We start from the raw sequence: 144,179 nt of genomic DNA, 5'->3' as shown, positions 1-144,179 counted from the left end.
AAAACATCATTTGGAAGAATTTTAATACAGGCATAAAGGAGTCAGAGGGGGGATGAGTAGAAGGAATATGCCCAGAATCATCCAGGGTGGAGTTCTTACAGAAAGTTTGAGCGAAGAGTTCAGCCTTAGAGACAGATGAGTCGGCAGTGCTGCCGTCAGGGTTAAGGAGAGGAGGGAAAGAGGAAGAAGTGAAATTGGAGGAGATATTTTTGGCTAGATGCCAGAAGTCACAGGAAGAATTAGAAGAAGCAAGATGTTGACATTTTCTCTTGATAAAAAGTTTTGGTAAGTCGGAGAATAGATTTGCATGATTCCAGGCTGAAATGTAAAGGTCAAAGAAGTTAGCGGGTCTGGAACCTTTTGTGAGCTCTCTCTCTCTCTCTCTCTCTATATATATATATATATATATATATATATATATATATATATATATATATATATATATATATATATATATATATATATATATATATATATATATATATATATATATATATATATATATATATATATATATATATATATATATATATATATATATATATATATATATATATATATATATATATATATATATATATATATATATATATATATATATATATATATATATATATATATATATATATATATATATATATATATATATATATATATATATATATATATATATATATATATATATATATATATATATATATATATATATATATATGTACCCTCTCGAGTTTCGCGCTATCTGAGTTTCGCGATCGACGAGTTTCGCGGTTAGTCCTAAATTCTTGTCATCTCGACTTTCGCGCATTATCACCCCGAATTTCGCGCTGCTTTGACACGTACGGGTCACGTCTACTTACCATCGGCGTCACACATGCTACCTTTAAAGGTAGTATCACACTGGACGTTTTCTTTCAAACATTGTGGCTATGGCAAGAGAGAGAGAGAGAGAGAGAGAGAGAGAGAGAGAGAGAGAGAACAGGTCGTTTTGAAGGCGCAGATGAAGGAGGCTGATTTCAACAGTTCTGAAAACATGCTTGTGATTCTTTAGGAGTCTGATGACATCGTCGCCGATGCTCACCTTATCAGCGGCTTCACTGTCTTAAAGCGGTGTCACAATGGCCGTTTTCGTCCAACCATTGGGGCTACGGGCAACGCCTGTACGCCCAACCGGGAGCGAGTTCATGGTTAGCTGTAAGCTGGTTTCACACAGGGCTTTTTTCTCATACAGCAACCGGCACTCCAGCTTGTTAATACGGTTGTGCGTCACAGCCATCCACAACGTAAACAAAGCACTTGTATCATGGTCGTCTGCTAAAGTAAGGGCTGTCGCGGAAAGTTGCCATTACCCTGTTGGATTTGTTGCTGAAGTTAAATGGAAGGAAGAAACAGTTGTGGGTGTGGCATAACTGTGTTTCCTCCATGCCAGTTCTCATTGTCACTACTGCGCGTGCGCGGCCAACCCACCCATCTTGACTCAATCACATAAACACATGGATCGAATAACAACACACACACACACACGGCCCGGTAGCTCTGGGGTAGAGCGTCTGGCTCACAACCAAAAGGACCGGGGTTCAATTCCCCGGCCGGGTGAAGATAAGTTGGGTTTATCTTCTTTCACGTGTAGCCCATGTTCACCTAGTAGTGAGTAGGTACGCGACGTCAGGCAAGGAGTTGTGATCTCGTTGTCGCGGTGTGTTGTGTGTGAATGGTCTCAGTCCTTCCCAAAGATCGGTACTACGAGCTCTGTGCTCTTCCGTAGGGGAACGGCTGGCTGTCTCGAGAGAGACCCGCGGTAGACCAAGAGGTGAATTACACGGGCGCGCACGCACAAACCAGACTCATTATGAACCATTGCAGATGTTTCTGACAAACAGAAACGACTTCCCCATTTCTTGAGTGTGTTAGAACGTATTGGGTGAGTGGCTCACATGAACCAAACTTGCTTTATAAGAAGAGAGCAGTCGTCTTTAACACTGCTCTCTTCTTGCCATTGGGTATGTTTGATTTGTTTGAACCACTCACCAAATAAGTTCTAACACACTCTAGAAAATGGCGAAGCCATTTTTGTTTGTGAGAAACATCTGCCATGGTTCATGATGAGTCTGGTGTGTGCGTGCATGTGTGTGTGTGTGTGTGTGTGTGTGTGTGTGTTATTCGATCCACGTGTTTGTGTGGTCGGAGTCTAGATGGGTGGGTTGGCCGCTAACGTGCAGTGGTGACAATGAGTATCGACATGGAGGAACCACAGACACGCCACACCCACAACAGCTTCTTCCATTTAACATTTAGCAGCAAAGTCCATAACTTGGGGGCACCTTGTTTACATTGTGGATGTGGATACGGGCAACCGACCTTGGCCGTGTGTGACGCACACCAGGAAAATTTGGATTTGCCGGTTGCCCAAGCTGCCGCCAACGCGGTGGGAAGAAAAGGGCTCAGTGTGACACCAGGCTACGAACAATCGACAACTAGCTCCCGGATGGACACACGGGCGTTGCCAGTAGCCATAACGTACGGTTAGAAGAAAACGGCCAGTGTGACACTGCCCTGGCAAAGCAGCAGGTTGCTGACCGGGTGAGAGCCGGTGATGACGTCATCGGACTCCCAGCGAATCACAAGCGTGTTTTCAGAGCTCAGCCAATCGTAAGGCTTTATCTGTGGCCTTAAAACGACCCGTTCTCTCTTCCTGTTTTCTTCCTTTTTCCAAGGTACATTTTTGAGATAACAAGGGAGTAAAGGAGGAAAAAAATTGAGCTCCGGGGCGGGCAGCATGAGCCAATTAAAATGGCGCCACTATAAACAGTTGCCTGCGCCATGGCGGGCTCGAGGCCAACCATCAGGCCCAGATGGATAGAACAAGGCAAGTATAGAGAGGTATCGTCACTCTCATAGAACGTAAAGAACCAAATTTTGAAATAAGCTCTTTTATTAGGACCTCTCGGAAGTTTTTTATGTTATAAACTACTACAATAAAATAAAATAAGATGTGGATTTTTTGTTATATACCGTATGAAGCAATTGTCGGTGAATAAAAGAATATAAATAGAAATGTTCACGGCATCTCATTCGATCTGGACGATGATTGGCTGGCGTTTCGATAAGCTCCGCGCCCCTTCCTCGAGTTTATGTTACATCCTCGTTGTCTGCCCAAACGGACGACATCACCTCACTCACCTTGACCACACTTTTTGAAACTGAGACCATTATCTTCTAGAAAATTAATAATAAATTACACATACGAAAATGAGAGTTAAGTGAATTATGGAGTATACAGTTTCTTGCACTTATTTCCCTTCAACTCCTTAGTACTCAGCTGGTTTTCGTTGCATCACTTTTTTAAGCACAGATCCTAAATCTGCATGCTTTAAATTTCTGCTTCTGATGGTGTAGGCATGTTCTGAGGTAAAATATATATATATATATATATATATATATATATATATATATATATATATATATATATATATATATAGATAGATAGATAGATAGATAGATAGATAGATATGCATATTTTTACCTCGGAACATACCCTACACCATCAGAAGCAGAAAAGCATGCAGCTTTAGGATTTGTGCTTAAAAAAGTGATGAGACAAAAACCAGCTGATTACTTAGGAGTTGAAGGGAAATAAGTGCAAGAAAATATTTAATCCCTACTTCATCTAACTCTGATTTTCGTATGTGTAATTTTACATTATTGTTACAATTTTATGCTAGTGTGATGCAGAATTTTCTCAGGAAGATGATGGTGGTCTCAGGTTTTCGTAAAAATGAATGTTGGGGTCAGGAAACAGGGTGGGAGTGAGGTGTGTGAAGTCGTCGGTTTGGGCAGACAACGAGGATGGGGCGGGGCCGAGCGTGAAGGCTATAGGAGTTGCCAACGAGTGATTTCCTCCTGCCTGTATGACGATACCTTCTCTATACCTGCTTTGGGATAGAATACCGGCGCCATAGCCCACATTTAAAAAAAAAAAAAAAAAAAAAAAAAAAAAAAAATCCACGGGTCGGAACAGATAAGCGCTTTTTCACTGTTTTTAATACCTCGAGTTTCGCGATCGTCGAGTTTAGCACTATACCTTTGGAACGAAGCGAGCGCGAAACTCGAGAGGGTAATATATATAGATATATATATATATATATATATATATATATATATATATATATATATATATATATATATATATATATATATATATATATATATCATGGGATTTTTTAAACAAATTGGTTTCTGAACAGCTTTTAGGAATGAATTAAATATTTGAGAACCTGAAGGTTCCACTGTTATTTATACTGCAACAAATTGTTTTCACTGGTGTTGTGGCGCGAGAATGGAATAAACTCTCACCTTCAATGGTTCATTACTACATCACAATTGATTAATTGAAAACAAATCTTAATTATTGTCCTCCACTTCCACCACCATAATGTTTGCTAGGGATAAAGTGCGAAGTCGTAGTGGCCATTCAATGTAGTTTCAGTTGGTCCACCTTGTTTGTGGCATAAGGCATAAGGTCTGGTGTGAACGGCACTTCAAACCTCGCCGCCGCTCCTCCGAGCACTGAGCCTCCGCGTGCGTGCCTGCCGTGTTCGGACCATGGAGCGGCTAAACTATCGTGTCCGCCCCGTCAACAATCTGTCATGCCTCGGTGATGGAACTTCTGCACCCACCCACCCACACACGATAAAGTTATGAAAGCTGACCCTGGAGACACGAACACACTTGTAATAGACATATGAAACAGATATAAAGCAAACCAACAAACCAACCCAACAAGCTAGCGAACACAACCGTACGTGGCGCGAGACGGGCGGCGCCTCCACGTCAACACCACAACACTCGGGGCAGCACGGAGGGAGGGAAGCAATTACAGGCCGCACAGGAGGGAAGGCCCAGGCGTGGAGACCCAGGGAGCGATACAAGACGTCAGAGGCCCACACCGCACCAGTGATGGCGTCGCTCAGGGGGAAACAGACAGGTAATATGGTGTGTGTGTGTGTGTGTGTGTGTGTGTGTGTGTGTGTGTGTGTAACTTTGTTTACTTTGGTTTATTCTGCTTAATATTAGCATAGCTGAGGTGGGCCTCCACTGGCTCCAGGACCCTCAAAAGTTTCTACCCTTCTGATGACTTGAGGGAGGGTGTTGTGGTGAGAGCTTGGGTGTCCTGTTATTGGCGGTTCATCCGGGAGTTCACTGAGCCATCTGTCCAGCCTGTGCTTCATACTGTATATTTACCTGTTGTAGTGTCAGGGCCTGAGCTACACTCATGTGGAATTGTCCAGTCTTACTTTGACACTCTTTGCCATCACGACATCTTCCCTTCATCCATTCCATGCATTTATCACTCTACAGAAAGCAGGATTTCTTGACATTATTTAAGCACCTTGCCCTCATCAATTTCATACTGTGACCTCTTAGCTGTCTTTGTCTCGTGTGTGTGTGTGTGTGTGTGTGTGTGTGTAAATTTTTTTTTCACCATGGCCTGATCACGAGTCAGACATGCTTTTGCCAGCAGGTACCCTCCCGACATGAGCAAATGCATGCTCATTATCATCGATCTCTGGGTACTGCCAGGACCTCACACACCCCATCCCCCTTGCTCAAGGGGGGACATTAACCACTCTTACTCATTGGAAAGAATCTGACCTGAGTGGGGCTCGAACCGCCGCCTGTTTGGCCATGAAGCCTTGCAGCGCGGCGCTCTAGCTGATTGTGTGTGTGTGTGTGTGTGTGTGTGTCTGTGTGTGTGTGTGTGTGTGTATTTCACCACAGCTTGATCACAAGTTGTACTCACAATCGCCAGCAAGTACCCTTCCGATTACAGCAAGGCTCATTAGTTGATCTCTGGGTACTACCAGGACCTCACACACCACACATGCCATCCCTCTTGCTCAAGAGGGGACAGTAACTACTCCTAGTCAGTGGAAAAAAACCCGGCCTGAGCAGGGCTTGAACTGCTGCCTGCCACGCCGTGAAGCCTGGCAGCACAGTGCTTTAACAGACTGAACTATCAGAGTGTGTGTGGCATACGAGGACAACTTTCTAACTGGATTACTACGTTTTTGACTACCCACAAGTAAAGGGTTGTTCTTGATGGTAGTCAATCCTCATCTATTCCTGTAACTTCTGGGGTACCTCAAGGCACTGTCTTGGCCCCCTTCTTTTCCTTTCTTACATTAATGATCTCCCACTATCACTTCCCTCTACTTCTAGACTTTTTGCAGATGACAGCTTAGTTTATTGACCCATTTTAGATAGGAATGACTGTCTTTGACTGCAGGACGATTTAGCTGCACTTGAAGACTGGGAAGTCAAGTGGCAAATGACGTTTAGACCAGACAAATGCCATCACATCTGTTTCACCCGTACTAACAAACCTATTCCCTTCATTTACAAACTCCATGACACAAACCTGAACACTGTCTCTTCACACAAATACCAGGGCGTACCCATCTCAGCAGACATGCGATGGAACACACACGTGAGCAGTATCAGGGCCAAAGCTCACAGAGCCCTGGGGTTCCTGCGTAGTAACCTTAGCAGGTGTAACACAAGCATCAAAATTCTTGCATATAAAACACTCGTTCGGCCACACATAGAATATTGTGACACCATCTGGGACCCACACACTAACAATAACATAAATAAATTAGAGGCCATACAAAATAAAGCTGAAAGATGGGCCAGACGTGATTACAGACACACCACATCAGTCACTTTGCTTAAACAAAACATAAAACTAGACCCATTAACAACACGAAGACAAATACACAGACAACAAATGCTATATAAAATCACAAACAATTTAGTAGACATAAACAAAGACACTTATCATCACCCGACAACTACACGATCCACTAGAGGCAGCCACAACCTTAAATACCACACTTACCAGACTAACACTAGTATATTCAAATATTCATTCTTTCCCCGCAGCATCCAAGAGTGCAATCATCTCCCATCTCATGTAGTTAATAGTCCCACTCTTGACACATTTAGGAATAGGATCATCGATCATTATCTCCCTAATCCTGGCCATTTACCATATCCCAATACCTTTCCTCATCCTAACCCGTATCCTAATCCTGTCTTGGCTCCTTGAATCTCCTGCACAATCCCTGCATATCATGCCATCTGAGAGTGGCCCTCTGTGGGTCCCCTAGAAATGAAATGAATGAAATGAAATGTGTGTGTGTGTGTGTGTGTGTGTGTGTGTAGGTATTAACCTTGTGACACTCTGAGCCAAATACAGTGTGGCTGCCAAGCTCACTGTCCAAGAGTTAAGGGTTATGCTGCCAAAACACCCCTGTTTCCTGTGTCTGATGAGGCCATGCTACCCACCGACCTGGACAGCTGAGGCCTGGGGCCCTGCACGCCACCCTTTGTGGGAGGCTGAAAAACTCAAGGCGATGAAATGTGGAGACACAGGGGCCCGTTTGGAGGTTCGTTCCCTCCCCACTGCCATTGACAGCAATGGTGCAGCTCGAAGTAGGTCATATTTATCAAAAACAATCAAATTTAACAAACCCACCCCAAATATATCTATCCTAATCCAAGCTAACCTAACCTAACCTGATTTCCCCCCCCCCACCCCACCCCCCACCCCCCACCACCACCACCAACACACACACACACACACACACACCCACACACACACACACACACACATGGATGGAAAGCTACTTTAGAGGAAGAGAGATGAGAACCGTGGTTAAGGACACTAGATTGGAATGGAGAACGGTGGAAAGTGGAGTGCCCCCGGGGTCAGTTTTAGCACCAGTACTCTTCCTAGTCTATATTAATGATATGCCAGAGGGAATAAACAGCTACATGAGCCTGTTTGCAGATGATGCTAAACTGCAAAGACATATAAAAAACAGTGAAGACTGCAAGGAGCTGCAAGAAGACCTAAACTAGATTTGGAAATGGAGTCAGAAATGGGAGATGAAATTCAATGTGAAGAAATGTCATGTTATGGAAATGGGAAAAAGTGTAGAAAGACCAAAATGGACATATAAAATGGGAGATGGTGAAATATTAAAGAAAGTAAATGAAGAGAGAGACCTGGGAGTAATAATGCAAGATTATATGCAACCAGAAAGTCACATAAATCGGATCTTTGGTGATACATATAACATGGTGAGAAATATAGGTATAGCATTCCACTACATGGACAAAGAAATGATGAAAAAATTAATTACTGCTATAAGACCTAAACTAGAGTACGCAGAAACAGTGTGGTCTCCACATATGAAGAAACACATAAAAAAACTAGAAAGAATACAGAGGATGGCAACAAAAATAGTTCTAGAACTGGAGGGACTGTCATATGAAGAGAGACTAAAGGAAGTGGACTTACCAACACTAGAACAAAGAAGAGAAAGAGGAGACCTAATACAAATATATAGGCTATTGAGTAAAATGGAAGAAGTAGATAACGAGAAATTGCTACTAAGAGAAGAACCTCCCAGCAGGAATACTAGAGGACATAGTAAAAAGTTGAGGAAGGGAAGATGCTCAAGAGACAAAGAAATATAGCTTCCCACAAAGAAACATAGAGGTTTGGAACAGACTAAGTGAAGAAATAGTATTGGCGAAGAGTGTGCAGAGCTTCAAGGAAAAGTTGGATAATTATAGATACGGAGACGGGACCACACGAGCGTAAGCCCAGGCCCTGTAAAATTACAACTAGGTAAATACAACTAGGTAAATACACACACACACACACCTGCTGTTAAAGTGCAATGTGCTAGACTGTGCTAATAAACTTCATACATTATTATTATTTTTTTTTTACATCCAAGCCTATAGCACCGGTAGGCTTTCTTTGGGCACCTGGTGGTTAGCTTGAGCCGATCTTGGTGCAGGCAAGTGTTTATAGTGGTGCCAACTATCATCTAATATACTGCAATTTTTTTTATAGTTTTCCACCAGCTATTAGTTACTGCACTGCATTTGGAGAAATGAAATAAAACATTATGTTAATATCCCTAAGGGGCCTAATAAAGTTTTTTTATGTGGTGAGCCGCAGGTTTTGGCTGTGTTGGACATTACAGGGTACACTGCCACCCAAGGCTGTGTATGATAGCCCACCCGTAGCTATGTTTATACTTGTTTTAGATCTCTGCACTTTTGTATGGTTTTCTGGGAAGTTTAAATGATAATAAAACCAATCTTGGCCAGAATTATAGTTTAGGGATTATTAAGCCAACGTGAGTGGTCCTTCAGAGACAAAGACGTCATTTTTGGGTATAGTTTGGTGCTTTTTCATGAGTACATAATTATTTTGGTACAGCTTCAGTCTCACTCCAGTGGTTGTCACTATTTTATAATGATAGATCATAACATTTTATCATTCTTTATAAACATTTACACTCCAAGGTACTTTTTTTGTGATGATGATTATTTCCTACACTTAATCTTACCACTGTCTGATGCTTCACCATGCCATGTTGTGCTCTGAGTTGCCAGTTCTCGCCAGCCACACCACCACCACAGTCGACATGAGACTCCTCTGGTTTACTCACCTGGTTAGCCCAGCCATTCTCACAATAAGACAAAGATTTATAGTGAAAAAGATTGGGTGGGCCAGAACAGGTTACAAGTAGGAATCAAAATTAACCTGGTAGCAGCGGGGATCATGTTTCTTAATGGTCCTTCTAAACGAGAAAAATGAGAAAAAATCATCACTCTCACAAACCGCTTCATAATATATATCAAAGCATTTGTGATCAGTTTATGCATCATTTATTTTGGGGGGTTTATATCATGGCACAAATTTGGCCCGTCGCTGCTACATGGTTAAATAAACCCAACAAAGCTATAATATAACCTAACCTAACCTATGGGGCTTCATACCCTTTAACCCAAATACATTTTAGTGATTGAAAAAAATATTTTTGCAGAAACGAGCAGTTTGCGGCTGAAAGGGTACTAAGAAATGTTGAAGAGTATGCTGAGATTTATAAGAAAAAATAGTGGTGTGAGGCAGGAGTAATACCATTTTTTTATTTTTTTTATTAAGGTAAAGATTAGTTTTATTAGTGCTCTGATATCTCGTTTCCTATTTAACCAACTGCTCTTCTGTTATATGTATCTTCTACTAACCTGCAAATCCCTCAGAAAACCATGGAGAGGAATGGAGCTAGAGATTAAATCAAGTGTGGAAGTTACCATTACATCTGTGTTCAGATCCAGGCATCAGTGGGCAGGCAGTTGAGTAGCCCAGTGCATCTCACGGCAGCCATACCTGTGGTTCACTGCAGATAATATCCAATAAGAGTGTTAACTTTCTTACCCACAAGGGGCATTGCTTCCTTGATGAGTGACAAAATGAGAAATAGTGTTGGTTCATCCAATCATATGAGCAAGAAAGAGTGCTCTGGCGAATCACGGGTGGGAGGTAAAAAACAGACTCAAGAATGGGGCGGGGGTCAAGAAAGCCAGATATCACCAGATGACGCCTCTAGTCTCAGGGTGAGGAATATAAATTTGCCACTGGGTAAAGTAAAAGGCTCTAAAGTTGCATGTAAGTTAATTTTCAGCAGGAAGGAAAGATAAATGTTGAAAGGCAGAGGTGAAAGTTTGATGAGGCAGGGTCAGGGTGTCAGTGCTGAAGCAGAACGGGCTGGGTCGACCATCAGGACCCACCGGGAAGAAGCCTTGGGCCGACCATCAGGACCCACCGGGAAAAAGCCTACCGGCGCTATAGGCTGCGACGTAAAAAAAAAAAAAAAAAAAAAATGAGAACAGGAGAAACTGCATCAGGTCCATAAGCCTGCTGAGGATTGGGAACAAAGAGGGCAAGTGGAGTTGAAGTCCAGACTACCCTGTACAGAGGGTGATGGAGGAGGCAGGGCACAGGGGACAAGTTAGCTGGCAGTATTTACAGCTAACAAGTCCATTGTGTCAAGTGCCCTGAATGATGCACAAATGCAGAAGTTTACTTTAGGGATTTGGTATTGTTCTAAATATTTGTGTCTTTCCAGCCTCTCTGCGGCGCATGATAAACCTGAACTCCGGGTCAGGAGGAACCTCTGCTGCCAGTGAGACAACCTTCTCAGTGCTCATATATGACAAGCATGGCCAAGACATTATCTCTCCACTCCTCTCTGTCAAGGAGCTGCGAGAAATGGGTGTGACGCTGCACATGTAAGATATAATTGGCACTCTTCTATTTACTGATGATATTGCTAATACTTGGGCTAATACACATGTAAACTGGTTGGCAGCTGGTCTAGGACTAAATTCCTAAGATAATGTTTGTGTAGAGAATATACCATGAATTAAGCTCCCCTTATACATTATTTTAATCCCTCAAAATCATACCCTAACCCTCTCCTTTTCACCCCTTGCGACCTCCGAGATTTCAAGAGCCTCCTGCTCTTATACTAATGGCTTTGTTTCTCTTTGACTCATGTCCTTTGCAGTATACAATAAAAAAATTAAAAATAAAAAAACATGCTTGATTTCAATATGACCAAAGGACCTTGTTCAGACCTTCAGCCAAATAGATAAGAAAAAAGTGCAAGGGACTTCAGGTCTCCCAAGCCAAGACTGAGGTGCAGGTGTTTGGAGACTTACTGGATGAAGCAGTAAAATCTCTTCATGCATATGGCAAGGACCTCAAAATCTAGAAAAAGTTCCTGTACTTCAGTATGGTAGTGCAGAACAATGTCTGCTCACATTTAGAAGTCTTTAGGCCCTGGGGCTCAGGGCATATCATAGTTGTGTTTTTTCTTTGCCTTCATTTTCTTGTGTGTGTGCTCTGAAGCTTTCTTCCATCTTCCTGTGTAACCAGCAACTGGTCAAGGGCTCTTGAGTATATGCTGAAATTTTTTAGAAAGTTTGCCTTCTGATATCTGCCCAGTGTGGTTGTGTGAATGAACTGAGTCCATGAAGCCCAGCAAAGTATATTGCAGTGACTGGCTCACGTCATAAGGGGTGGGGGGGAGGGCGGCACACAAAAAGTGAGGGGAATTTTGAGTAAATGCTTCATGATCAGATTGTCAAATGGTTTACACAGCTGCAACCTTTTTTTTCTGATTTTTTTTTTAGCATTTAAGATAACATTTACAGAGGCAAGTCATAGAAGATGAATTAGGTAACTGAACTTGTTACATGTAACAAGATATAAATTGCTTCTGTAATATCACTCCCCCATGACTGTATATACCCCATGTATATGTTTCATTATCGTTGTTTTTCTCTTAATCATTTCACAGGCTTTTGCACAGTGAGCGAGGGGATGTGCCCGATGTACCTGCCATATACTTCTGTCAAATGCCGGAGGAGAATTTGGTCAGGATTGGGCAAGACTTTAACGATGGACTTTATTCCTCCTACTACCTCAACTTTATCTCCCCCATAAGTCGACAGAAGATGGAGGACTTGGCCCTGGCAGCACTGCAGGCTGGGTGCCAGACTAATATCAAAAAGGTAAAATAAGAACGGAAGGACACAGCTACAATACTGAACCATGGAAGTTATATCAACACTGAAATACCATACACACTAATGTAAAAGTTGTTGTTTAAGGGGGAAGAGGGGCAAGCTTAAGGAGTATACTTTTATATAAACACAATTTTTCTGTGAGATTATATGTATTCATCAGTCAATCTTGGGTTAAGTAAGGTTTAAAGTGCTTGAGAAAAGGTGAGCATATGTGCTGCTAGGAAATAAGGCAGAGGAAGTGAAGAAGAGGGCACAGAAAAATGCTTGTAGGGAGTCAGGAGAGGCTATGGAGCAGGATCTGAGAGGCAGTAAGAAGGAAATATTTGGATAAGCAAAAGTAAGTATCAAGATGCCTCTGTAAGTGATTCTGCCTCTGTTTTGGAACGTTTTACTACACATTGTTTGAAGGAGCAGCACCAGCGGGCATTTTTGTTCCCTCCCTTATTTTCCTTGAGCTTGAGAGGCATCATTGCTTCTGGCGCTGAATGGGTTGATCTCCATTCAGTGGTTGCTCATTTGCTTCTTTCCTTCCCTCCTAATTCTTTACACGCAGGTTTTCTTTCTCCTCAGTTTTGTGGTGATAAATCTTTTTCCTCTAAATTCTTTACACACAGGTTTTCTTTCTCCTCAGTTTTTCAGTGATAAATCTTTTTCCTCCAAATTCTTTACACACAGGTTTTCTTTCTCCTCAGTTTTGCGGTGATAAATCTTTTTCCTCCAAATTCTTTACACACAGGTTTTCTTTCTCCTCAGTTTTGCGGTGATAAATCTTTTTCCTCCAAATTCTTTACACACAGGTTTTCTTTCTCCTCAGTTTTGCAGTGATAAATCTTTTTCCTCCAAATTCTTTACACACAGGTTTTCTTTCTCCTCAGTTTTGCGGTGATAAATCTTTTTCCTCCAAATTCTTTACACATAGGTTTTCTTTCTCCTCAGTTTTGCAGTGATAAATCTTTTTCCTCCAAATTCTTTACACACAGGTTTTCTTTCTCCTCAGTTTTGCGGTGATAAATCTTTTTCCTCCTAATTCTTTACACACGCAGGCTGTCTATCTTCTCAGTTTTCCAGTGGCAAATCTTTTTACCTCCAAATTCATTGCATACACAGGCTGTCTATCTCTTCTTTGTACTCCTATTGCTCCCCTTCCTCAGGTTTGCCATTCCATATATACGAGTATATTTGTAGATATGTTTTCTCTTCCGTTCTCCTCACGTTCCTGTACAATCTTGAGTGGTTCCTCTAGAAAATTCTTATACTGGCATGTTTTCTAAGCCTCTCATTTTTAATTGTCTCCTGGTGGCTCACATCATGATTGTTAGTGTGTATTTTCATCACTGCTGCTCTGTGTATTTCCATTAAGTGTTGTTGTTTTGGTCACAGGTGTACAACCAGTATTCTTAACCCGGTAGCAGCAGGGATCATGTTCCTTAATGGTTCCTCCAAGCAAGAAAAATGAGAAAAATCACCCCTCACACAAACCATTTCATAATATATATCAAAGCATTTGTGATCAGATTATGTATCATCTATTTTGGGGGGTTTATATTATGGCACAAATTTGGCCCGTCGCTGCTACACGGTAAAGCCACAATTTTGGCCCGTCGCTGCTACCGGGTTAATATGTATTTTCATTACTTATGCACTGATCTTAGACTCCTTTCTCTTGTGTGTATGTCCAGTAAATGTTGTTTCTTTGGCCACAGGCAGACAACCAGTATTCTTAGTATGTATTTTAATTACTTCTGCACTTATCTTGGACTACTTTCTCCATCGTGTGTATGTCCAGTAAGTGTTGTTATTGCTTTGTTCACAGGTGTATGACCAGTATGTTAACTTCATCAGTCTCGAGGAGGACATGTTCACGTTGAGGCACCAGGGTTCAGAGGCTCTTTCTTACTATGGTAGGTGGATATGGGCTTTGTGCTGGGGTTACACATGCAGGAATTCAGCAACGTCCTTCTTTAAGTTACAGATGGATAAGTGCAGAGAGGAAACACTGTTATTATATTCATAGGGAAGGCCTGTTATATTATGTACAAATGATACATACAACTGTTTTGAGCTCCTTTATCTGTAGGGGCATTAATTAACATGATCTGAAATATGTATGCTTTCAAAAAGTATATATTCACAATGATTTTGCATAAAGTATCAGCAGTAAATCAGTTCCCTTATATGTCTCGGACCTCATTATGTATGTTGAAAATCACACAAGAAGAAATGGCTTCTGTACAACCTGTAAATGAATACTTATTGTGTTGAGAATTGTTCATGAATATGCTACACGTCTTGCTCACTCATTTCTTGTGTATTGCTAATGTGTCACGTGTTGCAGCTGTCAACCGAGGGGATGTCAAGGACTCAGACATTGATGCCATCATGGACTCCATCGTTGACAGCCTGTTTTCAGTCTTTGTAAATTTAGGTAAGTAAGGATTTTAAGATGCACAGTGGAATAGAGATGCATTCTACAGTCGCTGGGCTGAGTACAGTACCAATGCAGTGCTGAAACTACTGAGTAGGTAGTAGGTAGGAAGACACCTACCGAACGGGCGCAAGCCACTCCTGGTGAGGTATATATGGGAGGTGAGAAGGGAGCTGAAGCCCTCCAAAGACCCTTCCCATGTCCTCACTAACCGTTTCCCTATTGTCTCACCAACACCGGAGAGTAGTTCAGCATGCTCTCTAAAGACAGATCCTCTCTTTATCCACACCACACTACATTCACATAACATATACACCTTTTTCCAAAATTCAAAATTCAAAATGGCTCAATTAAGCAATGCCTCGGAGTCCCCGCCTGGGGGGGGGACCACAAATTCCCCCAGGGAGGACTCCCCTTCTGGCTGCCGACCCGAGAGGTGTCTTGATAACTCCCCGAACCTCTTTCTTCTCAATTTCTGCAACATTCGCGGTCTTCGCTCTAATTTTCATTCTGTGGAACATCATCTCTCCTCCTCTAAACCTCACCTTCTCTTCCTTACGAAACACAGGTTTCTGAGGCTACTGACAGCAATCTCTACTCTGTTCCTCCTACTATCTCTATCCTAAATTTCAATCCAAAGCTGGATGTTGCGCCTACGTCAACGACATCACTTGCTCTCGTGCCCACGACCTTGACTCTTCTGAATTTTCCACCATCTGGTTAAGACTTCACTGTCATTCTATTACTAAATACATCTGTGCTGTTTATCTCTCACCTAACTCTACCAACTATGTAAAATTCTTTGACTATTTGAATTCTAAAGTGGAGCACATCTTGACCCACTATACCTTCTCTGATATCTCCATCCTAGGATTTTTCAATTTTCACCACCAGCTTTGGCTTTCATCCTCTTTCACTGACCATCCTGGTGAACAAGCCTACAACTTTGCTATCCTCAACGACCTAGAGCAGTTGGTCCAGCACCCACACGTATTCCTGACCGTCTTGGAGATCGGCCCAACATTCTAGACCTCTTCCTTACCTCAAACCCTTCTGCTTATTCTGTCAAACTGTTCTCTCCGTTGGGCTCCTCCGATCACAATCTTATTTCTTTATCCTGCCCTATCGCTCCTGTACACCCTCTGGACCCACCGTAGAAGCGATGCTTCTGGCATTTTGCTTCAGCTCGGTGGGACGACCTGAGGATGTACTTTTCCGACTTCCCGTGGAATGATTATTGCTTCCAGGAGCGAGAACCCTCTGTGTATGCTCAGCGCATCACAGAGGTGATTGTCTCAGGAATGGAGGCATACATTCCACGTACTTTCTCTACTCCTAACGCTAAAAAGCCTTGGTTTAATTACGCTTGTTCCCGTGCTGTCATAGATAGAGAGGCAGCTCACAAAAGGTACCAGAGCCTTCAAACTAATGCTAATTATGAACTTTACATTTCTGCCCGAAATCGTGCCAAATCTATTCTCCGACTAACCAAAAATTCTTTCATTAATAGAAAATGTCAAAACCTTGCTGTCTCTAACTCTTCCCGTGACTTCTGGCATCTAGCCACAAACATCTCATCCAACTTCACTTCTTCATCGTTCACTCCACTCCACAATCCTGACGGCTTCACTGCCTTCTAATCTAGCTCTAAGGCTGAACTCTTCTCACAAACTTTTCTAAAAACTCCACTCTGGACGATTCTGGGCATATTCCTCCTACTCATCCCCTCTGACTCCTTTATGCCTGTTATAAAGATTCTTCAAAATGATGTTTTCTATGCCCTCTGGCCTCAATCCTCAGAAGGCTTATGGACCTGATGGAGTGCCTCCTATTGTCCTTAAAACTGTGCCTCCGTGCTGTCACCCTGCCTGGTCAAACTCTTTTGCCTCTGCCTGTCAACATCTACCTTTCCTTTCTTGCTGGAAGTATGCCTTCACACAGCCTGTACCTAAGAAGGGTGACTGCTCCAATCCTCAAACTACCGTCCTATTGCTTTACTTTCTTGTCTATCTAAAGCTTTTGAATCAATCCTTAACCGTAAGATTCAAAAGCACCTTTCCACTTCTGACCTTCTATCTGATCGCCAGTATGGGTTCCGCAAGGGGCGTTCTACTGGTGATCTCCTAGCCTTCTTAACTGACTCTTGGTCATCCTCTCTTAGCCGTTTCGGTGAAACTTTTGCTATTGCGCTGGACATATCAAAAGCTTTTGATAGGGTCTGGCACAAATCTTTGCTTTCTAAACTACCCTCCCACGGTTTCTATCCTTCTCTCTGTACCTTTATCTCCAGTTTCCTTTCTGACCGTTCTATTTCTGCCGTGGTAGACGGTCACTGTTCTTAACCTAAATCTATTAACAGTGGTGTCCCACAGGGTTCTGTCCTATCTCCCACTCTTTTTCTGTTGTTCATTGATGATCTTCTTTCCAAAACGAACTGTCCTATCCATTCCTACGGAAGACCCACCCTTCAGGAACTTAACGACTCAAGGCTGGAGGCTGCAGAACGCTTAGCCTCAGACCTTACTATTATTTCCGATTGGGGCAAGAAGAACCTGGTGTCCTTCAACGCCTCAAAAACACAGTTTCTCCACCTATCCACTCGACACAATCTTCCAAACAACTATACCCTATTCTTTGACAACACCCAGCTATCACCTTCCTCAACACTAAACATCCTCGGTATATCATTAACTCAAAATATAAACTGGAAACTTCATTTATCATCTATTAATATAACAGCTTCCTCGAGGGTGGGCGTTCTGTAACGTATCCGCCATTTCTTATCACCTGCACAGTTGCTGTCAATATACAGGGCCCTTGTCCGTCCTAGTATGGAGTATGCATCTCACGTGTGGGGGGGCTCCACTCACACAGCTCTCTTGGACAGAGTTGAGTCTAAAGCTTTTCGTCTCATCAGCTCTACTCCTCGTACTGATAGTCTTCTACCTCTTAAATTCCTCCTCCGTGTTGCCTCTCTTTTTATCTTCTATCGATATTTTCACGCTGACTGCTCTTCTGAACTTGCAAACTGCATGCCTTCCCCCCTCCCTTGAACCCGCCGCACACGCCTTTCTACTCAAGCTCATCCCTATACTGTCCAAACCCCTTATGCAAGAGTTAACCAGCATCTTCACTCTTTCATCCCTCACGCTGGTAAACTCTGGAACAATCTTCCTTCATCTGTATTTCCTCCTGCCTACGACTTGAACTCTTTCAAGAGGAGGGTATCAGGACACCTCTCCTCCCGAAACTGACTTATCTTTCGGCCACCTCTTTGGATTCTTTTTAGGAGCAGCGAGTAGCGGGCTTTTTTTTTTTTATTAATGTTTACTTTTTTGTGCCCTTGAGCTGTCTCCTTTGCTGTAAAAAAAAAAAAAAAAAAAAAAAAAAAAAGTGTCTTAACTGCAGTGTTGAATGACCCTTATAAATGCAGGGTTTTACTTGTGCACTAACAACTACCACACTCACACCATTGTCTTTGATTATACCTTTTAACCCATCTGCTGCAATTGGCACAGATTTGGCTTTCACTTATCCTGGTAACACATACTCGCAGGTCTTTCTCTGCCTATGTGGTGGATAGTGGATTGTTTCTTATGTGGTATTGGTATGCTGGATTTCTCCTCCCAAGGTGCATGACTACATTTTCTTCATTGGATTGTAACAGCCACTTATTTCTCCACTTCTGTAGCTTGGTGATGTCTTTTTGTAGGAAATCTGTGGTCAAGGGGTTAATTTGCTCAAAACTCTCATGACTAACTGTCTCTGCTGTAGGTCAAGTCCCAATCATTCGGTGCCAGCGGGGAAATGCTGCCGAGAGTGTTGGTGAACGTTTGGATAAAAAGCTGAGAGAGAATCTGAGAGACACCCGAAATTCCTTCTTCACTGGACTCGGAACAGACTCCTTTGCTGCAGGACAACTGAGGTAAGGAGTGGGTGCATGCCATCAGGACACACACATGGCCAGAAGTGGAATGCATCAATACTTAGTAGATGTCAAACTTGTATTACCTGCACAGTTACATTCATCAGCCAAACATTATCATAACCTTGAGGGGGTTGACTTTTAAACATGACTGATTTTTCCATGAGAATACATGGTTATGATTAACCCGATAGCAGCGGGGATCATGTTTCTTAATGGTCCCTCTTAGCGAGAAAAATGAGAAAAAATCGCCCCTCACACAAACCATTTCATAATATATATCAAAGCATTTGTGATCAGATTATGTATCATCTATTTTTGGGGGTTTATATCATGGCACAAATTTGGCCTGTCGCTGCTACACGGTAAAGCCACAAATTTGGCCCAGCGCTGCTACCGCGTGAAAGAGTTACGGAACATCCTCAGGCCTTTGCTTTGATGCAGACCTCTGGCATGGCTGTCTTTGTAGTTTTCAGAGGCCTTTGTTGGTTTTGGTTGATCGCAATGTGGACCTCGCAACTCCACTACACCACACATGGACTTACCAGGCCCTGACCCACGATGTGCTCAACCTCAGCCTGAACCGCATCACCCTCACTGAGCAGGACTCAGCGCACCCCACTGCCCGCACCAAGACCAAGGAATATGACCTCAATGACGTGGATACATTTTGGGCTGCTCATAAAGGTATTTGAATGCTTTGTTGATGAAGAGGGTGAGGTATTGTCCTTTGCCTCCTCTTCCTCCTCCTCCTCTTCCTTTTCCTTTGCCTCCTCCTCCTCCTCTTCCTTTGCCTCCTCCTCCTCCTCTTCCTTTGCCTCCTCCTCCTCCTCCTCTTCCTTATTTTATTTGCCATGCTTTTCATAATTTTGGTCCTTCTCTTCTTCATATTCCTCCTCCTCCTCTTCCCCTATTTCCCTCTTTCACTTCTTATTCCTCATGTTCTGTGTCCTCTTCCTCCTGTTTCTTCTCTAATTCTTCATGCTCCTTATCTTTCTTCTCTTTCTTAGTCTCCTTTTTTTTTTTCTTGTTTCATATGCCCCATCCATGTATTAACAGCAGGGGTGTGGAGTTGGAGTCACTGGAGTTGCTTACTTTTGGCTGGAGTCTGAGTCGGTAAAAATATCTCAATCTCCGACTTCTTTACGATATGTGCAATGTTGTGTGGCTGGGTGTGGTGTGGTGTGGTGTGGTGGAGTTTGAATTGCTTACCACTGTATTGCAGAAGAGGGGAGGGAGAGGGGGTAGAGTTGGAGTTGGAGTCGCAACCATAAAAGTTCATGAATTCGGAGTCGGTCAAATTTTTTATACGGGACTCAATAATCATGCCAACTGATTACCTTTCTTTCCCTCCTTACACTTTCCACCCCACACCGTGACTTCTACAGCCTTAGCAGAGTGGAAGTATTTGCCTTTTTGCATGAGTTTGTATCATTAGCAGTAGGAGTAGGTAGGAAGACACCTACCGAACAGGCACAAACCACTCCCGGTGAGGTATATATGGGAGGTGAGAAGGGAGCTGAAGCCCTCCAAAGACCCTTCCCACGTCCTCACTAACCGTTTCCCTATTGTCTCACCAACACCTGAGAGTAGTTCAGCATGCTCTTTAAAGACAGATCCTCTCTATCCACACCACACTACATTCACACAACATACACACCTTTTCCCAAAATTCAAATTTCAAAATGGCGCATCTTCACCATGCCTCGGAGTCCCCGCCTGGGGGGGGGGGGGGACCATAAATTCCCCCAGGGAGGACTCCCCTTCTGGCTGCCGACCCGAGAGGTGTCTTGATAACTCCTCAAACCTCTTTCTTCTCAATTTCGGCAACATTCGTGGTCTTCGTTCTAATTTTTATTCTGTGGAACACCATCTCTTCCTCTAAACCTCACCTTCTCTTCCTCACCGAAACACAGGTTTCCGAGGCTACTGACAGCAATCTCTACTCTGTTCCCTCCTACTATCTCTATCCTAAATTTCAGTCCAAAGCTGGACGTTGCGCCTACGTGCGCAACGACATCACTTGCTCTCGTGCTCACGACCTTGACTCTTTTGAATTTTCCACCATCTGGCTAAGACTTCATTGTCATTCTATTAATAAATACATCTGTGCTGTTTATCTCTCACCTAACTCTACTAACTATGTAAAATTCTTTGACTACTTAAACTCTAAAGTGGAGCACATCTTGACCCACTCTCCCTTCGCTGAAATCTCCATCCTAGGAGATTTCAATGTTCACCACCAGCTTTGGCTTTCATCCTCTTTCACTGACCAGCCTGGTGAACAAGCCTACAACTTTGCTATCCTCAACGATCTAGAGCAGTTGGTCCAGCACCCTACACGTATTCCTGACCGTCTTGGAAACAGGCCCAACATTCTAGACCTCTTCCTTACCTCTAATCCTTCTGCTTACTCTGTCAAACTGTTCTCTCCGTTCGGCTCCTCCAATCACAACCTTATTTCTGTATCCTGTCCTATTGCTCCTGTACACCCTCTGGACCCACCGAAGAGGCGATGCTTCTGGCATTTTGCTTCAGCTTGGTGGTACGACCTGAGGATGTACTTTTCCAATTTCCCGTGGAATGATTATTGCCTCCAGGAGCGAGACCCCTCTGTGTGTGCTCAGCGCATCACAGAGGTGATTGTCTCTGGAATGGAGGCATACATTCCTCGTTCTTTCTCTACTCCTCACGCTAAAAAGCCTTGGTTTAATCACGCTTGTTCTTGTGCTGTCAATGATAGAGAGGCAGCTCACAAAAGGTACCAGAGCCTTCGAACTAATTCTAAACATGAACTTTACATTTCTGCCCGGAATAGGGTTTTTTTTTTTTTTTTTTTTTTTTTTTTTTTTTTTTTTTTTACAATAAAGGAAGCAGCTCAAGGGCACACAAAAAAAGAAAACAATAATAAAAAAGAAGCCTGCTACTCGCTGCTCCTAAAAAAGAAACAAAAGAGGTGGCAGCAAGATCAATACGGAGGAGAGGTGTCCTGATACCCTCCTCTTGAAAGAGTTCAAGTCGTAGGCAGGAGGAAATACAGATGAAGGAAGATTGTTCCAGAGTTTACCAGCGTGAGGGATGAAAGAGTGAAGATGCTGGTTAACTCTTGCATAAGGGGTTTGGACAGTATAGGGATGAGCATGAGTAGAAAGTCGAGTGCAGCGGGCCGGGAGGGGGGAGGCATGCAGTTAGCAAGTTCAGAAGAGCAGTCAGCATGGAAATATCGATAGAAGATAGAAAGAGAGGCAACATTGCGGCGGAATTTAAGAGGTAGAAGACTATCAGTATGAGGAGGAGAGCTGATGAGACGAAGAACCTTAGCCTCCACTCTGTCCAGAAGAGCTGTGTGAGTGGAGCCCCGCCACACATGAGATGCATACTCCATACGGAGTGCCAAATCCATTCTCCGACTGACCAAAAACTTTCATCAATAGAAAATGCCAAAACCTTGCTTTCTCTAACTCTTCTCGTGACTTCTGGCATCTAGCCAAAAACATCTACAACTTCACTTCTTCATCTTTCCCTCCACTCCTCAGTCCTGACGGCAACACTGCCGTCTCATCTATCTCTAAGGCTGAACTCCTCTCTCAAACTTTTTCTAAAAACTCCACTCTGGACGATTCTGGGGATATTCCTCCTACTCATCCCCCCTCTGACTCTTTTATGCCTGTTATAAAGATTCTTCAAATGATGTTTTCTATGCCCTCTGGCCTCAATCCTCAGAAGGCTTATGGACCTGATGGAGTGCCTCTGTGCTGTCACCCTGCCTGGTGTTACGTCACCAATGTCGTAACACTGGTGTGGTCAGGGGTCTCGGGAAAATGTACAAAAAAACAAAGACAAAACAAAAACTGGGTTGGTTAGGCCTCAAAATACCAGGTTCTTTTCCCCTGAACCAAGCAACAAATAAAAAGGAAAATGAATAATTTAAAACAAAGGAAATGGTAACGGAAAATGCCAAAATGAACTAAAGATAATATATATTTACAAGAAGTTAATATTTACATTAATTACAAAAAAAAGAAAGTAAGAACCCAAGATTACCTTAGTTACACTCCTTTAAAAAACACATGAAATAAATAACAAAAAGGCACCAAACACTAATGAAAAAAAACACTTGAACGAGGGAGGCAGCACGTAACACAGGCACAAGCATGATAAACACGGAAACAGTAAAACTGGCACACGAAAACACACACCAAAAACCTTACCTTAAAACAGCAACGGCCCTTCCTCCGTCCATAAAAGAAAAGTGAGTAAAACATGCACGCCGACGGCGTGAAACGACTTGCTGAAGGCACAAAGGACGTGGAGAGGAGGAAGGACTGGGCCTACCTCGCTCGACTCGATGATACTGGGAAAGACACGCTTCTGACCTGGGTCAGCGCTTAAATGGGCATGTCCACTGCCCCGAGAGTGGGCTGCCAGGCGTCTCCGGCGGGGCGGTACAAATCCTCCCCCACGACAACTCAAAATACATATTTTAAGAACCATAAATAAATCCTAACTTAAACATTAAAGAATATATACATAATGTCATGATATTATATGATGGGCAGGAAATACAAAAGGAAGACCACCCCACGGTAACAACAACCTAGTCTGGTCGCCGCGCAGGTGGTTGCTATGGGCCAGAAACAAGGAAGCAGCGGGTGGAATATTCCAGACCCCGGGTGGTCACTATGCCACTCCCCAAAACCGGAAATATCCAGTTCATGCTGGGTCGGCGTGGGTGGAAATACCACAGAACAAAGAGTCACGGCAGGCCAAGTGGGTGATGCCAACATGTCGGTAGAGAGAATAAAAAAAAAAAAAATAAAAAATGAAGGGCGGGAAAAGCCCGGCCGTAACACTGGTTAAACTCTTTCGCCTCTGCCTGTCAACATCTACCTTTCCTTCCTGCTGGAAGTGTGCCTTCATACAGCCTGTGCCTAAGAAGGCTGACCGTTCCAATCCCTCAAACTATCATCCTATAGCTTTACTTTCTTGTCTATCTAAAGCTTTTGAATCAATCCTTAACTGGAAGATTCAAAAGCACCTTTCCACTTCTGACCTTCTCTCTGATCGCCAGTATGGGTTCCGCAAGGAGCGTTCTACTGGTGATCTACTTGCCTTCCTAACTGACTCTTGGTCATCCTCTCTTAGCCGTTTCGGTGAAACCTTTGCTATTGCGCTGGACATATCAAAAGCTTTTGATAGGGTCTGGCACAAATTTTTGTTTTCCAAATTACCCTCCTATGGTTTCTATCCTTCTCTCTGTACTTTTATCTCAAGTTTCCTCTCTGACCGTTCTATTTTTGCTGTGGTAGACGGTCACTGTTCTTCCCCTAATCCTATTAATAGGGGTGTTCTGCTGGGTTCTGTCCTATCTCCCACTCTTTTTTTGTTGTTCAATGATGATCTTTCCAAAACGAACTGTCCTATCAATTCTTACGCCCGTGACTCCACTCTGCATTACTCAACTTCTTTTAATAGAAGACCCACCCTACAGGAATTTAACGATTCAAGGCTGGAGGCAACAGAACGCTTAGCCTCAGACCTTACTATTACAGTAAAACCCCGATTATCCAAAATGGAAGGGGGGAAGCCTCTTTCGGATAAGCCGATTTTTCGGATAATCCGGATTTATGGCCGCCATTTTGATTTTGAAACCAAACAAACACACGCTACGCTAAACAAAGTAGTACGCTTGAAACATGTGATGTAAATGTTTTATTGTATGTTTGTCTGTGTGTCTCCTTGTCTGGACCAGTGTATGTTGATACTTGTGAGCGTTGCAGATCTGAATTGTGAATGTTGCAGAGTGCGATTGTGAATGGTTGTGCAAGCTTGCAAGTGTGACCTTGATGCATCGTGCAGGTGGAGACACAGTATGATGACTCATATTATCGCGCAACTCGTATGTTGGAAGGGGAATGTGGCATGGAGTGGAGAGGGGAGTCGTGTTTGTGTCGTTGTCTTGAGAGTACGGTGTGAGAGAGTAGTGCAGTAGTTTGTTCGTTAGCGCACCTACGTCCTTGCTGGGCGAAGGTGCGGACGTGGTGTTGTTGAGAGTTTGTTTAATGTTTTTTGTCTAATACATTGATCTATTCGTTACAAGCTATTTCGGCAATACGTATTAGAAAGCATATTCATTTTAACTGTTCTTATCAATTTTAAATGTGTTAATATAGTACATATGTAGTTACTTTTATTTATTTTTGATGTTTTATAACGTTTTAGTATAGAAAAAAAAAATTTAATTGCATTATCCAGATCAATTTCGGATAATCCGTTTTTTCGGATAATCCGCTTTCGGATAATCGGGGTTTTACTGTATTTCCGAATGGGGCAAGAGGAACCTGGTGTCCTTCAACGCCTCAAAAACACAGTTTCTCCACCTATCTACTCGACACAATCTTCCAAACAACTATCCCCTATTCTTTGACAACACTCAGCTATCACCTTCTTCAGCACTAAACATCCTCAGTCTATCCTTAACTCAAAGTCTCAACTGGAAACTTCATATCTCATCTCTTACTAAATCAGCTTCCTCGAGGCTGGGTGTTTTGTACCGTCTCCGCCAGTTCTTCTCCCCCGCACAGTTGCTATCCATTTACAGGGGCTTTATCTGCCCTCGTATGGAGTATGCATCTCATGTGTGTGGGGGGCTCCACTCACTCGGCTCTCCTTGACAGAGTGGAGTCAAAGGCTCTTCGTCTCATCAGCTCTCCTCCTCATACTGATAGTCTTCTACCTCTCCAATTCCGCCGCCATGTTGCCTCTCTCTATCTTCTATCGATATTTTCATGCTGACTGCTCTTCTTAACTTGCTACCTGCATGCCTCCCCCCCTCCCGTGGCCCCGCTGCACTCAACTTTCTACTCTAGCTCATCCCTATACTGTCCAAATCCCTTATGCAAGAGTTAACCAGCATCTTCATTCTTTCACCCCTTTCACTGGTAAACTCTGGAATTATCTTCCTTCATCTGTATTTCTTCCTGCCTATGACTTGACCTCTTTCAAGAGAGTATAGAGACACCTCTCCTCCCAAAATTGACCTCTCTTTTGGCCACTCCTTTGACTTCTATTCAGGAGCAGTAAGTAGCGGGCTTTTTTTTTTTTTTACTATTTTTCTTTACGTCCTTGAACTGTCTCCTTAGCTGTAAAAAAAAATATTTTTGGACAAACTTGTTGGCAGTTGTGCAGCTTCTTGTTTTAAATGTCCTTCACTTCCTGGGTGTAAAAACAAGTCAGAAGTGTTGCAGCCTGACTCAGGAGAAGAATGGCCAGGTAGATAGATAGATACATATGAAAAGTTTACGAGGTTCAGTCTGGCTATAAGTAACACGTGTCAGGTCTGCAAAACTGCTGTTCAGACTTTCAATCTGCATCTTGGAGGGTCATAAAAAGTTTCCTCCACATTATCTTGATCCTTTATTTAGTTGCACGGGCCTTGGCTGTTATAATGCAGATCACTGAGGTTTTACTGTATCATGGAAAGTCAGGGAATGTAGTTCTCTTTGGTTTGTGGAAATTTTGGACCTACACCATCACTACTTTTTATTTTTTATTTTTTTTATATATGGCTAAGGAAGCAGCTCAAGGGCAACAAAAAGAAAGTGCAGAAAAAAAGCCTGCTAATCACTGCTTCCACAAGAGAAAAGTGAAAAGTGGCCTAAAGAGAGATCAGTTTCAGGTGGAGAGATGTCTTACTGGAGTTTACATGTCGTCTTTTCTTGTCAACAGGCAGTGCCTTCCCAGACGTGGCAGCGGCAGTGGAAGCAGAGCTGGAGGAATACAAAAAAGCAGAGTCTCACATCAAGGGCCTCAAGTCTGACCTCCCTGGGGATGATGCCATTGACCTGCTCAGCGACAACACTGCCAAGCTGACCTCGGCCATCACATCACTTCCAGAACTGATAAAGAAAAAGGCAGAAATTGACAAACACATGAGTATTGCAATGGGTAAGTGTGAGTGACTAGTAGCTGCTATGCTCACTCTCTGCCACCCCTAAGCTCCCACATCTAACAAACATTTATTACTATTCATTGATAACACTCAGTTGTTTCCTTATTCTACACTAAACATACTTTTTCTGTCTTTATCTCACAATCTCAACTAGAAACCTCATGTCTTATCTCTTGCTCAGTCAGCTTTCTCATATGATGTGAAGGTGATTTGTATCATCTCCAGCAAATTTTGTTACCCCACCCCCTCAAGATGCTACCTATATACAAAGGCCTTGTCCGCCCCAGTAGTGAGTATCCATCTCATGTGTTGGGAGGGTCCACACACAACCCTTTTGGACAAAAGACAGTCAAAGACTTCCTCTCATCTGCTTTCCTTGCTGGCAGTCTTCTATCTCTCGAATTCTGCCACAACTGCTTCCCTGAGCTTGCTAACCACATGCCTCCCCCCTCCCATGGCCTCACTGTACATGACTTTCTATTCTAGCCCAACTTTGTTGCTCAGATCCCTTCTGCAAGAGTTAACCAACATCATTATTCTTTGTTCCTGTTACTGGTAAATTCTGGAACAGCCTTTCTTCGTGTGATTTTTCCTCCTGCCTACAACTAGAATGCTTTCAAGAGGGGAGTATCAAGACTCCACTTCAACTGCTTTAGAATATTCACTTATAATCTTATTATTTTTTTAGGGAACAGTGCTTCTGCAGAGGTCCCATTTGTTTTTACCCTTGTTGTAAAATAATAATAATGATTAGGATAGAATAAACCAGGGCTGTTCTCTGTTAGAACTTCCACAGGTTGTCATTAACCCTTGAGGGACTGAAGGATGGTGTCGGTGATAATGTGATCATGGCAAGTGTCAAATGCAAAGTTTGTGAATGCATGAATAATCCTGCCACTGCAGGGAGGTAGATTTGCTCCCCAGCCACTGTGTACTTCATTGTTTCCAAGGCTCAGCACACACTGACCTCTGTGTTTGCAGTAAACGGGGAGTCAGTAATGGCTGGCTCATTGATCTGTAAGACAGGTGGCCAGTGTGCCTTTCAGTCATGTGGCCAGTGGGCAGGTTTAGGTGGCATCCCTATTAGCTGTGTTTATTTACACTGTACTTGTCTCTTCCCACCACAGCCTTGTTGAACAGCATCAAGTCCCGGAAACTAGACGTTTTCTTTGAGGCAGAAGAGAAAATAATGGGCCGAGCGACCCTAGAGCGGCCACTCCTGGAGGTAAGACCAGTTGTCATGATCCAAACTTTAGTTTTTGCATTCTTAGGCAAGTAGGGTCGTGTGGTCACGACCCGGACAAGGTCTCGACCCGGACAGTCTTGATTAACCAATGAACGATCGAGCCTAGGATGACGTCAGAGCTATGACGTATGAGGGAGGGCGGTCCTAACTAGACGCCATTTGCAAACCTCCCCGCCGACGCTCCGCTTGTAAGCATGGTAAGAATTTCGATTTTAAGAGGTCGCGATCTTAATTTTCGGCATCAGGATATATTGTGCCATGACCACGAATAAGGCGTGATCAACTTGTGATAAGTTTTGTTATGTAATATAGCCATATTGGCATAAAATCAGTGATAATACGGAGTGCCTAAACAACAATGGACTCGTTTGGGGTGCCCGCTAGACAAAATTATGCCGTGTTCTCGACTCGGACAATTTTTGACAATTCATGCAAATTAAGTGTACTGGAAAAAACAATTAAAAAGTGAATGATTGCATAGTTCTTACAACTATAATGTACCATATGTGAGATAAAGCCATGGAAAAGGCTGGAAATGGGTGTTTGCCACGGCTAAATATCGAGTGATTTTTCGAAGTGTTTTATTGATGGAAGTGAATTATTTTTAGCATTAATATGTGCCCCCCATTAGTGTTTACTTCTCCAAATTGAAATATTTAACCTAGGCCAATTGTTTATATTTTTTACGAATTTTTAAAAAAATGATGTGCGTGGTCTCGACTCGGACAGTGTGCACGTGATGTCCGAGTCGAGAACACGGAGGTATAAGAAGGATTTTTTTTTTTTTTTAAATGACTCTGTCAATCACTCTCATTTTAACCTAAAACCAATATTAATACTATATATTAACATACGAAAGAAAAAAGGCGTAGTTTTAAGGAATTCAGTTACCTTTTTTTTATCATATATATTTTTTTATTACATTGATATTTTGCTACCAATTGTTTTATTCCACCTTTCAGTGTCATGTTCTGGATGTTCTTAGTAAGAAAAAATATAAAACATTGGTGTAAGTGTGTTTTTGGTGGACCAAAACATCCGTCCGGGTTGAGACCACAACCCCGTCCGGGTCGTGAACACGCGGTCTCGACCCGGACAGAGAATTCTGGATTTTAAAAACGGCTGTAAAACCAATACTATGATATCTACAGATATGAAACTCATAGCATAAGATGGGGAATTAGTTAAGCTTTCTTTTAAGCACAAAATCTCTCCTGTAGCTCAATAACATTTTTTTTTCATGAATATTATTCACTTTACTGTCCGGGTCGTGAACACATCACCCTAAACTTATCTCTTGAATTTTTTTATTTTTTATATGATAGCATTCAGTCATTTGCATTTTGCATGCAAGTAAAAGCTTAACCTATGATGACTGCTTATTTTTCTTTAGATCATCAAAGACACAGAGTGTGGCAGCCCTGTGGACAAGATGAGAATTTTCCTCATCATGTACCTGTGCTCGGCCAACATGACGGAAGCAGAGTTCAGTGAGTATGCCACAGCCTTGGCTGAGGCAGAGGCAGACACAAGAGCCCTGCTGTACCTCAAGCGCTGGAAGTCTTTAATGAAGGTAGTGTTGCTTGCTTCAAGTTTTCACATTCATTTCCTCATTCATGATTCAAGATTTTCTCAATTTTTTTAAAATGAATCCTTGACTGGCTGTCCTTTTGAATTACTTGAGCTTTTTGTCCAGATGACAGCTGGCGGAGGAATGTCGGAGTACACAGGAGGAGTGGCCAAGACAGTTTCCATGTTCTCCAAGCTGATGAACCAGGGGTCAGCCCTGGTGGTGGAGGGAGTCAATTTTGTTCTCAAGGAAAATGTAAGTACAGTTAGAGAGACTACATTATGTACATTTCTGCTGCTCACACCACTATGTCAAATACTTGGGTTCATTGTGGAAATACAGCCCTAATTGTGGCTTGGGGGACAGGCATGATATTTGAATAGCAGTCTTAGGGGTCAAAGGGGTCCGCAGTAGAGTTTCACATTTGGTGTGTTTGGATTCATTGAATTCAGGTAAGGTGACCCCAATCACTTGCTACCCGAATCCTCATGTGGTAATTATATCCTCCCACTTGGTGATTATTTACTCCCCAAAAAACACTAAATTGTGTTTGGCAATCATATTCTTGCATTTGACAAGTGTTTCTCACCTTGAAAATGCTTTCAAAATGTTCTTGGTGTATTTCCCTGCTAAAAAGTTTATCAATCTGTCATATATAATAATCCCAGCTCTCAGTGTTGACGTCGTGTCAACTGACAAAACATTTCAAACAGTCGTGATTGAGTCTTGCTGAATATGATAACATGTTGCATGCCACCTCTCACTCCTGCTGCTCTGGGCCACTGCAGTCTGCTGAGTGTGCTTTGGCTTCAAAGGCCTTTATGGGTCTTGGGGGGAGTGCTGGGGGATGATGGCAAAGATAATACTTAGCAATAGAAGGAAAAATGAGCCCAAACACAAATATCATATGGGATAAAAAGATTATCAAATACATGATGCAATAAGGAAAGTTTTATGCCACCAAATAAGTAAAAAAGGTTAACTCTTTGAGGTCTCTTGATACTAATGAATAGTTTTCCTATTGTTTTAATTATTTGCACTTGGTGAGCTTACTCTGGAACCAATCCGTCACCAAAATGCAAGACTTTACTGTATGTTTCAACTAATACATATATTTGATAGTTGAAGAAGATGAAGAAGAAAAAGAATTTGATAGTGAAGTGTTGGCTTGAAAAATTTACATTGGTGCAACATGACCACTAATCAGTTTCATCCTTTCAGAAACTTCCTCTGACAAGAATAGTTGACCACTTGATGGAGCTCAAAAATAGTGAGGAGGAGAAGGAATACCGCTACTTTGACCCCAAACTACTGCGGCCTGGAGACCCATCGGGTGCCACGCCGCGCACTCGCACTCCTTTCCAGGTGACAAAGACTTCACTGTTGTGCCTCTTCTGTTGATTATTATTATTAATTTTTCTTTTTGATAAGCACTGGGCCACACCTCCGTCTCCAGTCTCACTAAACATCAGTGCAGGGATTACTCAGGAGTCTTTGTGAATCGTTTAGTGTTTGAGTTTTGAGTCAGCCTCTCAAGTTTTCTCAGTCCCAGGTTTTCAGTGGCTCTTCTCATGAGTTCAGGTTTCTACCCCCCAAAAGCAACTTGATTCAATCAGTTATATTTTCAGAAATAACAGTGATTCTGTATTTTTGGTGTGTCAAACCTGGACTCTGCAATCCATGGTTCATGCTGTTGGGTACTGGTGTGTGTGTATGCGTGTTTGCCATAGTCACCCTCAGAGGAGTTCCCAGAGGGCACTGGGTGAGATAGATAGATAGATAGGTACAGGACATGCTTAGCAGGTGGTGCTTGGGTCTGGTATAAGTAAAAAAAGAGAAGATAAAAAATTAATAAAAGCAGTTGAGTTCTGTATTGAAGCAGCAAAAGACAAAATATGATGATAAACTTAACACAGTTTCTAGAACCAGTCATTTTGCTCACATAAGTACTTACCATTCACAAGTTATAAAAAAATTTATTATTCTTGACATTTATTATCTTAAGATCCTGTAATAGTTGCTTTCTAAACTACCCTTCTATGGATTCTATCCCTCTCTCTGTTTTTTATCTCAAGTTTCCTTTCTGGACAATCTATCTCTGCTGTGGTAAGCAGTCAACTTCTATCAACAGTGTTGTTATGCACGGCTCTACCTCCCATTCTCTCTCTCTTGTTCATTAATGATCATTCTGAAACCAACTGTCCTAGTCACACTTGTGCTGACGACTCTGCATTACTCAATATCTTTTAACATGAGACCCTCCGAAGAGGAATTACAAGACTAAGCTGGATGCTGCAGAACACTTAACCTCAGACTGCTAGCACTTCTGGATGGGGCATGAGGAGCTTGGTGTTCTTCAGTGCCTCAAAAACTTTAATTCTTCACCTGTCAACTCATCACAATCTTCCAAACACCTATCCCCTATCCTATGATAACACTCAGCTGTCCCCATCTACACCATATGTTCTCAGTCAAAATCTTAACTGGAATCTTCATAGCTCATCTGCTAAACCATAATGAGGTTAGGTATTCTTCACCACTTTTCACCCCTCTCAGATGCTGTCCGTATACAAGGGCTTTTGTCTGCCCTTGTATGGAGCTGCATTCATGTTTGGGGGGCTCCACACACCCCTGCTGGACAGAGTGTAGTCAAAGGCTCTTCGTCTCATCAACTCCCCTCCTCTTACTGACAATCTTCTACCTCTTTTAAGTTCTGCCACAGTGTTGCCTCTCTATCTTCTTTAGATATTTTCATGCCAACTTCGCTTCTGAACTTGGTAACTGCATTGCCCTACCCATCCTGTGTCCCTGTTGCACACGACTTTCTACTCTTGCTTATCTCTATTCTATCCAAATTCCTTATGCAAGAGTTAATCAGCATCTTCATTCTTTCAGTCCCTCTGCTGGTAAACTTTGGAACAGCCTTCCTGTGTCTATATTTCCTCCTGCATACAATTTTAACTCTTTCAAGATGAGAGCATCAAGACACCTCTCCTTCCAAAATTGACCTCTCTTCTGGTCTCACTTTTTTTACTTTTGTTGGAACAGCATACAGTGGGCTTTTTTGTTTGTTTTTTCCCCTTGAGCTGCCTCCCTTACTGAAAAAAAAAGTAACAAAGTATAGCACTAAACACCATACTCTTGGAACAGGATGCAGTGGTCATGGTGGTTGGAGGTGGTAACTACATGGAGTATGGAAACTTGGTGAGCTATGCCAGAAAGAAGTCAGGAACCAGCAACAAGAAAATAATCTATGGCTGCACTGACGTCGTCAACCCAGAACAATTCCTTGAACAGGTGGGATTTTCTCCATTAATACAATCTACTTTTGACACTAAACTAAACCCAGATTAACCCGGTAGCAGCGGGGATCATGTCTCTTAATGGTCCCTCCAAGCGAGAAAAAAAAAAAAAAAGGGGGAAAAAATCAACCCCGCACAAGCCATTTCATAATATATATCAAAGCATTTGTGATCAGATTATGTATCATCTATTTTGGGGGTTTATATCATGGCACAAATTTGGCCCGTCGCTGCTACACGGTAAAGCCACAAAGTTGGCCCGATGCTGCTACCGGGTTAAGTACACAAGGACACTCATCGTGGTGAGAGGACATAATCCCTTACAAACAAATAGCTTATATTCACTTTTCTTGCAATATTCATGAGCATATTTTTAGGCCTGAAAGGACCTGGCTCTGCAGGATTACCTAAAGTTTTCATGATGTTTTCCTTATATTACAGCTGACTGTTCTAGAATTTGCTGCAAATCCCTTACAATGTATTTTATTATATTACAGCTCACAAAACTGGGTGGAGAAATTTCCTGAAGAAGTTCGAAAGGAATATGAAGTGAGCGAATGAATATTATCATACTTCCATGATATACACACACACACACACACACACACACACACACACACACACACACACACACACACACTCAAAAGCACACACACACACACACACACACACACACACACACACACCACTCCAATAGCTTAGTGGTTAAAGGTCTGTGCTACCAGGCTTCGCAGCCTGGTGGGTGGAGGTTTGAGTCCCCCTCAGATTGGGATTTTTCCACTAACAAGGAGTGGTTACTGTCCCCCTTGAGTAAGAGGGATGGGGCGTGTGGTGTGTGAAGGTCCCGGCAGTACCCAGAGATCAACTATAATGAGCCTTGCTGTAATCAAGAGGGTACTTGCAGGCAATGACGAGGCCAGCTCATGATCAGGCCATGGTGAATTATATGCACACACATACACACACCTGTATTTCCTCTTACAGGTATGATCACTAAAGCTATTAGCTGTTATTCTTTTGTTTGTGTATAGTATCATAATATAAGCTGTTTAAAAGTTATTTATCTTCTTTTCTTCTGTATCGTATCAAATAAATTTTGAAATTGTTATGTGGAATTGCTTTTTGTTTCCCCTTCTCCTAGGCTTCCCGGGATAAATTAGGGAAAATATAAACCTGGGAATCTTGCTTACAGTTTCTTACCTCTGAAAAACTTATCACAGAATGATGAAGCAGGAGCAATCTTGTGGCTGCAGAGTTTTGTTGTGGTAGAGGTACATGTGTTTTGGTGAACCTGTGGAAAAGTGGATGGAGACTGCACAGACAGTGCTCGAATAATGTGCAAATAAATAAATGACTTTAGCTGGCTCCCTGGCTCCCAGCCGAGCAAGAAAGAACGCTGTTGGTCCGTCTGACATCTTCTTCACCCAAAACACTCGCCGAGGTTCAGAAAATATTCATATTGATTTACTCACCTCATCTGTTACACAATATGCATAAATTTTGTTGGCATCATTGGAGTAAGCAGTAACTTTACAACTATAAAACAATTTTCAAAACAATGGGTAAAAAAAAAAATTATGCCGAGTAGAAATTAGAGAATAATAATGTTTATTCTACTTTTTACTTCATGCACACTCACACATGCACATGGACACCCACCCACACCCACACATGCACATGAACACCCACACACTTTATATATATATATATATATATATATATATATATATATATATATATATATATATATATATATATATTTTTTTTACGTCTACGCCTATGGCATCAGTAGGCTTGCTTGAGGGGCCTGGATGGTAGTCGGCCCCAGCCCGTATTGGCGCAGGCAGGTGTTTATAGTGGTGCCATCTTCTCTTGGTCAATATATATACGTATATATATATATATATATATATATATATATATATATATATATATATATATATATATATATATATATATATATATATATATATATTGGCTGGAGTAGGTATGAAGACACCTACCGAACGGGCAAGCCACTCCTGGTGAGGTATATATGGAGGTGAGAAGGAGCTGAAGCCTCCAAAGACCCTCCCCATGTCCTCACTAACCGTTTCCCTATTGTCTCACCAACACCGGAGAGTAGTTCAGCATGCTCTCCAAAGACATCCTCTCTTTATCCACACCACACTACATTCACACAACATATACACCTTTTCCCAAAATTAAAATTTCAAAATGGCGCACATACACCAAGCCTCGGAGTCCCCGCCTGGGGGGGGGACCACAAATTCCCCCAGGGAGGACTCCCCTTCTGGCTGCCGACCCGAGAGGTGTCTTGATAACTCCTCGAACCTCTTTCTTCTCAATTTCTGCAACATTCGCGGTCTTCGCTCTAATTTTCATTCTGTGGAACATCATCTCCTCCTCTAAACCTCACCTTCTCTTCCTTACCGAAACACAGGTTTCTGAGGCTACTGACAGCAATCTCTACTCTGTTCCCTCCTACTATCTCTATCCTAAATTTCAATCCAAAGCTGGATGTTGCGCCTACGTGCGCAACGACATCACTTGCTCTCGTGCCCACAACCTTGACTCTTCTGAATTTTCCACCATCTGGCTAAGACTTCATTGTCATTCTATTACTAAATACATCTGTGCTGTTTATCTCTCACCTAACTCTACCAGCTATGTAAAATTTTTTGACTATTTGAATTCTAAAGTGGAGCACATCTTGACCCACTCTCCCTTCGCTGAAATCTCCATCCTAGGAGATTTCAATGTTCACCACCAGCTTTGGCTTTCATCCTCTTTCACTGACCATCCTGGTGAACAAGCCTACAACTTTGCTATCCTCAACGACCTAGAGCAGTTGGTCCAGCACCCTGAGGATGTACTTTTCCGATTTCCCGTGGAATGATTATTGCTTCCAGGATAGAGACCCCTCTGTGTGTGCTCAGCGCATCACAGAGGTATTGTCTCTGGAATGGAGGCATACATTCCTCGTTCTTTCTCTACTCCTGACGCTAAAAAGCCTTGGTTTAATCACGCTTGTTCTCGTGCTGTCAATGATAGAGAGGTAGCTCACAAAAGGTACCAGAGCCTTCAAACTAATGCTAATTATGAACTTTACATTTCTGCCCGAAATCGTGCCAAATCTATTCTCCAACTAACCAAAAATTCTTTCATTAATAGAAAATGCCAAAACCTTGCTTTCTCTAACTCTTCCCATGACTTCTGGCATCTAGCCAAAAACATCTCCTCCAACTTCACTTCTTCATCTTTCCCTCCACTCCTCAGTCCTGACGGCAACACTGCCGTCTCATCTATCTCTAAGGCTGAACTCTTCTCTCAAACTTTTTCTAAAAACTCCACTCTGGACGATTCTGGGCATATTCCTCCTACTCATCCCCCCTCTGACTCCTTTATGCCTGTTATAAAGATTCTTCAAAATGATGTTTTCTATGCCTTCTCTGGCCTCAATCCTCAGAAGGCTTATGGACCTGATGGAGTGCCTCCTATTGTCCTTAAAAACTGTGCCTCTGTGCTGTCACCCTGCCTGGTCAAACTCTTTCCTGTCTGCCTGTCAACATCTACCTTTCCTTCTTGCTGGAAGTATCCCTTCATACAGCCTGTGCCTAAGAAGGGTGACCGCTCCAATCCCTCAAACTACCGTCCTATAGCCTTACTTTCTTGTCTATCTAAAGCTTTTGAATCAATCCTTAACCGGAAGATTCAAAAGCACCTTTCCACTTCTGACCTTCTATCTGATCGCCAGTATGGGTTCCGCAAGGGGCGTTCTACTGGTGATCTCCTAGCCTTCTTAACTGACTCTTGGTCATCCTCTCTTAGCCGTTTCGGTGAAACTTTTGCTATTGCGCTGGACATATCAAAAGCTTTTGATAGGGTCTGGCACAAATCTTTGCTTTCCAAACTACCCTCCCACGGTTTTTATCCTTCTCTCTGTACCTTTATCTCCAGTTTCCTTTCTGATCGTTCTATTTCTGCCGTGGTAGACGGTCACTGTTCTTCCCCTAAATCTATTAACAGTGGTGTCCCACAGGGTTCTGTCCTATCTCCCACTCTTTTTCTGTTGTTCATAGATGATCTTCTTTCCAAAACGAACTGTCCTATCCATTCCTACGCCGATGATTCCACTCTGCATTACTCAACTTCTTTTAATAGAAGACCCACCCTACAGGAACTTAACGACTCAAGGCTGGAGGCTGCAGAATGCTTAGCCTCAGACCTTACTATTATTTCCGATTGGGGCAAGAAGAACCTGGTGTCCTTCAACGCCTCAAAAACACAGTTTCTCCACCTATCCACTCGACACACTCTTCCAAACAACTATCCCCTATTCTTTGACAACACCCAGCTATCACCTTCCTCAACACTAAACATCCTCGGTCTATCCTTAACTCAAAATCTCAACTGGAAACTTCATATCTCATCTCTTACTAAATCAGCTTCCTCGAGGCTGGGCGTTCTGTACCGTCTCCGCCAGTTCTTCTCCCCTGCATAGTTGCTGTCCATATACAGGGGCCTTGTCCGCCCTCGTATGGAGTATGCATCTCATGTGTGGGGGGGCTCCACTCACACAGCTCTTCTAGACAGAGTGGAGGCTAAGGCTCTTCGTCTCATCAGCTCTACTCCTCATACTGATAGTCTTCTACCTCTTAAATTCCGCCGCAATGTTGCCTCTCTATCTTCTATCGATATTTCCACGCTGACTGCTCTTCTGAACTTGCTAACTGCATGCCTCCCCCCCTCCCGCGGCCCCGCTGCACTCGACTTTCTACTCATGCTCATCCCTATACTGTCCAAACCCCTTATGGAAGAGTTAACCAGCATCTTCACTCTTTCTTCCCTCACGCTGGTAAACTCTGGAACAATCTTCCTTCATCTGTATTTCCTCCTGCCTACGACTTGAACTCTTTCAAGAGGAGGGTATCAGGACACACCTCCTCCCGTATTTGATCTTCCTTTCGGCCACCTCTTTTGTTTCTTTTTAGGAGCAGCGAGTAGCGGGCTTTTTTTTTATCATTGTTTTCTTTTTTTGTGTGCCCTTGAGCTGCCTCCTTTGTTGTAAAAAAAATATATATATATATATATATATATATATATATATATATATATATATATATATATATATATATATATATATATATATATATATATATATATATCGCGAAACTCGAGGTATTGAAATGCATGAAAATGCGCTTACTGGTTCCAGCCCGTGGGAAAAAAAAAAACTTTTTTTCGACTTGACTCCCTTGTCATCACAATTTTTTTCGACTTTACTCTCTTGTTATCTCAAAATACATACCTTGGTAATAGGCAGAAAATGGGAAGTGAGAACAGGTCGTTCTGAAGCCGCAGTTGAAGGCGGCTGCCTTACAATTGGCTGGCAGTTCTGAGTACACGTTTGTGATCCACGTAGTGTCGTCTGCTAATGTAAGGGTGGTTACTCGCGGTCACCCGTGGTACAGTTGGACAAACCTATAGCTTCTGGTAGTTTTGTGTGTGTTATGGTATAATCTGCTAACTCTTTCTGTTATATATCATCAAATCACTAACATCATGATTGACTTTTCAATGCCTATTGAACGTAAACTGCCGCCGCAATCGCAAAATAGCTCGCAGAGGTTCAACTTTCTTACTGCTTCCATATTTCCATATATACGGCGGTGGCCGAAGTGATAGCGTACTGGACCCACATTCGCCGCGTGATGGACGACGCGGGTTCGAATCCTCACGCTACCACTCGGATTTTTCGGTCACCGCCGAGTGGCTTAAAACTACCCACATGCTGTCCTGAAGACCACCCATCAACCCGGACTCTAGAGGAAGCCGTCCAAGCGAATCAAGTACGAGTTCCGGGGGGCAGCATGAGCCAATGCAAGATGGCGCCACTATAAACACTCGCCTGCGCCAGAACGGGCTGGGCCGACCATCAGGCCCCACCTGGAAGAAGCCTTGGGCCGACCATCAGGCCCCACCTGGAAGAAGCCTTGGGCCGACCATCAGGCCCCACCGGGAAGATGCCTACCGGCGCAACAGGCAACAACGTAAAAAAAAACAAAAAAAAAACAGCCAGAAGCGGACAAAAAAGAACAAATCCAGGCAAATTAAAACTTTTAATGCTGTGTATTCCCACAGCGCGCATGTGTGGTGGACAGCAGAATGACTAATTTCAGTGGGAAGATATTTCTTGCAACACCGGCCAGTGTATAGTGGACCTTCTTCTTCTTTTGACCTGTAATGCTTTGTATAGCTTCTTAGGTCCTCCTTCTCCACACTTTTATACTTCACAACATGCACTTTGGGCCGCTTTCACAGTCATTTTGTTTGTATTGATCGTTACCAATGGCGGTGATCGCTGCTCAAGTATTTCCACGTGAAACTGGCCGATGGGTGGATGGTGTCGGAGGTATTGCCTTTACAACGGCACCTCGTGGCGGCTGCGGGGTTAGCCTCGCCCCGCACCTTACCACACACTCTCAACACCTGTCGCTTTCTCTGCAGCCACCACTACCCCATAGGCCAATTTCACGTGGAAAACTATAGCGTCGATCGCCGCCATTGGTAACGATCAAAACAAAGTGACTGTGAAAGCGGCCCTTATTTACTTCACAGTGTGCACTTATACACTTCACCCTGAACTTAGGTGTTTTTCTGTTCTTTTCTTTCCCTGATTTTGGTTTTCTATGCCCTTTTGCTATTTTCCACTGTTACTTTTCACCGTCGCTGCCATGCATTACAGGTCAAAAGAAGAAGAAGAAGAGGAAAACATCACTGGGAGATCTACAATTTTCATAGACTCGAGAAAAAAGTTTTTGGGACTGTGGTTCCCCAGCACGGGGTGTTCTCTTATCTTGTTAATCAAGTAGTAAGTAAAGCAGCTCTGCCAGTCCATTTTACGAGTCTCTTGGTGGGCCATCTTCCACTGCTCCTCACTCCTCAGCCACTGCCGTCGTTTGTTTGTTTACATACAGCCATGAGGTACCCACGTACCCACGCTCGTACTCACAACCATTTTCCATTCGTACGGGCAACCAACAACTCGCTCCCGGTTGGGCATACGGGCAACCGCGGTTGTCCATAGCCCCAATGGTTGGACACCGCCTTTTAAGGCAGCACGCATGACGGCGACGGTAGGTAGACGTGACCCGAACATGTCAAAGGAGCGCGAAACTCGTCGCGGTAATGCGTGAAAGTCGTGATGGTAAGAATTTAGGACTAAGCACTAAACTTGAGGATCGCGAAACTCGAATAGCGTGAAACTCGAGAGGGTACTGTATATATATATATATATATATATATATATATATATCTATATATATATATATATATATATATATATATATACAGTAGAGCCCCACTTAGCGCGAGATCAATTAGCGCGAACCGCAATTAGCGTAAGCCACCATCTACCAAGAAAAAAAATTAATTAGCGCGAAAGCCTCAGTTAGCGCGAGCAGCCACCACGACTAAATTTTGAAAATTGCGCCAAGCCGCCATGATGCGCGGTGGCCTGGGTGGCCTGCCGCCTGCCTCACACCACAACACAGCCCCCCGGCACCACTTCCCACATGGTCCCAGTCTCTCATGCTCTCTAACGTCGTCCTGCCCCCCCTGGCCCTCCTTGGAGGCTGCCCGCCTCACCTGCCGCCTCCTGCTGGGGGCAGTGCACAGCTCGCCGCCCGTGTGGCGCCGCAGCAGCCACTGTCACACCCCATGTCCCGGCCCCGCCGCCGCCTCCGCTGCCATCCTCGGGGCGTCGCCACGGGCATGAGCTTCGCTGCGTCGGCCCCGCGGGGAGTCATTATTACCTGCCGCGGCGGGGCAGATGAGGCAAGGCTTCACTATTGATTGAGTGGCCACCTTCACCGTAACACGCTCGATAATAACGAGTGTGATGTCGGCCTGGCCGGGCACGACGCCCACACACGCCCACACCCTGCCCGCTGAACCTTTGCTAGGGCCGAACTCTTGTCACACCCACTTGCTGCCGCTGCTAACGCCGCCGACACCTTGGGCCGCAAGAGTCACCATCACGGCTCAATAACTGATGAATGTGTATTTTGAGTAATTATCAAACCCAAAAGTCAGACCCACATGTGCACCAAATCATTTTTTTCTCATATTGGTTACTTTATTCAATTAGCGCGAATTCAGTTAGCGCGACCGCGTTCATCCACCTAATTCTCGCGCTGAATGGGCTCTATATATATATATATATATATATATATATATATATATATATATATATATATATATATATATATATATATATATATATACTATTCATACTTTAGATAGATATATAGGATGAGAAATATCACAAGAGAATATTCTATGAATATCTTGAAAAGCACAACCAAGAGTAGATACAAGAAAATATCTGCTCCTGGCAGAAAGGTAACCATGGGAAACACTTCACCTGGAAATGTTGTAACATGAAAACAAAACAGTAGTCCACTTTGAAAGGAGGCTGGATTGATTTTGGTAAAATCAAGATCATTAATTACAAAGCTAAAATAATGTCTACTTGAGTCATGTATCCGATAAATTTCTAAAGAATGAGTCCGAGTCACGGGTTCAGTAAACTAACAGCCTCCCTGAGGTGCAGGGCCCTGTGGGCTGCCAGAAGAGCTAACATCTTTGCATCCCAAGTCTTGTAACACATTTGGCTTTTAAGACTATGGTCAAACCATTTCAAATTGTCCGTTTGGGCATTCAATTTCGCGGGTCCTTTCCTCCCCTCTGCTCTGCCACACAATCCCAACACCTATCCTTTCCTCTCATATGTTAGCTATAGGTAACATATGAAAGGAAAAAATAAGTGTTGGGACTGTGTGGCAGAGCAGAGGGAAGGAAAGGACCCGAGGAATCAAACGCCCAAATGGACTATTTGAAATGGTTTGACTATACAGGTAACTCTCGATTTACGCGAGTGTTGCGTTCTTGAAGAGGTCGCGTAATTAAAAAAACGATGTAAATCAAACAAGAGGTAGGTTTCTGTCGAAAAATAAATACCGTAATTTTCGGCGTATAGCGCGCATTTTTTCACATAAAAAGTGCCTGAAAGTTTAGCCCTGCGCGTTATACGCTGATGTACAAATTTTGAATGATTTTTTTCTTCTTTGGGATGTTTTTAAGGGTGTTTTTCGTCTTATCCAATAACAACGGCAAACTTACCTTTATTATTGTTTATAATCCTTCATAGTCCGTAGCTGACCTATAATATGTTAACATAGAATACAGGGCGATCTAATAACTACTATACAAAGACTAAATCGGTGGAAGATTGTCCATGCCTTGCTGTTATCCCGATTTTCCGTCGGGCGCCATTTGTATGATCTTGATCTTGATGTCACAGGTGGCTTAAGATTGTATGACTAAGGAGCAGTACAAGCTACATAAAAAATCATATTGGAAAAAAATGTCCATGTGTTCATTATTAATTATTAATATTAGTGAGAATAATGGGGTAAATATGATATCAGAAACTGTACATCATGAGTCTTGTACGAGGAGTAATTTCACGCAATCCCAGCCCGGCCGCCATTTGCATTGTTTACAAACCACAACCACACCCACACATCAAACAGCTGCATGCCGCGTGTCACCAGAACCGAGATATCCACTCGGGCACTCATTCTCAGCCTCTCTCGTGTGAGGAAGATATGAGGGGCTGGCTAGTATTGGTACTGGTACCGAGCAGTCTGGTACCGGTACCGTACCGTATTGCTGGTACCGTTAGTACCGGTACTGGTACCGGTACCTGCCCACCCCTATTGTTGAGTAGCGTGGCAGCGTAGGTACTGTATTGTTGTTCAAGTGGCGCGCGGGAAGAACTGAGCTCAGCTGTGTGGCCGTGTGAGTCCAGTTGCGTGAGACATCTGGTGGCCACTCCATAAAATATCGCGTATAAGTGAAAAAAACGCCTAAATTAAACATTTATTTGGATTTTGGACCCCGCGTTATTTAAAAAACGCGTAAACCAAACTCGCGTAAAACGAGAGTTACCTGTAGTTTAAATGAGGTAGCGAACATCAATTTTGATTGTATCATAACAATGAGAGCCTTGTGGGAGTGATCACACTAAAAATTATTGCCATTGGGCAGTAATATAAAACTTTCTTTAACCTGTTGTTACAGCTGAAGAGGCAGAATGGTAAGGAATTTCTCTGATGAAAAGCTTGACAGTCAAGCACACTTCTAAAATCAGAGATTTATCTGCAAGACACTAAGTTTGGCAACTATGCTCAGTGGAGACAAAGAGGCACCCTGTAGCCTACAACGCAGTGCCACCTGTCTCAGCTGTCTATAAAGAGACTGCCTCACTACACAGTGCTGCCACTGCTCTAGCAATACATGCTGACATGCTCATTGTTGGACACCATTTCTCACAGGATATTTGGGTTTAGTCCTACAGATATTCCAACATAAGGAAAATGATAAGGTAGTATCTACAAAATACAAAATTTATTTTAATCTTAAACATCTCATGTTTAACAACTTTGGTGGATTTCATACTGTAGACTCTGTCTCAAGTGTTGGCTGATGCTTTTTCTTGCTGCTTTGAATTTTTTTTGTGAATTCTCTTGGCAACAAAATATTGATGTGTGAATATGAAAATCTTGGCAAAATCCATATGAATTCAAAGAAACGCATCATTTTTTTAGAAAAAAAAAGAAAAAAAAAATCTTATACTATATATTTTTCTCAAAGGTCTGAAGTAATAGGGTGCAAAAAATGACCAATATTCAAGTACCACTCAGAAATAAAATGATGCAAGTATTTCATATACTTGTAGTTTGATTCCGAGGGTGGCAAGGCTTTTACTGGTACGGCTTAAACCATGTGATCCCTGCCTGAGGCTCATAAGACTCAGACATCTTAAAATACACACTTTACATGTTACTTTGCTTTTTAAAATAAATAAAACCTTCATTAACAATATTAAGCATAAACCAACACATTCAAGAACCATGAAATGTTCTCTGTACTTAACACGTGCATATCAAGGCATCATCAAGGACTCATCAATGTTACTTGTTATAAAGTTATGAAACAATAACAACACTCAAACCTAAAATCATTTTCTGCACAGCTACAACACACTAGGGCAATTCTCATCACGGTCCCTTTATATATATATATATATCTATATATATATATATATATATATATATATATATATATATATATATATATATATATATATATATATATATATATATTTCTCTCTCTTTCTCTTTCATCTGTTTACTGATTCCTTGTGTTTTCAATTTTGTATCATTTTTTTACTAGTGCTGAATACATATTTCTTGAAATGAAGGATTACTTTAACAGGCTCCAAATTGTTGTCAGGAGGCAGATTTTCTTGTCCACCTTTCCCTTTCTTTTTTCCTGATGAGAATTTCTGAAGAGTGAGCTTGGTGGTGTCCTGGAGACCGCTGGTGATCCTGACCTTCACCTTGCCTCCCTGGCCAAAGGTTCCGTCAATCACACCCTCCTCCCCCGTGGAAAGCTTTACCTTCAGTCCCACAAAAAGCTGGCTGTTGGTGTCTTTCTTCAGCAAGCTTTTGACAATGAGTTCATTCTCATTAGCCACTCGCTCTACCAGCCCTTCTTTGCTTTTTTCCTTATAAACCTTGATTCTTTCCAACTGTGTCTCTCCATAATTTTTATCTGTGAAGATTTCCAAAGGTTTGCCTTTGAAAGCTAGGCGGCACATGTTGGTGTGCACGTCCATGTCTAGCTTTGACCCTATCAGTGATGAGTTTGGGGGAATCTGAATAGCTTTTTCAAACTCAAGGAGAGCAAACTGTTGCAAGATATTGGAAGTGACTCCATCTCCAGCCTTCAGGTCAAGGAGCTCGGACTGGTACTTGTAGGTGCGCTCATAATCAAACACCTCCTCTGGGCCCTGCTGGTCCTCTGTGCCAAAAAAGGTTGCCCTTGCCATCACTGTTTCATGACCCAAACTAATGTGAAATTTTGCCTTAGTCTCAATTGGCAGTTTGTAATATGAGATCCTTGAAACTTTGGCAAGAACCCCAAAGGCTGTCTTAATGACACCTGGAGTGCCCACCACTCCCCTCTCCAGCAGTTTGGGGTCAAACTGTGTCACACAAATGCCAGCACGGTCACCCTGTGAAACCTTCTCTACTGGCTGTCTGAACATCTGCATGGACTTTACTTTCTTGGTCACCTTTAAGCTTGGAATCTCCACAACATCATTGATGGCCACGGCCCCCTGAAGCACCGTGCCTGTCATGACTGTTCCCTGCCCTCGGATACTGAAACAGTGATCAACAGCAAACAGAAATGGACCTGAAGTGTCTCTTTTTGGAATGTATGAGAATGCTTGCATCACCTCCATTAGTTCCTTCACTCCATCAGGGTCCTGGTCAGGTGCGTCTGGCCCCCCCGGCTTGGCAGCCACAGCAATGACTTTTGAACCGACAAATTTTGTTTTTTGCAGTGTGAGTAAGATCCTTTTTGTCATCTTTTCAATGGTTGCCTTTTGTTTTTCTTGGGGTATTAGATCCACCTTATTAAGAACTACAAGAAGGTTATCACATAGCACCTCACCAATAACCAGACACTCTGCTGTCTGTGTCTGGATGCCCTTGGTTATGTCCACCACCAGCATCATGGCATCAATGATCTGGGCTCCCCCAATAATGGTTCTGATGAGAGAGGCGTGCCCTGGACAGTCCACCAGGGTGAACTGCAACTTATCATACCCACCTTCCAGCACATGTTTCGGAGCTTCCACCACAAAGGAGCTGAAGCCCAAGTCAATGGTGATGCCCCTCTCTTTGGACTGTGGATTCTTGTCAAAGCAAGCAGTGCTGGCAACTGTGCTCAGGGCCTTGGCAAGGGAGGTCTTGCCACTGTCAACGTGGCCCAGCACTCCAACATTGAAGTTCAGAATTTTTCCAGCCATTGCAGAGCCATGAAGAGAAGATCCTGATGGAAGATAACACACATCGACTTAATTTCAAATATACCACATTTGCCAACATCAAAGACCTACTGGCCTTTCAACATCTACCTTTCCTTCATGCTGGAAGTATGCCTACATGCAGCCTGTGCCTAGGAATGGTGGCCACTCTAATCCCTCAAACTACTGTCCTACTGGTGTAGCTACTTTCTTATCTATTTAAGGCTTTTGAAACAATCCTTAACAGGAAAGTTCTTAAGCATCTATCAACTTCTGACCTATCAAATTGCCAGTATGGGTTCTGCAAGGGGCGTTCTACAGGTAATTTTCTTGAACTGACTCTTGGTCATTCCCTCTTAGCTGTTTGGTGAAATGTTTGCTGTTGTCTTAAGACATCTTGAAAGCTTTTGACAGTCTGGCACAAATCTTTACTTTCTAAGTTACCCTCCTATGGTTTCTATCCCTCTCTCTGTACTTTATATACATTTTATATCTATCACTGCTGTGGTAGATGGTCACTTCTCCAAACCTATCAACAGTGGTGTTCCACTCTCTTTCTATTGTCCATTAATGATCTTTCTAATAAAAACTGTTCTAGGCACTCTTAAACTGATAACTCTACCTTTCTTCAACAGAAGGCCCTCCCCACAGAAATTACAGGACTCAAGGTTGACGCTACAGAACATTTAAACTCTGAACATGCTATCATTTCCAAATGGGTCAGGAGGGACTTGGTTTCCTTCAATGCCCCAGACACAATCTTCCAAACCCCTATCCCCTATTCTTCAACAACACTCAACTGTCCCCTTCTTCTGCACTGAACACAACATGTAAGGAATGCAGGGCAGAAGTAGATCTGCACATTTAATTTTGCACTGTAATTTCTTTCAAGAAATTACAAACAAATGCGAGTTATTCAGCCAACCATACAAATTTTTTTTTTAGTGAACTATTAATTGAAAACATGAGCAGAAGAGAGGAAATTAAACATTTATTCCAGGAATTTTGAAAAAAAAAACCACTTAAAAGGCTGTGGAGAGAAGGGAGCTCAACCAATCCTAAGAAGACCAAGAGGAGGGCCGGCCGTGGCACGGGGGATCCCTCCGAGCTGCAGTGAACTGAAGGGCTTTGCCCCTCGAGACCCCCCTCATCTTTATCTGACCAAACCTAACATTACTTCCTATCTAGAGTGTCCCCTCAACACCACCATTTAAATGTTACCACAGGAAAATTATCAAGATTAATATATAGTAGAATAATATTTGTCAGTATCAAACTGAAGTGCAACAGTGAAGAATAAAGAGACTGGCACAGCCTCCTCCACCACCTCTGACAACAATGGTAGAGCATGAAGCGCATCACACACATTCATCATGGACAATTAAACTTAATAAATCTAACAAACCAAATCTACCTAACCTAACCTAACCAAACCTGACCCCCCACCACCACTACCCACTGCCAAAACATTTTTATTTTTATTTTACAACAAAGGAGGCAGCTCAAGGGCACAAAAAAAAGAAAACAATAATAAAAAAAAAAGCCTGCTAATCGCTGCTCCCATAAAAGAATCAGAGGAGGTGGCCAAAAGCAAGGTCAAATTCGGAAGGAGAGGTGTCCTGATACCCTCCTCTTGAAAGAGTTCAAGTCATAGGCAGGAGGAAATACAGATGAAGGAAGATTGTTCCAGAGTTTACCAGCGTGAGGGATGAAAGGGTGAAGATGCTGGTTAACTCTTGCATAAGGGGTTTGGACAGTATAGGGATGAGCATGAGTAGAAAGTCATGTGCAGCGGGGCCGCGGGAGGCATGCAGTTAGCAAGTTCAGAACAGCAGTCAGCGTGGAAATATCGACAGAAGATAGAAAGAGAGGCAACATTGCGGTGGAATTTAAGAGGTCGAAGACTATCAGTAGGAGGAGGAGAGCTGATGAGACGAAGAGCCTTAGCCTCCACTCTGTCCAGAAGAGCTGTGTGGGTGGAGCCCCCCCACACGTGAGATGCATACTCCATACGAGGGCGGACACGAGTTTATGGGGAGGCGGTGGCTGAGTCAGCAGAGTAACGGCTCCGCGTTCAGGAGGACGCGAGTTCAATCCCCGACCGGTGCCACCAAGCTGGGATTTTTCAGCTGCTGCCGAGTGGCTTAAAACTACCCACATGCTGTCCAGAAGACCACCCATCAACCTGGACTCTAGATTCTAGGATCAAAGATGAGCTCTGGGAGGGCAGCATGAGCCAATGCAAGATGGCGCCACTATAAAACACTCGCCTGCGCCAGAATGGGCTGGGCCGACCATCAGGACCCACCGGAAAGAAGCCTTGGACCGACCATCAGGATCCACTGGGAAGAAGCCTACCGGCGCAAAAAAAAAAGGCCCCTGTATATGGATAGCAACTGCGTGGGGGAGAAGAACTGGCGGAGACGATACAGAACACCCAACCTCGAGGAAGCTGATTTAGCGAGAGAGGAGATATGAAGTTTCCAGTTGAGATTTTGAGTTAAGGATAGACTGAGGATGTTTAGTGTTGAAGAAGGTGACAGCTGAGTGTTGTCGAAGAATAGGGGATAGGTGTTTGGAAGATTGTGTCGAGTTGATAGGTGGAGAAATTGAGTTTTTGAGGCATTGAAGGACACAAGGTTCCTTCTGCCCCAATTGGAAATGATAGCAAGGTCTGAGGTTAAGCGTTCTGCAGCCTCCAGTCTGGAGTTGTGTACTTCCTGTTTTGATGGTCTTCTATTGAAAGAAGTTGAATAATGCAGAGTGGAGTCATCGGCGTACGAGTGGACAGGAGTTTGTTATGGAAAGAAGATCATTGATGAATAACAGGAAGAGAGTGGGTGATAGGACAGAGCCAACATGATGTGTTAGGCTTCACTCATAAAATTTATACATCAATATTTCGAAGTTTCCTTAGTTTTCTGGAAGCTAATAGTTACTGCACTGCATTCAGAGTAATAACGTACAATATGATGTAAATATTAATCTCATAAATGATGGTAACGAGTATTGAAACAGGATCTGCAGAGGTGGAGGTAGAAGGGAGGACACCAGCTGGAAGACCAAGGAAGACCTGGAGATGGTGTGTGGAGGAAGACATGAGAAGGATGAACATTGTCAAGAGTAGAAGAGACTCACAGCCTGGGTAACCTCATGAGGGAAAATAAGTATGTTAAACAAGCAGAAAAGAGTAGTGTTAATAGAGATAAACGGGGATTGTTGAGGAAAGGATAAACCCCGTTCACAATGTGCCGACCCTGGGCCATGACAACCCAGCAACTCGGGGCATGTGAGGTCTTGGGTGTGAAATATTGATGTGAAAGGGTCGCACATGGTCGGAATGAGGTCTAGAAGTGATTGCCGGATGCTGATTTGGCACAGTGTGAAGAGGTCCTAAAAGTCGCTGGGTAGTCGTGGCCCAGAGTCAGCACAGTGTGAACAGGTTGTGGCCTACTAATTTTGAGACACTGTTTATTTCTGGGCAAAAATATGCTGTTTTTTATTATGGAGCTACAGTCATAAATCGGTTAACAAGTGTTTTGATTTATGAGCAAAAACAAATCTTAAAAAATGCCTTGATTTACAAGCGGTGACTTGGTATATGAGCATCCTGTTTGTTGGTCTTTCGATGAGGACTGGCGTATCCCTTTGTACAAGTCGTAGACGTGAGTGTGGGTTCCCTTTGTTCGTTGCAAAACAAGAGGAAAACAATGTGAATAGCGTCTTAGTTAGGGTTGCCACCTTGAGCTAAAATAAATAAGGAATGCAACATCCCATTCTCCAACACAGAACAAATCCATATATTAAGAAACGGGTGGCAACCCTAAGATTTCTCTAGCTTGCCATGACTGACAGCTGCTCCCCGCTGCTGGTGAAGGCAGGAGGAAGGGGCGAGGGATTTTATGATGCATATTTTAAACGCATTTCAGGACGACCCTTGACAAACATAATTTTAAGGACTGGTTTTGTGATTCATCACTCACTACAGTTTTGAAATACTACTAAATTTCATCCGCTTAACCATTCAGACAGTCAAATGCAGAGCAAATGGGATTCCATATTTTAAGGAAAGGGTGGCAAGTTGGCAACCCTAGTCACAGTCTGCGTTGTAATCTCATAGAGATAGCAGCCGTGCACTCGTATCCGATTGCATTTGTGCTTTGGTGTGCAATCTTTGTATTTTCAGCATTACAGTGTGTGTTCTTTGTGCTTTAACAATGTCCCCCAGAAAGATGGTTAACCCCTTCGCGCCGGATGTTCAAAAAGCCCACCTGGCTGATATACGGCGTGCTCGGCCGGCGCGCGGGAAACCTGAGCCGGCATGTATCTGCTTGTCGCCTCCGTATATTATGCTGCTGAAAGCCCTCATTACATGTATCCTGTATTTGCAAAGCAGCATACACGACGAGTCAACATATACCTGCTATGCATAATATAAATTGCGTCAACGCGAAATAAATAAAAAAAGCGAAATAAAGAAAGGGGAGAAAGGGGCAAGGGGGAAAGAAATAGAGAAAGCAGATGATTGTGTAGAGGAGGAAGAATGTCGAGAAATTATCAGAGAGAGAGAGAGAGAGAGAGAGAGAGAGAGAGAGAGAGAGAGAGAGAGAGAGGTGGGCGAGACGTGATGGTGTCGGCACCACCGTTGCCAGATTATCATACTCGTAGCCTCGTATTTACCGGTTTCTGAGCCATAACTATTGCCAAAACACACCAATAATTAACCATTCTAATGATAACTGTATATGAAGGCAATTATTGGGGTCGAGGAGGCAGATTTTTGGGTCGGAAATTGGCAGACAGGAGGCCGAGTACGACAATCTGGCAACGTTGGTCGGCGCCTCGGTGTCTGAGAGAGAGAGAGAGAGAGAGAGAGAGAGAGAGAGAGAGAGCCAATGAGACTTCCTAATTTTAGACACAAGGCGGGAAGAAGGCGGTGCATACTGTAGCTCATTTTTTGTGATTGGTGGGAACAAGGATGGTGGGAGGAGCAATAGGATTTCAAGGACAGCATACGGCGTCTTTACTTAGTAACCAACACAAAGTACGGGACAACTCAATAGAAGAAGAAACAGATTAGAAATATGACGCCTACGTAGGCGTCATCGTATATGCTACTGGGGCTTCATGACGCCTACGTAGGCGTCATCATATTGAAAGGGTTAAAAGGGATGGTGCTGCAAAGAAGAAAACAGGAATGGCGGATACTATGTTTGCAACAGCAAGAATGGTGTGTGACCCTTGGTGGCTTGTATGCCCTCCTGGACGTGACTGACTCCCATTCACTCTCCATCTCGGACGCTACGTTTGGTTAGCTCCACGTAGTGGTGGTCAAATGCAGTCCCGGTGCCTCGAGGATAGGGAAACTGTGTCTGCTATATTCCAGTGTGAAGCCTGCACCTCGAGCGTAGTTAGTGGTTGCAGGAGTCTCCGTAACAACCATAACACATTGATTTGTGTTTTATATTATTTATCATTGCTATTTCTTAGTAAAATTACTTTATTTCTGTATAAAATAACATGTAAAATTATTTTTATAACTATTTTTTTGAGATATGGGACGCATTAATGGGATTCACATTAATTTCAATGCGCAGTGGCAGTATCGTAACCAATGAGGTTCATCCTAGGTGCGTTGTTGCCGATGCGTAGAGCTCCCTTGTTTTGGGGTATAGGGAGAAGAGCAATACGGCTACCCACTGACTGGGAGGGTGGCCTACCCCATCCTCACCTTCTCGTGGTACGCAGCGTTAGTATACCCTGCGGGGTAGAACCAACGGGGAGGGGGGCAGCGACCACAGCTGTTGTTTTAATCCTTTTAGCCTGGACAAGGAGCAAGTCTCCATAATACTACATTGGACTGGCCACCAATGTACTTTTATTGAGTTTTAGAGGCAGGAGCAATGGCCAGGGGGCAGCAGGAGAGTAGGGAATGCTTGAGACTGGTGTTGATTAAGCTGTCAGTACTGACACTCACAAACACTTGGCTATTTTCCATTACATTTACGTCCTGGATTGATGCATGACTTTCTTGTGGTGTAAATACGTTCTTCATTTGAATGGGAACCTCAAGGAGGAAAATATTTCATCAGGTGGGCTGATAAAGACTACAGTAACTGAAGGATGGGACAGCAGATAAAGGGGGGAGGGCGAGGTGGCCAGCAGACGCTATTGTAGTTTATCGGGAGCGGTTGGTTGAAAAACTATTCTTGGTTGGTCCCCGTGGATTTCTGACCCTCCCTTGTGCATTATATCTGAAATCCACTATAAGCGGGCCCATTATATCGAGGGTTTACTGTATCTTGTGTCCATACAATACACTGCTGTATTGTTTTTCCGTCACAAATAAAAGAGGTGTTGAGGGGGGGCAAAGCTCCCTCATTAAGGGGGTTGAAGCTCCCCTGTTAAGTAGGTTACGTCAAGTTAGGTTTGGTTAGAAATTTATTCGGCATGCAGTGTGGGGCAGTGGAAATACGCAGTGAGAGGATGGGACGTGACGCCTGTGGCCCACTACACGGGGCAGTGTTGCAAGAAATACCTCCTTGCAGAAATAAGTCGCTGTGCTGTCCACCATGCATGTGAGCTGGGGGAATACACAGCAGAAAAAACATTAATTTGCCTGATTTTGTTCTACAGTACCCTCTTGAGTTTCGCGCTCACTTCGTTCCAAAGGTATAGCGCTAAACTCGAGGATCGAGAAACTTGAGGTATTGAAAACACTGAAAAAGCGCTTATCTGTTCCGACCCGTTTTTTTTTTCTTTTTTTCTTTTTTTCTTTTTTACATGTGGGCTATGGTGCCGGTAGACTACCCATTTGGGCCTGATGGTCGGCCCCGAGCCCGTCATGGCGCACGCAACTGTTTAAAGTGGCGCCATTTTAATTGGCTCATGCTGCCCCCTGGAGCTCACTTTTTAACCTCCTTTACTCCCTTGTTATCTCAAAATACATACCTTGGAAAAAGGAAGAAAACAGGAAGAGAGAACGGGTCGTTTTAAAGCCACACATGAAGCCTTATGATTGGCTGAGCTCTGAAAACACGCTTGTGATTCGCTGGGAGTCCGATGATGTCATCGCCGGCGCTCACCCGGTCAGCGGCCTTGCTGCCTTGGGGCAGTGTCACACGGCTGTTTTTTTCTAACCGTTGTGGCTACTGGCAACGCCCGTGCGTCCATCCGGGAACGAGTTGTCAGTTGTCCGTAACCTGGTGTCACACTGAGCCCTTTTTTTCCCACTGCGTTAGCGGCAGCTTGGGCAACCGGCAAATCCAAATTTTCCGGGTGTGCGTCACACACGGCCAAGGTCGGTTGCCCATATCCACATCCATAACGTAAACAAAGCACTTGCCCTGTATCTACATAGCGTCGTCTACAAGAGCAAGGGCTGTCACGGCTTGTGCTGCCATTACCCAAGTTATGTACTTGTTGCTGCAGTTAACAGGAAGGAAGCTGTTGTGGGTGTGGCATGCCTGTGGTTCCTTCATGCCAGTTCCCATTGTCACCACTGCGCGTGTGCGGCCAACTCACCCATCTTGACTCAGCCACATAAACACATGGATTGAGTAACAACAAAGACACACACACAAACACACACACACACATGCACGCACACACCAGACTCATCATGAGCCATGGCAGATGTTTCTCACAAACAAAAATGGCTTCACCATTTTCTAGTGTGTTAGAACTTATTTGGTGAGTGGTTCATACAAATCAAACATACCCAATGGCAAGAAGAGAGCAGTGTTAAAGACGACTGCTCTCTTCTTACCAAGAGCAAGGTTAAGTTCATGTGAGCCACTCACCAAATACGTTCTAACACACTCAAGAAATGGTGAAGTCATTTCTGTTTGTCAGAAACATCTGCAATGGTTCATAATCCATGTGTTTATGTGGCTGAGTCAAGATGGGTGGGTTGGCTGCGCACGTGCAGTGGTGACAATGGGAACTGGCACGGAGGACCCACAGACACGCCACACCCACAACAGCTTCTTCCTTCCCTTTAACTGCAGCAACAAGTCCATAACTTGGGTAATGGCAACACAAGCCGCGACAGCCCTTACTTTTGCAGACGACGCCATGTAGATACAGGGTATGTGCTTTGTTTACGTTGCGTATGTGGATATGGGCAACTGACCTTGGCCGTGTGTGACGCACACCTGGAAAAGTTGGAGTTGCCGGTTGCCCTAGCTGGCGCCGACTCGGTGGGAAGAAAAAACCCTGTGTGACACCAGCTTATGGATAACTGTGAACTCTCTCCCGGTTGGGCGTACGGGTGTTGCCCGTAGCCCCAACGGTTGGATGAAAACAGCTATTGTGACACCGCCTTAAGGCAATGAAGCCACTGATAGGGTGAGCATCGGTGTTTATGTCATCAGACTCCCAGTGAATCACAAGCGTGTTTTCAGAACTGTCATCCAATCGTAAGGCAGCCGCCTTCAACTGCGGCTTCAAAACGACCCGTTCTCTCTCTCTCTCTCTCTCTCTCTCTCTCTCTCTCTCTCTTGCCATAGCCACAATGTTTGGAGTAAAACGTCCAGTGTGATACTACATTTAAAGGTAGCGTGCGTGACGCTGATGGTAAGTAAACGTGACCCGTACATGTCAAGGCAGCGCGAAACTCGTGGTGATAATGCGCGAAAGTCGGGATGGTAAGAATTTAGGACTAGCTGCGAAACTCGTGGATTGCGAAACTCGGATAGCGCAAAACTCGAGAGGGTACTGTATAGTCTGTTCCACAAGAGCCGGCGGAGATTTTCCTTCAGGGGTGGACTCGCGGACTTGGCGTCATTGCTTGAGTGATGGTCTCCGTGCCGCTCACTGGCTGTTGTTTACTAGATCTAAGTTGCGGCAATTTCGTTTGCCATGACATAGCCTACTATCTCTCGCTCTCTGCTACCTCTTAAAATCAACACTATTGGTATATAAATTTAGTTATTCTTATAATCGCTCTTCCTTATGGCTATTTATTGGTTTACTACCCACAAATATTAGAAACATATTTCAGGACGATGAGAAAAATGAGGAGGTTCTTGCCTTAGGCCAATGTTTCTGTATGACTCCATAGCATCACTACACTTTATGACTAAGCCAGACCTAAAAATATACCAAGAAATCTTACAATAAATGAGTTAATTAGACTGTAGCCTAGCACTTTGTAGTAGTAAAAAGTAGTAAAAAAAAGTTTATAGCCTCAACAGTCGCTGGACATTGTCCGTTTACGACTTTACGTGCAGTTCTGATTTAATTTTGTTATGAATGTCGTTTCAGATTAATTTATAATAGTTCAAAAGGCACATGCTTATCAATAAAGATATTATTGCATTAGTTTTTATCGGTGTAATCTGTTACCTTACAACTCACAAAGGGTTTTGGTAGGAATACAAAGTCAATTTTATGCGCATCAGAACAAGTTAAGAATTGGCCAATGAGCGCGCAGTACCATCACCCGTGCACTGATACCAAGTCTGCAAGTCCACCCCTGAAGGAAAATCTCCACCAGCTCTCGTGGAACCGACTATAGTTTGTCCACTTGTGATCTTTGTGAGCGGTGAGGGAACTATAGAAACAGTAAGCAAGGTGAACTCTCTGCTAGATATTTTGTGGCTGTGGCAGCAGGTGCACAACAGACACTGAAAAGTCAATCATTATATTAGTGATTTAATGATTTGTGACAGAAACAGTTAGCAGATTATTTTGTAACACAATTAAACTACAATAAAAAAATAGCTTCATTCAACGGTGTCCCATGGCTGACGTGCTGGAAATTTGCCTCCAGTCCCACACCGTGTATTTATACTGGCCCACACCGCATGTCGAAAAAATTCAAACAAACTTAACCTACCTAATGGGAGGCTTTGAGGTAAATATGGAGATTCACTACGCGCCTCCATTATTCCCCCCACGAGAATAATAACCTTTCCAAGGCCTCACATACTCTTGTACTTCTTTAGTTTTACCAGTGCATCATACATGTGAAGGGATCCAGGGGGGTAGGAAGGGGCTGAAGCCCCCCTGTTAGAGGTTAGGTTATGTAAAGTTCGGTTGGAGTAGTTTAAATCTGCTCCCCCACCCAAAAACCCCGATTTCCCATGGGTCTACCAAAATCATTAGGGGAAGGGGATTAGGCCTTTTTCTTTACTTTTAAGTACTTGCACCGGTTAAGATTCGTTTTAGTACCGTGCCAGTACCTCATTACCTACCTTATGAAACATCAGTAGCTCTTCATATATCTTTTCTACAAACCTTCAACAGTCATGGAAACGCTGTCAAAATCCAATTCAAGGACTTTTTTTTTTACTCATGAAACTAGGGGATAATGTTTACGAAAGCACGTCACCTCCTCTGGTGCTGGCCACGGCAACGGTGGTGCCGCCGCCGCCGCAAAATAGCTCGCAGAGGGTTTTGTTACGTTAGGTAAGATTAGCTAAGGTTAGGTTGGGTTATATTCATGCTCCATGATAAAATTCGCAGTATTTGCATAAAAATAATAGGTTTGCCCTGGCGACGGGCGGTGCAGCCGGTGTTGCAAGAAATACCTCCTCGCAGAAATAAGTCACATATACATGTGGGGGGGGTCCAGGGGGATGCACAGCCCCCCCCCCCTAGTTAAAAGTGGGGGTTGAGGGGGGCGCAGCCCTCCCGTTAGCAGGTCGTAAACTTTGGTTGGAGTAGTTTAAATATGCTCCCCCACTCTAAACCCTCTGCGAGCTATTCTGCGGCTGCGGCTGTGGCTGCGGTGGCAGCACTGTCGCCGTGGCCGCCGCTTAAAGAGTAAAAAAAAATCCTTGAATTGGATTTTGAAAGTGTTTCCATGACTGTTGAAGGTTTGTAGAAGAGATATATGAAAAGATAGTGATGTTTCATAAAGTAGGTAATGAGATACTGGCATGGTACTAAAATGAATCTTTACCCTTGCACCTTTATATTATGGTTGAGGGACATGTATTTCGTCCCTTAACTATAATATGGAGGTATAATATCGTATTTTGGAGGCGCGGAGTCAATCTCCACAATTTCTGGCTTTGCACCCCTTAGTGAGGGGGCTTAGCCGCCTTCAACCCCCTTACCTAGACATCTTACCTAGACAGGTTCCACGAGAAGGGAACCCCACAAGTGCCAACACGCTAGCAGAATGAATATTTGTGTAATTACTCTTAGCACTAAAACTATTAAGCCGCTGCTGGAATGTGTGTTGATTGAACTAAGTAAAGACTAGTTATAAAATATAATAACTTATATGTATATAAGTGAAATAAGTATTTATATTTATATTTCTGTAAGTAAAATAAAGTAATTTAGAGTTGATATATTCTTTGACAAGAGTGTTTAGGAACTCTAGTTAAAAATGAGATCATATGAAATTATATATGAGAATACATTGGTATTACATTGGTTAATATTCATATAATCTTTGACCAAGGTACTCTGCTAGTTTTCTCTTAAATACAGTTAAGGATGTTGACAGGATAACTGTGTCTGGCAGACTATTCCACAAAGCAATCACTCAGACTGAGAAGTATCGCCTACGTATTTCTGTGCTGCTGTGGGGCAGAAATATTCTGTGTGAACTACCACGGGTCCTAGAGGATGTCTGGAGGGAAAGTAACTCAGAGGGTTGCACAGGAGAGAGGCCATTGAAAATCTTCCAGACCTTGACTATGTCAGCTCTAAGCAGTCTGCCATGCACAGGGAAGAGACCCAAGGCATCCAGTCGGGAGGCATAGTCAAGATGCTAAAGTTCAACAATCTCCTTGGTCCATTGTTGTTGGACTCTCTCAAGCATGTCAGTATCACCTACATACCCTGTGTGCCACACAACTGAGCAAAATTCCAGCACAGGATGGATATGAGAGGTGAAAAGAGATTTCATCGCCCCTAATGGGGGGCTTTGACCCCTCGGCTTCCTTCTGTTTTCTGGAAGTCATTCATTGCTGCATTCCATTCAGGGACCAAAAAACAATCCATAATGCAAGTGTCAACTTCGCAAGAGGTGTGTGCCCCTCTTCATCACGAGCCAGACAACCAGCCAAACCCTGCAGCGGCAACACTGCACAACACAGTGAACACCTTGTGTCCCGCGGCACGAACCTGTGGCTGGGGACTGTCCTGGCCCCTGGGGCTCCAGTGGACGGCAACGCTTCCCGCTGTGCTGAAGGTGCTGCCCTCAGCGGGCCAGCCTGGCGGGTGCTGGGCCAGCAGGGCACGGCAGGGCAGTCGTGGGTGGCGGGCGGGGTCAGCCGTGGGTGTCAGGTGTCAGCTGGGCCTGGCCACGTGAGGCACGTCAGCTGGCCCTGGCACCTGGCAGGCGAAATTCGTGGTAACCGAAGGTCTTGGTTTGGGAGGTTTCTGACGTGTTAAATACACAGAACAGCGTAGCGGTGCAGCGGCAGCCTTGGTCTTGGCCCAGGAGACTTTACGAATAGTCTCCTTGGTCTTGGCGGCGGGCGGCGGCCCGAGGCGTCAACAAACACACGTGGAGGAGCGCGGCGCCTGCGCGGCGAGACACAGCACTTTATTATTATAGTCTCCTGGCACAGCACAGCCCCTAAAGCATTGCAGAAGATTAGTGCACACCTACTCACGCCTCGCAAGCTGTCAGTCACTCTTTGCACTTTTCCAGGGATCTCTGGCTCGGAGATATGTTGTAGTGACAGCAAGGCACCACCACCACAGGGCCACAGGCACCCTGGCACGGCACCCCCAGGCCTTGGCACCACCCAGGCCCCCACACCCGAGACAGCCATGCCGCCGCGAAGACAGCAACAGGTAGGGGCTTGGACTTGCATAGATTTACATAGATATTCAGACCACACAGACAGACCTAAGTGCAATTGGGTATTATTCCAGCAGTGGCGTACCCAGAAAATTGAAAGGGGTGGGCCAATATGGTAAATCTTAAGAATCACCACTCCACCCCCTCCACCACCCCAGCCCCCCCAATCCCCCAAGACAAGCCTGGGGAACTGTGGGGAACCAGGGTATTGGGGGGGGGGGAGCCCATATCACTGAAAAATGGCCTTCCAAAATTTCCCTAGAAAAATCCCTAAATCAGGAAAAATTCCCTATTCTCGAAAGTAGGGAAAATCCCTACCGTATACTCACATGCGTGGGCTAATCGCTAACCAAGCATACCATCGCTAACCACCCCAAAACAGCCCTGAGCCATGACTCAAGGTCATCCGGGACTCGGGCTGAACAGGCCCGGGCAATACCCGGCCCTCAGCATGGCAGCCCTTGGGCTGCGTGTTCTAAAAAAAAAATAACCACGCGTGGTGGACCTGGTCTCACATGCGTGGGCTAGTCGCTAACCAAGCATACCATCGCTAACCAAGCGTACCATCGCTAACCAAGCGTACCATCGCTAACCAAGCATACCAGCGCTAACCAAGCGTACCGTCGCTAACCAAACGTTTGTAGAAAAAAAATATATCAAGACCAAGTGATGCTTCATACGGTAGGTAATGAATGCGAGCTATTTTGCGGCGGCGGCGTTAGCTCGATTAATCCCTTTAGGGAGCTGTGGTTTTGGTGGTCGTTAGCTCGATTAATCCTTGTAGGGAACAGTGATTTTGGTGGTGGGCGGCCAAATCACTGAAAAATGGGCTTTCAAAATGTCCCTACAAAAATCCCTAAAATTGGGAAAAATCCCTAGTCTTTAAAGAAAGGAAATTCCCTAACGTATACTCTTGTAATCTATTCCTAAATAACGTAGTAGCCGCTGCAGCTGGACTGTTGACGAGTGTATGGCGTGTACTTGGATGGTCAGCGTAGTTGAACCCCCACCCCACCATCCCAATCGTAGTCGAGCAACTCTTGGGAAATGTCATGTTTCATAATTACATATGGTACAATACTGACGGTTAACCCGTCCACTTCTTGTAAGTTGATGCTAGATAATTTTTACTGAGTAGTTTAAGGTACAAAATAAAACAGATTTGTGACAGCTGTCATCCAGATCGAACTGACGCTCCTGCTGTTAACTGCTGCGGGAGTGACCTACCGACTGCTACGTATGACCCTGGCCTCCATTTTACTCAAATTCCACTATAAGTATCGCGCATTGAACAATATCCGTTTGTTTTCTGACACGTGCTTGTCACACCATATGTTACACTTGACACGCCCGTGTCTTTGTTGGACCCGGTACTGGGATAGTAATCGGTCCTTTTGTCAACCTACATGCACACCAGTAAAGAGGTTAAATACTCAGTTAACACTTACCGAAAGGTAAAGTAGACGGATATTTTGAGGGAGTGAGTGTCGGGCCTTCCATCCATTATGACTTCAGGAACCCGCCGTTAGGTGCCGCCGCTGATACCCTCGCGTAGTAACATTTTACGAATGTATTAGAAAATACAAATAGCTGTGGCATTAGTTGCTTTAATATAGAGAAAAAAATAACAAAACTCTTAAAAGACCGTTTTTTTTGTCCGAAATTGTTATAATCCATGCGCATTTTGGATATTACTGACTTAGGAACTAGTTTGTAGGGTGCACTGCAAGGCAGGTATGAGGCTCAGTCTGTGCATAGAGGCGCTTGTGAAACAATAACAATGGACTTGGAAAATCCAAGCCACCTAACTCTATAATTAAAGAGGCTTGCCCCCCTGGCCCGTCCCCAAGGTAAAGCGTATACGAAAATGCATTATATTAATAATTCTTTCGCGTGCTAAATTACTATAAATATTGGTTTGGAGTGGTTATTCTTAAGTTTTGCCATATATATACAGTAAAACCCCGATTATCCGAAATGGAAGGGGGGAAGCCTCTTTCGGATAAGCCGATTTTTCGGATAATCCGGATATATGGCCGCCATTTTGATTTTTGAAAGAAGTGAGGTCGAAGCACAGGTAGAACGCGATGCGACTGCCCAGTGTGAAGTGTGTGACGCGACTGCCGCCGACTGACGATGTAAACAATGAAACCAAACAAACACACGCTACGCTAAACAAAGTAGTACGCTTAAAACATGTGATGTAAATGTTTTATTGTATGTTTGTCTGTGTGTCTCCTTGTCTGGACCAGTGTATGTTGATACTTGTGAGCGTTGCAGATCTGAATTGTGAATGTTGCAGAGTGCGATTGTGAATGGTTGTGCAAGCTTGCAAGTGTGACCTTGATGCATCGTGCAGGTGGAGACACAGTATGATGACTCATATTATCGCGCAACTCGTATGTTGGAAGGGGAATGTGGCATGGAGTGGAGAGGGTAGTCGGGTTTGTGTCGTTGTCTTGAGAGTAGGGTGTGTGTGTAGTAGTGCAGTAGTTTGTTCGGTCTGCGCACCTAAATGCTTGCTGGGGCGAAGGTGTGGACGTGGTGTTGTTGAGAGTTTGTTTAATGTTTTTTGTCTAATACATTGATCTATTCGTTACAAGCTATTTCGGCAATACGTATTAGAAAGCATATTCATTTTAACTGTTCTTATCAATTTTAAATGTGTTAATATAGTACATATGTAGTTACTTTTATTTATTTTTGATGTTTTATAACGTTTTAGTATAGAATTTTTTTTTTTTTAATTGCATTATCCAGATCAATTTCGGATAATCCGGTTTTTCGGATAATCCGCTTTCGGATAATCGGGGTTTTACTGTATATATAAAGAGAGAGAGAGAGTTTTTTCTGCGTCCAGTATTATTGCAAGCGCAGGGATCCCATACAGCTTGAGGATTCGGGTTAGATCGCTAGGGTAAATTTATTATTTTTTATACATACCTGCATTGATACATACATATACATACATTGTACATTTTAGAAGTTTGTTGGTAGCATAAAAGTACAACATAAATCTGGGAGATTTAAATAATCTTAAAAGTACTAATTTTACGTTACTTGAGCGAACATTACTTTCAAAATCTTGTTCTTTTCTGTAATTTGGACTGCAAGAATTTACCCTCGAAACAACACTGCTTACTTTAGAACTACATGTTCTGATAAAAAAAGTAATATACTGTCAAGGAAAAAAAATGTTATATTCATATAACATGTATATTTTTCGTTTATACAGGCTGCTGCTGTGATACATATTTTTACAAGATACATGGAAACTGGGTTAGGTATTTTATGAATATAAGATAAAAATTAACTAGATGAATTAGATTAGTTACTGTTAACAACAATACATTGAAACTTGTTTACCTGAAATTTATGCGTCTGTTCTTACGTGCAAATTCATCAAGGACTTCATGATCAAGATTTGTGTCACAATAGACAAAGTAAGGTCAGTCCATCTAAACGACTTTCACTCATTGGGTTCCCAAGGTATGTTTTAAGCAATTTAAGGGCACTAAAGGATCGCTCATTGGTGGAAGTACTAACAGATAGGGTTGAAAAAATTGCAATAAGGTGGAAAATTTTGAATATGTGCCCAATTTTTTGGCACATGCCAATGTCTCAATAACTTGCTTTGACCTCTCATGAGATTCACGACGCTTCCAATAACTCTGCCCCCGTAGATATTCATCTTCAACGAGATCTGCATCTCCATCAAGAAATTTTCCATAAAATTCAACTGCCTCCTTCAGTTCACTAAAATCAGTATCAACTGAAAGAGAGGGAACAAGATTTCCCAACAAAAAACTCCTAATGTGTTTAGATGCAAACCTTTCACTGAGTTGTGCTATAGCAGTGTCCGAAAATGGGAGAAAAATAGCACTTTGATAGTACTCCTATGGAGTTGCTGTTGGAGGGTTAGCCTTAATTATGTTTCTGATGACCACTGATTGTTCAAGGCTTCTGGATGATATCTCTGTACCTTTCCTCAGCTTGGGCAAAAAGTTGGTTGAACTTATTTCTATCACGATAGGACTGAAATGCATCTATGCAGCTCTGTACACTTCCAAGAGCACCCATCAGTTCTTGTTGTGACTCCTGCAGCTTTTCTGGCAAGGGTTTAGTGACACTTAGAACTGAGGTGAGCACTTCCAAACTCATGAGAAAACCTGGGTCACTTATTGCTTTAAATTAGGCTTGGCTGCTGATTCTTTACCTAACGTGTTTTGCAGTAATTATTCTTAATCATTATTTCATTATTTACCTACCTGATTAACTGAATTATCCGGGGCATCAGCCGAGTCAGTGGTGACTTTCTTACACTAGATAGAGTACGTACGAGAAGCGTTTTCTGGCGTTTTGTGACCAAGGAGGAAATATGTTAAGAATGGAAAGGCACAAATCCCAAGCCTGCGTGAATTCAAGAAATGACACACGCTATAGTAAAAGAGTACTACATAAACAGAAAATGAAGTCTATCAATCATAATTTTCTGAAATTTGGAATTTGAGGTCAGAAAATATTATACGGATAACATGAATAGGCTACGGTCACGTGAACCTACGTCGTCAATGAATGTTTCTCAAAATAGATCACCTACTCTTATTCAACTCGGCAGCTCCATTGTTCAAGTGCTGAACATACAATAGTTACTCAGCCACTCTACACTGTCCACTGTCAAGCACAAAATGGTCATTAAAGGTGGTAATATAGTGGCAAAGGTCGACCTTGCAGGTCCCATACGCATCTCGTGTCGCTTGCCACTCTCCCCGTCATAATACAGAATCAATTATTACATACTCACCACTGTCACCAGACATGTTCATTTGGTGCCTCTACAGTATAATTATATAGTCCTCCAATCACTTTGACTACACCTTACACCTAAAATCAAGTAAATATGAGAGGCAAGAAGGAGAGAAGGCACACTTACGACTTTTGTGCTCTCTCTTTCTCTGCCAGAGCCATCCTAATCTCGTATTTCTCTTCTTCCTGTCTCCTCGCTCCCACTACAAATACCCCTCCGCCGCTTTCAGTTGACAGCTTGACATCACACTCTACACACAATTTTATGAACCCATCATTTAACATCTTAATTAACTCAAAACAAAACCAAAGGGGAAATAACTCGGTGCCACTGAGCTCTCAACTCCACGCACACACACACACACACACACACACACATACACATTCGTAGTCGTAAAACTAATATACATATTCCTATTATTTTCCTGTAACATTTATTTATTCATTATTATTTTTCCTTGCAAAAGGGGGAGGGCCATGGCCTCATGGCTCCCCCCCTCGGTACGCCACTATATTTTAGTGTTTGCCCATACTCACCCCTCACAACCAAAATTGGCTAGGGGGCCATTGAGACTGTGGGGAATGCGATGGTATATATGAAATGCGTCGCAAATGCATATTTTTTGAGTTATGGGGGGTTTAAAAATACCCAAGATGTAGGGAAATTCCTTACAATTACTTAGATGTAGGGAAATTTCGTACATTCCGTGATTTTTTTTACAACGTACGGAAACTACGCAATTTCACTCACGAATGCGTAAGCAGGTTTGGTACCACATACAAACGCGTGAAGCAGGTTAGTGACGAAGCTTCTTCGGAGGAGGATGGGTCTGATGAAGCCGCCGGACCGTCTTGGCATTATCAGTAATGTAATAGCTAATGTTGAAGAAGGGGATGTAAGCACCTCTTTCAGTGTCCCTCAGTTAGCTGTTAGGTCGTAAAGTTCGGTTGGGGTACTTTAAGAGAATGCGAGACGGTTCGCCAGCGTGCCACTTTGCCAACGGTCTCGGGACTGTTCACCGAATTTTCAGCAAACCGTCCCACGGTCAAAGATTATATGGGCCATTCCTACAGTAGGCTCTGAACATTGGGGAGGCGATTCTTGGTACTGTTTTCTTCTTTGTTATTGGGTAAAATGTGAAATATTTGAGTTAGGGAAAACGAAACATGGGAAAATAACACAAAAACATTTATTTGTAGCAGAAAGGTACATACATGCAAATGAAAATGATGACATTAAAATGCATTAAAATGCAATTTAAAATAGGATTTAAAATAATTGTTATGCATTAAAATCGAGTTAAAAACACTAAAATTACTCCTGGTCATTCATAGCTTGATTCTGAGGGCTGGGTAGTATTTCAGAGGAGGGTCCGCGAAGTTTTGAAATTAGTTTTAACAGGGTGCGAGGGCTAATTTTCCTTTCAGCGTAATCATCCCAGATGTTAAAGATTTGTGATTGATACTCCCTGGAAGTTTTTCTTTGGTATCGTTTAAGTTTCTCCTCTTAAACTAACTGACACTGCATGGAAACTAGTTTGCATTCCTTAAAAAGAACATGAATCAAGTCATATAAACTGATGTTGTTACCACCATTTTTGTCACAACCAATTTAAGCCATGGTGATAACCCTCGAGGTCATTATTGGTGCGGACAGCCATATTGTACACAGACCAGTCTGTTGGAGTCCACGTGCCATAATTCCATGTGTCCTGGTGTGTCTTCTATGTGCTGCATCACGTGGTGTATGTAGAGGTTGTGGGTGGCTTGGTTGAAGGAGATCATGGAAATCTCGAAATGTCGATGCAATCTGTTCCGCAGGTAGAAAGGGTAGACTCATCCATTCTTTAAGAAAATTGGCAGTGTTTCTTTACGACCTGTATGTGGGTGCCAAACCAAGGTCTTGTATTTTTCTATAAACTGTTTGTTTCCAGTGAAAGGAGCAGCCTCTTCTATTCACTGCTGGAAACATGTCTTTAAACGCTTTCCAGACAGCAGATTCAAAGTCCATAACAACACTGTCTGGCTTTAAATCTGCAACCTTATCCCTGATGTACTGTAGTACATGCGTGTAATCTTGAGCTCCTCTCCTAGACATCAGGACAAAAACCAGAGGGAGTTGTTTTGTAAAGCTGTCTTGCTTAAGAAAGGCATGGATACTAAACAGTTGGTTGAATGGTTTGTGAATCGCCTTAAATGTGGCATCTACATACCATGTCTTGGGATATTTAAGTATTGACAACAAAAACGGGAGAAACATGATAATATGGCGAGCCTGTCCTAAATATGTCCTTTTTTTTTTTTTTTTACAGCAAAGGAGGCAGCTCAAGGGCATAAAAAAAGAAAACAATAATAAAAAAAAGCCTGCTACTCACTGCTCCCAAAAAAGAATTAAAAGAGGTGGCCGAAAGAAAGATCAATTTTGGGAGGAGAGGTGTCCTGATACCCTCCTCTTGAAAGAGTTCAAGTCGTAGGCAGGAGGAAATACAGATGAAGGAAGATTGTTCCAGAGTTTACCAGCATGAGGGATGAAAGGGTGAAGATGCTGGTTAATTCTTGCATAAGGGGTTTGGACAGTGTAGGGATGAGCATGGGTAGAAAGTCGTGTGCAGTGGGGCCGCGAGAGGGGGGGAGGCATGCAGTTAGCAAGTTCAGAAGGAGTCAGCATCAGCGAGGAGCAGTCAGCATGGAAATATCGATAGAAGATAGAGAGGCAACATTGCGGCGGAATTTAAGAGGTAGAAGGCTATCAGTAGGAGGAGGAGAGGTGATGAGACGAAGAGCCTTAGACTCCACTCTGTCCAGAAGAGCTGTGTGAGTGGAGCCCCCCCACATGTGAGATGCATACTCCATACGAGGGCGGACAAGGCCCCTGTATATGGATAGCAACTGTGCGGGGGAGAAGAACTGGCGGAGATGATACAGAAAGCCCAACCTCGAGGAAGCTGATTTAGCAAGAGAGGAGATATGAAGTTTCCAGTTGAGATTTTGAGTTAAGGATAGACCAAGGATGTTTAGCGTTGAAGAAGGTGACAACTGAGTGATGTCAAAGAATAGGGGATAGGTGTTTGGAAGATTTCGTCGAGTTGATAGGTGGAGAAATTGAGTTTTTGAGGCATTGAAGGACACAAGGTTCCTTCTGCCCCAATCGGAAATGATAGCAAGGTTTGAGGTTCAGCGTTCTGCAACCTCCAGTCTGGAGTCGTGTACTTCCTGTTGAGAGGGTCTTCTATTGAAAGAAGTTGAATAATGCAGAGTGGAGTCGTCGGCGTATGAGTGGACAGGACAGTTTGTTATGGAAAGAAGATCATTGATGAATAACAGGAAGAGAGTGGGTGATAGGACAGAGCCCTGTGGAACACCACTGTTGATAGGTTTAGGGGAAGAACAGTGACCGTCTACCACCGCAGAGATAGAACGGCCGGAAAGGAAACTGGAGATAAAGGAACAGAGAGAGGGATAGAATCCGAAAGAGGGCAGTTTAGAAAGCAAAGACTGGTGCCAGACTATACAAAGCTTTCAATATGTCTAGCGCAACAGAGAAAGTTTCACCGAAACGGCTAAGAAAGGATGACCAAGTCATTTAAGAGAGCAAGAAGATCGCCAGTAGAACGCCCCTTGTGGAATCCATACTGGCGATCAGATAGAAGGTTAGAAGTGGAAAGGTGCTTTTGAATCTTCCGGTTTAGGATTGATTCAAAAGCTTTAGATAAACAGGAAAGTAAAGCTATAGGGTGGTAGCTTGAGGGATTGGAACGGTCACCCTTCTTAGGCACAGGCTGTACAAAGGCATACTTCCAGCAGGAAGGAAAGATAGATGTTGATAGGCAGAGACAAAAGAGTTTGACCAGGCAGGGTGTCAGCACAGATGCACAGTTTTTAAGGACAATAGGAGGCACTCCATCAGGTCCATAAGCCTTCTGAGAGTTGAGGTCAGAGAGGGCATAGAAAACATCATTTGGAAGAATCTTAATAACAGGCATAAAGGAGTCAGAGGGGGGATAATTAGGAGAAATATGCCCAGAATCATCCAGGGTGGAGTTATTACAGAAAGTTTGAGCAAAGAGTTCAGCCTTAGAGACAGATGAGACGGCAGAGCTGCCGTCAGGGTTAAGGAGAGGAGGGGAAGAGGAAAAAGTGAAATTGTAGGAGATATTTTTGGCTAGATGCCAGAAGTCATGGGAAGAATTAGAAGAAGCAAGGTGTTGACATTTTCTATTAATAAAAGAAGTTTTGGTAAGTCGGAGAATAGATTTGGCACGATTCCGGGCTGAAATGTAAAGGTCAAAGTTAGTGGGAGTTCGAAGGCTCTGGATCCTTTTGTGAGCTGCCTCTCTATCTTTAATAGCACGAGAACAAGCGCGATTAAACCAAAACATGAGGAGTAGAGAAAGTACGTGGAATGTATGCCTCCATTCCAGAGACAATCACCTCTGTGATGCGCTGAGCACACACAGAGGGGTCTCGCTCCTGAAAGCAATAATCATTCCACGGGAAATCGGAAAAGTACATCCTCAGGTCGTCCCACCGAGCTGAAGCAAAATTCCAGGAGCATCGTCTCTTCGGTGGGTCCAGAGGGTGTACAGGAGCGATAGGACAGGATACAGAAATAAGGTTATGATCGGAGGAGCCCAACGGAGAGAACAGTTTGACTGAGTAAGCAGAAGGATTAGAGGTAAGGAAGAGGTCTAGAATGTTGGGCCTGTCTCCAAGACAATCGGGAATATGAGTAGGGTGCTGAACCAACTGCTCTAGGTCGTTGAGGAGAGGAAAGTTGTAGGCTTGTTCACCAGGCTGGTCAGTGAAAGAGGATGAAAGCCAAAGCTGGTGGTGAACATTGAAATCTCCCAAGATGGAGATTTCAGCAAAGGGAGAGTGAGTCAAGATGTGCTCCACTTTACAGTTCAAATAGTCAAAGAATTTTACATAGTTAGTACAGTTAGGCGAGAGATAAACAGCACATATGCATTTAGTAATAGAATGACAATGAAGTCTTAGCCAGATGGTGGAAAATTCAGAAGAGTCAAGGTCGTGGGCACGAGAGCAAGTGATGTCGTTGCGCACATAGATGCAACATCCAGCTTTGGATTGAAATTTAGGATAGAGATAGTAGGAGGGAACAGAGTAGAGGTTGCTGTCAGTAGCCTCAGAAACCTGTGTTTCAGTGAGGAAGAGAAGATGAGGTTTAGAGGAGGAGAGATGGTTTTCCACAGAATGAAAATTAGAACGAAGACCGCGAATGTTGCCGAAATTGATAAGGAGGAGGTTCGAGGAGTTATCAGGACACCTCTCAAGTGGGCAGCCAGAAGGGGAGTCCTCCCTGGGGGAATTTATGGTCCCCCCCCCCCCAGGCGGGGACTCCGAGGCGGTGTTTTCGCTAGCCATTTTGAATTTTGAATTTTGGGAAAAGGTGTGTGTGTTGTGTGAATGTAGTGTGGTGTAGAAAGAGAGAGGAACTGTCTTTAGAGAGCATGCTGAACTGCTCTCTGGTGTTGATGAGACAAAAGGGAAACGGTTAGTGAGGACATGGGAAGGGTCTTTGAAGGGGTTCAGCACCCTCCTCGCTTCCCATATATCCTCACCGGGAGTACCTCACGCCCATTCGGTAGTTGTATTCCTACCTACTCCTACAAAACCGTCAGGAAGAGCATCCTCCACCCACTCAAATTTAAGGTCTCTTGGCTGTGCGGGGCGACGCTTCTGTCTGATTTTGTTGGTGGAACGGACAAGAGCAAACATCAATGGCAGATGTGTAGCTAATAGGAACATCAACTGGCAGATGTTGTTGTGGTGCATCTTTCACAAGTGCTGTTCCCGATACAAATGGTTTCTCGAGTCCCTGATGCCTCAGCTGTGCTTTTATCTTCCGTGTTGGTAGTTCACTGTCACTGGGATTATACACCTGTTGGATCGGACTTATGAGAGGAGACTCAATAGCATGGGGCTCACAACCCTGGAGAGAAGAAGAGAAAGAGGAGACCTGATAGCGGTGTACAGGGTGGCGAGCGGGGTGGAGAATCTGGACAGAGAGGACCTGTGTGTGTGGAGCGAGAGAGAAACGAGAGGACATGGAAAGAAGTTGAGGGCGACCACGTGTAGGCGAGATGTGAAAAAGTTTAGCTTCCCAAACAGAAGCATTGAGCTATGGAATAGACTGGAGGAGGAGGTGGTTTGTGCAAGAAACATTCATGATTTTAAGGAAAAGTTGGATAAGAGAGGATATGGAGACGGGACAGCGCGAGCGTAGCTCTTTTCCCATACGTCACAACTAGGTAAATACAACTAGGTAAATACACACGGGACAAACTATGAATTTGCTGAGGAACATAAGGACGGCATTTGTGTATTTGGACGAGGAGATGATGAAGAAAATAATAGTTACAATGATAAGGCCAAGGTTGGAGTATGCAGCAGTGGTCTGGTCTCTTCACGAAAAGAAGAACATAAGAAAGCTGGAAAGAGTGCAGAGAGTGGCAACTAAGATAGTACCGGAACTTAGGGATCGGACTTATGAGGAGACTCAATAGCATGGGGCTCACAACCCTGGAGAAAAGAAGAGAAAGAGGAGACCTGATAGCGGTGTACAGGGTGGCGAGCGGGGTGGAGAATCTGGACAGAGAGGACCTGTGTGTGTGGAACGAGAGAGAAACGAGAGGACATGGAAAGAAGTTGAGGGCGACCACGTGTAGGCGAGATATGAAAAAGTTTAGCTTCCCAAACAGAAGCATTGAGCTATGGAATAGGCTGGAGGAGGAGGTGGTTTGTGCAAGAAACATTCATGATTTTAAGGAAAAGTTGCACAAGAGCGGATATGGAGATGGGACAGCGCGAGCGTAGCTCTTTTCCCGTATGTCACAACTAGGTAAATACACACAGATGGGTGGGATCGAGATACAAGGAGGGGGAGATAAGCACTTTGGTCACATTCACCGACCTGGTTACACTGGTGGCTTCATCTGCAGCCGTTTGTTTGTGTTCGAATTGCGACGCACATTCGAATTTGAGGACAAAATTTGTTTGATAAATGTGTTTGAATTGGGAATTGTTCGAATTGAAAGGCGTTCGAATCACGAGGTACCACTGTACTTAGGTAAAGTTTGGAGCATGTGCTATGAGCTGCTTGTGGTCGTGGTGCTCATCTCTGTACCCTTGAGCCTGTGGTGGAATGCAAGGTCGTTACAACATCCAGGTTACCACAGTCTACCTTCCTCAGGTTTTCCCAGGTACCCATTTACTGACCACCTTGAGAGGAAGGATGAACAGCCGAGTGCCGATTGCCCAGGCCAGAATTTAAACCCAGGATAGAAACCTATCACCACTTAAAATACTTAAAACAGGCCACCATAAATTCATGCCCTGCCATCAAGCATTCTGTAATCAAAAAGAAGCCAATGTAAACCTAACTGCTATTAACCTATCACCACTAAGGTACAGGCAGTTGAGGGCATACCATGAGCTGCACATAACCTTGGTGGTTGCCTCCATCACATTTTCCCTTGAGCCTGTGGCGCAGTATGATAGTAACCTGTATTCACTAAAACAGTAACCTCTGACTGCTGATACAGGACCCTCACAGCAGGAATTACACAACTCAAGGTCTCATGTTACTCTGACCTTGCTGTTATTCCTAAAGGGGGCAGAAGGAACTCAGTGTCCTTCAATGCCTCTGGACATGCTGGGCTGTAACAAGTGGTCTGTTGGACAGGTCTGGAGTGTCAGGCAGATAAGCAAGGACTTGAGCATGAGACAGAGCAGATGACTGGATGATTGTGTGAGACTGTGTGCCGAGATAACACATTCCCATCAGTGGTGGTGAGTTGCTGGATGACCATAATATCAGAGAAGTATGAATGTGAGACTTTGGGCTAAATATATATATATATATATATATATATATATATATATATATATATATATATATATATATATATATATATATATATATATATATATATATATGTATATATATAGATAGATAGATATAGATATAGATATAGATATAGATATATATAGATATACATAGATATACATAGATATATTTTTTTTTTTTTACATCCCTGCCTATAGCACCGGTAGGCTTTCTTCATGGGCCAGATGGTCGGCCCAAGCCCATCGTGGCGCAGGCAATTTTATTTATAGTGGCGCCAGTTATATTTGGCTCATGCTCCCCCCCGGAACTCATTCTTGATTCACTGGACGGTTTCTTCTATAGTCCGGGTTGATGGGTAGTCTTTTTTTTTTTTTTTTTTTTTTATTTATTTATTTATTTATTTTTTTACATCTTGGCCTATTGCGCCGGTAGGCTTTTTCCCAGTGGATCCTGGATTCCTGATGGTCGGTCCAAGGCTTCTTCCCGGTGGGGCCTGATGGTCGGCCCAGCCTGTTCTGGCGCAGGCGAGTGTTTATAGTGGCGCCATCTTGCGTTGGCTCATGCTGCCCTCCCGGAGCTCATCTTTAATCCTAGAATCTAGAGTCCGGGTTGATTGGTGGTCTTCTGGACAGCATGTGGGTAGTTTTAAGCCACTCGGCAGCAGCTGAAAAATCCCAGCTTGGTGGCACCGGTCGAGGATTGAACTCGTGTCCTCCTGAACGCGGGGCCGTCTCACTATTCGTTCAGCCACCGCCTCCCTTATGGACAGCATGTGGGTAGCCTTATGCCACTCAGCGGTGACTGAAAAATCCCAGGTGGTAGCATGGGGATTCGAACCGACGTTGTCCATGGCGTAGTGAATGTGAGCCCAGCACACTAACTACTCAGCCACCGCCTACTGCCAGCCTGCCGCCTGCAAGTTTTGATTGTAGGGAAGGATTCTAAAACTAGATAGCATTAGGAATAGAACTACCAATGAGCTTTAGTCTGAGAATGCACTGGGAACTCTTGATCTGTGGCTGCTTAAGGTTTGGAGACATAAAATACTAGCTCAGTCAGTTGATTTTATGGGAGATGAGGGCGAAGGAAGGAGTGACATGGTGTGCTTGATCGTTGACAACTTCAGGAAGCAATAATGGTCCATATTCTTAAACGTATCAGGCTTCCATACGACCATTTACCAAGGCCACAGAAAAGAATAGCCGGGTTTTCATGGGTGATTTTTCCCGTTCAAGGTGCAGATGTCGTGTAAAACTATCGCTAGAATCACAAAACAGTCCATGAAAATCCTATCAACTTCTACGAGAGGCTTTTCAAACAGGCAAACTGAGGTGCCGATACGTTTGAAAATTTGGACCAATGTCGTGTTATGGAATTTATAGTTTACTGCTACTACAGTACCCTCTCGAGTTTCGCGCTATCCAAGTTTCACGATCCTCAAGTTTAGCGCTTAGTCCTAAATTCTTACCATCACGACTTTTGCGCATTACCGCCACGAGTTTCGCGCTCCTTTGACATGTACAGGTCACGTCTACCTACCGTCGGAGTCATGCATGCTGCCTTAAAAGGCGGTGTCCAACCATTGGGGCTATGGGCAACCGCAGTTGCCTGTATGCCCAACTGGGAGCGAGTTGTTGGTTGTCCTTATGAATGGAAAATGGTTGTGAGTACGAGCGTGTGTGCGTGGGTACGTGGGTACCTCATGGCTGTATGTAAACAAACAGACGATGGCAGTGGCTGAGGAGTGAGGAGCAGTGGAAGATGGCCCACCAAGAGACTTGTAAAATGGACTGGCAGAGCTGCTTTACTTACTACTTGATTAACAAGATAAGAGAACACCCCGTGCTGGGGAACCACAGTCCCAAAAACTTTTTTCTTGAGTGTGAAAATTGTAGATCTCCCAGTGATGTTTTCTTCTTCTTCTTCTTTTGACCTGTAATGCATGGCAGCGACGGTGAAAAGTAACAGTGGAAAATAGCAAAAGGGCATAGAAAACCAAAATCAGGGAAAGAAAAGAACAGAAAAACACCTAAGTTCAGGGTGAAGTGTATAAGTGCGCAGTGTTAAGTAAATAAGGGCCGCTTTCACAGTCACTTTGTTTTGATCGTTACCAATGGCGGCGGTTGACGCTATAGTTTTCCACGTGAAATTGGCCTATGGGGTAGTGGTGGCTGCAGAGAAAGCGACAGGTGTTGAGAGTGTGTGGTAAGGTGCGGGGCGAGGCTAACCCCGCAGCCGCCACGAGGTGCCGTTGTAAAGGCAATACCTCCGACACCATCCACCCATCGGCCAGTTTCACGTGGAAATACTTGAGCAGCGATCACCGCCATTGGTAACGATCAATACAAACAAAATGACTGTGAAAGCGGCCCAAAGTGCATGTTGTGAAGTATAAAAGTGTGGAGAAGGAGGACCTAAGAAGCTATACAAAGCATTACAGGTCAAAAGAAGAAGAAGGTCCACTATACACTGGCCGGTGTTGCAAGAAATATCTTCCCACTGAAATTAGTCATTCTGCTGTCCACCACACATGCGCGCTGTGGGAATACACAGCATTAAAAGTGTTAATTTGCCTGGATTTGTTAATTTTTGTCCGCTTGTGGTATTTGTGAGCGGTGAGGGAAATATGGAAGCAGTAAGAAAGTTGAACCTCTTTGCGAGCTATTTTGCGATTGCGGCGGCAGTTTACGTTCAATAGACATTGAAAAGTCAATCATGATGTTAGTGATTTGATGATATATAACAGAAAGAGTTAGCAGATTATACCATAACACACAGAAAACTACCAGAAGCTATAGGTTTGTCCAACTGTACCACGGGTGACCGCGAGTAACCACCCTTACATTAGCAGACGACACCACTTGGATCACAAGCGTGTATTCAGAACTGCCAGCCAATTGTAAGGCAGCCGCCTTCAACTGCGGCTTCAGAACGACCTCTTCTCACTTCCCATTTTCTGCCTATTCCCAAGGTACGTATTTTGAAATAACAAGAGAGTAAAGTCGAAAAAAATTGTGATAACAAGGGAGTCAAGTCGAAAAAAAAAGTATTTTTTTTCCACAGGCCGGAACCAATAAGCGCTTTTTCATGTATTTCAATACCTCGAGTTTCGCGATCCTCGAGTTTCGCGATCCTCGAGTTTAGCGCTATACCCTCGGAATGAAGCAAGCGCGAAACTCGAGAGGGTACTGTATTCTAAAAAGCAGCACATTCATAGCACCATATAGCCATATCTAATGTACACGGAAAATTCAGTTCACAATTTCAAATAATAAATAGCTGACATATGAGAGATTGATGTATTGGGGCGATGTGGCAGTGCTCCATAGAGGCTCAGGACCCACCCATACGGACCTCACATATGCGTCTAACTATGGAGCACAAATCACCGTTGCCAAATTATCGTACTCAGAGCCTTGTATTTACCGGTTTCTGAGCCATAGCTAATGCCAAAAAACACCAATCCAATCCACCCGAAATTGACCTCTGTTGGCTACTCTTTACTTTTATCTTTTATAGGAGCGGCGAGTAGCGGGCTTTTTTTTGTACTCTTTTTGTTGCCCTTGAGCCATGTCCTAATGTAAAACAAAAAAACAAAAAAATAATTAACCATTTTAATGATAGCTATATATGAAGGCAATTATTGGGGTCGAGGAGGCAGTTTAGGGGTGGGAAATCGGCAAACATGAGAGGCTGAGTACGACAATCTGGCAGCGTTGAGCACAGTGCCAACTCTCGTCACTGTACATTAACCTGGTTGCAGCGACGGGCCAAATTTGTGGCTTTACCGTGTAGCAGCGATGGGCCAAATTTGTGGCTTTACCGTGTAGCAGTGATGGGCCAAATTTGTGATGTGATATAAAGCCCCCAAAATAGATGATACATAAATTGATCACAAATGCTTTGATATACATATATTATGAAATGGTTTGTGTGAGTGATTATTTTTTCTCATTTTTCTCGCTTAGAGGGACCATTAACCCTGTAGCACCAGGGATCATGTTTCTTAATGGTCCCTCCAAGCGAGAAAAATGAGGAAAAATCACCCCTCACATAAACCATTTCATAATATATATCAAAGCATTTGTGATCAGATTCTATATCATCTATTTTGGGGGGCGTTATATCATGGCACAAATTTGGCCCATCGCTGCTACATGGTAAAGCCACAAATTTGGCCCGTCGCTGCTACCGGGTTAAGAAACATGATCCCCGCTGCTGCTGTGTTAAGTTGATCCAGAAGCCCTCACCCTCCCCTCTCAGCCTTCCTCCATAGTGACATTGACTCCTAACTGAAGCTTTTGTCCAGCCAGTTAGCGTTGTCAGATCATCATAGTCAGTCATCGCATCTGTTGCTTTTTTGACATTTTCCCATTGCAAAAAAGACATCAATAATTAACAGTTTTGATGATAACTTTGATTGATTGTCGTGATTTGTGTGGGTGTGATGTCAGTTTAGTGGCTTAAACTGATGAATGCAATGTTTTGAGTTTGACAGTCTGGTAACATTGCAACCAGTCACCTCCCTTAATTACACAATAGGGCAGTGGTTTTCAAACTATTTAGTATGACGGCACACTAAGAAACAACTAATATTTTAGCGGCACACCTGCCCTTTGATATACATATATATATATATATATATATATATATATATATATATATATATATATATATATATATATATATATATATATATATATATATATATATATATATATATATATATATATATATATATATATATATATATATATATATATATATATATATATATATATATATATATTCTTAAACTTAGCAGTACCTTTTAAAATACTACATGTAAATTTCATTATTGATAATGCACACTTACCTTATTAGTGAGAAACGTGAGGTTGGCTCGATTTGTATATCCGCGGTATATTAGGAGGAACACTAGACAGGCACACCCTTATTTCTTCTTCAACGCTTAGCAGTCTTGACCTTTTCTTACTTTTTATGTTAATGAGGATTGAGAACCCTAGTTCACACAAATACGAGGTTGAAAACTGGGGAAGAATTTTTTGAGCTTTTTTTGCTAAGTGTGGGAATTCTTTTTCAATATCAATCCAGAAAGTTTCAAGTGATACTTCCTTGTACTTAAGTTTCAGAGTGCGGTCATTACGGATGTCTGTTAGCTCCTTTTCCTCACTGAGACTAAGTTGTTGTGAGTTTGATGGATCATAAATGAATGGATTTCTCAGCCAGTCGTAACTTTCAACAGATATATTTGGAAAATACTTTTCAATATTCTTTTCTAGGCTTTCAAGATGCTCACATATCAGTGGAACAATGTCTTTATTTTTTGTAGCAGCAGTTTTGGGAAACATATCCAAGTTGCCATCTTTCACTTTAACATTCCAGAGCCTAATTTTTTCTGTCAGAGCCTTCATTTTATCTGAAGAAGATAACAGATTTTCCAGTCTCCCTTGCATGGTAGTACTGACATTGTTCAGATATTCAAAAATATCTGCTAAGTAACATAATTTAACACACCAAGTTTCATCAGCCAGTAATTCACAATATTCAAGTTTTCCTTCAAGAGTAAAGAAGGTGAGCATTTCTTCCTTCAGCTCCTGTACTCGAGAAAGCACCCTGCCTCTTGATAACCATCTAACTTCTGTGTGCAAGATAAGGGCTACATGAGGAGCCCCCATTTCTTCACAAAGCAGGGAAAACAAGCATGACTTAACTGGTCTCCTCTTGATAAAGTTTACCATTTTTACAATGTCATCAAGAACAGATTTGAGTTTGCATCCCAGTGTTTTAGTAACAAGAGCTTCACGGTGCAAAAAACAGTGGGTTGAAATCAATTCTGGATTTTCTTTTTTCACTAATGATACAAAACCTTTCATTGATCCTACCATTGAAGGAGCACCATCCGTGCAAATCCCTACACATGATTTCCATGTCAAATCAACCGTCCGCAAATAGTCACTCACTGTAGAAAATATATCTTGTCCTGTGGTTTGCACTAGTTCTTTGCAGCATAAAAACTGTTCTGCTATTTTATTGCCAGTAATATACCGCATGAACACTAGTAACTGTGCTTTTCCTCCAGCGTCAGTTGACTCATCTACTTGTAAGGCATACATTCCTTTTTCTTTTACAAGTTCACATACACTTTTTTCAATATCAGATGACATCTCCTCGATTCGCCTACTAATAGTATTATCAGAGAGGAATTTTCCTGACTTCTTTTTCAGCTTCAGCCCCAAACATTGTTTTTACTATAGCACAGCATGATGGAAGAATGAGAGATTCAGCAATTGTATGGGGCTTCATAGTTTTGGCAATTAATTCTGCTACTAAATAGCTTGCTTTTTGAGCCTTTTCTGCCACTTTAACCTTTTTCTCAAAACTGCACTTTTGTTGTTTGTTGTCATTTAAGAGTCTCTTGAAATAATCCAGAGGTTTATCAGAAAGGTAACTGTGTTTTGTAGTTAAATGTCTCTTCATTTTACTAGGAACCATGGCTTCATTCGATAGTTCAGTACCACACACAACACATTTTGGCTTAGGACCAAGTTCATCGTCACACCATGTGAACCCCAGTGCTAGGTAGTTGTCCTGATATGAGCGACGTGGCTTACTTTTGCTAGCAACTGCCATTGTCTTCGTTAGGTCTACACTTGGGACAGCAGAATTACGCTCATCATCAACCATCACGTTACTTCCACTAGCCTCCTCATCACATTTACGCTTCTTTATGATGAATTTATCCATTTTTCTCAGGTTTTGAAAAAAATATGAATATGACAACCAAAAGAGCAACTTTCTACAGTCACGGTCAAGGCCACACTGACACACACTGGGGAGTGGGGAGCGGCTGGGAGCAGGGTGCTTACAGACGCGTACTGGACACGTACTTGACCAGTCTGACATTCGCATTACAAGTATTATTCTCGCCGATTTATGTGAGGAATTCTTGAGACCTAGCAAAACTATATTATTTTCGCGGCACACCAAGGAGATAATGGCGGCACACTAGTGTGCCGCGGCACACACTTTGTGAATCACTGCAATAGGGGGTGGGGCTTCTGAACCAGCTTATGGGGTCGTATTACTAATGATATGGTGCCCAAGTTCACATATTTGACAAGGCTTTTGTAGGTGTTTGTGGCATTTCCAGGGATAGTTTTATGACCCTGGTGGTAGTTTAACCTTTCTTCTGTACCATGAACCTAAAAGAACACATATTACGAATAACTCGATTGATCCCCACTTTGACCTTTAGAAATAGCTGATATGAGAATCAAAAGTGTCTTATAATACCGACTATAGTGCACGGTGACTATAGTTGTTGAATACTTGCATACAGTAAAATATCAGGCTGCCTCAAATCTGTCACTGCATTTTCCATCTTGGCAATCATAAGAAAACTGGTATTTCACGGATTTGCACAGTTGAAGTAGCTGCTGATAAGATAACTTGGGAAATATGTAATAGAAATGTCATGTTACAAAATATACACTGACTGTGGTTTAGTTTACAGGTTTATTATATTAACCTGTCCGCTGCGATTGGCACAGATTTCACCTTCACTGGTAGCCTGGTAACATCATATATATAGTCCCAGGTCTTTCTTTGCCTCTGTGGTGGATAGTGGAGTGTTTCCCATGTGGTATTGGTGTGCTGGATTTTCCCTCCCAAGGTGCAGGACTTTACATTTTTCTTCATTGAATTGTAGCAGCCACTTGTTGCTCCACTCCTGTAGCTTGGTGATGTCTTCTTGTAGGAAATCCACAGCCAGGGGGTTAATGGGAACTTTAATCTTGTGTTCTTATTTTCTTTTGTTCTTATGTTATTCCTACATATGGTGAAAGTCCATTAATCTGAATTCCACCAGTCCCCTGAAATTGACCTCTCTTTTGGCCTCTTGTTCTGTCTTCGGTTCTTGGAGCAGCGCTTGGCAGGCTTTTTTGTCGCTGCCTCCCTTGATGTAAAAAAAATAAATGAATAAATAAAATAAAGAAAATCTACCTAATGTCCCAAAGCAATACAGACAAGATATTACAATCCCTTAGAGAAAAAAGAACTCCTGAAGGTAGGAATAAAAGAAGAAGCAGTTATCAGAAATCTGGAGTACAAGGAAATATTAAAAAAGTTGGATTGCTGGACTTGAAGTAGCTCTATGTCTCTGGAAGCATTGCAGGTTTTCTCTAAAGGCGGTTTGTGTTTCAGAGTAAAAAGAAGCCCCCCGGCAAGCCAGGTGTTCCCACAAACACGTCAGCAGTCGAGGATGGCACGGAGGCAGCGGACAGATTCAGGGTTGAGCTGCAGTGGTGTGTGCAGCAGCTTGAAGCGTCCATGAAAAAGGCATCCCTCAAAGAAAGTACGCAAGTTTTGATCTCTTTGCAACTTGTCTTTTTTTTATGTGTACGCCTGTAGCGCCGGTAGGCTCTCTTGAGGGGCCTGGATGGCAGTCGTCCCCAGCCCGTCATGGCGCAGGCAAGTGTTTATAGTGGCGCCATCTTCTTTTGGCTCATGCTGCCCCCTGGAACTCCTTCTTGATTCACTTGGACAGTTTCCTCTTGAGTTCGGGTTGATGGGTGATCTTCAGGACAGCATGTGGGTAGTTTTAAGCCACTCGGTGGTGACTGAAAAATCCGAGGTGGTAGCGTGGAGATTCAAACCCGCGTTGTCCATCACACGGTGAATGTGGACCCAGCACGCTACCACTCAGCCACCGCCTACCTGCTGACGGTTTTATTAAGGGATACAATGTTTGGGTTTAAGGATCCTGAATATTAGCATACGCACTTGATGAAAATGCTTGGAAACTATAAGAACAATACAGTCAAAAGTCAAATCTGGCCCCTGTTTAAGATTATCCATTTAATTAACAGGAGAGAGTGAACTGCTGGGTGTTTGGGTTTAAGGATCCTGAATATTAGCTTATGCACTTGGTAAACAAATGCTTGGAAAGTATAAGAACAATACAGTGGAAAGTCACATCTGGCCCCTGTTTAAGCTTATCCATTTAACAGGAGAGAGTGAACTGCTGAGTGTTTGGGTTTAAGGATCCTGAATATTAGCATACATACCTGGTAAACATATGCTTGGAAACTATAAGAACAATACAGGCGAAAGTCACATCTGGCCCCTGTTTAACCCGGTAGTAGCGACGGGCCAAATTTGTGGCTTTACCGTGTAGCAGCGATGGGCCAAATTTGTGGCTTTACCGTGTAGCAGCGATGGGCCAAATTTGTGGCTATACCGTGTAGCAGCGATGGGCCAAATTTGTGGCTTTACCGTGTAGCAGCGATGGGCCAAATTTGTGCCATGATATAAACCCCCAAAAATACATGATACATAAACTGATCAGAAATGCTTTGATATATATTATGAAATGGTTTGTGTGAGTGATGATTTTTTCTCATTTTTCTCGCTTAGAGGGACCATTAAGAAACCTGATCCCCGCTGCTACCGGGTTAAGATTATCCATTTAGCAGGAGAGAGTAAATTGCTGGGTGTTAGAGAGAAGGGGATGGTCTGATATGATGTTTAGGGTTAACAGGAACAAGATAGGTTTGAGAAGTCAGGGTAACTCGCATTAAAGAACAAAGGCTTAGAGTATTTAAGAAGAGGCAAGAGAGTGGAGACCTGCTGTAGCTAGCCATTTGTAGGGGACAAGTTAGTATTGAATAGGGAGGTGAAGCAGTAAACAGTCAAGCACATATCTCAGCCATGATGGAAGTTCGGTGTTCACTCTGTGATTTAACCCGTCCGCTGCGATTGGCACGGATTTTGCCTTCACTGGTAGCCTGTTAACATATACTTCCAGGTCTTTCTCTGACTCTGTGGTGGATAGTGGAGTGTTTCCCATGTGGTATTGGTATCCTGGATTTCCCCTCCCAAGGTGCAGGACTTTACATTTTTCTTCATTGGATCGTAGCAGCCACTTATTGCTCCACTTCTGTAGCTTGGTGATGTCTTGTAGGAAATCTGCATTCAAGGGGTTAAATGTGAGATAAAAAGAGCAGAGAGTAGCAGTTGAGAGTAGCATCAGGAGTAGACCAAAGGAGGGGAGAAGGTAGCATTAGATGAGGTACACCAAAGGGGAGAGTGTAGAGTGAAGTGAGTAGACCAAAGAAGACTCATGACAAGGTTGTGAAGAATGACCTCTGCACCATGGCCAGATTATTGTACTCAGAGCCTTGTATTTACCATTTTCTGAGCCGTAACTATTGCCAAAAAACACCAATAACTAACCATTTTAACAATAACTATATATGAAGGCAGTTATTGGGGTTGAGGAGGCAGTTTTGGGGTCGGAAATTGGCAAAAATAAGAGGCAGAGTACGACAATCTGGCAGCGTTGGACCTCTGGCTGTTGGACATAAACTGAAGAACTGAACTAAAGACTGACACCCATGCAAGCCAACTTCTCAACCACCACTGTCTTCATGCTTCCAATCCTTTCACTGGTAAACCCAGCGACCTCCTTCCTCCGTCTGTATTTCCTCCTTCCTGTAACTTGCTCTCTTTCAACAGGAGGGTACCAAGACATCTCTAGGAATAAAACTGATCCTTCTCTTTTGATGTTTTCCTGTCTCTTTATATTGTAGGGGTGCTGCATTACTGGCTTTTTTGTTTGTTTGTTTAAAGCCCCTATTACACCGGGCAAATTTTCCATGGATCTTCAGTCAAACCACGATTTCCGTGGCGTGGTTCTTATGTTTCCGTGGTTTTCTGACGTGTCCACAATCTTCCAAAGCTACGGTAGATTTCAATGAAGGATGACGGTATTACTCACCATTGTCATCAGCAGCAATAACAAGAAACAAATGAGAACCACGCTAGCAGAAATCGTGGTTTGACTGAAGAGCCACAGAAAATTTGCCCAGTGTAATAGCCCCTTAACTGTGCCCTAAAAAATAACAGCATGCATGGGTCCTTCCTTTCACCTTTGCAGGAGAAGACATGGCCAAAGCACATCGGACCCTGACGAGCAGCAAGGCACAACACATCAAGAAGAGGCAAGTGATGAGCTCGCTGTTTGGTGATTACCGGAGCAAGATGGCACAAGAGGAGTCAAAAATTAAAATGGGTAAGTTCCATGTAACATTTTTTTTTTTTTTTTACAACAAAGGAGACAGCTCAAGGGCACAAAAAAAGGAAACAATAATAAAAAAAAGCCCGCTACTCGCTGCTCCTACAAAAAAAGAATCAAAAGAGGTGGCCAAAAGAGAGGTCAATTTTGGGAGGAGAGGTGTCCTGATATTTACTAAACTCACACATATATTGGGAAATCCTGCCGAGCAAAATTCTTACTGATATCGAAACCTCTTCTTCTTCGTCTGTATTTCCACCTGCCTGTGACTTGACCTCCTTCAAGAGAGAAGTATCAAGACATCTCTCCACCTGAAATTGACCTCTATTTTGGCCACTCACATATTCCTTCTCATATAGCTTTTTTTTTGTTTTTTTTTTTTCAGCAAAGGAGACAGCACAAGGGCACACAAAAAAAGGAAACAACAATAAAAAAAAGCCCGCTACTCGCTGCTACTGTATAGAATCCGAAGAGGTGGCCGAAAGAGCAGTATGGGGAGATTTTTTGTTCTCATTTATTTTTTCCCTCTCCTCTGCTGTAAAAAAATACTATTCACTTCATTTATCAGGATGTGGTGCAAATAGTTCCTCATCCATGGCTCAAGGTGGGTTAGGAAAATACATCACGCAAATCACTATTTTCACTTTAAAAAATCCTAATTCTTGTGGAACATTCTTGCACTAAAACTATTCATTCCTCAGCCTTTAAATGGGTACCTGGGGAAACCTGGGGAAGGTAAACTGTGATAACCCAGGTGTCACGCTGACCCTGTCCTGGGGTAATGGGTTCTTCCCACCACAGGCTCAAGGGCCAACGCTACAGAGCTGAGCACTTGGGCCACTCTCGGCTATATCGTGTGGCCCCATCTTTACTCTTCATTGGGATCTTTTATCTATTTATTTATTTTTAAAAAATTAATCCTATACTGCCAGTAAACCTTTTTGATGGAGCTGGTGGTTGGTCCCAGCCAATCAGTCGCGCAGGCAGTGTTTTCTAGTGCCACCATCTTGCTATACTAATCCTGCCCCACCCCTCTCCCCTCGAGCTTCACTTGACCTGACCTTCTTAGAAAGTTTCGCTGGAATCTGGGTTGAAAGACAATCATGAGGACAGCATGTGGGTAGTCTTGGCCCCTCCAAACACTCAAATGAACTAAAGAAGAGCTATTAAAAGGAACCAAAAACACCCAAAATAGAAAGTGCCAGTCAAGGAAATATTTGAAATATACATTTCTATTTTTCAAAGAATCACCACAGCCTTTTCTGATACTTCCATTTGAAGCTGCTGCCCTTTTTCTTTGTGCAATTTCAGTTAGGACATGTCCTAAACATGATATGGTCTAGTGCGACTGTTAAGAGACTAGACAGAGTTATGGTTTGGACTTTTAAAAACATGTTATTTAATGAAGAAACAATAAACATGGTAGGTGGATGATCTGGTGGATAGGAGAAACCTGGTAATGAATGGGACAAAGAGATAGGTGGAGAGTTGATAGATGGACTAGCAAATAGGAAGAAAAAGGTGGAGGACGGGGCTTGAAGGAGGCTTGGTGGGGGACAGGTGGATTAGGGAAAGGTTGATGGTGGTATTGGTGGATTGAGGGACTTGCAAAAAAGCCCACCAGCATTGTTCCCATAAAAGAAAGTAGAGAACAGTGGCCAAAAGAGAGGTCAATTTCAGAGGGAGAAGTGCCTTGGTGGTCTTTTTGAAAGAGGTCAATTCATAGGCAGGAGGAAATACAGATGAAGGAAGGCTGTTCTAGAGTTACAAGCGGAAGGGATGATTAACTCTTGCAAAAGGGATTCGGACAGTATAGGGGTGAGCTCGAGTTGAAAGTTGAGTGCAGTGCAGTTAGGAAGTTCAGGAGAGCAGTCATCATGAAAATATTGATATAAGATAGAAAGAGGCAACATTGCATCAGAATATAAGAGGGGGTAGTCTTTAACAATTGAAGATTGCTCTACAAATGATCTCAAAATCCATCTTAGACCAAGTGATATTTGGCAGGGACCTCATTCCTGTAACCCTCTCTCCTTATAATGTATGAGCCTGATTGTTAAGGTTGCATATCCCATCAACTCTTCACAGAGACGCCGAAGATGAAGAAGAGTTCTGCCCTTCCAAGTGAGTCTGTGTTCTTCAGAAAGTCGACCGTTCATTCCCCGGACATCATCACTGAACCTTCAACAAATTCCAAAGAGCCAGCTGTGAGCCAGGAACCAGAAGTCACAACCTCAGACTCATCTGGTAGTGGGAGCACTTCTGGAGCTCTTGTTAAGGAGGTGAATGCCGGTGGTGGTGAGGAAGCAAACTTTACTGGGAGTGGTGCAAAAAGTTTATCCCCTGAGAGTTTAGGTGGGCCAAAGAAAGTAGTGACACCATTCAAAGCAGCTCAATCTGGGAGCACGTTTAAGTTTAATTTTTCCGTGCTGTGACTGTTGCATTTGCTATACACTCGTTTCGTCAAGCATCCCGAGTGTTGCATCTATTGTATATACTCATATTAGTAAGTCAAGTTTTTGTTACAATTTTTTGAAGTCTAGTTTAGGAGGTTGACTTTACATGGATACTACTTCTCTGGAGGGTTACCACTACTACTATTACTACTTTTATTACTACTACTATACTACTACTACTACTACTACTACTACTTTACTACTACTACTACTACTACTACTACTACTACTACTACTACTACTACTACTACTACTACTACTACTACTACAACTACTATTGGTACTACTAACATTTTTGATGGCTTGTATTTATTCCGCAGTTAAGCATCACAGCCCCCCCCCCTTTTTTTTTACACCAATGGAAACAGCTCAAGGGCAAAAATAAAGAAAACAACAATGAAAAAACCCTGCAAATCACTGCCCTTGTAAAATAGTTAAGAGGAGTGGCCAAAAGAGAGGTCAATTTTGGAAGGAGAGGTGTCTTGATACTTTCCTCTTGGGGGGATCAGCTTTTGCATGACCAGCAATACATACACTGGAAACTCACACTGTGACAGGAAGGCCGAGGAAGATGTGGAGAAGGGTGGTGGAGGAAGATATGAGGAGGCTGAACATCATGGAAGAAATGGCTATGGACCGGCAACAGTGGAGGAGGCTCATATCCCGTCCAACCCCACCATAGGGAATAAATGGACGTTAAACGATGATGATGATGATGATGGCGGGGCTTTGTTCCATAGAAAGTAGTCAAAGAATGAACATGTTTGTTTCACCTGGATTACTGAGAAATGAACAAGCTTAGGTTGGTATTTTCAGCCGCTTCCACCTCTCGCATTAACAATTTCCAAGGCCAAAAAGGAGATTAATCAAGTTCTCATGAGGGTTTTTTTCATGTTCTTGGTACAGAAGCTTTGTCACTCCACCATCAGGGTCATAAAACTACCCAGGAAAATGCCCACAACCAAGATTGCCTTGTCAACTGTGTGTGCTTGGGTGCTGAAAAGCTTAAAAATGTGTGTCTTAGGTTACTGCCTATCTTAGTGATCCATGAGAAATTTGATAAAAAAGGAAAATAGCAAGAAATTTAACTTCTTGACTGTGGATTTCCTACCAGAAGACATCAGCAAGCTACAGGAATGGAACAAAAAGTGGCTGCTACTATTCAATGAAGAAAAATGTTAAGTCCTGCACCTTGGGAGGGGATATCCAGCACACCAGTACCACATGGGAAACACTCCATTATCCACCACAGAGTCTTGGTGCAGAGCTTCTTCAAGGCTCAGTAAAGGTGGTGTCACACTGGCCATTTTCCTCCAACCGTTGGGGCTACTGGCAACCGCGGTTGTCTGTACACTTAACCAGTTGTCCAGTAGGTCGGAGGTCACTTACATTTAAATGGCCCTCGACTTCCTCAGCAAGACCCTTTAAATACCTCTCCTTGCCTCTCCTCAGGAGAGCAGAGAAAGACCTGGGAGTATATGTCACCAGGCTACAAGTGAAACCTAAATCCATGCTAATCACAGCGGATGGCTTACTGAAAAAGGAAATTTACCAGTTTTCTTGAGTGGTTCCTGGAGAGGTTCTTGGTAGCTGCATCATCAGGGCTGACTGCATTATTATTATTATTATTATTATTATTATTATTATTATTATTATTATTATTATTATTATTATAATTATCATTATTATTATCATCATCATCATCATCATCGTTCAACGTCCATTTATTCTCTATGGTGGGGTTGGATGGGGTATGAGCCTCCTCCACTGTTGCCGGTCCATAGCCATTTCTTCCGTGATGTTCCACATCCTCATATCTTCCTCCACCACCCTTCTCCACGTCTTCCTTGGCCTTCCTGGTGGTCTTCTGCCCTCTACCTCAAAGTTCAGTGATCATCTCAGGATGTGTTCTTCTCCTCTTCTCCTCACATGTCCAAACCACCTTAATCTGGTCTTACTCAGCAACTCCTCCAGGCCCTCCAGGCCACTCCTTTTCACCGGTTCTTCATTTGAAATTACATCTTGCCATCTGATTGCCATCAAATATCTAAGCATTCTCACATCACATCGTATCAATAGTGCTTCCAGCTATTTTGTCGTAGCCCAAGTCTCTGCCCCATACAGGAACACCAATCTCACACACGCTCTGTACACCTATGCTCTGCTGTCAAGTGGGATACAGTAATCCCTCGTCTATCGCGGGGGTTAGGTTCCAGAACCCCCCGCGATAGGCGAAAATCTGTGAAGTAGCGACCTTATATTTATTTTATTATTTATATATATTTTAAGGCTTTATAAACCCTCCCCACACTCTTGCAAACCTTTCCCACACTCCTATTGACCTTTCCCACACTCTTATAATCACTTCCTACGACGTTTTGTTGTTACGACGCGGTCCCAATAAATGATTCTATAATTCTTGTTTCGACTTTCGACATTTGCTTCGTAAATACGAACTTGGCGCAGGAATTAGTTTGGCGGGGCGGAAGAATACGGAAGGGGAAAGGGAGTAGAGGGGCGGAGTGAGTCATGAAAAAAATACAGATAGAGGATGTAAGAATGGAGTACAAGGAAAAGTAGTGGAGGAAACAGGGAGAGATAAAGAGGATGAAAACAAGGAGAAGGGTGTGGGGAGAGTCATGTCAGGTCCTGAGGGAGAGTTAGGTCAGGGCTTCAGTCAGGACATGACCTAGTTAGTTAGTTAGTTAATGGTTTATTGCACATAAATTGCATACATTACATGATAAAAAGAAAAAAAAAAAGAAACATATACAATATCATATGCAAAGCGGGCACCAGCCCGCCGGTGAGGGAATCAGAGTGTCGGTGTGAGCGCTGTGCTGCTCACAGACTTCTTCCTGTGGTGGTGAGTGTGTTGCGGGCAGGTCAGGTCAGCGGGGCGGGGGTGCCGCCCTGAGCACCCGCAGCATCACCTCCCTGGGCGTGTGGCGGACGAGATGGGCCGCCCTGGCCTCGCGTCTGCTAAGGAGGACGCCGCCTGCAGGCTGGGCGAGTGCTGGCGACTGTGTTCTGAGGGCGGCGGCTGTTTCTCCCGCAGTGGTCGCACTCCTGCCCCTGGAAGCCGTCGTACAGCTCCTCCCTGGCGCAGAAACCCAGCCTGATGCACTGCAGCAGCATGCCGTCCGCCCTGGGCTGCTGCTGGGAGGCGTCGAGCGGCTGGTAGTCGGTGGCGGCAGCGTACCATGCCGCCTGCCTCTTTCTGGCCTCCAGCTGCTGGTGTGTGTGGCGGGTCGCCTGGATTGCGGCGCGCCTGGCTCGAGTCTTCACCTGCCGCAGGCTGGGGGGCACGTGCTTAGTCACCTGGGGACTCGCCGCAGCTCTCTTGGCGGCCGCGTCGGCAGCCTCGTTGCCCAGCACCCCCACGTGACTTGGAATCCAGTTGAGCCTCACCCGCCGCCCCTGCGCGGCGAGGCTCTGGAGGCTGCCCAGGATGGCGGTGACGAGGCCCACGTCGTCTTTGGGCTGCGGCTGCTGGAGGGCCCGTAGTCCCGACTTGGAGTCAGTGTGCAGCACCACGGTGGCCTCCTGACGGTGGTGGGCGTGCTCCAGGGCCAGCTGGATGGCCACCAGTTCGGTCTGCAGGGTGGAGCAGTGGTCGGGGGTGCGCATGCCCAGTTCGGTCCCGCCAGTGATGGCAGCAGCGCCCGTCCTTCCGCTGTCTGGGTCAACCGAGCCGTCGGTGTAGTAGATCGCACAGCCTGGCTCGGTGACCCGCGCCATGGCCATGAGGGCGTGCTGCCGCAGCTCAGCGGTGGGACAGACAGCCTTGCTGGCGGGGAGTTGAGTGGCGGTGAACTCTGCGGAGGGGAGCTCCCACGGGGGCGGGGCGGAACAATTGCGCCCTTCCGGTCCTTCCGGCTTATCCCTCCATTCGGCCTTGATGAGGACTGGGATGGGGTGTAGGCGTCTCTGGGGACCTGCCGTTGACCTCACGCTGACCTGGTTGGAGGCGGGGCAGGTGAGGAGGTTTGCCGCCGCTGTTGCTGGGGCTGGGCACGTAGGAGCAGCTGTGGTGTCTCTGCTGCTGCTGCTGCAGGCCACGTGGAGCATCCGGATGTGGCTGCTGCTGCTGCTGCCGGTGCTGGGTGGCCTGCTGCCGGGGCTGGCCTAGTGGAGCGTCCGTGCGGGGCTGCTGCTGCTGCTGCCGGCGCTGGGCTGCCTGTTGCCGGGGCTGGCCTCGTGGAGCGTCCGTGCGGGGCTGCTGCTGCCGTTGTTGCTGGTGCTGGCCCTCTGGGAGGCCTGTTGCCGGGGCTGGCCGCGTGGTGCCTTGGGGCGGCGCCATCGTCGCCGCCTTGGTAGCGCCTGGGGCTGCTGCTGTTGCCGTCGATGTGGCCGGGGCAGCCTGCGGAGCCTCTCGGGGCACCGTGGGTTCCACGCGTGGTGGCTTTTCCCACAGTTGGGACACTTGGCGGTGGTCGCCTCGTGGGCCTTGTGGCGGGCGATGCACTCCTCCGTAGGGTGGGGCTGGCTGCACACGCCGCACCTGACGGAGGACCGTACCCCGAGATGGTTGTAGCGCTGACACTTGAAGCACCTCACAGGCTCACCTTGGTAAGGGCGCAGGTGGTACTTGCTCCAGCAGCCGAGGTCTAGCTTGGCGGGCGGCGGCCCTACCAACACAAGCAGCATCTGCCTTGTGGGCTCCTTGTCCCTCCGGGAGCACAGGCGCTGTGCGGAGACCACTTGAGGGTGAGCCTCCACCGCGTCGAGAGGGAGGTCGAGAGGGTAGCGCTCCAGCACCACCTTATGCCTCCTTTCGCTGGGGTCGAGAAGGAGGACCCTGTTCCCTTCTTCGGCGAGGCGGCGGAGGAGTGCCGCGGACTCCTCGTCCCTGGGTGTAAGGACGTACTCGCCCTGAAGGTTGGGCCTTACCTCCATCCGCAGGCTCGGTTGCTCCCTCTCGAGGGCGGTGATGGCTTGGTAGGCGCTGTCGTGGTCCCCCAGGCTGCCCAGCTTGAATTTGGGCCTCGGGGGTTGCTGGTGGCGAGCTCGACCTCTCGTGATGGTCGTCCATTCTTGGTCCTCGTCCTGCTGCTGCTGCTGCTCCTCGTTCACGCTGACGATGGACAGGTCGAGTGGGTCACAACCTAAATCACTGGCGGTGCCCTCCATCGGGTCGTGCTGAAGACAGCGAGCGGCGCCTTCAGGCGACCACTCCTCACTGCTCCAATCGTCGAGCAGGTTACGGACGTGGTCGCGAGCCTTCTTCGGTGTCGAGTCCTTCTCTGGGGACGCTGACGGAGAGGAGGCCCTTCCTCTCTTCCCCGCACTGTTAAGCACTATGTCACTCTTCGAGTTCATCTTCAAACGCCCGAGAACATATGGTCGAGAGAGTTGCCGGGCAGGTCAGAGGGAGCGCGGAGCTGCCCGTCTCCCTCCCCATTTCCCCTTCTGTGTGTGTGTGTGTGTGTGTGAGTGAGTGAGTGAGTGAGTGTTCATATAATCTAATGGGGAAGGAGAAAAAGAGGAAGAGTGAGAGACAAGACTAAAGATAAGGTGTGAGAAAGGAGGAAACAAGGGAAATGAGTGGAGGAAATGGGACGGGAAAAGAAGAGAGAGGTAGGGAGGGTCAGGTAAAGGTGAGGAAAGAGGGGGGGAGAAAGGGTGTGGGATGGAAAGAGATTAAAAGAGAGAGGTAGGGAAGGTCAGGTAAAGGTGAGGAAAGAGGGGGAGAGAAAAGGTGTGAATGGGAGGGAAAGAAATTATAAGAGAAAAACTGGGAGGGAGGTGAAAGGAAAAGAAGAAAGAAATGATAAGGAAGGAGAAAAATACGGGGACGGAGAGGGAGAAGAAAGAAAGGAAGTGGGGAGGAGTGAACCAGGGAAAAGACTAACGGCGCAATAGGCCGCGACGGAAAAAAAAAAAAAAAATAGGTGGGTGACGTAGGTGCTTATTTAGGTGTGTTCCTACTTACGTTTATTTTATTTTACCCCAAATCCCGCGATATAGCGAAATATCCGCGATACGATACAATTAAAAAATCTGCGATAAGTTAACCACGATATGGCGAGGGATTACTGTATTCTGGTTCACTAATAAGCTTGCCAATTCCCTCCAGCTCTTCCAAGCACAAGCTATCCTTCCTCTCACTGCAGCTTCTGCTCCTCTTTCACACCGTATGACATCCCCAAGGTAGCAGAAGCTGTCCACTACCTCTACAGAGGCTTCACCCATCCGCACTTGCCTCACTTCCACCTCTATCCGTCCTCCTCCAACACAAGTCGGACAACGGAAGTTGACACCAGCTCTACGCACATCTCTTACACCCGAACATCTCTGATGACACCACCTTTCACATCCTGCACACCACACAGAATTCTCTCTCACCTCTCTTACACAGCAACCACACGGATGTCTCCCACGTCGCCTCCGAGGAAAACTGATCGAATGTTTTAAAATACTTAATGGTTTCACGAATGTAGACAGATCAACATTGTTTATGATCGATGACACTTTGCGCACGAGGAACAATGGCGTAAAAATCAGATGTAGACAAGTAAATTCAGACTGCACCAAATTTTTCTTCACCAACGTTGTAGTGCGAGAATGGAATAAGCTTCCACCATCAGTGGTCCAGTGTAACACGATTGACTCCTTTAAAAATAAGCTCGACCGTCACTTCCTTCAACTTAATATCAACTAGAGTATAAATGCAACGTTTTGGAGTCTTCTGATTAATGTAAAATCACTTAGGTTTAAGGACAGACCACCAAGTCTGGACCATGGGGTCTGTGTGGTCTGATTTTCTATGTAAATCTATGTCTATGTAAATCTCCATTTTTATCATCGGCTCCTGTCCAGATATCACGACCTTTGTCTTTTCCATGTTCACCCTCAGCCCTCTTCTCTCCATTGCCCTCTTCCACGCCCTGAACTTTTCCACTGCCTCCTCCTCCGATTCTGCCAGTAACACCAGGTCATCCGCATACAACAGCTCCTTCAGGCCCTCTCTTCTAGCTTCTTTCGTAGCCTCCTGCATCACTACTATAAATAGCAGTGGGCTGAGTGCTGACCCTTGATGGACAACAACTCTGATGCTAAACTCCTCTGATATTCCAGCTGGAGCCTTCACTTTACTCGTTGAGATTTCATACACTGCCATCATTAATATTGTTGTGCTGGAAGCTTCCCTCGGCGACCATAGGCCTCTAGAAGGCTCCGGGAGGAACGAGCAGGGGGGCTGGGAACAAGGCGAGCCGTCCGCGCCCCGCGGGGCGCGGCCAGACGCCAGGCGGGAAGTGTTGCCAACTCGCATATATTTTTGCTACATGTTCTTGTATGATCTAAAATATACTGTAACATTCTAGACTGTACTGTTCTGGATATATATAGGAGAAGAGGGCCAGTCCGAGTCATAGTAAGCTAGTGGCCAGTGAAGAGTCAAGATTGAAGTGTACTACTAAGGAAGAATATTGAACTACAGAAGTTGTGCAAAGTGTTTACATATCTCCCTCCCACGGAGTCTAGTGACGGCGACACGGAACCCAAGTAATAAGTCCGGCACAACATTGGCGTCAGGAGTGTAGCCATTTGTTTTTTTCGCCATGGAGACTCGTTCCCAAGCTGCCCAGAGGGACGACATGATGACTGAACTTTTGGAAGCCTTGAGACTACAGGGGGAGAAACAAGAAAGAGCACTCCAAGAACTCAAAGAACAACAAGAAAGAGCACAGCAACAACAAGAAAAAGCATACCAAGAACTCAAAGAACAACAAGAAAGAGCACAGCAACAACAAGAAGGAACACTCCAAGAACTCAAAGAACAACAAGAAAGAGCACAGCAACAACAAGAAGGAACACTCCAAGAACTCAAAGAACAGCTAGAAGATCGCTTCACAGGATTACAGCAACAGCTAAAAGCAGTACAAGATGGAAGTGAGTCAGTGCGAAGAGAAATGACTGATGTGACCACGAGCTTGGGACAACGCCTGACAGAAGTGGAGAAAGAACACACAAATCTTCAACAAGAGATGGAGGTGGTACGGGAGACGACACACAAAGAAATATTAGAAGTAAGTGACAGAGTGAAGGCCCTTGAAGACTGCTTGGCTGAAAACGGACAGCCAGTGCTTGCAGGGGCTAGTTGTACCCAAGATGCTTCTCCTACGCAAGTCCGGGGTAGTTTGAGCCCTGTTTCGCCTGAGTTTATCCCCGCAAGAAGTTCCGCCAGCCCCATGAGTCTCCTGGAGTCGCCTGTTAGAAAGAAGCCTCAGGAGTTTGATGGCAAGGTCTCCTGGGAGGCTTACCGCGCTCAGTTTGAGCTGTTGGCAGCTTGGAACGGATGGGATGACCAAGAATGCGCGGTACAGCTGGCCACTAGCCTGAAAGGGGCGGCGCTGGAGGTCCTTGATCAGCTCGACAATGCGACAAAGGGCAGCTACAGCGAGCTGACACAGGCGTTGGAGCAACGATACGGGACCAAGCACCAGAACGAGCTCTTCAGGGTTAGGTTCAGAACCCGCAACAGGAGGCGCGGCGAGTCTCTTCAGGAACTCGCTCAGGACCTTGAGAGCATGGCGCACAAGGCATACCCAGTTGCCACCCCTGACCTGCTGACAGTTTTGCTGCGTGATCAATTCATCGATGCCCTGGACAGCCCTCAGCTGAAGATACAATTGAAGCAAGCTAAGCCAACATCAATGCAGGAAGCTCTTGCATGTGCCATGGAGTTTGAGTCCTTTGTTAGGTCTAGTTGGTCAAGCTTCAGGGACGACTCGACTTCTGGCTTTAGGGCACGAAAGGGCACTGTCAGCGACACAGACAGGTTCCAAGGAACGTGCTGGTACTGCGAGAAGGTTGGGCACAAGGAGAACGAATGGTATAAGAGGAAGAAGGAATATGAAGGTGGCGCTAGGAAGAAGCCCAGGGAAGGACCCAAGTGCTGGAGCTGTGGATAAAAGGGGCATTGGAAGAATGAGTGTCGGAAAAATGTGCCCCCGGCGAGGGACCACCACTCGGGCGAGGGAAGAAGGAGAACTGGTTCACGGGGGCAACGACCAGTCTGTCCTGTACATGCCCCGAAGATATCAATGTGCAGGAGAACCACCACGACGGGCTGCCAAGTGGAACAGACAGCGGAAGTGCCATGGGAAGACTTGGGAAAACTGCAGCGGGAGGACCGAGATCTGAGACCAATTATGGAGTGGCAGAGTCAGTCGTCAACGCGACCTGGGTGGGAAGTAATCTCGAGAGAAAGCCCTACCACCAAGAATTACTGGACTCAGTGGGACACTCTTCGGATAGACGACGGGGTGTTGCAGCGACGCTGGGTCTCTCATGATGGTCTTGACCACTACTGGTCCACGGTGCTACCTGTGAAGTCCCGGGAAGGCGTCTTAAAAGAAATGCACGACAGCATCACCAGCGGACACCTTGGGGTAAAGAAGACACTGAGTCGCCTGCGCCAAAGGTTCTACTGGGTTGGCATGAGGAAGGACGTGGAAGAATGGTGTCACGCGTGTGAGGTGTGCTGTGCAAAGAAGGGCCCCAATAAGTGTCACCGTGCCTCATTGCAACTATACCAGGTTGGAGCCCCCATGGAACGGGTGGCAGTGGATATAGCAGGACCCTTGCCTCTGACGACGAACGGAAATAGGTACATCTGCGTCACAATGGATTACTTCACCAAGTGGCCGGAAGCCTACGCCATCCCTGACCAGGAAGCCACTACCATTGCCAAGGTTTTGGTGGAGGAGTTCTTCTGTCGCTTCGGTGTGCCTAACGAGCTCCATTCCGACCAGGGAAGGAATTTTGAGTCAACAGTCCTTGCTGAGTGCTGCAAGCTTCTGGGTATCAAGAAGACCCGGACCACCCCTCTGCACCCACAGTCAGATGGAATGGTGGAAAGGTTTAATTGGACGTTGGGTCAGGAGTTGGCCAAGCAGTGCAACAATGATCAGTCTTCATGGGATCAGAAGCTGCCTGCGCTTCTCATGGCCTACAGGTCTGCCGCCCACGAGACTACGGGGTATTCACCGGCAAAGCTGATGTTTGGACGTGAGCTGCGATTGCCGGTGGACCTACTGACAGGAAGGCCTCCTGGGGAAAGCCTTCTAAGGGACGCCTCCAGTTTTGCCCGTCAACTAGAGGAACGGCTGGAAGAGGTGCACCATCAAGTCCGTGGTGCCTTGAAGTTCTCCGGGGAGGCCATGAAGCGCGGTTACAATATGAGGGCAAGCCACGTTGACTTCAAGGAAGGAGACCAAGTCTGGCTTTACAACCCATAGAGGAAGAAAGGACAGTCTCCGAAGTTACAGAGCCCCTGGGAAGGCCCTTATACTGTGCTAGAACGCCTCTCCGACGTGACTTACCGAATCCGGAGAACGGAAAGGACCAAGCCGAAAGTTGTCCACGTCAACCGCCTATGGAGGTACCACGGTCCGGGAAACTACACTTGGAATAACTACAGACACCCAGCAGCCGACAAAAACGCAAGGGACGTCCAGGACCGAGAGGAGGTCGACGACGACGTAGGCCTTCTGGACTTTTCAGCCGAGGGAGATAACCTCCCGGCTTCGGCAGATGTTCCAGGGACACCCCAAGAAGCGGACGACGACGAGGCGCACCAGGAGACAGACGCGCAGGAGGCAACGAACAGAAGACAGAGACAACGCAGGCGTCCACAGCGATACGACGATTGTTATGTTTTTGATTAATTCTCTTATGTTTATACATAGTTAAGTGTGTGATCGGGACGATCACAATTAAGAGGGGGGGATAGTGTTGTGCTGGAAGCTTCCCCGGCGACCATAGGCCTCTAGAAGGCTCCGGGAGGAACGAGCAAGGGGGCGGGGAACAAGGCGAGCCGTCCGCGCCCCGCGGGGCGCGGCCAGACGCCAGGCGGGAAGTGTTGCCAACTCGCATATATTTTTGCTACATGTTCTTGTATGATCTAAAATATACTGTAACATTCTAGACTGTACTGTTCTGGATATATATAGGAGAAGAGGGCGAGAGAGGGCCAGTCCGAGTCATAGTAAGCTAGTGGCCAGTGAAGAGTCAAGAGTGAAGTGTACTATTAAGGAAGAATATTAAACTACAGAAGTTGTGCAAAGTGTTTACATATCTCCCTCCCACGGAGTCTAGTGACGGCGACACGGAACCCAAGTAATACGTCCGGCACAACAATATTATCATTATAGGAGACAAATCATGTTGAGAGGAAGGAGTTTGTACACTATAAGCTGCCTGTTGAGCAGCCCCCAAACCCCTGAGACACCGAGACAAAGAAAGTGAAAGCAATGAGAGAAACGGAGAAAGAGGACAAGAGAGTATAGAAGATATAGAAATGAAGGGATAAAGAGGGAGGGTAATAAATATCTTGAAACACCCAACAAACAAACATGAAAAAGATTCAAGAAGTAAACACAACAGCTTTTAGATAAGATATGCAGCTGTGCTTGTCTCCCACAGAGAGAGAGAGAGAGAGAGAGAGAGAGAGAGAGAGAGAGAGAGAGAGAGACTCATTCCCTGTGATCAGGCATTTGGAGAGTCTTATCACATCCTCTTCATTACTTTTGTCAGTAACAGGTTGCTGGGACTATTAAAGGGTAGGTAAGAGACCTTTCTCATGCCTTTAATCCTCACCTCTGTTAATGACAGGGTTGGGGAGGTGATGTCATCTGGCCCCCATTACGTGACTTATGAATGGATGTCAAAAATTATGGTGGACTTTGGCTGGAAGACCTGGCATGTGCTCAGAAATATGCACTGACAGCCTCAAATTGGCTCAATGTTCTCAGCACCCTTGAAGACCCGGTAAAATTGTGGGATAGCTTCAAATGTGAGGCTCTGAGCTGCCAAGGAGTGCATTGGAGAGTGCCTGAGATCCAGGGGTGAAAATGCCTCGGCAGAGATGTACTGCAGAATATTGAGGTAAGTCATGCTGCCGGACTTGCTGGGAATTGGGATCAATGAAGGGCTCTGTCGCGTAGGACTAGAGCTCTCCTGAGGAGAGACAAGGAGCGGTATGTAAGGGGTCTTGCTTAGGAAGTCAAGGGCCATTTAAATGCAAATGACCTCCGACCTACTGGACAACTGGTTGAGCATACGGAGAACCGTGGTTGCCAGTAGCCCCAACGGTTGGAAGAAAACGGCCAGTGTGACACCACCCTTACCGAGCCTTGAAGAAGCTCTGCTACAAGACTCCCTTGCAGGTGAGTACATGCAGTCTGAACAGCTGACTACTCTGTGAGAGTGATTCGACATATATTAACTGTATTGTCCGTCAACGCCAACTACGGCTATACGGGCATGTGGCATGCCACCCAGAAGTGGCCCTGCTCATCATGTTGTCTCTGTAAAAGGGAATCCTGAGTGGCTTGAGCAAGTTGATAGATCATGCCGGGAGGTAATCAGGATGGGAAGGGGTCCTGCATGGAGACTTGGCCAGAGGGACCCCCAGACTTTGCGTCGTAGGGTGGGCGAGGCGATGCCCCCCCCAACGTATGCCCCCATTGATTGAGTGATAGATTTGGCCATGGAAGTGAAGGCTTTGGCGTGCCGAGACTCAAGACGGAACTTTATTACACCCTGGCTGGCTGGTGGGACTGGATACAAAAAATTCCAATCTGGGCATTTCTACATGTATGAAGAAGCCCGCCAAGCTACCTAGTAACACTTGGTTATCAATGGAGGCTGAGAGGAGTTTACTTTTTCGTTTGTCTATATTGATGGAATTCTTTCAGAATGGGTGAGAAACTTTCTGGTTGTATATTGTGTCTTCTCTCCGGGCAATGGACTGAAAGTCACATCTATCCAAGGACATAATATGGGAGAACAGTGATTATTCAGACAGCGGGATGGTCCGGACATCTCATTTACAGTAAACCCCGCTTAAGTCGGACCCGAATAAGCCGGATATCGGATAAGTCAGACACTTTCAGGATCCTTTTATTTTATTTATTTATTTATTTTTTTTTTTTTTTTACGTTCTATCCCGAGTGCAGCGCCAGGCATTTTTTGCCCTTTGATTGAGTAATTTTAAGCTACTCGGCTTATATACTGGGTAAAATACCCCTGAGCTGCGTTTGAAAGAGCGACTCGGGCCGCACGAACCGATCCGTGTGCTCTCAAACCCGTGACGCCGCAGCCCGGATTCCCAATCCGTACTGCTCGCTGCAGCTCAGTTTGGAGAGGAGGTGGAGCGCCTCCGTGCTGTGATGACGTCATCAGCAAATATGGCGGCCCAAACAAACACATGTAAGTGCTTCCATTGAATTTCACCTCTGTGCCACAATAACCACTGCAGCTTTCTTTTCATCCTCTGTTGCAAGGAGCTCGTTGACCAGAACAGCTAGTGATACATGTTTAAACATCCAAGAAGATCAGCGGATGCCATTTTCCTGCCTACAACTTTGCTGTCCTCAACGACCTAGAGCAGTTGGTCCAGCACCCTACACGTATTCCCGACCGCCTTGGAGACAGGCCCAACATTCTAGACCTCTTCCTTACCTCAAACCCTTCTGCTTATTCTATCAAACTGTTCTCTCCGTTGGGCGCCTCCGATCACAGTCTTATTTCTGTATCCTGTCCTGTCGCTCCTGTACACCCTCTGGACTCGCCGAAGAGGCGATGCTTCTGGCATTTTGCTTCAGCTCGGTGGGACGACCTGAGGATGTACTTTTAAAATTTCCCAAGGAATGATTACTGCTTCCAGGATGGAGACCCCTCTGTGTGTGCTCAGCGCATACAGAGGTAATTGTCTCTGGAATGGAGGTACATTCCACGTACTTTCTCTACTCCTCACGCTAAAAAGCCTTGGTTTAATCACGCTTGTTCTCGTGCTGTCAGTGATAGAGAGGCAGCTCACAAAAGGTACCAGAGCCTTCAAACTAATGCTAACTACGAACTTTACATTTCTGCCCGGAATCGTGCCAAATCTATTCTCCGACTAACCAAAAACTCTTTCATTAATAGAAAATGCCAAAACCTTGCTTTCTCTAACTCTTCCTGTGACTTCTGGCATCTAGCCAAAAACATCTCCAACTTCACTTCTTCATCTCTCCCTCCACTCCTCATGCCTGACGGCAACACTGCCGTCTCATTTATCTCTAAGGCTGAACTCTTCTCTCAAACTTTTTCTAAAAACTCCACTCTGGACGATTCTGGGCATATTCCTCCTACTCAACCCCCCTCTGACTCTTTTATACCTGTTATAAAGATTCTTCAAAATGATGTTTTCCATGCCCTCTCTGGCCTCAATCCTCAGAAGGCTTATGGACCTGATGGAGTGCCTCCTATTGTCCTTAAAAACTGTGCCTCCGTGCTGTCACCCTGCTTGGTCAAACTCTTTCGCCTCTGCCTGTCAACATCTACCTTTCCTTCCTGCTGGAAGTATGCCTTCATACAGCCTGTGCCTAAGAAGGGTGACCGCTCCAATCCCTCAAACTACCGTCCTATAGCTTTGCTTTCTTGTCTATCTGAAGCTTTTGAATCTATCCTTAACCGGAAGATTCAAAAGCACCTTTCCACTTCTGACCTTCTATCTGATCGCCAGTATGGGTTCCGCAAGGGGCGTTCTACTGGTGATCTCCTTGCCTTCCTAACTGACTCTTGGTCATCCTCTCTTAGCCGTTTCGGTGAAACCTTTGCTATTGCGCTGGACATATCAAAAGCTTTTGATAGGGTCTGGCACAAATCTTTGCTTTCCAAACTACCCTCCTACGGTTTCTATCCTTCTCTCTGTACCTTTATCTCCAGTTTCCTTTCTGACCGTTCTATTTCTGCTGTGGTAGACGGTCACTGTTTTTCCCCTAAACCTATTAACAGTGGTGTTCCACAGGGTTCTGTCCTATCTCCCACTCCCTGTTGTTCATTGATGATCTTCTTTCCAAAACGAACTGTCCTATCCATTCTTACGCCGATGACTCCACTCTGCATTACTCAACTTCTTTTAATAGAAGACCCACCCAACAGGAACTTAACGATTCAAGGCTGGAGGCAACAGAACGCTTAGCCTCAGAACTTACTATGATTTCCGATTGGGGCAAGAGGAACCTGGTGTCCTTCAACGCCTCAAAAACACAGTTTCTCCACCTATCTACTCGACACAATCTTCCAAACAACTATCCACTATTCTTTGGCAACACTCAGCTATCACCTTCCTCAACATTAAACATCCTCGGTCTATCCTTAACTCAAAATCTCAACTGGAAACTTCATATCTCATCTCTTACTAAATCAGCTTCCTCGAGGCTTGGCGTTCCGTACCGTCTCCGCCAGTACTTCCCCCCAGCACAGTTGCTATCCGTTTACAGGGGCCTTGTCTGCCCTCGTATGGAGTATGCATCTCATGTGTGTGTGTGTGTGTGGTGGTGGTGGTGGTGGGGGGGGGGGGGGTCCACTCACACAGCTCTCCTTGACAGAGTGGAGACTCCTCCCGAAATTGACCTCTCTTTTTGGACACTCCTTTGACCTCTGTTCGGGAGCAGTGAGTAGTGGGCTTTTTTTTCTTTTTTTCTTTACGCCCTTGAACTGTTTCCTTAGCTGTAAAAAAAAAAAAAAAAAAAAAAGAGAGAGAGAGAGAGAGAGAGAGAGAGAGAGAGAGAGAGAGAGAGAGAGAGAGAGAGAGAGAGAGAGCAGCGAACGCCATTTTCCTGCCAGTGAGAATCCATTACCATAGCAACGACGAGGCTTACAAAAGTGTTTGATAGAGGGGTCCAGTCATGGAGGTAGGATTAGGAGGAGACGGCGCGAGCTGGGTGAGGTGTCCCAGGAAAGTGAAGCCAGTTTGCCCGCGCTGGCCAACCAGGACTGGCAGGATGGCCGCGCCAACCCTTAGTATCAGTAGCTTTATTACATTTTTTTTATCAATTGTTTCGCTATCTGTTAAGGTACTACAACTTTTCTTTCTTGCTTTTAGACGAAGACATTTTTGTTATTATTTCAAGTACTTTTCAAATTAATATTTAATTGTATTAAAACAAGTACTCGTGCGCGAAAATAAGTATTTTCAGTGCGATGAGCTACATACTAGAAATACAAATATCCGTACATGCATTAACGACCATTTTTCAAGTAACCTAAACCCTAATTTTATATCTTTTTGTGGATAATAAATGTTCATAGCACAATAATAATACCTGATTTATTAGTTAATTGTAAAGCACATAATTATAAGTACACTATTATAAAATCATCCATCCTAAATTTAACAAGAGAAATTGAAAGTAGGTTTGGTTTGTATTTATTGGCCACTGAAATGAATAAGTTTGGTGTACAACTGACGGCTCCTTACCTTAACATTACTTGCTAATTTATTAGTTATCTGTGTAGCATCATACTTAAACCGTACCTGCAAATATGTCTCAGCAACTGCCTTAACTAACAGACGCAGGTGGTTTTCCTGAGGGTCTGTGTCATACATGTGATTAGTTATGGTGGGGAATATGTTTTTTTGGTTGCAATAAGCCAGCACTGAAATAACTAACTTACTAATAGCCCCCTGCCCAAAATTGTTGCTTGACACTCTTTCTCTGAACAGTTTTTTCTGAAGTGATACAAATATCAGTAACGCCATCAGAAGGATATACCAAGTTTCCTCTATCCTTTACTTTAACTAGTGAGTGGAGGATCAACTTTTACTTGTCGCATATAACTAAGATTTTATAATAAGTGTTAAGGAATGCCTATATTGACGACAGAAGTTTATATTTTTTATCTATATTCACCATTGCTAAGACAACTACTTTTAAGAAGATTTCATTCCATAATACCTAATAAGAAGCTATAACACCACACTCAGTAGGCTGAAGTCTGTAGTTTAATAATGAAATCTTACTCCATTTATCAGTTACTGCGTAGTTTATCTTCACCTCAGTTTAGTTTTAGATTACACCTAATATTACTTAGTTGTGAAATGTAAGTGTAGGGTATTTTTCCTTATCAAACCTCGCGCTGCAACCGTATGCAGCACAGCAGGACACTGGCATCGTGAGCAGCCCGCGACGCACGTCCACACACAGTCCATTGACTTTGACGAATGACTGAATGCAGTGATTCATGTCTATAGTGAGGTCTAGGTAGGGCGCAGTCAGGTCAAAGCTAAGCCTAGGTGAGGCTGGGAGCGGCCGACACCTGCTTCTTGCCAGTCCCAAGATGGCGGACTCTACTTCACTTTTTCCCACCGCGCGCCGCCTCCTCCTAATCCTACCTCCATGAGTCCAGTTGGTCTGGGCGCCCGGGGCTGCTCGATTCCCTCTCTCAAACGCACCGCTGATAGCTCTTACCTCGTCCGAGTCATTTGAGGAGTTGTCCGAGCCGTTGGAGACGCGAAACGGGCGCCGAGCCGGCAGTGCCGGCGCCAAGATCAGTGTTTGGTGGTGGTGGTGGTGGTATGATTTTCCCCCGAGGGGGAAACGGGCCATTGTCGAATAACGACGGCCCGTAGCGATCAGTGTTTGCTAGAGTCCCTTTATATAGAGTCCCGACATAGGCGGCCCTGTGTATAAGGCTGCTGGGCGCCATTTTTGTCCCTTCGAGCACCGCGCCGACTTTGAACTGAGGTGATAAAAACATAATTTTACCCATCTTGGAAGCGGATTCGGCTGCTTTTTAATGTAACAATGCCTTGCTGCCTAGCCTTCGGCTGTAGCAACATGCCACAGAGGGGATACAAAGTGTATAATTTAACTGCAAGGCCGCTGAGAAGACAGACAGAGGTGTGCTAACAGTCGTCTTGGGAGGAAACCATCGGTTATGACAGCAAGACACACACACTGCCATTGTGTGTGTCTTGCTGTCATAACGGCCCTCCCTTTGTACTGTCTATGGAAAATTGGAAATCATTGTGAGAGAGGCACAGCTACAAGGACTGAAACAATCGTTCACATCGATCAGGTCCAGCCATCGAAGCTGATGAGGGAAGCTGTGGCCCTTATGGCCAAAATTATTGGATGTGATCTCTTCCACAGGGCTCTAGCTGTTATTACAGACTCAGAATGGGTATTTCACACTCATCAAAGCCAAAGTCTAATAGACTGGACGTGTTACAAGAGTTTAATGAACAGAAGCTAGCTTTTGGTGAGCCATGCCTGTCTTGGTAAAACTCTAGAATTACACCCAACTCACTCTAAAAGTTAACACATTATTTGTTTAGATTGTATTTGCTAATCATCACTTTGGCAACCGTTTCCATTATTATTACTCGTTTATGAGATTTTAAAATGCGGGGAAATATTACTATTTCAGCGGTGATAGATTAGGTTACTATTTGCTCATGTGAAGGGTCTTCAGCTAGAAACTCTTCTAGGTTGGGTTATAAGTCCATCTTTAATTAATAGCCTAATGTATAAGGTTGCAGTTTTCATTTTCTTGGGTACCAATGTCATTATAATATGTTGAAGACATTTTCTTACAGTATTCTCTAAACCTAGCTATTTTGACCCTCAAGCAAAATGAAACACATTTACATGGCCTTAGTATTTTACTGTATTATTTTTTAATCAACAACAAGTATTTAAATTAAATTAAATGTTATTGAATTATAATCATTGATGACTTATCTTCACAATACCTTGGAATCGCACAGAACATTTATTGCAGCAATAGTGTGTATGTGTGTGTGTATGTGTGTGTGTGTGTGTGTGTGTGTGTGTGTGTGTGTGTGTGTGTGTGTGTGTGTGTGTTGAGTTGTTAACACAATAAAGAGAGCAGCACGGCGAGTAATGGGATCAGGGCCTCCTCCACCCCCAGATAATTAGTTTACACTAATTTTCTCTCCATATACTGAAGTTTACTGCAAGCAGGTAATGGAAAGGAAGCAAAGTGCCTTTGCATTGACGGAGCTTGGGTAGTGTGTCAGCCACGTGGCCCATGACAAGTAAATCAAGGCTCATGACGTTCAGGAGGCAGCGTCCCTCCCTGCAGGCAAGGCTCAGGCGGTGAAGGGATATGTAGGTAATAGAAAGACTTCCCCAACTGCTGTCGATGTTTTACAGCGAAAAGTATTGTTAAATCCATCCATCACAGCAGCAACACTCAAAGAGAAGCACCCAGACTTGTGTGAAGTCTTTCAGTACCCTCTGAGCGCTGCCATCTCTCCAGGTCGTCAGCAGCCCGTCGTGACACGCATATATCACAGGCTACGTGGGTTACTGAGTGCCTATACTGAGACAGTGGCTATTTTTGATCGTAAGGCTAATAATAATCTCCTGTCACCTTCTTACGGCACATTACAACGGCTGGTGACCAAATTACGGTAAAGTATAAGGGCGTAATGGTGGGTTGGCGATACCTGTTGATGCAGACACAAACTGTCTCTTATTTACTTTCCCAGAGCTCGTTGGCTGCTGGCTCCCTGCTGGCTGTTAGAGGAAGGTGTGCAGGTCTGACACAAGTGTGCTCAGTTTCATTGGACGACCCGTATGACTGTGAAACAGAAATACAAAGGAGAGCGCGTGCTAACGTTTGAAAAGCGCGGCGAAAACAGGGCCAATAATGGCGTCCAACTCTTAGGTTATCGGGAGCGGGACTCTATCAAGGGACTCTTGTTTACACAGCTGACTAGCAAGTGCGTGGCAGTGTCTCCCTCAGCTTTCGCACGCTCTGTAGCCCTTATTGTTACCTTTGTAATTCTACTATGGCTTCTAAGGGCAAGGCTGTGTCTTCCACGTCAGTTAGGAAGCTGAAGTTGCTGTCGGTGGCAGACAAAACGGCTGTTATACAGGAGCATGAGAGAGGTGCGAGCCGTGCCGAGCTCATGGTGTGGTACGTGTGTGTGTGTGTGTGTGTGTACGCTGCGTGTGTATGTGTGTGCGCACGCCATGTATGTAGTACCTATTTACGTAATGCATTACACAGACCATGTCAACTGTTAGTGGTAACAGGCGTGCTAAATGTGAAAAAAAATCCCTCGGGTAACTCGGATTTTCGGATAACTCGGATTGTCCTTCCCCCAATTGGTCCGACTTATGAGGGGGTATACTGTATTGTAAAACGTATGGGACTGAGTGCTGTGAGATTTTGTGTGAATGTGCAAAACTTTGTTGCCTGGACCACACGAAACCACCACGCCCTCAGAGCTGTTAATTCTTTTCGATGCAAGTCCGATTTTTTTTTTTTTTCATCTTCTATGTGATATTTTCAGGGTGTATCGTAAGCTCTCACTTCAAGAATATGTCAAGTAGTGAAATGTACATAATTACAGTGACACAGTGATGCATGGCGAAGGTATTGCTGTATAACACGAACACTTAGCTCTGGTGGTGTGGGGGGGGGCTCCATTCACACAGCTCTTCTGGACAGATCGAATGGAGTCTAAGGCTCTTTGTCTCATCAGCTCTCCTACTCTTACTAATAGTCCTCTACCTCTTAAATTCCGCCGCCATGTTGCATCTCTTTTTATCTTCTATCGATATTTTCATGCTGGCTGCTCTTCTGAACTTGCTAACTGCATGCCTCCCCCCCTTCCGCGGCCCCCCTGCACACAACTTTCTACTCCTGCTCATCCCTATGTTTTCCAAACCCCTTATGCAAGAGTTAACCAGCATCTACATTCTTTCATCCCTCACACTGGTAAACTCTGGAACAGCCTTCCTGCGTCTGTATTTCCTCCTGCCTATGACTCGACCGTAAGGTGTATATTATAACGTACATGTGAATGTGTGAATGTATGTCGTATCGCCATGGCCCAGCGGCGCCAGGACGTTACACACAGACACTACGTTGTGCTTAGGAGGTACTCCTTGCCGTGGAAAGGTGTTGATTCAGCAAGCATGGTACCGCCGGCCGCTCCTGTACCGGGAGAAGCCGGCAGAAGATAGCGGGCGGCGGGCGAGAGCAGAGGACTTCTTGCAGTGTGCATACAACTTACGACTCGTCCTCAAATACTGTAGCTATTCTGTGAATATATTTAAAAAGCCAATACAACCATTTAATCAACCAGAGAGAGAGAGAGAGAGAGTAAATTAAGTGAACTCAAAGTGAACTTAACGGCTCCGCTCGGCCAACACATAACCCACATCACTTAACTAAAAGGCTATTGTGTTGTCTCACGGCTTCTATCAACTGAAGAAAGCAGGCAACGGTACACCGGACCTGACGTGAGATAACAGTTCGCGCCTTAAACAAAAAAGAAAAAAAACCCCAGCTAACAAAAAGGTTAACAAAAGTGGTGAACAGCGGCTTCCGGACCTTCTCCGAAGTGTTCTATGTGTGTTATCTCTCTCTCTCTCTCTCTCTCTTAACACTTAACACTTAACGGTGGCAAGTGTCGCCAAGGGGCAGACAGGAAAGTGTGCAAGAACGCTGACACAAGCAGCCCCATCCCCCTGCCCCGTACTAGTCGAGTCAGCACACTCCACCACACCGCCCCGCGCGCCCACATCGCCCCACTGACGGGATCCTGCTTCCCAATTCTGGGACGCCCACTTGTTTGCTTACGAGACAGCCATTCGTGGGTGGGCGTTTACCTTCGCCAGACCAGGGCGGACTTTGGCGACGACCTTGGTGGAGCGTGGTCGCTCCTCCGCCCATTCCTCCCCGCTGCCAGCCGAGGACGAAGGAATGCCACGGGCACCATCTTCACATTTTTATGGTATTCACATGCATGTAGCTGACACAACACTAATTATATTAATACACCACTTGTTGATGACATTTCAGGTGATTTTTTACGTGCTTTGTGTGTCTCCGTGTGGAGCCGTATCTTTTTATTTTTATTTTTTTTTATTTTTACGTCGCTGCCTGTTGCGCCGGTAGGCATCTTCCTGGTGGGGCGTGATGGTCGGCCCAAGGCTTCTTCCAGGTGGGGCCTGATGGTCGGCCCAGCCCGTTCTGGCGCAGGCGAGTGTTTATAGTGGCGCCATCTTGCATTGGCTCATGCTGCCCCCCGGAACTCGTTCATGATTCGCTTGGACGGCTTCCTCTAGAGTCCGGGCTGATGGGTGGTCTTCAGGACAGCATGTGGGTAGTTTTAAGCCACTCGGCGGTGACTGAAAAATCCGAATGGTACCGTGGGGATTCGAACCCGCGTCGTCCATCACGCGGTGAATGTGGGCCCAGTACGCTACCAGTTCGGCCACCGCCTACCCCAATCTAGTTTCCCTTAGTCTGTTGAATTTTATTCAAGTGTAGAGGGATGTTTAATATTTTTCCTGAATTGTGAACATTGTTTGCATTTTGAGTATAGTCATTCATAATATTTTCTACTTTCTTGTGTGTTTTTATCATGCTGAGTATTCACTCATTATTCTTTTCCCTCTTTTTAATGCGTTTTGGAAGCATCTGAGGCGAGTGAGCACACACTTAGCGGTGATACTTTTTCCTTTTACCATATTTTTCCTCATGAGGCCTTATTTTACTAATGCCTCTTCTTTTTAAATGGCAGGTAAACCAGAGCAGGAGTTAGACTCGTTAACCAAGGCATATCAGCAGTTGGTACAGGATTCGGAAGCGACCGCCGAGGATGACAATTCCCGTATCCTAAGGAGCGGGTCAACTCATGACAAGAGTTCCTCCTCCTCCTCCTCCTTCTCTCCCGCATGATAACAAAGGTAATATCATAACTAACCAAGAAACCACAATGGCTACTAACGCTATTAAATTTCTGCCGACATCAGTCAGAGCTTTCGCAGGCAAAGAACCGGATTACAGTGCGAGAGACTTTATCCTGCAATGCGAGGAAGTTATGAACAACTCATTTGTGTCAGAACCGGGAGATAAAATCTCCTTCATTAGGTCTAGATTAAAGCCGGGAACAGAAGCATCAGCTCTTATGTACACCAGCGCGTTCATGGAACCGCAACAAACCAAAGATTATGCCCAGTTTCGGTCACATTTTCTGGAGTCTTTTGGGGAAGATGTTAGACACAGCCTCGTCAAAGGTGTTAATGTAGCTGTGACCAAATTGATTTCAGCTGTGGAGAGTAAAGGGCTTTTAGCCGAACAAGTAGACGCCTATCGGTTGTCTACTGATTTGGGCTCATATTTGAGAGCTGGTGGCTGGACAGAAGGAGAGAATATGTCTCTACCTAATGTTCTCAAATTTTTGGAATTTTTTGTATACATGGCTGTCATCAAGGGCCAGTTTCGAAAAAGTTCTTTATCCCTAGCCTACGGCCCTGCTGACAAGTTACATGATTTCGTGCTGAAAATCAAGACAAAAATTGAGGAGAAAGACGGAGCGCCAGTTCCCACTGTAGCCTCTGTCGACCAGAAGGCCGCTAATGTTAGCGCGTCCTCCTCGGTGGTGGCGTCCGCCACCGAAAAGCCTAAGCGCCACTGTTCGTACTGTCAGCGCGACGGTCATACGGTTGACTATTGTGTAAAACGTCAGCGGGATCGCAAGGACAAAAGGGAGAGGGGAGGCTCGCCGATGTCAGGCAAATCTGCTTCTCAGACGACCCCGGCCGCTTCAAAAAGTCGTGCCGAGGGCTACAACACGGGCAAGTCCTGTTTTATCCACGGTGCTGGTAGACACACCACAGAGAAGTGTTTTTCTATGCTACAGTTAAAGAAAGAGCGAACAGGAAAGTTCGTGAAAGAGTCGGGAGAAGCCGCGCGCCGCCCCCAAAACGACCCAGGGTAGCAACCCGGGGGCCAGAGGAAATTGAGACTGCAGTTACGTTGTTGCCTATTGCGCCGGTAGGCATCTTCCCGGTGGGGCCTGATGGTCGGCCCAAGGCTTCTTCCAGGTGGGGCCTGATGGTCGGCCCAGCCCGTTCTGGAGCAGGCGAGTGTTTATAGTGGCGCCATCTTGCATTGGCTCATGCTGCCCCCCGGAACTCGTACTTGATTCGCTTGGACGGCTTCCTCTAGAGTCCGGGTTGATGGGTGGTCTTCAGGACAGCATGTGGGTAGTTTTAAGCCACTCGGCGGTGACCGAAAAATCCGAGTGATAGCGTGAGGATTCGAACCCGCGTCGTCCATCACGTGGCGAATGTGGGTCCAGTACGCTATCACTTCGGCCACCGCCTACAATAGTAACTTGTATGAATCTGTTGTGGCCGCGTGCAGTCAGCCTGAAATTATGGCACTTAAAGTCAAGCTGGGTCCGCTACAAGCGTCATTTGCGGTCGACACCGGCGCTGTGGTTAATGTGTTGTCTGAAAGGACATACATAGCTTTAAAACGCGCGTCGCGGGGAGGCCGCTACCGGCTACGACCCTCGGACCTGAGCCTTTGCGGTGTCACCGCTGACAGGCTTAACATCCTTGGGTTGGTGAGTTTGCCAGTGAGTTTGGGACGAAACACCCCTGTCATGCGTTTGTATTTTTACGTGACGTCAAACTTTTCCCTGCCGTCTGACGGTCTTCTTGGGTTGTCGTCTCTAAGGTCTAACCGCATGGTAATACTTCCAGATAGTAATGCAGTAAGGTTTCAAGGGAGATGTTTCAAGGCCATGGATCAACCTGTGCGCCTCGCTTCTCCCTGGGAAAGAAAGGAAATACCCAGCAAGGGTCGGGAAAGTGTTTCTCCTGAGTCGGTAGTGCATACCGTGCCGACTCTCTCCACGGTGCCGGTGCATGGCGCGGGCACCACCTCACTTCATGGTCAACCACCAACACCAGCTGACGTTTTCAGGGGATGGAAAAATGTCAATGCGATAGTCGTAGGGAATCATGAAATCCCTCAACGAACCGCAATGCACGTCCCCGTGTCAGTCCCTAACGCCACCGTAGGTTGTGACATCTGCCTAGAAGGACCTAGTCGTGTCAGCACGCTAGCGATAGATTCCACCCTTAACACGGTACGCGAGGGAAATAGGACCGTAGCTTTAGTGGTTAATGTCACTGGCGGTCCAGTTAAACTAAAAAATGGAGTCATTTTGGGTCGCGCTTTAGCGTTCGACGGACAGGTGTCCCCAGACCCTTTAGAGTTAAAGTGGCCTTGTGTCGGCGCAGTGGGTCAACCCGCCGCCGGCGACACATCTTGTCAGGCCTCATCTGTCGATTCTTTAGTCAAAGTGGTCGATTATCCCGAGCTTAAGGGCCCGCTTCTGAAGCTTTTACATCAGTATCGTGATGTCATTGCCCTGCCCGGTGAACCTTTAGGTGCGACTGCTACGACAGAACACGAGATTAGGGTTAAACCCGACACCAAACCGGTGTACATTCCTGCTTACAGACTCCCACACAGTCAAAGGCAGGTTGTAGATGAACAGGTTAAAGATATGTTGGACCAGGGTGTTATTCAGCATTCCCGATCTCCGTGGAACTCGCCCTTGTTTCTAGTCCCTAAAAAGGACGGAAGTTTCAGGCCTATCATCGATTTTAGGAAAGTAAATGAGGTGACTGAGGATGATAGGTACCCTCTGCCCGTTTTAGGTGACTTGTTAATGTCCCTGGGGCAAGGGAATACTATTTTCAGTAATCTTGACCTTTTAAGTGGGTACTGGCAGGTGCCTATGGCAGCTGAATCCAGAGAGATTACAGCCTTCAGTACCCCTAGCGGTCATTTTGAATGGTTAAGGATGCCATTCGGCCTCATAACCGCACCGATTACTTTTCAGAGGATGATCAACACATTGTTCTCAGACATGATAGGCAAATAAGTCTACGCATATTTAGATGATTTAATCATCTGTAGCAAGGATGGTGACAGTCACCTAGCTAAATTAGAAGCAGTTCTACTTAAACTTGGAGAAGCTGGCCTCAAGGCCAAGCTGACTAAATGTGAATTTTTAAAGACAAAAATCATCTTTTTAGGCCACACTGTTGATGGACGATGGAGGATGGACGATAAAATATCGGCCATAAAGAATTTTCCGCAAACCCAAACCGTCGAAAACGTTCGGTCTTTTTTGGGGTTGTCTGGCTACTATAGGCTTTTCATAAAAGGTTTTGCCAAAATTGCTTCGCCTCTAACACAACTTTTAAAGAAAGAGGTACCTTTTCATTGGAATGCCCCACAACATAAGAGTTTTACAGACTTGAAGTCAGCGTTAATCAACGCCCCAGCCTTGGCATTCCCGGACTACAACGTCCATTTTACACTGTATACAGATGCCTCAGCCCTAGCACTTGGTGCTGTTTTGATGCAACCGGACGCTCGCGGTAAAAATCGCGCTATTGCGAATGCAAATCGTACTTTAAAACAGGCTGAGTCGAACTATTCAGTGACCCGTCAGGAAACCCTAGCGGTTGTTTGGGCTCTTAAACATTTTAAGAGATATTATCCTAGGCTATCCTATCTCCTATCACTGTATTTACGGATCATGCGCCAGTCACTGAGCTTTTTAAGGGTAGGAACCTCACCGGTCGACTCGCACGGTGGTACCTGACTATCCAGGAGTTTGGGCCAACCTTTAAGTATTTACCTGGCCGCGCGAATGTCGTCGCGGATTCACTGTCTAGGAACGTACCTGTTGGCTCAGTGGCAGAAGCGCCTACTGAAATTCAAAATTTCAGTCTAAAGGATTTAGTAGCCCAGCGGCGCCATGATGTTTAGGGTAAAGTAATATACGCTCTGGAATCGGGTGACGAAACAAGTCTCCCACAGCTCCCTGTGTGTTTTTCACAATTTTTCTTGTCACAGGACGGTGTCTTGTGCCGCTACTGGCCCCGCAAAATGGAGTCTGTCGCACAGTTTGTGATACCGGAGTGTTATGTACCGGCGGTGCTGAACTTAATTTATGACGCGGTCATTGCTGGTCACCTGGGGAGGGAGCGCACACTAACAGCGGCCCGAGCGGTCTATTTTTGGCCAACTATGCGTGTAGATATTGACGCGTATTTTTTATTTTTTTATATTTTTTACGTTGTTGCCTATTGCGCCGGTAGGCATCTTCCCGGTGGGGCCTGATGGTCGGCCCAAGGCTTCTTCCAGGTGGGGCCTGATGGTCGGCCCAGCCCGTTCTGGCGCAGGCGAGTGTTTATAGTGGCGCCATCTTGCATTGGCTCATGCTGCCCCCCGGAACTCGTTCTTGATTCGCTTGGACGGCTTCCTCTAGAGTCCGGGTTGATGGGTGGTCTTCAGGACAGCATGTGGGTAGTTTTAAGCCACTCGGCGGTGACTGAAAAATCCGAGTGGTAGCGTGGGGATTCGAACCCGCGTCGTCCATCACGCGGTGAATGTGGGTCCAGTACGCTACCAGTTCGGCCACCGCCTACCCTTAGTGTGTGGCTAAGTGTGTCAAGTGTGCCCAACATAAAGGGACGGTGCCTAGGCCTGCGCCGATCCTAGAATACCCGCCCCCTGACCGGCCTTGGGATCTAGTTTCTATTGACTTGCTACAGCTTCCCGCCAGCCACCGGGGCTCTAGGTACCTCTTAGTTTGTGTAGATCACTTGTCTCGGTACGTTGTTTTAGCCCCGGTGAAAGATAAATCTGCTAAGGCCATTGCTCATGCCCTAATAACTCATCTCATTTGTCAGTATTCCACACCTAGAGTGTTGCTAAGTGATAATGGAACCGAGTTTCGAAATCGACTTTTAGCAGAAATATGCAAACAGTTTGCCATTACACAATCTTTTACAGTCAGTTATCACCCAGCTAGCAACAGCCTTGTTGAACGCGCAAATAGGAAAATTTTAGATGTCTTACGCCCGGTCGTTAGTGGACTTCAGCATACGTGGGAAGACTGGCTAGCATATGTTGCAGAAAGCATAAACAGCCGTGTTTGAGTCAACGGGACAATCTCCCCACTACATAATTTTTGGGGTTGAGAAGAGACTCCCCTATGACCTACTGAGTAGTTCTCATTCACCTGTATATAATGTACATGATTATTCTAAGGTTCAACTCAAGGTTTTCACAGATATTCATATAAACGTCAGAGACTACAGGCTACAACCGAGGCTATGTGCTTGCAGCAACACAAGCGTGCCGCCCCTGTTTCCTTGAAAGTGGGTGACTTTGTTATGATTCGAGTTCCAGAGAGACATTCGAAGTTGTCCCCTAAATTCGTGGGCCCACGCCAGATAGTTAGACAACTAGGTGGTCACAAATTCGAGCTTTATGATCTCATTTTTAATTCATGTGAAATTGTGCATAGTGGTCGCCTCAAAAAGACAGACGCCCAGCCTGAGGTGATCGATTCGACTTTAGTTGAACCAACGAGAACCGCCTGTTTGCCTCAGCCTGATGATGCTTTGTCTATCTTTCCAACACACGACTATAACCTGCGTCCTCGCAATTACTAATTTATGTTTGGTTCCTGAGCTTTTGCCTGCATCTTTTTCATGCGAGAGGGGAGTGCTTGAGTAATATTTTTCACTCTTACCCACTATTTTCTTTTTATTGTTGAGTTGATGCAAGGCAGTCAGTCTCCTTAGTTGATTGGGACCGTAATAATCGAGGGTGTAGACTAACATAGGGATAGGTACTTTTTAACCTTGAACCTCACGTGCTTCTGCTTGGAAACAGACATTTTTCTCTGCAAAGACAGACTTAACTACTTTTGGGCAGCTGCTGTCCCTAAGTTTTATTGTAACCAGCATGTGAATACCTTTCAGCTTTGGAAGTATGCAGACAAGTCTTACTTACTTTTCCTTGACATACCACTGTTACCCGTTGCGGGAATTATTTTTGACATCAAAGATGTCAGTCATCCATGTTCGTTCCGGTCGGAGGATAGGTGGAAATTTGTCTTTTTAATTTGATATTTATTACTGCTGGAATTACTTTAACTATTTATACTGGATTTATATATTTCAGTGAGATTTGTTACAACGGTGATTTCACAACTTGGTGACAGGATTTTCTTTTATAGTGCTGTAAACCTGAAAAGCGGAGTATCAGGAGTTAGTGGTGCTAACCCAGCCAGATGCTTCTAAAGCTCTAGAGAGTTGTCTCTATCATCACTTCGTCCCTAAATCACTTTTCCACAGGAGGTTCTCCGGATTTCACAACTTCTTTTTCACACTACCAGTGTTTGTGACAGTGGTCTGTCCTGAAGTTCATCTTATAGAGAGGTTGCAGGTCACCTGGCGGTACGGGTGGCTTGTTCCGGAGAAGCTCCATCATGGATTTGCAGCCACAAATGCCATCCCAATCTATCCTGTTGACAGTTTAGTGAATCTCACCTTTTCTAGGATGAAGTATGTAACAAACAGCCTTTCCGAGCTAACCTTTTCAAATTTCTCGGAATTGGAGTCAGCTGTCCATGACTCGCTACCGGTTTATCTTGCCCCATATGTACATTACCCATCACTGATCTTACCGGTCGTTCTTTTTATCATCATTGTCATCCCCCTGTTCTGCCATGTTAAGCGGGCTCTGACTTTGTACAACCATCTTCAGGCAAGAGTTGCCCCACCGCGCTGAGTTCGTACGCATTGTGACTCGAAGATTCAGTTTGTATCAAATCTTCTTCATGGATTTTTCATTTTCTTTTTACTATTCCAAATAGCTCCATTACCATGTATCCTAATGACAATTTAGTCAATTTATTTTTCTAGGATGTATCTTGTAAATAACTATTCGAGCTATTGTTTTGTTTTCTCGGAATAGTGCTGAGCTTCCACGTCCACGACTCTAGCCCTGTTTACCTCGCCCTGTATGTACTTTGCCCATTCATTGTTACTTCCATGATTGTTTTTATTGTCATTGGGATTTCCCGATGTTGTACCGTTAGGCGGGCCCTGACTGGTATATATTTTTTTTGTGCAACCACAATAGGCCCTCGTTTAACTGGTACACATTGCACGACTGTAACATGGATAGGTACACTGATTTTAAAGGTCGGGTGAGCCGCGAGGTCGCGACTTTTTACGTGACCGAGCGATGTAAGGTGTATATTATAACATACATGTGAATGTGTGAATGTATGTCGTATCGCCATGGCCCAGCGGCGCCAGGACGCTACACACAGACGCTACAGTGTGCTTAGGAGGTGCTCCTTGCCGTGGGAACGGTGTTGATTCAGCAAGCATGGTGCCGCCGGCCGCTCCTGTACCGGGAGAAGCCGGCAGAAGATAGCGGGCGGCGGGCGAGAGCAGAGGACTTCTCGGAGTGTGCGCACAACTTACGACTCGTCCTCAAATAATGTAGCTATTCTGTGAATATATTTAAAAAGCCAATACAATCATTTAATCAACCAGAGAGAGAGAGAGAGAGTAAATTAAGTGAACTCAAAGTGAACTTAACGGCTCCGCTCGGCCAACACATAACCCACATCACTCAACTAAAAGGCTATTGTGTTGTCTCACGGCTTCTATCAACTGGAGAAAGCAGGCAACGGTACACCGGACCTGACGTGAGATAACAGTTCGCGCCTTAAACAAAAACAAACAAAAAACCCAGCTAACAAAAAGGCTAACAACCTCTTTCAAGAAGAGTGTATCAAGACACCTCTCTACCCGAAATTGACCTCTCTTTTGGCTCTTCTTTACTATTATCTATTACACTGGCCTACAAATTTTTTTTTTTCTGCTGACCTAAGTTTGAGACCTGTTCTTGAGTAATTTGGGGTCACTGAGTTTAAAAATGACAATAGTTTTTTTCTATCACGTCAAGTATTCTTTTTTTATATATGTGCTGCATATTGTCCCCGCCCATAGCTATAAGAGATATCTATCATAGGTAATCTTATACGTTGCTATTTATTTTATCTATGTAATTTATACAGTTATTTATCTATCTAGATACATGTAGAGATATAAATATATTGTATCTGTTAAAAGCGATGGGTGCTCTTTAGTAAGATCCTCATGAATGGAGACGTTTTATAAATAGGTCAAAGAAGAGTCTAAAATGTGTATTATACCTATTGGTCACTCTGTGCATTTAAAAGAGAATCATGAACACATTAAAACTGTATTAGATTTACTCAAGTATGATGAACACAAATGGGTCATATGTGTGGATCTGAAAATGGTCAACTTTTTATTTGGCCAACAAGGAGGGCATACAAAATATCCGTGTTTCCTGCGTTTATGGGATCACCGAGCGAAAAGAAAACATTGGGAACAGAAACTCTGGCCAGTTAAAAAAAGTTTGACTGTTGAGGAGAAGAATATCATGCACCAACCCCTTGTTGAGAGAGAGAAAATCATCTTTCCACCCCTTCATATTAAATTAGGACTAATGAAGCAGTTTGTCAAAGCTCTTAATGTGGAGGGTGACTGTTTCAAATTCATATGTACAACATTTCCTGGCCTAAGTTATGAAGACGCGACACGACAGACAGGGAGACGACACAGCGACGAGACACAGCAACGATAACAAAATAAAGTCTGTGCTGCGCACTCCATTTTCTTAGTCACCGGGGAGGAAGAGCGCACGGCTTTCAGCAGTGACTGCTACAACACGGATCAAACAACAGATAAACATGGAACCTCTTCGATCACTTACGCAGACAAGCACACAGACTTACACTCATGCTAAGTCTATATATATCAAGTCAAGTCACTCTGCTTCAAAACTGCGACCGGTACGCGCAGGAGGCGGTTTTGGGGCGGAGCAGTGGGATGACGTCACTTGGAGCTAGAAAAAAAAAAAATACCCGCCAGTTCAGGGCTGACTAAAGTTGGGGCCGTATGTGCACTCTGGATGTGCATTCTCGCCTTCTTTCACAGCGCGTTCAGGCAAGCCACTGACGAAAAAATGTCTTTTTTATTATGCTATTGCGTGACTGTAATTTCAATGACTACAAACGGCGGTGTGGGGTGCGAGGGAGGGCATGTTGAAGTGATTGATTTAAATTAGTACGCTTTTCCCCGTTTTCTCTAAATCCCTGTTTCAACATTCTCTAGTTTGGCTCCAAGCAGTGTCACGCATAAACCACGCCTCGGCCGTGTCTCCTCCCACAAACCTGCGTATGACTTGACTTGGTGTATATAGACTTAGCACTTATGTACGAGTTCACAAACACTCACATTGACATTGACACACATACATATTTACGCAACCCAAATAGTCAACCTGCTCGTAACACACACATCCATAAATACCAAACATATCACACCAACACTGACGCATACAAGCGCTCGTACTTTCCACGCACCATACGTGACTGGAACAGAGACACGCCAGTCCTCGTCGACGGACCGACTCGGTCGGCTAGATTTCTATCGCCGATAGAGTCGGTCTGTCGGCATCCTGCTACGGGCCGCCATTAGGCTAAGCCCGTGCTTCTCCGCGCAGGGAGGGAGCATTTTTGCTCTCTTAACTTCGGACAAGGGCCCGTTTCCCCTAGTGATACTAGGAGATAAATCTTGGAGGAGGAGGTGACTGGAACAGCCTCCCTCATCAGATTTTAGACTGCGGTACAATAGACTCATTCAAAAAACAAATAGTCAAATACACACTCACTTGTCACCACAACATACCAACACTAACAATTACACTTGATTCACTTCCCTCCTGTGCACACTCGGCTCCCCCGTCCCCCCAACAGCCAACACATTATGCGTGTTATGCACTAGGTGCCCTGCGCATCATACAATCAGATCCAGATTCAGATCCACCTGATGTATTAGCAAAAAATGGATGCCATATATGAAATCAGCACCTCAAAATTAGCTAAAAACAACCACAAAATCTAAGTCACCAAAAAGTGTATTGACCAGTGCAGTGAACCCTACACTACAAGTATGGACCGGAAACTTAGCCCAGCCCTGTCCTTAAGCCGCGAATTTTGGAAAATCAACCGCTTTATTGCGAATCGCCATAACTCCCTTATTTCTGGGGCTACAAAAATGTTTTTGGTATCAATCGACGGCAAAATGAAAGGGTTATATTTTGTAATAAGCGACCGGGCTGAAAAACCGACTCGAAAGGGTAAATAATTGAATAAATTCGCAAAAAAAAAACGACTCTGAAACGTAAACCCTTTTGAGAGCGATTTTGACGAACTCCAGACATTTTACCGTTTTTGTCTATTGTGGCATTGCTATTGCCTCTAGAAGGTTGTAATTTGGCATGTAGCCCCTCTTGGCAATGTAGTTTGACCAGCTCAAAGGATTATTTGATAGCTCGATTCCAAGTTTGTCATCGAGCCCCATATGGGTTTGTGAGTGGGCGGAGTTGGGCCCATTTGGCCCATGTGGGCCCTTTGTGGGCAATGTTTATAAGCATGGGTCTGATGTGGGACCCATATGGGCAATGTGGGCCACTCTGGATCAGCTGTCAGGAGTGTTCTAAAACGTATTTAGTGAATTTTTTCTAATTTTAAAGGTCATTATAGTTTCGAAGCCTGAAAAGTTAAAATAAAACTTCATTATTAATCTGGATAGCACATTATTTTGTTGCAAAGCTGTTTAGTCCGGCCGAGGAAAAGGCGCAAACAATAAAGAGTGGGGAGATGATAGAGACGATGACTGTGGTGTTCCAGGTGTAGAGAGTAGTGTGTACTTTGTGTACTGTTCGTATGTTTTTGTTTTGTCTTTACGGGAGCTGCCGTTTTAAAGGCCTGACTCAAGATGAATCTTGAGTCACCTGTAACATCAAGATCAAGATCAAGAATATTCAAAATGGAGCGGAGAGAAAAGGACGGACCTGATTCACCAGATTTAACGACGAGTTTGCGACTCTTCTGACCCTAGTTTTTGCTGTAAGCCTACTTACTCTTGAAGATGCCTGTGAGCATCTAGCTGTGGCGTGTGTGAGAGTGGTGTGACCACCAGGTGGAGTGGAGTGGCATATGTGAGAGGTGTGAGCTGTGGTTTCTTGTGTTGGTATCAAGACCAACTCGAAACTTGGAAAACAGGAACCTTGTGTACCTGTGTGACGAGAGTATGAAACCGTTGAACACGTACGTGGTACTGGAATGTGAGAAGTATGATAGAGAAAAGGGAGATGACGAGAGTAGTTCTGTTAGAACTGGGATGTAGTGAGAATGAAATGGTGGAAAGAGCAGGTAGAGAATGGGTGGTGTTGCTGCTGGGACTATGTGGGGTGACGACTGAAAAGATGATTGTGGCAGTGAAGGAGTACTTGGAGAGAACGTGGTGTGCCAGGTTAGAGATATTGTGTATGCTGTGTATTGTTCGTATGTATTTTTCGGTATTATTATTGCAGTGGTCAGAATAGGATTTTGGGGTTGAAACTATGAAATTCTCAAAGAAGTGTTTACAAGCTAAAAATAGGGCAAATAGGATCCTAGGGTTTATAAATAGAAATGTTAGCTATAAAAGCAAGGAGGAAATACGTAGTTTATATAATGCATATGTTAGACCTCATTTAGAGTATTGTATACAAGCTTATTCACCACATTATAGGCAGGATGTTAATTTGTTAGAAGCAGTTCAGAGGAGAGCAACTAGGATGATACCAGCAATGAGGCGCCTGGAGTATAGGGAGATGTTAAGAGAGCTAAATATGTTTTCATTTGAGAGGAGATCACGTCTAAGGGGGGATATGACAGCCATATAAAATGTTTTCATATTGCGATTACTTAGATGTGGATACTTTCTTTACGCTAGAGGAGGGCAACAGGACTAGAGGTAATGATGGGAAAATTAGGAAACAAGGGTGTAGGCTGGATTTACGAAAATATTTCTTTAGCCATAGGGTGGTTGATTTCTGGAATGCATTGCCAGGGAAGATAGTATACAGCAGTAGTTTAAATGTGTTCAAAAAGAGGTTAGATAAGTTTATAGATGAAAAGATTTGGTAGAAAGTAGTAGGTGGGATACAGGGTGGATGACGAGTGGAATGGGCTGGGTGGCCGTATGGCATGCGAATGGGGCAGGATTACTGCATTCAGGAGATTGGATGGGCTTGGGGAGGTGGATGATGTGAGCTACACTGCCGCTGGCGGTAGGTGGACAGGGGCTGCCCAGTATAGGCCAGTGGGCTTCTTGCAGACCCCTTGCGTTCATATGTTCATACTTTTTTCTGATAGATTTCGATGGGCTGATTATAAATCTGGCAATTTTTTCCATCGCAATTTTTTTTTTTTTTTTTTTGCCCCGCCACCCCCACCCCCAATACTTTAGGTAAGGTGAGGTTAGGTTAGGTGGGCTAGGTTAGGTTATGTTTGGTTAAGTTTGGTTAGGTTAGGCTAGGTTAGTTTTGGTTACGTTAAGGGGCGGGAGGGATTTTTTAATTGAAAAAATAAAAACAAGTTTTTTTTCCTTCCCCCCTGGAATTAAGGTTAATTTTGGTTTGGTTAGGAGGGGGTGGGGGGCAAAAAAAAAAAAAAATTGCGATGGAAAAAATTATCAAATTCATAAAGAGCACATCGATCCCAAAGTCTATACATACCAAGTCGAGTCCTACGCAGCTTTGTGAGATTAGACACGGCAGAGGTGTGGCTTATGCGTGACGTTGCTTGGAGCCAAACTAGAGAATGTAGAAACAGGGATTTAGAGAAAACGAAGAAAGGCGGACTAATTTAAATCAATCACTTCAACATGACCCCTCTCACACCCCACACCGCCGTTTGTAGGCATTGGAATTACAGTCACGCATAGCACAATAAAAAAGGCATATTTTTTCGTCAGCGGCATGCCTGAATGCGCGGTGAAAGAAGGCGAGAATGTACATCCAAAGTGCACACACGGCCGCAACTTTAGTCACCCGTGAACTGGCTTCAAGTGACGTCATCCCGCTGCTCCGCCCCAAACCGCCCCCTGCGCGTGCTGGTCGCAGTTTATAAGGCAAAGTGACTTGACTTGGTATATATATAGAGTTCGGTCGCTCCTGTACAGCCTCAGGACCCACCGAAGAGGTGATGCTTATGGCATTTTGCTTCCGCTCGGTAGAACGCCCTGAGGTTGTACTTTTCCGATTTCCCGTGGAATGATTGCTGCTTTCAGGAGAGAGAACCCTCTGTGTGTGCCCAGCGCATCACAGAGGTGATTGTCTCTGGAATAGAGGCATACATTCCACGTACTTACTCTACTCCTCATGCTAAAAAGCCTTGGTTTAATCACGCTTGTTCTCGTGCTATCAAAGATAGAGAGGCAGCTCACAAAAGGTACCAGACCCTTCGCACTCCTGCTAACCATGATCTTTATATTTCCGCCCGGAATCGTGCCAAATCTATTCTGAGACTTGCCAAAAACTCTTTCATCCATAGTAAATGTCAAAACCTTTCTTTTTTCTAATTCTTCCAGAGACTTCTGGCACCTAGCCAAAAACATCGCCTCCAATTTCACTTTTTCATCTTTCCCTCCTCTCCTTAACCCAGACGGCAGCACCACCGTATCATCTATCTCTAAGGCTGAACTGTTCTCTCAAGCTTTCTGTAAGAACTCCACTCTGGACGATTCTGGGCATATTCCTCCTACTCATCCCATCTCTGACTCCTTTTATGCTTGTTATTAAGATTCTTAAGAATGATATTTTCTATGCCCTCTCTGGCCTCAACTCTCAGAAGGCTTATGGACCTGTTGGAGTGCCTCTTAATGTTCTTAAAAACTGTGCTTCCGTGCTGACCCCCTTCCTGGTCCAACTCTTTCGCCACTCCCTGTCAACATTTACCTTTCCTTCTCACTGGAAATATGCCTTCACACAGCCTGGGCCTAAAAAAGGTGACCATTCCAATCCCTCAAATACCGCCCTATAGCCTTACTTTCCTGTCTGTCTAAAGCTTTTGAATCAATCCTTAACCGGAAGATTCAGGAGCACCTTTCCACTTCTGACCTTCTATCTGATCGCCAGTATGGGTTCCGCAAGGGGCGTTCTACTGGCGATCTTTTTGGTCTCTTAACTAATTCTCGGTCATCCTCTCTTAGCCGTTTTGGTGAAACTTTCTCAGTTTCGCTTGATATATCTAAAGCTTTCGATAGAGTCTGGCACAATTTTTTGTTATCTAAACTGTCCTCTTTCGGATTCTATCCCTCTCTGTTCCTTTATCTCCAGTTTCCTTCCTGGCCATTCTGTCTCTGCTGTGGTAGACGGTTACTGTTCTTCCACTAAACCTATCAGTAGTGGTGTTCCACAGGGCTCTGTCGTATCACCCACTCTCTTCCTGTAATTCATCAATGATCTTACCTTAATATACTATATTATCCACTCATGCGCTGACGACTTCACTCTGCATTATTCAATTTCTTCCAACAAAAGACCCCCTTAACAGGAATTACAAGACCCCAGACCGGAGGCTACAGAGCGCTTAACCTCAGACTTTGGTATCATTTCCGATTGGGGTAAAAGGAACCTTCAATGCCTCAAAAAAACAATTTCTCCATCTATCAACTCGACACAATCTTCCAAACACCTATCTCCTATTCGTCAACAACACTCAGCTGTCACCTTCTTCAACACTAAACATCCTCGGTCTATCCTTAACTCAAAATCTTAACTGGAAACTTCACATCTCTTCTCTCACTACATCAGCTTCCTCGAGGTTGGGCGTTCTGTATTGTCTACGCCAATTATTCTCCCCTGCACAGTTGCTATCCATATACAGGGGCCTTCTCCGCCCTATTATGGAGTATGCATCTCGCGTGTTGTAGGGCTCCAGTCACACAGCTCTCTTGGAGAGAATGGAGTCTAATGCTCTTCGTCTCATCAGCTCTTCTCTTACTGATAGTCTTCTACCTCTTAAATTCCGCTGCTATGTTTTCTTGCTTTTTTTTTTTTTTACCGATATCTTCACGCTGACTGCTCTTCTGAACTTGCAAACTGCATGCCTCCCCATCTTCCGCGGCCTCGCCGCACACGACTTTTTACTCAAGCTCACCCCTTTAATGTCCAAATCCCTTTCGCAGGTGTTAACCAGCATCTTCACTCTTTCATCCCTCACGCTGGTAAACTCTGGAACAGCGCGACCTTCCTTGGGTTCACACGTGACTTTGCCCCGCTGCTGTGTGGTGCCAACTCGCTCTTTCCTCTGTTTTCCTCTGCTTTCGCGGTGTGAGGCGTTCTGTGCTTCTGTGAACTGCTGCTGTATTGGAGGACTACAAAACCAGGAGGATTACCCTGCCTTCTACTACAGACCGCTAAGTGTTCTGATTTAGTATTTACTTAGTTAGATAGTGATCCACAGTTACTTCTAGGACAAGTGTATTAAGCTTCCCACATCTGCACTAAATTCAACATTCTTTCACGCCAACCCAGTGCTACACGGTTTTATATTGCTTTTGTGTTTTTTTATATTGCTTTTGTGTTTTCTTCTCCTTCTATTATTAGGATACTTTACTGTGCTGTGATAATAGGACTACGTGAATCAGGCGCGCCAAGCTACGTTAATTTCTAAGTCCACACAAAACACTAGATAATCCACTTTCCGCGCAACCCTAGTGAACACAGTTATTATCTTCTTTACATAAGTGATTTCTCAGTATATTAATATTGGCCTATGTTTTGTCTTGGTGGACAGAAATAGCCGCGCCTTTTTACCCGAGACACACCCTTTTCCCCGGGGAATTGACCTGACTGCGACCTCACAGCAGCTGTTGGTTTGTTTTCCTAGATACACATTTTTGACCTGACGACCTCACCGCAGCTGCGTACTTTGTTATCGTCTTAACGCGCCTAATTGTTTCCGTCTTGCCTCGCCCATATCTTCACCATGACGTCCCTCAAGCGTTGTTCTGGGTGTGGCCTTCGCATGGCCAAGCAGTACTTTCTTTCCAAGGACGTTTGTAGGTTCTGCGTTAAGACTCAGAAGGATGATCAGAGGATCATAGAGTTAGAGAATAGGGTTACGACTCTCGCCGCCCAGGTACACTTACTGGTTAGTGCAGCAGCAACAAGCCCCGCCTCCTCCTCCTCCCCTTCCTCTTCCTCTTCTTCCTCGTCCTCCTCCCCTCCAGTATTGTCTTCACCCACACAGCAGCCCCTCCCATCCTCCTCCTCCTCCTCCTCGACCATCTCCGATCTCCCCGCTTCCCACCCCTCCTTCTCCTCTTCTTCCTCCTCTTCCTCCTCCTCCTCCTCCTCCTCGCCTTCCTCTACCGTCCCCCTCTCCTCTCCCTGCCCACCCATCCTCCTCCTCCTCTCCCTCTTTCTCCTCCTTGTCCTCCGCCTCTTCGCTCGTCCCGTCCCTCCCACACCTGTCCTTCACCTTCCCTTCCCTCTTCCTCCTCCCTCCTCGTCCGTCCCTCCCTCTCCCACCTCACTCTCCCTTTCACCTCCTCCTCCTCCTCCTCCTCCTCCTCCTCCGCCTCCACCTCGCCTTCTTCCGTCCCCCTCTCCCTCTTCCCGCCCACTCTCCTCCTCCTCCCCCTCATACTCCTCCTTGTCCTCCGCCTCCTCGCTCGTCCCTCCCTCCAACACATTTCCCTTACCTTCCCTTTACACCTCTTCCTCCTCCAGCACATCGTCAGTTCCTCCCTCCACTACCTCACCCTCCCTTTCTCCTTCTTCCTCTTCCTCCTCCTCCTCCTCCTTTCCACCTTCCACCTCTTCCACAATTTCTCCTCGTTCTTCACAGCAGGTCCCTCCCCTCCCTTCCCGCTCTCCCCTCCCTCCTTCACCCATCCCTCCTGGCTCCCCTTCCGACCGTCGGGTTCTTGTTGTTGGTGATAGTCAGGTTCGTTATGTTGACAGGTATTTTTGCTCCAAGGATAAGAACAGGACGAGGGTGTGTTTCCCAGGGGCAGGTTTTGGGCCATATATCAGACAGGATTGAGGCGTGTATGGCAAGCGGGGATCGAACCCCATTGTCTTTCTCAGCTGTGGCGGAAACGACGTTTCTCGTGTGCCAAGCGAGGACCTTCTCAGGCGTTTTAGAGAATTGTTAGGCAGGATACGTGACGCTGGTGGGTCGCCAGTAGTGTGTGGCGTCCTGCCAAGGAGGGGCGTTGGCGATGGATGGCTGTCCAGGGCGATAGCAGTGAACAGCAGACTTGCTGAGCACTGCGGGCGCAATGGGTGGCTGTTCGTCGACAATTGGGACCTCTTCTTTGGCAACGACGCCCTCTACGCCCGTGACGGGATACACTTGACGTTCAAGGGTGTTGAGGCTCTCTCAGACTCCCTTGAGCGAGCACTTGGTACCCTGAGGGATTTTTTAGTATAGGCGAGGGGGGGAGGAGTAATGGGAGCAATGTGAGGAGTAATGGAGGGACATCTAGCTAATAATATAACCAGGCAGCTTAGAAGTAATTCTAGAGGAGTAACAGAGGACGGGCTAAGAATCTTATATACTAACAGCAGGAGCCTCAGAAACAAGATAGACTTACTAAGGGGTGAAGCTTGTTCAGAAAATTTTGACATAATAGCGATCACTGAGACATGGATAGACACTGCTAATAGAAATTTTAGATCAGAATTTGAAATAACGGGTTATCAGATGTTTCACAAAGACAGAGGGGCAGAAAGGGAGGTGGAGTTGCGCTATATGTTAAAGACTCACTTAAATGTTTAGTTAACAATTCAGTCAAAACTAACATGGATTCAGAATCAGTTTGGGTGGACTTTTACAAAGGGACAGACAAACTAACTCTAGGCGTTATATACAGGACAACCAACCTTAACAGGCAGGACACGAGTATATTACTACTGGAGATTGGCTGTGCGAGTATGATTAGAAATGTCTGCGTAATGGGGGACTTTAATTATAGGAATATAGACTGGGAAGATCTAGTGGGTGACCTGGAAGCCGAGGACTTTCTTGAAGTTATACAAGATAATTTCCTTAAGCAGGTAGTTACTGAGCCTACCAGAGGAGATAACATATTAGACTTAGTCCTAACCAATAATGGGAACTTGCTACGTGAGTTGGAGGTGGGCGGAGAGTTAGGAAATAGTGATCACAGAACGGTTCGTTTTAGCTTAGACTGGGCGGTAACCATGAACCAAACCCAGTGTTAGTGCCAGATTTTAGAAGAGCAAACTACGAGGGGCTTCGAAGACATCTTGAAGGGGTAAACTGGGATAATTTAGGGATTCATGAGGGCCAGAACTGCGGATTGGAGAGCCAGGAGAACCAGGTAGAAATGTTTTACAATAATTTAGTTAGAGTAATAGTAGAGGGGCAAGAACAGCATATACCACAGCGAACACTTAGAAAAGAAAACAATGATCCTATGGATGACTCGTGGACTAAAACACGAGATTGGGTTAAAGAAGGAATTTATCAGAAAATAAAGAATGGGGAAACACATCTCAGGGGCCGGTACGTCGAACTATCTAGATTAGTTAAGAAAAACACCAGGATAGCAAAAAAGAACTATGAGATCAAAGTAGCAAATGAGGCGAAAAGTAATCCTAAGGGCTTCTTTCAGATGTATAGAACAAAAACACGGGAGAAAATTGGACCGCTGAAAACAAACACAGGGGAGCTAGTAGAAAATTACGAAAATATGAGCACATTGTTGAACGACTACTTCCTTTCAGTATTCACACAGGAGGATCGAACGACTATACCGGAAAGAGTTCAGGTGTACGAGGGCGGGGATGGCGATAAATTGAGGGATATAATCATTACCAGGCAAGTAGTTCAGGATGAGATAGATAAGCTTAAGAAGAACAAGTCGCCAGGTCCTGACGGGATATTTCCGAGGGTATTAAAGGAGTTAGGTGATGTAATCAGTGACCCACTAACCGACATCTTTAAGATGTCAGTAAATACTGGCTATGTGCCGAGCCTATGGAAAATGTGACGCCGCTTTTTAAAAAGGGGGACAGGTCAGTTGCTTCAAACTATCGCCCAATTAGCTTAACATCGGTTATGGGGAAGATGCTGGAGTCCATAATAGCCAGGAACATTCGGGAGCATTTAGAGAAACATAGCTTAATTCACGACTCGCAGCATGGGTTCACAAAAGGTAGGTCATGCCTCACCAATCTCTTGTCCTTCTACAATAAAGTATTTGAGGCGGTTGACAGAGATGAAAATTATGATGTAATCTATCTTGATTTTAGTAAAGCGTTTGACAAAGTTCCTCACCAACGACTGTTGCTTAAATTACAGGCTCACGGAGTAGAGGGTAAAGTTTTGAACTGGGTCAAGGCGTGGCTTAGCAATAGGAAGCAAAGAGTGCAAATCAATGGTAAAAGATCTGACTGGGGATGTGTTACGAGTGGGGTCCCACAAGGTTCGGTATTAGGTCCACTTTTGTTTATTATTTATATCAATGACTTAGATACAGGAATTAGTAGTGATGTTAGTAAATTTGCAGATGATACCAAGATCGGTAGAGTAATTGAGTCGGATCAGGACGCTAGTATTCTCCAAGGTGAACTCAACAGATTATATGATCAAGGATAAATGGCAGATGGAGTTCAATGTAGGGAAGTGCAGTATTCTGAGTGTAGGTAGGAACAACCCTCACATAACTATTGCTTAAATGACACTCTCATAAGTAGGTCTGGGTGCGAGAGGGATTTAGGGTCTTAGTAAGCTCTGATCTCCGTCCAAGGGCACAATGCATTCAAGCTAGAAATCGAGCTAATAGGGTACTGGATTTATTTCAAGGAGCGTAAGCAACAGAAGCCCAAGTCTTCCTCAAACTATATTTAGCATTAGTTAGACCTCATCTTGACTATGCGGTTCAGTTCTGGTCACCTTACTATAGAATGGATATCAAAATGTTAGAATCGGTGCAGAGGAGAATGACTAAGATGATTCAGGGGTTGAGAAACTTGCCATACGAGGGAAGACTCAAACAGTTAAACTTGCATTCTCTAGAAAGGCGAAGGGTGCGTGGAAACATGATCGAGGTTTATAAATGGATGAAGGGCTTTAATAAGGGAGACATTCATAAGGTTTTGTTGGTAAGAGAACCGGGTAGGACACGAAGTAACGGGTTTAAACTGGATAAATTCAGATTCAACAGGGACATAGGCAAAAATTGGTTTACTAACAGGGTGGTGGATGAGTGGAATAGGGTTAGCAGTCATGTGGTGAGTGCCAATACAATTGTCACATTCAAAAATAGACTAGATAAATTCATGGACAGCGATATTAGGTGGGGTTAGATACACGGGAGCTTAGGCTCAAAGGAGCTGCCTCGTACAGGCCTACCGGCCTCTTGTAGACTCCTGCGTTCTTATGTTCTTCTTATGTAATCTTTCTTCATCTGAATTTTCTCCTGCCTACGACTTAACCTCTTTCAAGAGGAGGGTATCAGTACACCTCTCCTCCCGAAATTGACCTATCTCTCGGCCACTCCTCTTAACTCTTTTATAGGAGCAGGGAGTTGCGTTTTTTTTTCATTATTGTTTCCGCTTTTTGCCCTTGAGCTGTTTCCTCTGCTGTAATATATATATATATATATATATATATATATATATATATATATATATATATATATATATATATATATATATATATATATATATATATATTATCATCTTTATTTCTAGCTGGGGCACCACTGGGTGAAAAAGCGTATATGCATGGCCGATGAGTTTAGCTTCCTGCGGGCACTTAAGGACAATAGGAGGCACTCCATCAGGTCCATAAGCCCTCAGAGGATTGAGGCCAGAGAGGGCATAGAAAACACAATTCCTAAGAATCTTAATAACAGGCATAAAGGAGTCAGAGGGGGTATGAGTAGGAGGAATATGCCCAGAATCGTCCAGAGTGGAGTTTTTACAGAAAGTCTGAGATAAGAGCTCAGCCTTAGAGATAGATGTAATGGCAGTGCTGGTGGCAGGATTAAAGAGAAGGGGGAAAGATGAAGAAGTGAAATTGGAGATATTTTTGGATAGGTGCCAGAAGTCTCTGGAAGTATTAGACGAAGCAAGGTTGCGAGAAATCAATGTATTTGGTCGCGCTTCCCTGCAGGTCTGGCACTGTGACTTCTCGATTTTCTCCAGTGCCTCTCCCGAGCCTAATTTGAAAAGAAAACCTCTACGTTTCATTCAATCCTTTAATTGATGTGAGAGCGAACAGAACATGGACAGTTCGTGGACATCAAATTAATATACCTTTGCAATTTGGAGAGTGCAATTGTTGTCGGATAACGTAACTGGATTTGTATTGCATGACTATTTCTCTTATTAAGGACTTCGCGGTGCAAGGCATCTAGGGAGTGACTCCAGTCTTGGCTTCGATCCAGTCCAGGAACTCTACAACGCGGGTGAAGCCATCAGGGTAGCCAGACTCACAGCCGGCGGAAGCCACGAAAGAGGTGACGCCGTAGGTCTTGCCGTCCTTGTTCAGGGGGCCGCCAGAGTCTCCCTAAAAGAAAGGATAAATTAATGGATAAACAAACAAGTAAATGTAATTATAGTAGAAAAAAACTCGCATAGCATTTTTTTCACTGACACTGAAAGCATCTTACGTTGCAAGTCCCCATGCCGCCCGATGTGTCGGTGCAGACAATCCTCTGGTCGATGATGCTGCCATAGACACCGGCACACTGTAACACGGTGATGACGGGGTTGTCCACCTGCCTCAGGACGCTGGAGGTACCCAAGGCGTCTGTGAGAAAGATTTCAATGCCTTTATATCACTTCACCAAGTGACGTGGTCCCGTATTATAAGCATTCACAGTGTTCATGATGTGCAAACTTTGTTACGTAGTTAGGTCAGCGGTGCTTTACCATCAGAGGGCTTGCCCCAGCCTGAGGGGGTCACGATGTCGCCCACATTCACGTCTGTGCTGGGCAGGGCCACTGCCTGGATGTTTTCTGCAGTAGAAATGAGTAAATTAAGTCAGGGTAACGATTATTAAGGAAAACCATACTATAATAGGGAAAAACTTGAATCCACTTAATTACAGTTTATCTTAGTATCTCGAACCACGGGAAACGATCTAGCCCGAAAATGGGTAAATAAACTTTCCCATACCGAAGATTCAACCCAACACCAGGCGGACAGGAAGCGTTAAAATAATTTTATTGATATCAGCTTGTTGGGTCCCTATTTAGCAGGAAAGAGCGAATATAGGGAACCGCATGTCACATGACAATACAGCAAAACTGTGCGTTTATCGACAATGCAAGTGGCAGGCATTGTCTTAGTTTTATGGAGTATTCAGTGAAGTAAGGGACGGTGGGGTATAGTGGACCACTGGGGTAAAGTGGACCACTGGGTTTTCCGCCAAAACCAGTGGTGCGAAATTTCAAACAGTAGCTGCAGTAGCTTTCTGTAACATCACGTCAGTCACCCACAAGCTTTGGTACTGAAAGGACGTCCCTTGTTTTACTCATTTATGGCTGTTTATATATTGTACAGCACTGGTCATTCATTATAACACTGGATGCGGAACGATTTATAACATGACAGTCAATGTAGCAGTAGGCTATCTCGTCAAAAAAATCAATATTGATCGTGTATTTGTGGAGTAGAGAACAACGTACATATATCTCCCATCCACCACACTGTCGTGGACAATCTCCCATCCACCACACTGTCGTGGACAATCTCCCATCCACCACACTGTCGTGGACAATCTCCCATCCACCACACTGTCGTGGACAATCTCCCATCCACCACACTGTCGTGGACAGAGTGGTGTTATAATAAACTAGGGAGGAAAGAAAATCCCTGCCTTGGTATTACTCTGAGGATAGCCCTCACGGAACCTCCCGCCGCCTCGGCGCTGGAGAGCGAACTGTTAATCGTACGTCTGGCTGAAAACGCCCGGAGATGCGTCTTTTCAGCAGGACACCATAAGGGCCGTGAGACAGCTGTTGTGGGTTCCCAATCCCCATTATGAAAATTATAGTGCGGTAGTGAATAGTTGTGAGGAAAGATAAACAGTGTAACGCCATTGAAAAGCGAAGTGTGTGCATAAGCAGAAGAGAAGGTCAAGAGGAGGGGGACCCAAATGAAGCGATACAGGTCTAAAGAAGTCACACGGCGCATCACGGCATCACTGATCATCGCCACGGCGCCTCCACCACAACCAAAGTAAGTTTTCTTTTTTTTATTTAATTTATTTTATTTTACCGTGGTCTAGTGGTCAGCGTGCCTGGCTTCTACTCCGCGGGCCTGGGTTCGAATCCCGGCCCGAGCAGTCCACGTGCAGCTCACCCAGCTGTTCATCCTCCCTCTCGGGCTGGTCGATAAATGGGTACCTGGGGAAACCTGGGGAAGGTAAACTGTGGTAACCCGGATGTCACACTGGCCCTGTGTCCCGGGGTAATGGGCTTCCTCTCACCACGGGCTCAAGGGCCAATGTTACGGTGATGAGCACCGAGGCCACGCACTGCTACAGTGTATGCTCCCAACTTTACCTTTTACCAAGGAGGAAATAATGGGAGCAAACGCTATTAGCTGGTAGTAGCTGCAGTGCTCAACTCCTTACCATTGCCTCTTGAGCGTGTCTAGTGAGAACCCATCACGGGACACCGGGCCAGTACAACATCCGGGTTCCCGCAGTCTGCCTACCCCTTCCAATCGGGAACTGCATGTCACATGACAACACAGCAACAGTGTGCGTTTATCGACCATGCAAGTGGCAAGCATTGTCTTAGTTTTATGGAGTATTCAGTGAAGTTTCCGATTACTCCCGTGATATGTACTGATCGTTCCACAGTCCAGCAGTTGTCTGCAGTTTGCTGTAAAGTGTCCGTGCTCAAACTCATATGCAGCCTGCAGGAGAGTACCTACTAATGCTTTAGTCTTTAAAGTGGCTCTATCACCATGAGACAAGCATGTCCAACAGTTGACTATTTAGTATTTCTTTTGTAACTAAACAACATAATAATGCAGCATGTGCAAGGATGTACGAGTATGTATGTACGCTGGCCGTAGGTGTGTAATGTATGCTGTGTACGTAACGTGCGGTAAAGTCTGACATATTGGACGAATCTTGTAGCATTGTTATCAGTTATATGTGGATGGATATTTGCATTCATGGTGGCTCTGTTTTCATTGAGCAGTAGTGTCCTTTTAAAGCTAAGCAGAGTACTCATCATTCTCGCCACGACAAGCGCTAGGGGAGCAGGTCGTCTACTATTCATTAGCAATGTCGGAATTTTTTTTTATATAAAATTACCTCCCGTTGAATCATTTATGTCAGTTGGGAGAAATTGTGCTCTATTTTGGGCGAGTTGCACTTCAGGAAATAATAATGTAATTCTAATTGACGACGGCAAATCACGGGGAAAATATTTACACCAGCAATCCTGGCTGACGTGGCAAAAAACAAGACGTAACGTGTCGAAGCTTCGAAGCTTCGAATCTTAACTCACGTCATGTACACTTGAGGCACAAATCCTATAGTAATACCATTTGAAATAATCTAGCGGCGTGTCGTCCGGTGCGGGTCAGTCCCGCCCAGCTGCTCTGCCACACCCCCCAACACTTCTTGAGGCTTCCTCACGACTAAACAATGGTCGAGTAAAATTATTATTATGTTCTTATGCTTTTTGAGTCCAGCAAAGGAGGATTTATATATGATAAATTACATATTTCCTCACGTTGTAATTGTTTTGTGGTCGTGCTACAGATGATTATCATCACTCAAACATTATACATCACTGTAGTCCGGCAGCTAAGATAAATCTAGCATAACAATTGTGTATTTTGTGATGAAAGCATCGAATTCGGCACACTAGTAGACTATCCTTTTATGAACAGATATGGATATTGGGCCATCTCAAATTCAGGTCCTGATGGCTGTGACAGCCATTTTCCAAAATGGCTGCTAGCGGTTATGTTATGATACATATCTACTTTACTGGTGAGAAATGCAGGTTGACAGTGAAAGTTTACTTACTAATCAAAGTCTAATAATGGTCAAAAGAAGTAATATTTTGATTTGATTGAGAAAAAAAGTTAATGGGGACAGTGGCGTAGTTAGGCCTGGGCTTTCGGGGCTATAGCCCCGAATGTTTTATGAATAGCCACGGATTTCAGTTTTTTTTTCTTTTTTAAGAATAGCCCCAGCCAGGCCAATACAGAATGTTAATTCTTGTTAAGCTGTTAAGTCCCGTTCACACTGTGCCGAATCTGGGCCAAGACAACCCAGCGACTACTGGATTTGACAAGTCGGCTCCCACGCTCCAAGAATTTTTTGGCGTCTTGGTGTCGGCTACCATGACTGCCGACTGTCTGGGACATTCGGCCAATTAGTTGGCAGAATGTCTGCGGCATGCTGCCAACTAGTCTCAAGATGAGTCTCAACGGTCAATTTTTGAAATGGCGCCATGTCTATGACAACCACGAATCTGCCGACCGATTGACCGACAATCTTGACGGTCTTGACGACAGTGTTCCAGATTGTCTGTCAACTGGTTGGCCGACTAGCTGGCCGACAGTTGCCAAGGAGTTGGCCGACAGTCTTCCTGACCGTCTTCGCGACTGTCTTGCCGTTCCTTAAAATACGGAATCGCTCTGTATTCGAGAATGAAATGTATCGTTCCGTTTTGAACCAATACGGAACGGTATATGTTCCGTACGGTATTTTATTATTTGATTGGTGAAGCTGATAAAATTCAATATCTTAAAATTGTAGTGAGCGCATTTTTCGGTTAATCACAAAACCAGCCCGTAAAATTTGTCAAAGATTCGTCCTAAAAAACGTGTAAAATACGCGACGTAACGTCCCTCCCCCTTCCCTCTTGCCTCCACCAGCAGCGTGCTGCGACTGCGACTGTCACTCATTGCATGCTCGAGAAATTTTAGGGTTGCCACCCGTTCCTTTAAATATGGATCCATTCCGTATTCGAGAGTGAAATGTTGCATTCCACATTTTTCTGACCTCAGGGTGGCAACCCTAGTTGTGTCATTCAACACAAGAGAGATCGAGGCAAAAGGAGTGCGTGCATGCGTACTGTGCGGCTCCCAAGTTTGTGCCAGTGAAACGTAACCATGCCCAGTTGTTATTGTGCTTGTGATTGCAAAATAAATATATAACTTTCTTGATGGCGGCAGTGTTGGCCAGTATTTCTGAGCCGACAGTCGTCACGAACGTCCTTCATTAGGCGAAGACTGTCGTCACGACAGTCCCTCATCATTCTTAAATAGTAAGCACAGACCACTGTTCCGACAGGAAACGATAAAAATTTGAAAAATGGCTCCGACAGTCGTGACGACTGTCTCAAGACAAGCCAAGACTGTTGACGACAGTCGTCACGACTGCCCCAGACCTCAACCGAAGTGACGGTTGGTCCAGACTCTTGCCGACTCTTGTCGTGAAAGTTTAGCATGGAATACTTTTTTGCGCTACCCCTCACGACTCCAGACTCCCGTCACGACGTCGGCACAGCAGTATCAAGACCTCTTTCAAGACATGCCCAACCCTTTCACATCAACACCCAAGACCTCGTGTACCCTAGAGTCGTGGGTTGTCTTGGCCCAGAGTCGGCACAGTGTGAACGGGGCTTTAGTACTATAAATTAGATTTGATAGATCTCATACGGAGATCACACGGTTTGATCCCGTCCGGTTCATGTTTCTATCACGTATTCACGGCCACTCGCCAGTCGGCCATCAGTCAGGCAGTGGTGCCTTGCGCCAGCCCGCGCCGGCCCGCGCACACGTGTGAACGAGAGAGCTTGTTGATTGGTAGTAGCGAGCAAGGCCTGAGTCTGAGGCTATGAATATGAGAAGCTTTTCAAAAAGAAAGGGGACCAAGGCAATTAGGTGCAGCCTCCAAGGCAAGAGCAGGAGGAGGAAGAGTTACTTCCTGCTGTTGCTGTAACTGCAGATGAGTCAGGACGGGAGACTACCGCTGCCTTTACATTGTTAGCTCAGGTTGGTGAAGCAGAGGGCTCTTTAGCCAGCTAGCAAATACTCATTGTCTAGCTGAGGGTTCTTTTTGCCACACAAGGCACACTAACTCCTTAAAAAAATATGGTTATTATTTATTTTGTAATGATGGGAAATGTGCACATTGCACCGAATTGCTCCAGCATTCAGCAGTTCGAAGTGGAACGAGGGACCGTAATTTTTCTGATTTCCAAAGGATCCGGTTATTATTAGCGAATTTCAAGAGGTCTTTTTATTGATATTTTGCTGAAGACCTGTGGTCATCAGTTAGTGACAATTACGCGAGATCGAACTCCGTTGATATAAAAATAAATTAAAACCATAACAGTAAAAGAAGCTTTTAATGCGTCTTTAACTTTGTTTTAAATAACTTGCAGCCTGCAGGAACTGATGACATGGCAGGAGTAAAAACCAGCTTCCAAATACATAAAATGTAGTAGTAGAGTGGTGGGCTGCATGAGGTGAAACCTGACAGGCTACTTTATTTACACTATCGTGATATGATTACCTAGGCTGTGACAACGGCGTAAACAATTAATACGTCTATTAAAGGCTGATTTTTTTTTTTTTTTTTAGGTGAGTGGAGCAAAAAAAAAAAAAAAGTTTTCTGTACAATACATTTATATGTATGATACATCAGTCTTAAGCACTTAAATGTGCTTATGCTTAACCATAATTTGATAATGACCTTGAAAGTTTTATTATGACACACGCCATATTTTCAGTGTTAGGTACTGCTAAATACAATAACACATTAATTGGCCCTAATGTGTGTCAGAGAGGGCTCAGAATTACCCTAAAAACTCCTCGCTTCTCTCGCCTCCAACCACTCAGCATTTTGTGTTGGGCTAAGCCCCCGATGTTTCAAGGTCCTAAATACGCCCCTGATGGGGACTAATTATTCTTACTAAGACAGATTCTGAATGAAATCAGTGATAAACTTATACAGTCTTCCCGTGTAATGAACACCACTGAGTGCCGGGGATCGAACCCGTGCCTTCTGAGTAGAAGTCATGTCCACAGTGCGGGGCTGGGGCGTCAGCTATAGTATAGTGGATCCATTATATAGGGAATTAATATATTTGTACCGCTCCACGCTGATCTACCACATGGGATCACGTGAGTATAGTTATTTGATGGTGGTTGGGGTTAGGAAGTCTTTCCAACTTCGAAGCGTGTCATCATTTTGTATCCGAACAATTCATAATTCGTTCCGTGAAGCCCCAATTAATTTTTCACAAGCAACATCTTTCACTCCTCACTTTAAAGACAGTTTGGGAACTAGTGTTCCGATATACTGACCGTTGAAGGTGACGGGGGAGGGCAGCCTGATCACCGAGATGTCGTTATTCAGGGTGTTGGGATCCCACTGCTCATGCACCATGAAGTCAGTGGAGGTCATGGAGACCTGTGTGTCCTCATTTTGCCTGATGTAGTGGGCGCCCATCACAACTTCGACGAAACCAGCGCTACAGGAAAGGAACCACGTTAGTAATGAAAAGGCCAACAGTGTAGTGGCCTGTTTTATCATTAGAAACTTATCAGCATTTTATGGCATAGGGAGTAGACCAAAAGAAAAAGAAAATAGAAAAAAGTCCACGACGTGCTACTTTCCCATAGAAAAGAGCACAGAGGGTATCAAAAAGAGTTAAGCATGATATTATAGTCAGATACAAAATGTTATTAATATGGAGTCCGTTTGGGTGGGTCCCAGCTTCTCCACAGCACTGTCGCATACCCCGGAATATTCACTCACACACACACACACACACACACACACACACACACACACACACACACTTCCGTGCTGACACCCTGCCTGGTCAAACTCTTTAGTCTCTGCCTATCAACGTCTACCTTTCCTTCCTGCTGGAAGTATGCCTTTGTACAGCCTGTGCCCAAGAAGGGTGACCGCTCCAATCCCTCAAACTACCGTCCTATAGCTTTACTTTCTTGTCTATCTAAAGCTTTTGAATCAATCCTTAACCGGAAGATTCAAAAGCACCTTTCCACTTCTAACCTTCTATCTGATCGCCAGTATGGGTTCCGCAAGGGGCGTTCTACTGGCGATCTTCTTGCTCTCTTAACTGACTCTTGGTCATCCTCTCAGCCGTTTCGGTGAAACTTTCTCAGTTGCGCTAGACATATCGAAAGCCTTCGATAGAGTCTGGCACAAGTCTTTGCTTTCTAAACTGCCCTCTTTCGGATTCTATCTCTCTCTCTGTTCCTTTATCTCCAATTTCCTTTCCGACCGTTCTATCTCTGCGGTGGTAGACGGTCACTGTTCTTCCCCTAAACCTATCAACAGTAGTGTTTCACAAGGCTCTGTCCTATCACCCACTCTCTTCCTGTTATTCATCAATGATCTTCTTTCCATAACAAACTGTCCTGTCCACTCATACGCCGACGACTCCACTCTGCATTATTCAACTTCTTTCAATAGAAGACCCTCTCAACAGGAAGTACACGACTCCAGACTGGAGGCTGCAGAACGCTGAACCTCAAACCTTGCTATCATTTCCGATTGGGGTAAAAAGAACCTTGTGTCCTTCAATGCCTCAAAAACTTAGTTTCTCCACCAATCAACTCGACACAATCTTCCAAACACTTAGCCCCTATTCTTCGACAACACTCAGCTGTCACCTTCTTCAACACTAGATATCCTCGGTATATCCTTAACTCAAAATCTCAACTGGAAACTTCATATCTCCTCTCTCGCTAAATCAGCTTCCTCGTGGTTGGGCGTTCTGTATCGTCTCCGCCAGTTCTTCTCCCCCGCACAGTTGCTATCCATATACAGGGGTCTTGTCCGCCTTCGTATGGAGTACGCATCTCACGTGTGGGGAGGCTCCACTCACACAGCTCTTCTGGACAGAGTGGAGTCTAAGGCTCTTCGTCTCATCAGCTCTCCTCCTCCTACTGATAGTCTTCTACCTCTTAAATTCCGTCGCGATGTTGCCTCTCTTTCTATCTTCTACCGATATTTCCACGCTGACTGCTCTTCTGAACTTGCTAACTGCATGCCTCCCCCTCTCCCGCGGCCCCGCTGCACACGACTTTCTACTTATGCTCATCCCTATACTGTCCAAACCCCTTATGCAAGAGTTAACCAGCATCTTCACTCTTTCATCCCTCACGCTGGTAAACTCTGGAACAATCTTCCTTCATCTGTATTTCCTCCTGCCTACGACTTGAACTCTTTCAAGAGGAGGGTATCAGGACACCTCTCCTCTCGAAATTGACCTTCACTTTCGGCCACCTCTTTTGATTCTTTTTTTTAGGAGCAGCGAGTAGTGGGCTTTTTTTTTTTTTTTTTCCCTTTTTTTGTGCCCTTGAGCTGTCTCCTTTGTTGTAAAAAAAAAAAAAAAAAAAAAAACCCACTGTTTAGAGCGCTGCGCTGCCAGGCTTCACGGTCTGACAGGGCGGGGGCTCGAGCCCCGCTCAGGCCGGATTCTTTGGGTTGACTAGGAGTAGTTACTGTCCCCCTTTGAGCAAGGGGGATGGGGTGTGTGGTGTGTGAGGTCCTGGGAGTACCTAGAGATCGACGATAATGAGCACTTGCTCTCGTCGGGAGGGTACCTGCTGGCGGAAGCGAACCCAACTCGTGATCAGGCCGTGGTGAATTACATACACATACACACACACACACTCTCTCTCTCTCTCTCTCTCTCTCTCTCTCTCTCTCTCTCTCTCTCTCTCTCTCTCATTGAGAGTCAATACTGTAAAAGATGAATTAAACACATCCCTCAAGTTCAGGTCTGCGGGTCAATCACTCGATGATGATATTAAAATGTATAGCGCTTGCAACAATCACTAAACAGCTACTCAGTTCTAATAGGAGACTTTAATATCACTCATATTGATTGGACGTCACTCTCCAGTACAGAAGCTGAGTCACACAGGCTTGAATTTTTAGAGGATAATTACCTGTCATAGTTACTGAACCAACTCGATTAAATAACACAATAAACATTGATATAGTAACCCAAGATAATCTAGTCAGTAATGTTACGGTAGGAGAACATCTTGGTTCTTGCAACAACAAATTAGTGCACGCTGACATTGAAGCTCAAACAACAGTGACCGAAAACAAGATGATGGTGCCTAATTTCAAAAGTGCAAATTCCGTAAATAATCCCACAAAAAATAACAAATGTAGCTATAATATTATTCAAACGTAGAGGAAGCGTGACTAAACTTTCAAAATCAATTACTCAGCAGAACACATTTGTCCCGTTTGGCGAGAAGCGACGTAACACTAATAAAATTCAATCATGGTTTAGCATCGAAATCAAACATTCAGTTAAGAAGATAAATTTGTTTTACAGGCTAAAGAAAGTACAAAACACACCTGAGAATATTAAATTTATCATGAAGCAGGCGACGGGTGAAATGACTAGTGAGTCAGGCAAAGGGTATATAGGTACGATGGAAATATTGCCTCCAACTGTAAAGCTGTAAAAGGCGATCAGAGGTGGGATTGGGCCCTTAACTCACAGCGATGGTAAATTAGTAACCGAAAGTCAGCGTGTTGCGAAGTTATTGAACAATTAATTTTCCTCGGTATTCAATACTTTAAGTCCTTCCACTACTACCTCCAACATAGGCGATGACAAAAGTATTAACGATAATTCCACTCAGACCTTGCTCGACTTTGTAATAACTTCCGATTGAGTCCTTAGTGCTCTCCAGTCCCTTAAAACAAATACAAGTCCAGGACCTGACAATGTATCCTATACTACATAAAGAAAAAAAAATACTCTCCTCTCACAACTCAAAATGTCCCTGCGACAAGGCATCGTCCCTTCAGATTAGAAAATGACTAACGTAACACCAATTTTGAAGAAAGGTGACAAAGAGCACCGGGTAATTGGCACATTAGTCAAATTTCAGTAATAGGTAAGGTACTCGAGAGCATAAGTAGACAAAATAATGAGTTACCTTGAAAGCCACTTATTGATGAAGGATTCTCAACATGGCCTCCGTAACAAGAGATCCTATTTGTTGACCTTTTGTAACGACCCCTTCACAGTTTATGACGTAACCAAATCAGTGGACGAAGTCTTTCTGAACTTTCAGAAAGCATTGGATAACGACCCAAACCATAAATTATATACTTTATAAAATAAAGCATCTAGGTACTGTCGGTAAAATACACCAATGGATCGCAATTTTTTATATTTTTTACGACAAAGGAGACAGCTCAAGGGCACAAAAAAAGGAAACAATAATAAAAAAGCCCGCTACTCGCTGCTCCTACAAAAAAGAATCAAAAGAGGTGGCCGAAAGAGAGGTCAATTTCGGGAGGAGAGGTGTCCTGATACCCTCCTCTTGAAAGAGTTCAAGTCGTAGGTAGGAGGAAATACAGATGAAGGAAGATTGTTCCAGAGTTTACCAGCGTGAGGGATGAAAGAGTGAAGATGCTGGTTAACTCTTGCCTAAGGGGTTTGGACAGTATAGGGATGAGCAGGAGTAGAAAGTCGTGTGCAGCGGGGCCGCGGGAGGGTGGGAGGCATGCAGTTAGCAAGTTCAGAAGAGCAGTCAGCGTGAAAATAGCGATAGATGATAGAAAGAGAAGCAACATCGCGACGGAATTTAAGAGGTAGAAAACTACCAGTTGGAGGAGGAGAGCTGATGAGACGAAGAGCCTTAGACTCCACTCTGTCCAGAAGAGCTGTGTGAGTGGAGCCCCCCCACACATGAAATGCAGAGTGGTGATCGATGGAATTAACTCAGAGTGGGCGCCTGTCACGAGTGGTGTCCCTCAGGGCTCAGTTCTTGGCCCAGTGCTGTTTATAAATTACATCAATGACATAGAAGTTGGACTCAGTAGTCTCATTAGTGTAATTTGTCGACCACACAGACATTATTAATTTGGTCCTCACTTACGAAGACAGACAAAGCCTCCAAGAAGATCGCATAAAATTTCAGCCTGGTCTGATAGATAGGAGATGCCCTTTAATTAATATAGATGACTGCAAGATTCTCTACATTGGTAGGTAAAAAAGAAGTTTCGATTACGAAGTGCGAGACGTGAAACTCAAAAGCGTTCAGTGTGCCAAAGACTTGAGTGTCAAAATCGAGTCAAAACTCAAATCGTCACAGCAGTGCAAAGTGAACAGAATGCTGGGCTTCATTAAGAGGAACGTCTTATAAACATGTTATGCTTCCACTGGACAATAGTTTAGTTATACCCCATTTAGAATTTGGTCTCCCCACCACGCAAAGGACAAAGTTAAATTAGAAGGTGTTCAACGTAGGACAACAAAGATGATCTCCTACCTGCGGAACAAACCTTACGGTACAACGAAAGGCTTTCATCCCTTGAGTTGTTCTCTATCGGAAAACGTCACCTCTGAGGAAAACCGATCGAATGTTTCATAATTCTAAATGATTTTACGGATTTGGAGAAATCCAAATTGTTTTAGATCGACAACACGTTCCAAACTTCCAATCTATCAACAATAGTGCCCCGCAGGGCTCAGTCTTGGCTCCCACTCTCTTTCTGATATTCAATGATCTTCTTTCCAGAATAATCTGTCCTGTCCACTCGTACGCAGATGACTGTACTTTGGATTATTTAACTTCTTTCAACAGAAGATCATCCGAACAGGAATTACAAGACTCCAGACTTTTTATTTTGTATACAAGAAGAATTGTTAATCACTATACCTACTTCTGCTCTTCCTTCACACCACTGAAGGTGGTGCCAGTGTCCACCGAAACTGTTTGGTAAAAATATGTGGGTCATCCACACAAGTGGTGGGCTTCTCTTAAATCCTTCTTGTTTGGTGTCGATTCTAACATGCCTCCATTACGCGAGTCTGATGGTTCAATGTCCTTTGATCCTTTAAGAAAGGCTTATTTACTTGCTGATATTTTTATAACAAACAGTGTGATGATGAATTATCACTACCTTTGACTTGTTTCCTTTTTCCAAAACTTAGCTCAGTTGCATTTAGATACAGTGAATTAAAAAAATTACCTTCTAGATCTTGATATATATGGTGGGACGGACCCAGATGGGTTTTTTTTCCTCTATTCTATAATTAAGAAGATTGCTACGTTCTTAACACCAAAACATGCTGTAGTATTTAGGTTACTGCTGAAGTCTGGTAGTTTTCCTTCTTGTTGGCGCAAGGCCAACATCATCCCCATCCCGAAGGGAGCCTCAGCTTCAATTTTTCCTACTGAGTACCGCCCAATTTATATTACTCCTTTCCTCTCTAAGATCTTTGAGAGGCTTTTGGCTAAACGGCTTTCCATATACTGTGATAAATTCAATCATTTACCTGATTCTCAGTTCGGATTCCGTAAGGGTTTGCGAACATGTGACGCTCTCTTGACTGTCTCATGACCTGCAGTCTTCTTCAGATCGTGGGCATGAGTCTCGAGTTGTTGCTATTGATTTTAGTTCTGCTTTTGATGTTGTGAATCATAGAGCTCTAATTTTTAAACTACAACTTCTTGGTATTGGTGGAAGTCTTCTCAGTATTTTTAAAGAATTTTTAACTAATCGATTACAGTGTGTGATTGTTGATGGTGCCTGCTCTGCTTCTCTAACTGTTGTTTCTGGTGTTCCTCAGGGCAGTGTCCTTGGACCTTTATTTTTTAAATATATATTTTTTATTTCTGACTTGGGCATTAACCTCGAAAACAAGCTTATTTCATATGCTGATGATGCCTTTGAGGCATGAAGCTTAATGCTAATAAAACGCATTCCATTACCATCAGTAGATCCCGTACCTTGAATCCTCCTCATCCTTGTTTGCATATTTTTGGTGAACAGATTAAGGATGTTTCTAGTATCCATTTTGTTGGGAGTCGCTCCTGATTCTAAACTGACATTTGAGAAGCATATCCTTTCCATGTCTTCCACTATTGCATAGAAGACAGGCTTACTTCGTAAGTGCTTCAAAATATTTGCTTGTGACCCAACTGTAATCAAATCTTTTTATGCATTCATTTTGCCCCACTTTGAGTATTGTGCTCCTGTTTGGATGTCTGCTGCCTATTGCCATTTAAAGAGAGTTGACAGAGCTATTAATTAAATTAATTTACTTTTCCGGCACTTGTTCTTGATCTTGATCACTGGCGACAGGTTGGTGCCCTTAGCATTTTATTTGAAGTTTTTTAGAATAATCGGCATCCCTTACACAATGCTTTGCATAATCCTTTTACTACTGCCCGGGTCACGAGGTTTGCTCTTAGTCAAAACGATCTTGCTTTTAATCCTATGAATTTTTTACGACACAATTCTCACGATGTTTTCTTCCGTCGTTGACAAATTTATGGAAACAGCTACCCAATGAGATTGTCCTTTCTGCCGACATTTCTACATTTAAGTCTCGTGTGAAAGTCTTTTTGAAACAGTAATTTTATTTTTCCTCCTTTTGGCTTTGACTGACCAGTTTCTTAACTATTCGTTGTCTTAGCTTCTCTCCAGCACCTTTTGGTATTTTTTTGTGGTTCAACTTGTTGTATCTGCACCCTGAAGTGAAACTTTGGTAGCTTATCATAATAATAATAATAATAATAATAATAATAATAATAATAATAATAATAATAATAATAATAACAACTTGCATTCTCGTCACCGACAAGTAAGCGCAGTGCAACTGTAACGGATCTCGAAGATTTCGACAAGCGTGTGTTCAGAAGGACTGTCTAATTAAGATGCTACGAAAGGCATGAAATTCCTACATTGCTCAAAATTAAGCAAGAAGCCGAAAGTGGTAGCGGAGGCGACGGCAGCGGGTACTCCCCGAGCGGGCTACGCCCAACCGGACTTAATTCTTTGCTGAGTCTGAATACAGGTAGTTGGCCAATCCTAGAAAGCGCTTGAGTTGTAGTTACATTCATAAACTTGAAGTGAAAGCTTTCTCTTGTTATCAATACATGTAAAACAAATAAAATGTTTAATTGACTCACCCGTCAGTGCAGTGAGCAGCAGTCAGAACCCACTCGTTGGAAATCAGGGAACCGCCGCAGAAGTACATGTTGTCGATGAAGAGACCCACCTGATGAGGCCATGAGTGGGGCACCGCCTCACTCCCGCCCACGATGCGAGCTGGACGTAAACACCAGTCAAGTTTAAGTAGTCAAGAAACCAGTGTTTCAACCAGTACAGCCTTGATTGTACAATAGTGATTTCTCAAGCTCCTCGACTGGCCCTTGCTGATTCAACAAATTATTATTTTATCCACGAAAGTCTTAATTTCAATTATGCAACAGGCTGTAGTAATTTCTCAGCCTATTTGACTGAGCACATCGCATAACCAAGTTACGTACTTTTGATGGGTAAACAAATATTTTTAGAATAACACTAATTATGCAATACTGCTTTTTCTTACTGTAGTATATTGAGCACGTCAGGGTTCCCATTTGGTTTTATTAACAGGTTTGGACTGATTTGGCAGTAAAAAATCTAGTGTAGGATCTCGCCAATAATGATCCTGAAAAAGCCATTATTAACGGAAACAACATTTGCGTGCAGCGTGACATTGAAATACACGACTAAAGCCTTGATTGATGCTGCCAGTCCAGGACTTTCACCCATTCGTTCCCATTAGGAATCCTTCCTATCAACATGTTTTCAGCTGAAATAATATAAGGATCCCAATTAAAGATATATGACATATAAAACTCACCCTAAAGGGCTTGGTGAGGTGTTTTGGGTGATCATTGTTCCGAGGCTTGAGTTTGGAGGCTACCGCCCCCACGCCAGGCTTACACACCTGATTCCGTCGGTCAAAACATCATCAGAACCGTCAAAGGTAACCTTTAACACTACGGGTACTGGTTATAGAGGCAAAATTATCACACAACCACAGATATGCTATTTTAAACTGTAGAGTGCGAGAAATCATGAGCTAATGGGTGATCTGAGCAGGACCAAGGATCATAAGGGACAGTAAAAATATACATCTAGCGTAGTATGTGACTCCCGATTTACATGGAAACACA

General features: G+C 44.5%; 5 protein-coding genes across 13 annotated transcripts in view; 2 read left to right on the top strand and 3 right to left on the bottom strand.

Moving 5' to 3' along the window:
- Nucleotides 1–4,622: 4,622 nt before the first annotated feature.
- LOC126993213 (sec1 family domain-containing protein 1-like) lies at nucleotides 4,623–33,981 on the top strand. 2 transcript variants are annotated; one of them, XR_007747503.1, is made up of 15 exons: nucleotides 4,623–4,981; nucleotides 10,992–11,154; nucleotides 12,228–12,441; nucleotides 14,270–14,357; nucleotides 14,792–14,881; nucleotides 18,656–18,806; nucleotides 19,276–19,493; nucleotides 26,535–26,753; nucleotides 27,885–27,982; nucleotides 29,397–29,576; nucleotides 29,700–29,828; nucleotides 30,795–30,938; nucleotides 32,724–32,870; nucleotides 33,373–33,458; nucleotides 33,493–33,981. XR_007747503.1 is itself a non-coding variant. In XM_050852085.1 (14 exons), the coding sequence occupies exons 1-14, from the start codon at nucleotides 4,954–4,956 to the stop codon at nucleotides 33,400–33,402; spliced, it is 1,899 nt and encodes a 632-aa protein (XP_050708042.1). In that variant the 5' UTR covers nucleotides 4,624–4,953; the 3' UTR covers nucleotides 33,403–33,981. The 2 variants fall into 2 exon arrangements, 1 of the variants encoding a protein (XP_050708042.1); XM_050852085.1 differs by having other exon boundaries at nucleotides 4,624–4,981; nucleotides 33,373–33,981.
- A 10,111-nt stretch (nucleotides 33,982–44,092) lies between these two features.
- Nucleotides 44,093–71,177, bottom strand: LOC126993209 (selenocysteine-specific elongation factor-like). Of its 4 annotated transcripts, none has more exons than XM_050852075.1 (2): nucleotides 71,014–71,177; nucleotides 44,093–45,847 (listed from the first exon to the last, which is right to left on the bottom strand). In XM_050852075.1, exon 2 carries the CDS (start codon nucleotides 45,822–45,824, stop codon nucleotides 44,154–44,156), a length of 1,671 nt encoding a protein of 556 aa, XP_050708032.1. In that variant the 5' UTR covers nucleotides 45,825–45,847; nucleotides 71,014–71,177; the 3' UTR covers nucleotides 44,093–44,153. The 4 variants fall into 4 exon arrangements, with proteins under 4 accessions (XP_050708032.1, XP_050708034.1, XP_050708033.1 ...); XM_050852077.1 differs by lacking the exon at nucleotides 71,014–71,177 and adding an exon at nucleotides 58,403–58,541; XM_050852076.1 differs by lacking the exon at nucleotides 71,014–71,177 and adding an exon at nucleotides 58,395–58,532.
- On the top strand, nucleotides 56,632–84,973 carry LOC126993218 (uncharacterized). The gene is made up of 7 exons (XM_050852089.1): nucleotides 56,632–56,644; nucleotides 57,270–57,422; nucleotides 57,835–58,137; nucleotides 58,441–58,586; nucleotides 79,475–79,625; nucleotides 82,209–82,343; nucleotides 84,435–84,973. Exons 1-7 carry the CDS (start codon nucleotides 56,632–56,634, stop codon nucleotides 84,779–84,781), a joined length of 1,248 nt encoding a protein of 415 aa, XP_050708046.1. The 3' UTR covers nucleotides 84,782–84,973.
- LOC126993210 (uncharacterized) lies at nucleotides 84,849–88,873 on the bottom strand. 5 transcript variants are annotated; one of them, XM_050852078.1, is made up of 2 exons: nucleotides 85,033–88,873; nucleotides 84,849–84,996 (listed from the first exon to the last, which is right to left on the bottom strand). In XM_050852078.1, exon 1 carries the CDS (start codon nucleotides 88,871–88,873, stop codon nucleotides 87,785–87,787), a length of 1,089 nt encoding a protein of 362 aa, XP_050708035.1. In that variant the 3' UTR covers nucleotides 84,849–84,996; nucleotides 85,033–87,784. The 5 variants fall into 5 exon arrangements, with proteins under 5 accessions (XP_050708035.1, XP_050708038.1, XP_050708039.1 ...); XM_050852081.1 differs by having other exon boundaries at nucleotides 85,036–88,873; XM_050852082.1 differs by having other exon boundaries at nucleotides 85,039–88,873.
- A 39,531-nt stretch (nucleotides 88,874–128,404) lies between these two features.
- Nucleotides 128,405–144,179, bottom strand: part of LOC126993216 (brachyurin-like) — a gene marked incomplete at its 5' end in the record, with an annotated part of 16,823 nt that continues 1,048 nt past the window's right edge. The window contains 5 exon segments of the mRNA XM_050852088.1: nucleotides 128,405–128,729; nucleotides 128,833–128,972; nucleotides 129,095–129,181; nucleotides 135,516–135,682; nucleotides 143,145–143,283. Of these exon segments, the coding sequence (XP_050708045.1) occupies nucleotides 128,574–128,729; nucleotides 128,833–128,972; nucleotides 129,095–129,181; nucleotides 135,516–135,682; nucleotides 143,145–143,283 (689 nt within the window).

This window comes from Eriocheir sinensis, unplaced genomic scaffold (assembly GCF_024679095.1).
Source record: "Eriocheir sinensis breed Jianghai 21 unplaced genomic scaffold, ASM2467909v1 Scaffold584, whole genome shotgun sequence".
Classification (NCBI taxonomy): domain Eukaryota; kingdom Metazoa; phylum Arthropoda; class Malacostraca; order Decapoda; family Varunidae; genus Eriocheir; species Eriocheir sinensis.
Note: the sequence above shows the minus strand (reverse complement) of the source record. Positions and strands in the feature narration are given on the sequence as shown.

Excerpts from the sequence above, each read along its gene's own strand:
- LOC126993213 (XM_050852085.1), top strand. The coding sequence starts at position 4,954 with ATGGCGTCGCTCAGGGGGAAACAGACAG. Across the intron at positions 18,807-19,275 it reads TTTGCTGCAGGACAACTGAG|TTTTCAGAGGCCTTTGTTGG; the intron begins GTAAGGAGTGGG and ends CTGTCTTTGTAG. Across the intron at positions 29,577-29,699 it reads GCTGGAAGTCTTTAATGAAG|ATGACAGCTGGCGGAGGAAT; the intron begins GTAGTGTTGCTT and ends CTTTTTGTCCAG.
- LOC126993218 (XM_050852089.1), top strand. Across the intron at positions 58,587-79,474 it reads CGCCGCGAAGACAGCAACAG|AGTAAAAAGAAGCCCCCCGG; the intron begins GTAGGGGCTTGG and ends TTTGTGTTTCAG. Across the intron at positions 79,626-82,208 it reads AAAGGCATCCCTCAAAGAAA|GAGAAGACATGGCCAAAGCA; the intron begins GTACGCAAGTTT and ends TCACCTTTGCAG.
- LOC126993210 (XM_050852078.1), bottom strand. The coding sequence starts at position 88,873 with ATGCTCCACGTGGCCTGCAGCAGCAGCAGCAGAGACACCACAGCTGCT.
- LOC126993209 (XM_050852075.1), bottom strand. The coding sequence starts at position 45,824 with ATGGCTGGAAAAATTCTGAACTTCAATGTTGGAGTGCTGGGCCACGTT.